We start from the raw sequence: 144,179 nt of genomic DNA, 5'->3' as shown, positions 1-144,179 counted from the left end.
GTAAGAGAAATAGAGAAGTGGGACAGAAAGGAATTTTTTTTTTTAATGACAAGGATCAGTTCTAAATTAATCCCATCAGACTTTCTATTGGTTCTTTTCCAGGAGTACTCAACTCAGGTCAGCCAGGTAGGGGCATCGATGCAGAAACTGTCAGTCAGACAGCCAGTGGCCATCTCCAGATCCTCAATGGGTCAGCTGGCAGAGCCTCATGGGGAGGGCAGTGAGGAATGAGACCTTTGGGATCAAGGAGTTAAATGGATCTTTTTGTGAAGATAGAAGATGAGGCTGAGTACATAAGGGCTTTGCTGAAAAGGAGGGATAACTGTGAGGGTTAACTGCAGTGATTAAACATTCATTTTAGCTCATTACTGTGGACTAGTGACAGTCCCGGTTGCAGCATATAAAGCAGGGGAAGTAGACCAAGTTTGAGCCACAGGAAAACAGGCCTTCTATATGCCAGCACTAAAGGAGCTTCTGTCATCATAATCTGCCTGTGACATGTCAGTGAGGTCACTTCACATGAATAATGCATGATGGCTAAGAGGGAGGAAAACAAGCTTTCACCTCCAGCTGGGGCCTGAAGTTTTGCATTGTATTAAAATACATTATCAGGGGATGGCTGCCTTACCCTTCTATAGTATGGCTGCCACCGTGGCTCTCCTGGTGTCTGCTTTGTCTACCTCCCTGTTTCATTGGCGGACATAGCCCGGATATACCAATCTTATCTTTCCAGGCCATTCATAAGCCATAGCATATGGGGACAGAGTCCTGGACAGAGAGTTGTGTGACTTGAGTGCTAGTTATTATTCTCAGTCCAGCTAATGATGTGACCAGGCAGATCGTTTAACCTCTCTGTGAATGAGTCTGAAGATACCTAATCTTCCAATTCCTTATAGACACATCAAGATTAAATGGGATGTAAATGAGTATGAATGTTCTTTAATAATATATAAATGCTGTCTAAACCTATACTCATGCAGGGTGTGATGGTTATCCTTGATGAGGCCTCTCCATCTGGACTAGGTCTATTTCAGACCCAGAACAAAAGGATCTTCCAAATAGTGAACAGTATCATAGTTAAATGACCTACACACAGAAGCGCAGAAACAGGGCAATTTTGTCAGCTCCTATAAATGATCGCCATAGCAAGCAGCAATGGCTACCTCCTTCCATTGTTTCACAGGCTTCTTCTGGCACCTTATGTGGGCAGCATCAGCGTCTTAAGTTTTAAATCATGACTAAGTAATTGTTACTCTTCTCAGTAAGTACCATATCTCCAGGAATGTGTTCTTAAATTTTTTTAAAGGGGGTAAGCACTTCTGCTTCTGGACATGATGGAGAAACAGGTGCCATCCTCCTACTTCAAGGAGCAAAACAATGGGCAAAATAAATGAAATAGTGGTTTGCTAGACACTGGATGTCAGATAACAAAGGCAGTAATCTCCAAACCCTATGATCACCCTACATTCCTGCCTGGAGAGAGCTTCCAGGTCACATTACAGGGCCCAGTGGACTCTCTGTGTTGAAGAGATATAACTCCCTTGGAGTCCAAGGAGAGTAAGGCAGCTAAAGTTTACAAGACAGTGTACTAGAAAAGAAAGAGCTAGACATAAAGAGAATTCTAGCGACTTCCCCGGTGGTCCAGTGGCTTAGACTCCGCTCCCACCCTGATCAGGGAAGTAGACCCCTATGCCGCCGCTAAGACCCAGTACAGCCAAATAAGTAGCTAAAATAAGTAAAAATTTAAAAAAAGAGAGCTCTAGAGATGGCATAGAGGGTCCTCTTTTAGTATTCAGATGAATTTAGATCAGTACTTGTGTATGAAGAAATTACCTAAGGCTGGGGAAAGGAAACTGCTGAAAGAACTAAAGTTATTACCGCTTGGCAGTCACACCGAGCTAGGAATAGCACCTGTTCCTACTGACTAGGATGGAAAAACCCCAAGATTTATAAGGCACTGGGTAAAGTAAAAATGAGTATTTCAGTGGAGCAGTGGAAATAATTATTTCTAAACTGAACACTGTTCTAACCCCACCTAACAAATCTTAACAGGAAGACCCAAAAGGATCAAATGGTTTTCAGGTAACTTCACCCCAGAGCAAAGCTCAAGACGGTTTATAGACATACAGAAATATCAAGCACCAACAAGGAAAAAAAATCACAATACCTGGCGTCCAATAAAAAATTACCAGCTATACAAAGACATTGGAAAATTCAATTCAAAATGATTAAATCGATCAATCAAAACTGAACCAAAATTGACACAGATATCCATATTAGTAGCAAATAAATTAAAACAATTATGACTGTATTCCATACATTAAAAAACTTACAGACAGAAGATGAAAACATCAAGCTAAATTGAATTTCTAGAGATGAGAACTACCATGTCTGATTAAAAATACACTGGAGGAGATTACTGGCAGATATCCAACTTTTCAGAACAATCTGCTGGTAAGTGTGAAGACACAGCAAAACCAAGTATCCAAAATGAAACACCGTGAGAGAAGAGAATAAAATAAAAAAAGAACAGAGTATCAGTAAGTTATCTTATCATGTCAAGCAGCCCAATATGGACATAATTTGAGTTTCTGAATGAGCAGAGAAAAGGGGACACTGAAAAAACCTTTGAAGAAATAATAGCCAAAAATGTTTCAAATCTGATGAAAGCTGTGAGCCCCCAGGTCTAGGAAGTTCAATGAATCTCAGCCACAATGAATGTGAAGGAAACAAAACCAATGCATATCAGAATCAAATTGCTTAAAATCAATGATATAGAGAGAATCAGAAAGCAGAGCAAGTCACAATATGTACAAAGAGACAAAAATGAGGATGGCAGATTTTTCACCAGAAACTGTGAAAGCAAGAAGATAGGAGAAAAATATCTTTAAAAGTACTAATAGGAAAAAAAAAAGAAAAAAATACAACTTACACCTCTATATCCAGTGAAATACCTTTCAAAAGTTAAGGTAAAATAATGACTTTTTCAGATATACAGAAGCTCAAAGAAATTATCCACACATACTATTACTATAAGTAATATTCAAGAAATTACTTAAAGCAGAAAGAAAGTGATATCAGATGGAAATCTGTATCAATACAAAGGAATGAAAAATGAAGAATCAATACAAAGGAATGGAGGGTAATGTTCTTATATACAAAGTGCTATTACTTGACAGTATATTGTGCCATCTTTAAAGGTGCTACAAACCCTAAATCAATCATTAAAATAACAAAGAGTTATATCTACTGAGCCCCCCAAAATGGTTAAATGAATCATTAAAAATATTCAAGGAATCCACTAGAGGACAAAGAATAGATTGACAATAGAGAATGAATAGCAAGATAGTATATTTACACCTAGTGATACCACATTATCACATGAAATAGAGATGTTTTAAGCACTCCAATTAAAAGACAAATATTGTCTGATTGGGAAATGCAAGACACAAGTATGAACTGCCTATAAGAAATATACTTGATAAAGACACAAATCGGGTTTTATATATAAATGACATAAAAAAAATACCTCGCTGGCAAAAAGCATTTTGCCTATAAGATGATTATCACTAGCTGAGTTTATGCTAAGTTGTTTTATTCTTGTCTGACTCTTTGCAACCCTATGGACTGTAGACCTCCAGGCTCCTCTGTCCATTCAGAAGGAATGGATTCACCAGGCATGAATACTGGATTGGGTTGCCATGTCCTCCTCCAAGGGATCTTCCTGACCCAGGGATTGAACCCACATCTCTTATGTGTCCTGCATTGGCAGGTGGGCTCTTTTCCACTAGCACCACCTATTAATTTCAGACAAAGTAGATTTCAAAGCAAAGATCGTTACCAGGAATATGGAAGATCATTTCATAATGACAATGGGGTCAATTCTTCAAGAAGACATAGAAATCCTAAATTTTGATGTACCTAATAATAGAGCTTCAAATTATGTAAACAAAAACTGATAGAACTGCAAAGATAAACAGACAAATCCATAATTATGGTTGGAGATTTCAATACCCCTCACTCAGTAATTAATAGAGCAAGTTAAATATAAAATCAATGGCACTTAGTCAACTTGAACAATATTATCAATGAACTTAACCTAATTGACATTTATAGAATATTCTACCTAACAACAGCAGAATTTACATTCAAGTGCATATAGAACATCAAGGTGGAACATATTCTGGGCTATAAAATTATTTTCAAAAAATTTAATAGGATTCATGTCATGTGGAAGATATTTAAACTTACCGCAGTGGAATCAAAGTGGAATTCAATAACACAATAATCTCTGGAAAATTCTGACTATTTGGAAATAAAATTATACTCTTCTGAATAACCCATGGGTGAAAGAATAAATGAAAAAGAAATTAGAATTTTGAATGGGATGAAAAATTTTTAAAAAGTTTTAATTTGTAAGATAATGTTAACATAACAACTTTATGCCAGTAAAACTCATGACTTAGATGAAATGGACAAATTGTAAAAAATACAAATTACTAAACTCATATGAGATAAAATTGACCACCCAAGTAGCCATGTATCTAGTTTTAAAAAATTGAATTTGTTCTTATAAAATTTTCCAGATTCAGATGGCTCCACCATGGATTTTGTAGGATATTTGTACAAGAGATAATATCAAGTGTATACAAACTCTTCCAGAAAATTAAAGGAGAGTTAATACTTTCCAAATTTCTATCTGAAGTCAGCATTGTTATTATTTCAAAAATAGACAAGACATTATCCCCCCTCCCCAACAAAGAATACTATGAATCTATATCTTTCATGATCGTAGATGCAAAATTTCTAAGCAAAATGTTAAGCAAATCAAATCTTATAATAGTTTTCGACTTGCAGTTGGTTAACTCTGCCAATGTGGAACCTTCATATACAGAGAACTGACTACAAGGAACTTGAGCATCTCTGGATTTTGGTATCCCTGGGAGTCCTGGAATCAATCCCTTGTGGATACCTAGTGACTATTTTATGTAAAAACAGTAGCGTATCATGACCAGATGGCACTTATACCGGGAATTCAGGGTTGCTTTAGTATTTGAGAATCAATCAATGCAATTTTCCACATCAGCAGATTAAAAAAGAAAAAAACATATGAGCATATCAATGTATGCATAAAAAAACATTTGACAGAATGTGTTTCCCTGATGGCTCAGTTAGTAAAGAATCTGCCTGCAATGCAGGAGACCCGGTTCAATTCCTGGATAAGGAAGATCCCCTGGATAAGGAAATGGCAACCTACTCCAGTATTCTTGCCTGGAGAATCCCATGGACAGAGGAGCCTGGTGGGCTACAGTCCATGGGGTTGCAGAGTCGGACACAACTTAGCAACTAAACCACCACCAGAACATCCATTCCTAACAAACTATAAGCAAATTAGGTATAGAAAAGAACTTACTCAACCTGATAAAGAGCATCTACACAGCTAACATCATTCTAAAGATGAAAGAGTGAATTAATTTCCTCTAAAATGAGAACAAGAATTTCAGAAACAACTTTCCCACCAGAGTAAAGGACAGGGATTCTTTGCATTCATCCCAATATCCCCCACCCTATTTTCCACACCATCTTGGATGTAGTTAATACTTAAGAATGATGTTTGTTTGTTTTTTTCTCTTGTGATGAGAACTTTTACAATCTACTCGGTTAGCAACTTTCAAATATGCCATACAGTATTATGACTGTAGTCACCCTGCTATACATCCCATCCCTAGGACTTACCCATTTTGTAACTGGAAGTTTGTACCTGTTGACTCCATTCACCCATTTTGCCCATCACATCGCCTCCCCTCAGGCAACCACCAGTATGTTCTCTAGCTGGCTGAATTCAGAGTGTTTTTGTTGTTGTTTACATTCCACATAGAAGAGATCATATGGTATTTGTCTTTTTCTGTTTGCACATAGCATAATGTCCTTGAGCTCCATCTATGATGTACAAGAAGCCACAAAAGATCTCTTGGCTTCTTGTTTGTGCTTCCTCCTCTGTTTGTCTTTATGTACTGCCATGTCGCTTGCTAAATTCTTTAGCTTTGTAAGGCTGTATAGGAGGGGATGGGCCTTGAGTTTGGTGGCATATCTACCCTGCTTTCTGTTTACTCTGCCTTTATTCTCCTTCCTCTTGTGGATATCACTGCCTCTGTTGCTCATGCAACCTCTTTGCTCTGCTTTTAAAACCTCAAGTTTTTTCTTTTCTGCCTCTAGGTATCTGGAAGTTCCTTTGGGTTTTTATCCTTTTTTGATCATTTCTCTTTCTCTGTTCACTGAATGTTATGTTTGATTTGTCAGAAGAATCAATTCATTTAATCTGTGTTATCAGGAGGAATAGAGACTGAAATATCCTATCTTATGTAAACCATTGGTCTACAGGGATTCTTTTCCCCCTCACATAAATGAATAAATGTATTAAAGATACCCTGGGTACCTCTGGGGGGCTGTTTAAAATCTTCATTTTACCTTTTTCTTGCTCAGTGTTTCTAATTCATTTAATGTTACCAACTCTTCTACATTTATACTCTGGTCTCATACCAGTGTGCAAAACATAAATTGCCTGTGCTCCATCTGTAACCAAAACTTCTTAATTTCTTTTCCTTCTCTCCAACCCTATTGAAAAATTAAGGTAACAATACTATACAGGCCATTATTTTATATAGGAGTTACTCAGTGGTTGAGATCATCAAGCTCCTCTATCCCAGCTAATGGGATATCCAGTGCCATTTGCCCAAGATGTCAGGTCAATTTAATTCTTTCATTTTGCAAACAACCTTGCCATTTGCACAGGTTGGTGCTGATTCACAGGATATAATAGCCAAGGGGGTGGTTCCTTCCATCTGAATTTTTAAAATGTAAATATGTAAGACTCTGCAAGGCAGCAATAGGTATTAAAAGCTTTCTGAATGTTAGAAGTGCAAAATGTAGAATGGTACCCACATACTCATAATGGCCCTATACACTCATGTTTCAGTAAAGGAAAATGGGAGACTTGAAGTGTTTACTCCCTCTTGAAACAGAAATGGAAAATCTGTGTCTAATGACTTTTCACTCACAGTGCAGTTCAGCTGGAGGGAAAAAAAAAGTCTTATGTAAGAGGATTTTATTGTAAATAAAATGAATCACTGACAAATTTTTAAAAAGGAAGCGGAACAAAAAGATGTTACTAATCAGGAAGACAAAAAAATGGCTGTAAAGGTGACCTAGTTTTATTTAAAACTGCATAAAAGTTATAGAGCATATATACTGTTTTCAGTGCAGACAAAGGGCAAGAAGCATTAATGTACCATTAACCTGGTGGCCTTTTAGGCGTGCAGTTAATGATCTATCATTGTCTGTATCTCCGTGCACTATGAAAATTGAGATAACATCTGGGTTATTCAGGCCCTGAAGCAGTTTATATGAACTCTGCAAAAACCGAGGCAAGAAAGAATAATTTTGACTGGGTTGATATTAATAATTTTCAGTTCTTTATTTCACCGTGTGTGTGTAAACACTCTAACCCAGAGAGCTGAACAAAATACCTTTCTGGAAACACTAGTGGACTTAGAATATGCATTTGTGTATTCTATATGGAAGAGTCATCTGATTTTTGTATTCAAGTGTTACCAAAAATTTCAATCCCAAAGAGGAAAAGTCTAATTTGCTCTCATGTTCTTTATGATGAATAATTAAGGCAATTGATAGAGGTATGCTTTCTCAGATGGTCTTTAGGCTGCTTCCTGAAATGAGAAATTGTTCCAGAAATTTAGTAAACTAGAACATCAAATTGGTTCTGTTCCTAAAACATGGGAAAACCTTGCAGTCCTACCCTGTGCAACAAAGTGTCTTAATGTCTCTGAGTTTAGTTTTTGAATTGACAAGGAAGCCTGGTGTGCTCCTGTCCGTGGGGTCACAATGAGTCGGACATGACTGAGCGACTGAACTAAATGTTGGAATGATGTTACAGGGAATGTGGAGAATTAAATGAGGTAATATGGGAAAAATCCTGGCATGTAGTACTGTTTGGTAGTTGTGACTGCTCTTACATAAACCTAAGGTAGGGCGGAAGAAAGAATGTTGTAATCTTTAGAGACACTATTATATTTGGCTTTAGATACTTTTTATTTTTAAATTTATGATAATTATTATAAAACTGAAAATAATGTTAGTGTTAGTGTCTGCTGTACAGCAAAGTGATTCAGTTGTGTATATATATATTTTTCATTATGTTTTATGATAGGATATTGATATAGTTCCCTGATAGTAGGACCTTGTTGTGGCCCTAAATCCTTTGGTTCCTCTCTGTGTTGAATTGATAAATGGTGATTAGGGTATGTATAGATCAGAGTTTAGGAACAGTGAAGCTTTCTTTTAGGGACTCTGTCACTTACCCTCTCCTCGGGAGCAGAGCAGGCCAGTTGAAAATTCATTGGTTTTCCCTGTCAGGAATGCAGCTAGGTTTCCTGGTCTCTCTAGCCCTTCATTTGTGTTGTATCTAATTTGGTAGAGTGCATTTGCTTTTCAAGTCTGTGTACTTTTCAGTTCTTTCTTATGAAAATGAAGGTTTCTCCCACTTTCTGAAAGTTTGGTTTATGCCACTTCATTTTTATGAAAGACCTGCCTTTGTTTTCTCTAACTGAAAGGAATCTAAAGAGGATTTTTGCTTCTAGGAAAGAAGGTGAAAAGCAAAAATAATGTCCAACATTTGTTTTACAATGAACATGGGTTTGGACTGGGGAGGGGGGCGTGTTATATGCATATTTTTTTCAGTACACACAATCCTCAATTGGTTGAATCTTTGGATGGGGAACAGTAGATACCGGGGGCTGATTTGACTTGAGTGTCTGTGGAGTGTGGTACAGGTTCTGAAATTGCTCCCCTGCCAATACTGAGGAGCTAAACTGAGGAAAAGTTCTTACGCAGTACAGCTCTCTCACATCACTGTATTTTTCTTCTGTTACAGCTCTTATGGCAGCATGCCTTGTGTCTTTATCCCTTGTGTACACGTCTGAATTCTCCACTAGATTGTAAGTTCTTTGGAGGCAATGTTGGTGTTTTGTTTGGTTTCGTGATTTTCAGAGCTTAACACAGTGCCTGACATGCAGTAGACAATATGTTTGAAAGTCTTAAGCATTTTCGTGCCCTTTTAGCCTTCACTTGTAGCATTTTTTTTTTGAATATAGCTAATTGCTATAATTTAGCTGCAAGGATGTTCATAGCTGGGTTGAATATTATGGGAAAAGACTTTAAACAACTTAAATATGTAATAAAATGAAAGTAGTTATACAAATTATGTAAAGTAGTTATGTAAACTATGTAAGATGTATACAATGAAATACATTTGCCGCTATTAAAAACAAAGGTGTAGAACCGCATTTATTAAGATAGATAGATGTTCTCTATAGACTTAAGCGATGATTAATTTCCAATTCCACTTTTATTGTACATCTTTTATACACATCTATATACACATAGATTTATATGATTTATAGATTTATACACATCTATATCTGTGTGTATGTTTATAGGTTTCACAGGTGGCGCTAGAGGTAAAAAAAACCCACCTGCTAATGCAGGAGATCCCTGGTTCAGGCAGATCCCCTGGAGGAAGGCATGGCAACCCACTCCATTATACTTGCCTGGAGAATCCCATGGACAGATGAGCCTGATGGGCTACAGTCCATAGGGTTGCAAAGAGTTGGACATGATTGCAGCGACTTAGCATGCAAGCACATGTATATATACATGTTGAATGACCATAAACCAAAATCTTAATATAGTAGTATTATCAAGATTGCTGGGAGAAATATCAATAACCTCAGATATGCAGATGACACCACCCTTATGGCAGAAAGTGAAGAACTAAAGAGCCTCTTGATGAAAGTGAGAGGAGAGTGAAAAAGTTGGCTTAAAGCTCAACATTCTTACTCCTTGGAAGGAAAGTTATGACCAACCTAGACAGCATATTGAAAAGCAGAGACATTACTTTGTCAACAAAGGTCTGTCTAGTCAAGGCTATGGTTTTTCCAGTAGTCATGTATGGATGTGAGAGTTGGACTATAAAGAAAGCTGAGTGATGAAGAATTGATGCTTTTGAACTGTGGTGTTGGACAAGACTCTTGAGAGTCCCTTGGACTGCAAGGAGATCCAACCAGTCCATCCTAAAGGAGCTCAGTCCTGGGTATTCATTGGAAGGACTGATGTTGAAGCTGAAACTCCAGTACTTTGGCCCCCTGACACGAAGAGCTGACTCATTGAAAAAGACCCTGATGCTGGGAAAGATTGAGGGCAGGAGGAGAAGGGGAAGACAGATGGTTGGATGGCATCACTGACTAAATGGATATGGGTTTGGGTGGACTACAAGAGTTGGTGATGGACAGGGAGGCCTGGTGTGCTGCGGTTCATAGGGTCACAAGGAGTTGGACACAACTGAGCGACTGAACTGAACTGTGAGAGTATTGGTTCCAGGACTTGCTGTGGATAACAAAATCCTTGGATGCTAAAATCCCATAGTTGGCCCTTCGTACCAGTGATTCAGCATCCATAGATTCAACCAACCCTGGATTATGTGTGTATTTATTGCAAAAAATACATGTATAAATGGATCTGCACAGTTCAAATCTGTGTTGTTCAAGGGTCAACCGTACAGTTATTCTTTGGGTATCCACTGGGGATTTGTTCCAGGCTCCTCACCCCCCACCCCACGGATGCTCAAATTCCTGGTGTAAAATGGCATAGTACAGTTGGCCTTTGTACCCATGTACTCTGGAACCCCAGATACTGAGAGCCAACTGTAGTGTTTATTATTGGGTGCTATAGTTGCATATGTTTTACGTTTGCTATTATTGTGCTTATGCTGTGTGTGTAATTTTTCTGAAGTGAATATGCAGTAGTTGTGTTAAATTTGTTTCTAAATGAATACAGGAAGGTAGAAGAAATGCTTGAACAAATGAATAATTGCAAAATACTTACCGTTTTAATAATTTCATGCTGATTCCATCCCTGAGGGGTTAGCCCCAAGTCACTGAAGTGCAAATGAGGATATGAATTTCAAAAAGTGTGATGGAGGTCATCCCATTTTTTTCCACTTTAAAGAGAGTGGACATAGAGATAGGACCCTATTTCTCATTTTGGAGAAATAAAACTTTGCAAGAACATAAGTAAATAGGTGGTGCAAACGTTACTAACCATATTCTTAAGTAATTTTAAAAATGAGTGTTTCTCTGTTATTTGAAAATGCACAGTGATTTTTAAAAAGAAAAATATCCTTGGGTAACCAAATTGTCGCTTTCCTGCAGTAAATGTCTTTTTTTCTTAAGATATGAAAGTCTGGTTTTAATATCAGAATATTTATTTAGAAACAATCAACCTGGAAGTTTGACTCTGGCCTCCTCAAAACATATATACACATCCTTTGTTTGCTGAATGTCTTTGTGAAGATTTGAGGGCTATTGCTAAGCCTGTAATAACAGTGCAAATTTCTTTATTAAAAGATAAAACTGCACTATTTCATTTTCCAAAATACCACAGAATAACAATGTTTTAGCACTTTGGCATCTGCTTTAAAGCAAATCTGCCTTAGTTCTTAAGAAGTGAGAATTTCAAACAAATATAATTGCTACTGCCTGAGGGGAGATGGTTTGTGATAAGGGAGGAAATGGAAGACACCTGTAGTGAGGAGGCTTGGAAGCAGAGAAGACTAAAACAACTGGAATCCTGCTATAATATTTATCTCTTCTATAGAAGCCAGTGTAAGCTAGGTCCATCTGGATTTAGGTACTCGAGTGCTCAGTGGATTTTATTATAAGGTGATTTGCTTATATAGTAGCCCCATAACAGGGACTTTAAGGACAAGTTAATATTTGGAAAAATGCACATTTAGAACACTGTATTCCCTTTCTGCTTCCTTCCATCCTTTCCTTTCTTGATGTCTTTCCATTTTTTATAGGGCTTGATAATGGCATTAGCCTCAGTGGTTGTGTGGCTAACCATCAACTGTTGATAATGCTAAGAACATCAATTTGTAATTCCATATTAAGTAGCCTGCATAATCCAAAGTCTTAGGGAATAGATCTAAAAAAAAAATATTTAGGTTTGAAACTGTCACATAATGATAAGTTTTCTCCTTGCATTATTGAAATTATCATAATAATTATCCTGTCTTACTATTTTTCATGGCACTTACTACCTTCAGTCAGCCTTCCCTTGTGGCTCAGCTGGTAAGGAACCTGCCTGCAATGCAAGAGAACTGGGCTCGATCCCTGGGTTGGGAAGATCCCCTGGAGAAAGGAAAGGCTACCCACTCCAGTATTCTGGCCTGGAGAATTCCATGGACTGTATCGTCCATGTGGAGAAGGCAATGGCACCCCACTCCAGTACTCTTGCCTGGAAAATCCCATGGACAGAGGAGCCTGGTAGGCTGCAGTCCATGGGATCGCGAAGAGTCAGACACGACTGAACGACTTCACTTTCACTTTTCACTCTTATGCATTGGAGAAGGAAATGGCAACCCACTCCAGTGTTCTTGCCTGGAGAATCCCAGGGATGGAGGAGCTTGATGGGCTGCCGTCTATGGGGTCGCACAGAGTCGGACATGGCTGAAGTGACTTAGCAGCAGTAGCAGTATCGTACACGGGATTGCAAAGAGGTGGACACAACTGAGTGAATTTTATTTTCACTTTCACTTGCTACCTCCAGTCAGATGCTGTTAATTTTTTTTAAAATTTGTTATTGTCTTTCTCTTCCCACTGAAATATATACTACATAAACGTGGGGAAATTGTCTTCTCTGTTGAATCACCACTACTCAAAAATTTCCTTGCACATAGTAGGTACACAATAAAATCTGTTGAATTACTTTGATTTTCCATGTTTTCTCTTATGGTTAGTAGTAGGGCTCTACTTATGCATGATTGGACCATTCTTTTAAAGTCTGATCAATATATTACTATGATCACTTTTTTTAAATAATTTTTTAAAATTCAGGCTTAAATTGAAAAAAGTAGGGAAAACTACTAGGCCATTTAGATATGGCCCAAATGAAATCCCTTATGATTATACAGTTGACATGATGAATAGATTCATCACGTAATTCATAATGCATTAGATCTGGTAGAGAGATTGCCTGAATAATTATGGATGAAAGATCATAACATTGTACAGGAGGCTGTGACCAAAGCCATCCCAATGAAAAAGAAATGCAAGAAGGCAAAGTGGTTGTCTGAGGATGCTTTAAAAATAGCTTAGGGAAGAAGAAAAGCCAAGGCAAAGTAAGAAAGGGAACGTATACCCCACTGAATGCAGAGTTGTAGAGAATAGCAATGAGAGACAAGAACGCCTTCTTTAAGTGAACAATGCAAAGCAATAGAGGATAACAATAGAATAGGAAATAGTAGAGATCACTTCAAGAAAATTGGAGATATTAAGGGAATATTTCATTCAAAGCTGAGCACAATAAAGGACATAAATAATAAGGACCTAACAGAAGCAGAAGATATTAAGAAGAGGTGGCAAGAATACACATAAGAACTGTACAAAAAAGGTCTGAATGACCTGGGTAACCTAGAGCCAGACATCCTAGATTGTGAAGTCAAGTGGGCTTTTGGAAGCATTACTAGGTACAAACCTAATGGAGGTGATGGAATTCCAGCTGAACTATTTAAATTCCTAAAAGATGATACTGCACTCAGTAAGTCAGGAAATTTGGAAAACTCAATAGTGGTCACAGAACTGGAAAAGGTCAGTTTTCATTCCAATCCCGAAGAAAGGCAATGCCAAGGAATATTCAAACTACAGTACAATTGCACTCATGATAGCAAGGTAATGCTCAAGAAAGACCAGTCCTGCCCAAGGAGCTAGGAGTAAACATTATGGAACAGTAGATATTTGCACTGGGCCTTGGCTCTAGTACTTTGGCCACCTGATGCAAAGAAATGACCAATTTGAAAATACCCTAATGCTGGGAAAGATTGAAGGTGGGAGGGGAAGGGATTGACAGAGGATGAGTTGGTTGGATGCCATCACTGACTCAATGGACACGAGTGTGAGTGAACCCCGGAAGTTGGTGATAGAGTGGCCTGGCGTGCTGCAGTCCATGAACACACTGAGCGACTGAACTGAACTGAACTTGGGTTCACTAGGCACAATAGGAGTAGAGGGTGTGATGGGAGTGGGACATGATCAAATGCATAGAAGGTAGACTTGCTGAAGTGTAGTGGAATGGATGGCAGATGCAGAAGTTAAAACTTCAGAAGGGCTGAAGCTAGATTGTGAAGGATATAGAATGCTGTGCTAAGGAACTTGTACATGCACGCATGCTAAGTCACTTCAGTAGCTTCTGACTCTTTGTGACGTTATGGATCATAGCCTGCCAGGCTCCTCTGTCTATGGAATTCTCTAGGCAAGAATACTGGAGTAGATTGTCAGCCCTCCTCGAGGGGATCTTTCCTACCCAAGGATTGAACCCTGTCTCATATCTCCTGCGTTGGCAGGCAGGTTCTTTACTACTAGTGCCACCTGGGAAGCCCAGGAAGCTTGTACATTATGACATAAATAATGGGGATATTGAAGATTTTGGTCCCTATTTCTATCTGGTTTTAGTTCTGGGGGTTGACTAGCTGGCGGTCATCCCCAGTTAACTTTGCCCTGGAAAGTGAAATTTATATCCCCCCCCAAAGTACAGAGAAATGTTTAAAAACCAGTTTATTAATTAACAATGATAAATGTTTTTTCCAAAAGAATTGGAGTACATGTTTTCATGTCTAACTTGGGAAATTACAATAGGGGCATTTCAGATTTCAGGGAAGAAGAAATTTTTCTCTACTTTTCTAGGTTCTTCTGGCTGGTCTAAGAATTAAATTGAAATAAAACAGATTAACGGATGAAATTAATTTAAAATAAAATCTGTATATGGGAGAGACCAGGGAAAAGTGAGTAATTCTCCAAAATGACTGAAGTCCTCACCTTAAATACCATCTTCAGGTAAAGACAAAAGAGGATATTGAGGGTGAGGAAAGTCAGTTATGTGGGGGGACAAGAAACCGCACAGTAAATAAGGGTAAGGTTGTTACTGCAGTTTTAAGTAGTTGCCTTCTCAGTTTATAAGAGTTTCTAGAGATTTGGCCTTCCTTCTTGTTTCTTACCACCAGGGAAACATCCCTTAGAAAGGAAATATCCCTTACAAATGTAAATGTTCTTTTAAAAAGGGTAACACTTGATTTTTAGAGTTTTTCCCTTGTCTGCTGTATCTCAGAAAATAGTTAGCTTAAAATAGTTAATTTGCCAGAGACATTGTACCCAAGCAGGACCCCAGGGGGCTTTGTGTGTTCGAATATGGCCACTGCATCCCCCAATATCCTTTATTTTAGCTCCTGTCTGAAATAACCTGGTGGCTCAGAAGATAAAGAATCTTCCTGCAGTAGGGGAAACCTGGGTTCTATCCCTGGGTTTGGAAGATCCCTTGGAGAAGGGAATGGCTACCCACTCTAGTATTTTGGCCTGGAGAATTCCACTGACAGAGGAGCCTGGCAGGCTACAGTCCATGGAGTCACAAAGAATTGGATATGACTGAGCGACTTTCTGGAGAAGGCAATGGCACCCCACTCCAGTAGTCTTGCTGGAAAATCCCATGGACGGAGGAGCCTGGTAGGCTGCAGTCCATGGGATCGCTAAGAGTCGGGCATGACTGAGCGACTTCACTTTCACTTTTCACTTTCATGCATTGAAGAAGGAAATGGCAACCCACTTCAGTGTTCTTGCCTGGAGAATCCCAGGGAAGGCAGAGCCTGGTGGGCTGCTGTCTATGGGGTCACATAGAGTCGGACACAACTGAAGTGACTTAGCAGCAGCAGCAGCAGAGCGACTTTCACACAGCCTGAAATACCTAGATAACAGTATCTGAGGAGTGTTTCTGGAGTTGTTTTACAGATGTTAACATCCCCATCAAATGGAATAAGTTAAGTACTTAATGATCATGAGCACATAGAACCCAGACCTTCTGGTGCCTAAGGAATGATAATATTCATCCCTGTGACACTGCTCTGTTACCTCACCATCAACCAATTGAAGAATTGTGCAAGAAGTGATAATTTACCCTGTGCCCTACCCCTCACTTGACCTTTAAAAATGCTTTCCTGAAACCCATAAGAGAGTTACTGTGTTTTAAGCACTAGTTGCCCTGGACTCCTTGCTTGATGCCTTGCAATAATTCCTGCACTTTATTTCACCACAACCCAGTGTTAGTAGATTTACTTTATTGCCTGTGAGTGAGCAGACCCAAGTTTGGTTCAGTAACAACATATTTTGGGGTGGAAAATTCTGTTCCCCTACAGGCACAAGGTTGCTTAGATGAATGAAAAGGTAAAGGGACTTGTCATTAAGGAGACAAATCTGTAATAACCAAGTGAAGTAAATGCTCTTCTTACAGAGATGTTCCTGGTGCATATGTTAGGGTAAGCACACTGACTGAAGCTGCCCACCCTGGCCCGGCACTATAGTACCCATTTGCATAGGTTGTTTTATGACAGGAGGTCCTAGTAAAGAACATGGAACTAATAAGCCACCACCAACCAGAAGAGTTTGGGAAAGGTCAAAAGGTGACACTGTGTGTCCAACCACCTCCCATAATCCTTCTCACTGGCATCCATCTCAGTTGAGCAATGCGTCTGCCTCCAGGAAGGACTCTGAGTCAGAATGATTGGCCAAAGACAACCTGGAAACTAATCCCATCACCATAAAACCTGAGACTGTGAGCCACGTGGCAGAGCAGTCCTCCTGGTTTCCCCTTACTCAACTGCTCTCCAACGGGGTGCCCCTTCCCAATAAAATCTCTTGCTTTGTCAGCAAAATGGGTCTCCTTGGATAATTCATTTCTATATTAGACAAGAGCCCACTTTCAGCCCTGGAAGTGGTCCCCTTTCCTGGAACACATGCTGCTGCTACTGCTGCTAAGTCACTTCAGTCGTGTCTGATTCTGTGCAACCCCATAGATGGCAGCCCACCAGGCTTCCCTGTCCCTGGGATTCTCCAGGCAAGAACACTGGAGTGGGTTGCCATTTCCTTCTCCAATGCATGAAAGTAAAAAGTGAAAGTGAAGTCACTCAGTCATGTCTGACTCTTAGCGACCCCATGGACTGCAGCCTATCAGGCTCCTCCGTCCATGGATTTTCCAGGCAAGAGTACTGGAGTGGGGTGCCATTGCCTTCTCCGGGAACACATAAACTCAGCCAAACAATTCTAAGGGAGGCTTGAGTTCATTATGGATGGAGTTAAATGGCTTATTTGACCCTCGGTCTCCTAACTCTCCTCCAGTACCTAATTGAACAGTCTATACTCTTTTGCTCTATAATTTAGACACACTTTCTAATATTAGAATGCTCTTACTGCTTTGTTTAGAAAATCCCACTAGGGCTATGAGAGGACCCAGTGTATTCATCCATCAATCATTTTAAGTTATTCTCCTTAAAAATCCAGCAAATATTTTTGAGATTAGTTGTCAGTTGCTTGTGAAGCAACTCCTGCAGCTCAATTCCAGAAAAATAAATGACCCAATCAAAAAATGGGCCAAAGAACTAAATAGACATTTCTCCAAAGAAGACATACAGATGGCTAACAAACACACGAAAAGATGCTCAACATCACTCATTATCAGAGAAATGCAAATCAAAACCACAATGAGGTACCATTTCATGCCAGTCAGAATGGCTGTGATCCAAAAGTCTACAAGCAATAAATGCTGGAGAGGGTGTGGAGAAAAGGGAACCCTCTTACACTGTTGGTGGGAATGCAAACTAGTACAGCCACTATGGAGAACAGTGTGGAGATTCCTTAAGAAACTGGAAATAGAACTGCCATACAACCCAGCAATCTCACTGCTGGGCATACACACTGAGGAAACCAGAATTGAAAGAGACGCGTGTACCCCAATGTTCATCGCAGCACTGTTTATAATAGCCAGGACATGGAAGCAACCTAGATGTCCATCAGCAGATGAATGGATAAGAAAGCTGTGGTACATATACACAATGGAATATTACTCAGCCATTAAAAAGAATACACTTGAATCAGTTCTAATGAGGTGGATGAAACTGGAGCCTATTATACAGAGTGAAGTAAGGCTGAAAAAAAAACACCAATACAGTATACTAACGCATATATATGGGATTTAGAAAGATGGTAATGACAACCCTGTATGTGAGACAGCAAAAGAGACACAGATGTATAGAACAGTCTTTTGGACTCTGTGCGAGAGGGAGAGGGTAGGATGATTTGGGAGAATGGCATGAAACATGTATAATATCATATAAGAAACAAATTGCCAGTCCAGACTCGATGCAGGATACAGGGTGCTCAGGGCTGGTACACTGGGATGACCCAGAGGGATGGGATGGGGAGGGAGGTGGGAGGGGGGTTCAGGATGGGGAACACGTGTACACCCGTGGCAGATGCATGTTGATGTATGGCAAAGCCAATACAATATTGTAAAAAAAAAAAAAAAAGCTTATTTTATTGGAAAAAAATCCAGCAAATAATGAATAATCTACATCATAGGCAAAACATATATCTCAGACTTTGAAGTGTAACAACCAGCATGTATCTATAATGCCATGGAATTTTGTACCTGAAAACTGATATCAGTGTAGTAAACAAACTAATATGACACCAAAAATCAATTCAGTAATTCTACCTGAAGCCAAATCAGAGAATATGTAAGGGCATTGTAAAGTGATAGCTCCAGATTTAATTAACAGGAAGGGAATAGAAAATAAAGGGGGAGAGAGAAGAGAGAAAAATGAGTTGGAGGGAAGAGCAACCATGTTCAGGAAAAGGAGGAACTTTTCAACTTTGTCATAGGACAGATGATACAAGTTAGCTTAAAAATGTCCATTTGAAGCAATAACTATGTAGCTATTACTGATAGATTTCCCCCTATGTCTTCATTCTTACTGCCTCTTTTTGTAAGGACACGCTGAAGTGGAATATCACTGAGCGGAGGAGGCATATTTGTTAAAAGTTGGAGGAGGAACAAGGAGAGAGATACTCTCCATCCTCCCCAGAAAGTGAGATGATGCTTCAGGTCTCTAAGGATTTGAAAGCCACATTTATGTGGTAAGGTTTGAATAGCCTTTTTTTTTGGCTGTGGAAGAAATGCTGTCCTCTTAACCAGATATTTTTCAGCTCATCTGGCATTTATTACGTAGTATGACATTATTTTAAATACCCAGATGAAAAGATGAATGTGGGATCCAATTCACAAAGAACTCTTGGAGGAATGGAAAGACATTATGACCTTTTCCTAGACCATTTTGGTGTTGATTTTCTCTTATTTTAACTCAGCCTCTGGTTATTGAGCTCAATCTGCTCTCAGTAGAATGATTTATTTTGAATTTCATTAACAAAATTGACCAACAATGAAAATCTCCAGTGTTTGGCTTTAGTACGGCAAAGCTGCTGGAAAGAGGGCTTGAGACATGGAGAAACCACATTGGAAAGTTCAGTGTGGGACTATATAAAGCAAACTGTTTATAACTCAAGTCCATGGCTCCCAATGACTGGATCCTCTCACTGTTGTTCTGTACTCTTTCCTAGACAGGCACTTGGTCATTTATTTAGTGAACATTTATTAATAAATGGTGATTATTTATTAGGAAACTGGAGATACAGAAATGAATAATGTGCCACAACATCCCCCAAGGAACTGATAGTGTAAGAGAGGATATAGAGAAGGAAATCAGTAATTACAATGCAGTAACATGAGAGGAACCAGAGCTCAAATTGCCAACATCTGCTGGATCATGGAAAAAGCAAGGGAGTTCCAGAAAAACATCTATTTCTGTTTTATTGACTATGCCAAAGCCTTTGACTGTGTGGATCACAATAAACTGTGGAAAATTCTGAAAGAGATGGGAATACCAGACCACCTGACCTGCCTCTTGAGAAATCTGTATGCAGGTCAGGAAGCAACAGTTAGAACTGGACATGGAACGACACACTGGTTCCAAATAGGAAAAGGGGTACGTCAAGGCTGTATATTGTCACCCTGCTTATTTAACTTCTGTGCAGGGTACATCATGAGAAATGCTGGGCTGGAAGAAGCACAAGCTGGAATCAAGATTGCTGGGAGAAATATCAATAACCTCAGATATGCAGATGACACCACCCTTATGGCAGAAAGTGAAGAGGAACTCAAAAGCCTCTTGATGAAAGTGAAAGTGGAGAGTGAAAAAGTTGGCTGAAAGCTCAACATTCAGAAAACAAAGATCATGGCATCTGGTCCCATCACTTCATGGGAAATAGATGGGGAAACAGTGGAAACAGTGTCAGACTTTATTTTGGGGGGCTGATGGTGACTGCAGCCATGAAATTAAAAGACGCTTACTCCTTGGAAGGAAAGTTATGACCAACCTAGATAGCATATTCAAAAGCTGAGACATTACTTTGTCAACAAAGGTCTGTCTAGTCAAGGCTATGGTTTTTCCAGTGGTCATGTATGGATGTGAGAGTTGGACTGTGAAGAAGGCTGAGCACCAAAGAATTGATGCTTTTGAACTGTGGTGTTGGAGAAGACTCTTGAGAGTCCCTTGGACTGCAAGGAGATCCAACCAGTCTGAAGGAGATCAGCCCTGGGATTTCTTTGGAAGGAATGATACTAAAGCTGAAACTCCAGTACTTTGGCCACCTCTTGCAAAGAGTTGACTCATTGGAAAAGACTCTGATGCTGGGAGGGATTGGGGGCAGGAGGAGAAGGGGACGACAGAGGATGAGATGGCTGGATGGCATCACTGACTCAGTGGATGTGAGTCTGGGTAAACTCCAGGAGTTGGTGATGGACAGGGAAGCCTGGCATGCTGCAATTCATGGGGTCGCAAAGAGTTGGACACGACTGAGCGACTGAACTGAACTGAACTGAACATAAGAGCTTAGATAAGCATACTAAATAGGGTTCTATGGAGATACATGGGAGGTCACTCTTTCCCATTGGAGGCTTAAGGAATAAGATTATGCCTGAGCTTGTAGGAAGGAAAAATCGTTTTCCCTCTACCCTTCTAAGTTTTGGCGGAGAACTACCCTGTAATATATGACAGATTAATGGGAGAAATACCAAGCGCCATCTTAAATACCATATCCTGCTAATGACAAAGATGTTATTTACTGAAGTTAACAGGAAAAGCTTAGCAAAGGAGAGTTTGACCGTTATAATGCAATTTAAGAAGGTGCTTGTGGTGAAGAATCCTGCCTGCCAATGCAGGAGACAAAAGAGACTCATCCCTGGGTTCCATCCATGGGTCAGGAAGATTCCCTGGAGGAGGGCATGGCAATCCACTCCACTTGGCTGTAGAATCCCATGGACAGGGGAGCCTGGTGGGCTACAGTCCATAGAGTTGTTCAGAGCTAGACATGACTGAAGTGACTTAGCATATATGCTCTCCATAGATTAGAATTGCTAGATTTATTCATCCTTTTCCTGCTAAGGAAAGGGAGTTGTTGTTTGGTCACTAAGTCATGTCCTACTTTTTGTGACTCCATGGACAGTAGTCCACCAGACTCTGTCGATGGGATTCTCCAGGCAAGGATACTGGAATGGGTTACCATTTCCTTCTCCAGGGTATCTTCCTGATCCAGGGATTGAACCCATGTCCCTTACATTTCCTACTTGGCAGGGGGATTCTTTACCACTGAGTCACCAGGAAAGCCCTAAGAAGAGGAAGACACCTTGACAAGTGGAGATTTTTCCTTTATAAATATAAATGTCTCTTACAAACTAGCACCTCCTACTAAGTTTTCAGAACTTTTTCTGTCTACTATTTTTTTCTTTTCTTTTTTTTTTTAAATGGAAGTATACTGGATTTACAATATCCTGTTAGTTTCAGGTATACAGCAAATTGCTTCCATTGTGCATATACACATACATATATGTGTGTGTGTATATATATTTTTTTCCACATTCTTTTCCATTATAGGTTATACAAGTTGTTATAGTTCCCTGCACTATACAACTGGTCCTTTTAAATCTGTTCTTATATAGTAATGCCTGCTGTTTCTTACGGAGAAGGCAATGGCACCCCATTCCAGTACTGTTGCCTGGAAAATGCCATGGATGGAGGAGCCTGGAAGGCTGCAGTCCATGGGGTCGCTGAGGGTTGGACATGACTGAGTGATTTCACTTTCACTTTTCACTTTCATGCGTTGGAGAAGGAAATGGCAACCCACTCCAGTGTTCTTGCCTGGAGAATCCCAGGGACGGGGCATCCTGGTGGGCTGCCATCTATGGGGTCGCACAGAGTCGGACACGACTGAAGTGACTCAGCAGCAGCAGCAGCTGTTTCTTAAAACTAGTAATCCTTAAGCCAAAGACGTTTATTTTGCAGAGGTATATTGTATTCCCCTTCAAGATGAATCAGGAAGTTCCAATTGAGCTGGATACTCTAGGTAGAAGAAATTACAGATGTAAAAGCATGGACATATACAGTGACTTGCCAATACATTATATGACTAGAGGGTAGGGGATGTCTTCAGGAGATGGATGGATGGAATTGAAGTCGGAGAGGTTGACAGGGGTTAGTTTTATCATGCAATCTCACATATGCTATTCTTGGGAGTTTGAAATAAAAGTCACAAATCTGTTTTATCTCCAGTAGTGTTTCTTTGTAGGTTTTCAGTAATCTAGGTACCATTTTTGTTTTTGTTTATTTTTTCCATCTAGTTTCCCTGTAGCTGTTGCCTTTTACATAATAGTTACTTATTAAAGCTTCATAAACTTTGAACTCCCTGGCAGGCCAGGTTGACTGAAACCATGGCCCTAAAACAGAGCAAAGATACTATGAGGTTAATGAGTCTGGATTGAAAAATATCCTTTGTGTCATTAGTGCTAGGCCCTGAGAAGTAGGAAATCTGCTATATTGAAGTTTCTCTCTAGAAATAGAATGATGCTAGTGAGAAACTGACCATTTCAGGCTAGGCTTCATGGATAAATGCCCATCCTGGTGAGGCTACTCCAGATCCTGAGTTTGTGTCTTGGTTTTTCAGAATATACAGTCATTGTTAACAATTTCCCCATAGTAATCCAAAATTAGACAACTGTCATTTTTCAGATATGCTTTTTCTTAGTTTATGATAAGAATTATATCCAGCAGTATATCAGGTGTCAATTCTTTGCACAGGGCACACCCTCCTGGTTGGCAAGTTAACTCTAGAGATGAAATGGTATGTCAGAATATGACTTTGTGAATATAGAGTTAGAACAAAGGCATCTGATGTTCTCAGGAGACATTTCCCTCCAGCTATGGTGCTGTGACAGACTGTCCTTCTCCACTACAGAAATAGTCCTCTCCAGAGAACTGGTATTTGTTTTTAGAATCAGAGAACTGATTCTCCTGGACAGAGCACATTGACGTTTTCTCACACTTTGGCTCTCCCTAAATCCATGCAAACACTCTCCCACCCCCGCTGTTATGACATGCTTGTCACAGCTTAGCTTACATTAATCATAGTTTAGTCTGGATGGAAACTGAGATGACATTGGAAACTCATCAGCAGCACATTTGCACACCATCTCTTGGAAAGGAAAGAACTTTTGTAGGTGGCCTGCTGTATCCATTACTTTGTTTCACTTTCAGAAAGTAATTTCTAGTTGCACAGGCGATCTTGGGGAATAGTCTCCAGTTTGAACCTGTTGCATCCCTTATCTCCTGCTGCTGCTGCTAAGTCGCTTCAGTCATGTCCAACTCTGTGTGACCCCATAGACGGAAGCCCACCAGGCTCCCCCATCCCTGGGATTCTCCAGGCGAGAACACTGGAGTGGGTTTCCATTTCCTTCTCCAATGCATGAAAGTGAAAAGTGAAAGTGAAGTCGCTGAGTCTTGTCCGACTCTTACCAACCCCATGGGCTGCAGCCCACCAGGCTCCTCTGTCCATGGGATTTTCCAGGCAAGAGTGCTGGAGTGGGGTGCCACTGCCTTCTCCATATCCTAGTACTAACTTAGTCAATTAAAAGTCATGGATAGTTGGACTTCTCTGGTGGCTCAGTGGTAAAGAATCCACCTGCCCACACTGAAAGCGTGGGTTCAATCCCTGGTCTGGGAAGATTCCCACATGCTGAGGAGCAGTTGAGCCCATGTGCCACAACTACTGAACCTGGGCTCCATAGAGCTCGGGAGCCACAACTACTGAGCACAGGTACCACAACACGAGATGCCACTGCAATGAGAAGCCCATGCATAGCAATTGGAGAGTAACCACAACTTGCTGCTATGAGAAAAAGGACACATGGGCGGCAACAAACACACAGCACAGGCAAAAATAAATAAAATTATTATTTTTAAAGAGTCATGGATGTCAAAGAGAAAACAAAAATGGAGAGTTCTAGTTTAGTAATTTGTGAACATTTTTCAGGCACTAACATTTTTTTGACAAATGGAATTGTACCCAGAATACATATAAAAATATTAAAGCCTGCTTGTGAGGGAACACTGATCTCTTTTCATCATCTGCTCATTGTACAGATGGGGAAACTGATGTTCATAGAGGGGAAGTGATTTTCCCAGGATAACCCAGCTGCTCAGCATTTTGAAGTGATTCTCCTGACTCCTAGTCCATAGATATATTTACTCTATCATGTACTATTCATGAAACATGTAAAAACACAGAGATGGAAAAGGAAACTGATGCCTGTGTTGAATGACTTTTGCAAGTACTCACTGACAATTTTAACTAGAAAAGCCCCATTGAAAACTTTCAAACACTGTTTTGATGGGGGAAAAAATGACCAGTAGGAGGGATCATTTTTGCTGTTGGAAATTTCTACCAGTGTCTCTGTATACCAATACATGTTCCAACTGTTTTTTTATTCAAACAGTCTAGTCTGGTGCCATTTATTGAAACCACATTCATGCTTTAAAAACTGCACATTAAATATTATCAACAGAGGCATAGAATATTTATAGAATATTATCAATGTAAATATAGAATACCTCTGCCAGAAATCTTGGGAAATTTAATGTAGCATGCATGCAAGTATTAGTATAGGGAGTGGTTGTTGGGAGTAATGTCAGGATATTTTTATTGTTGCATGGGAACAGTTTCAGCTGGATGGTTTATGAATACTCTTTCCATATTTGAGAGATTTTATTTTTCTTTAGATATTATAACTTGAGTTGGCCCTGATGTCCAAGTATCACTGACCCTAGAAGATAGGTAGCATGTTCAGAGGAACAATTTGGGGGTTCCCCTTGAGTGCAATGGTTATGTTACCCTGTCTGGCTATTAAAACGGGAGCTGTTAGATGAGTTCTTGGATGTATAGTCTGGGTGAATGAAATGTCTTAGCTCTTGTTTGGGGCTCCATGTCTGCCTTTGGAAAATGAGATGAGGCTAAGATTAATCTCATAGGTCCCTAGCCATTCTGATAATATATAATCTGTCATTCAGAATCTGTGACAAATGTAGCATCTATGCCATGTTACCACATGTGCTCACTTGCTTCTCAGCCCAGGCATGGACTCTTCTCAGGGGCCCTACCCCTCTGATCTGTAATAACAACTACCTGTCTGTTCTCTATTGCATGTGTAGTTTCTGACTATTTAATTATCTAGCAAATTCTCTGTGACTACCTACTGTGGGTCAGGTACTGTCCTACATACACATTGGGGTCACAAAGATAAAAGTCCCCATCCTCAAATGGAAGAGAGAAACAAGCAAACAGGTAGCTGGGCAGGGACAATGCATTGTCATAGGTGTTCATGGAGCACCTGAATATGGGGCTCCTGGGGATAGGGAAGAGTATACAGCCCCATGGGGGTTGAGGAGACATGGTCAGAGTTTTGAGAAGCAATTGAAGACCGAGGTAAACTTGGAAGAGAAAGTCAGTTGAAGTGAAAGAGGTGGAGTACTCTAGGCAGAAAGTATAGCTCGAAGACTTGCTGTAAGACAAATGTGTAGAGGGACCTGTGTTGTTGTTGTTCAGTCACTCAGTTGTGCCCAACTCTTTGCGATCCCATGGACTGCAGCACACCAAGCTATTCTGTCCTTCACTGTTTCCTAGAGGTTGCTCAAACTCATGTCCGTTGAGTCAGTAATGCCATCCAGCCATCGTGTCCTCTGTCGTGCCCTTCTCCTCCTGCCTTCAGTCTTTCCAAGCATAAGGGTCTTTTCCAATCAGTCAGCTTTTTGCATCAGATGCTGAAGTATTGGAGCTTCAGCTTCAGCATCAGTCCTTCTAATGAATGTTCAGTATTGATTTCCTTTAGGATGGACTGGTTGGATCTCCTTGCAGTCCAAGAGACTCTCAAGAGTCCTGTCTAACACCACAGTGCAGAAGCATCAGTTGTTCAATGCTCAGCCTTCTTTAAGGTCCAACTCTCACATCCATACATGACTACTGGAAAAATCATAGTTTTGACTATATGGACTTTTGTCAGCAAACTAATGTCATTCCTTTTTAATACTCTGTCTAGATTTCTCATAGCTTTTCTTCCAAGGAGCAAGCATCTTTTAACTTCATGTCTGCAGTCACCATCTGCAGTCACTGTTTCCATTTTTCTCCATCTATTTGTCATGAAGTGATGGGACCGGGTGCCATAATCTTAGTTTTTTGAATCTTGAGTTTTAAGCTAGCTTTTTCACTTTCCTCTTTCATCTTCGTCAAGAGGCGCTTTAGTTCCTCTTCACTTTTTACCATAAGGGTAGTGTCATCTGCATATCTGAGGTTATTGATATTTCTCCCAGCAGTCCTGATTCCAGCTTGTGCTTTATCCAGCCCAGCATTTCGCATGATGTACTCTGCATATAAATTAAATAAGCAGAGTGACAATATACAACCTTGACATACTCCTTTCCCAATTTTGAACAAGTCCATTGTTCTATGTCTGGTTCTAACAGTTGCTTCTTTATCTACATACAGGCATACAGGTTTCACAGGAGACAGATCAGGTGGTCTGGTATTCCCATCTCTTGAAGAATTTTCCACAATTTGCTGTGATCCACACAGTCAAAAGCTTTAGCATAGTCAATGAAGCAAAAGTAAATGTTTTTCTGGAACTCTCTTGCTTTTTTGATGATCCAGTGGATGTTGGCAATATGATCTCTGGTTCCTCTGCCTTTTCTAAATCTAGCTTGAACATCTGCAAGTTCTCGGTTCACGTACTGTTGAAGCCTGGCTTGGAGAATTTTGAGCATTTACTAGCATGTGAGATGAGTGCAATTGTGCGGTAGTTTGAGCATTCTTTGGCACTGCCTTTTTTGGGACTGGAATGAAAACGGACCTTTTCCAGTCCTGTGGCCACTGCTGAGTTTTCCAAATTTGCTAGCATATTGAATGCAGCACTTTCACAGCATCATCTTTTAGGATTTGAAATAGCTCAACTGGAATTCCTTCTCCTTCACTAGCTTTGTCCCTAGTGATGGTTCCTAAGGCCCACTTTGACTTCACACTCCAAGATGTCTGACTGTAGTTGATTGATCACACTATCATGGTTATCTGGGTCATTAAGATCTTTTTTGAAAAGTTCTTTTGTGTATTCTTGCTACCTCTTCTTGATATCTTCTGCTTCTGTTAGGTTCATGCTGTTTCTTTCCTTTATTGTGCCCATCTTCGCATGAAATGTTCCCTTGGTATCTCTAATTTTCTTGAAGAGATCCCTAGTCTTTCCCATCTATTGTTTTCCTCTATTTCTTTGCATTGGTTACTGAGGAAGTCTTTCTTAACTCTCCTTGCTATTCTTTGGAACTCTGCATTCAGATGGGTATTAAGGAGAAAACTCCTTTGCCTTTCACTTCTTGTCTTTTCTCAGCTATTTGTAAGGCCTCCTTGGACAGCCATTTTGCCTTTTTGCGTTTGTTTTTCTTGGGGATGTTTTTGATCACTGCCTCCTGTACAGTGTCACAAACCTCTGCCCAGAGTACTTCAGGCATTCTGTCCATCAGACCTAATCCCTTGAATCTATTGGTCACTTTCAGTGTATTATCGTAAGGGATTTGATTTAGGTCATACTTTAATGATCTAGTGGTTTTCCCTACTTTTTTCAATTTAAGTCTGATTTTGGCAATAAGGAGTTCATAATCTGAGCCACAGTCAGCTCCCAGTCTTTTTTTTTTTTTTTTTTTTGCCAACTGTATAGATTTCTCTATCTTCAACTGCAAAGAATATAATCAGTCTGATTTTGGTGTTGACAATCTGGTGATGTCCACGTGTACAATCGACTCTTGTGTTGTTGGAAGAGGGTGTTTGCTATGAACGGTGCATTGTCTTGGCGAAACTCTTTGCCCTGCTTCATTTTATACTCCAAGGCCAAATTTGCCTGTTATTCCAGGTATCTCTTGACTTCCTCCTTTTGCATTCCAGTCCCCTATGATGAAAAGGTCATCTTTTTTTGGTGTTAGTTCTAGAAGGTCTTGTAGGTCATCAAAGAACTGTTCAACTTCAGCTTCTTCAGCATTAGTGGTTGGGGCATAGAGTTGAATTACTGTGATAATGAATGCTTTGCCTTGGAAACAGAGATCATTCTCTCATTTTTGAGATTGCACCCAAGTACTGCATTTTGGAATCTTTTGTTAACTATGAGGGCTACTCCATTTCTTCTAAGGATTTCTTGTCCACAGAAGTAGATTTAATGGTCATCTGAATTAAATTCACCTATTCTGGTCCATTTTAGTTCACTGATCTCTAAAATATTGATGTTCAGTCTTGCCATATCCTGTTTGACCACATCAAATATATCTTTACTCATGGACCTAACATTCCAGGTTCCTATGCAATATTGTTCTTTACGGAATGGACTTTACTTTTACCACCAGACACATCCACAACTGGGCATTGTTTCTGCTTTGGCTCAGCCTTTTTATTCCTTCTGGAGCTGTTTCTCTGTTCTTATCCAGTAGCATACTGGGCACCTAATGACCCTGGGAGTTCATCTTTCATTGTCATATCTTTTTGGCTTTTCATACTGTTCACAGATTTCTCAAGGCAAGAATACTGAAGGGTTTTGCCATTCCCTTCTCCAGTGGATCACATTTTGTCAGAACTCTCCACCATGACCCATCCATCTTGGTTGGTCCGACATCAGTTCAGTTCAGTTCAGTTCAGTCGCTCAGTCATGTCTGACTCTTTGTGACCCCATGAACGGCAGCACGCCAGGCCTCCCTGTCCGTCACCAACTCCCAGAGTCCACCGAAACCCATGTCCATCGAGTTGATGATGCCATCCAACCATCTCATCCTCTGTCATCCCCTTCTCCTCCTGGCCTCAATCTTTCCCAGCATCAGGGTCTTTTCCAGTGAGTCAGCTCTTCACATCAGGTGGCCAAAGTATTGGAGTTTCAGCTTCAACATCAGTCCATCCAATGAACACCCAGGACTGATCTCCTTTAGGATGGACTGGTTTAGGATGGTTCAAAAGTTTCATTGAGTCATACCAGTGCACCATCCCCAAGCATCCTGTATCCTGCATCAAACCTGGACTGGCAAGGGGTGATACGGGGAGGGAGGTGGGAGGAGGGGTTCAGGATGGGGAACATGTGTACACCCGTGGCAGATTCATGTTGATGTATGGCAAAACCAATACAATATTGTAAAGTAATTAGCCTCCAATTAAATAAATTAAAAAAAGTTTCATTGAGTTATACAAGATTGTGATCCATGTTATCAGTTCGGTTAGTTTTCTGTCATTGTGATTTTTATTTTGTCTGCCTGCTGATAGATAAGAGGCTTGTGGAAACTGCCTAGTGGTAGGGACTGGCTGTGGGTAAAACTCTGTCTTGCTCAGATGGGCAGGGCCATGCTCAGTTCAATTCAGTCACTCAGTCATTTCTGACTCTTTGCGACCCATGGACTGCAGCATGCCAGGTTTCCCTGTCCATCACCAACTCTCGGAGCTTGCTCAAACTCATGTCCATTGAGTCAGTGATGCCATCCAACCACTGCATCCTCTGTCGTTCCCTTCTCCTCCTGCCTTCAATCTTTCCCAGCATCAGGGTCTTTTCCATTGAGTCAGTTTTTCGCACCAGGTGGCCAAAGTACTGGACTTTCAGCTTCAGCATCAGTCCTTCTACTGAATATTCAGGACTGATTTCCTTTAGGATGAACTGGTTTGATCTCCTTGCAATCCAAGGGACTCTCAAGAGTCCCTGCTCAGTAAATCTTTAATCCGGTTTTCTGCTGATGGGTGAGGCTGTGTTCCCTTCCTGTAGTTTGGCCTCAGGACAATCGGTGGTAGGGGAAATGGCAGTAATGACCTCCTTTAAAAGGACTTATGCCTGCACACTGTGGCTCCCAGGACTGTTGTATTCAGTGTCCCTGACCTGCTTCAGGCCAGTGTCAATACATACCTCTGCTGGAGACTTCCAGACACTCACAAGCATGTCTGGTTCAGTCTCTTGTGGGGTCACTGCTCTTTTCTTCTGGGTCCTGGTGCACATGAGGTTTTGTTGCACCCTCCAAGAGTCTGCTTCCCTGGGGGTTCTCAGTCCTTTTGCCGGATCCCCAGCTTGGGAAATCTGATGTGGGCCCTAAAATTTTTGCAACAGTGGGAGAACTTCTTTGGTTTTAATTGTTCTCCAGTTTGTGGTTTGTCTGCTCGGGGGCTCTATGATGGAGCTAATGGCAACCTCCTCCAAGAGGACTTATGCCATATGCCACGCCTCTCACGTCTGCTGAAGCCAGAGTCCCTGTCCTCATGGCAGGTCACTGCTTACCCGTGCCTCTGTAGGAAACACTCAAAGGCAGGTCTGGCTCAGTGTCTTGTGGGGGTCACTGTTCCTTTCCCTCAGTCCTGGTGCACACAAGGGTTTGTTGCGCTCTCCAAGCCTCTCTGCAGGTCTGAGATTTGATTTTCACCACGATTGCACCCCTCCTATCATCTTGTTGCACTTCTCCTTTGCTCTTGGACATGGGGTATTGTTTTCTGGTGGAATCCAACATTCTCTTTCGATGGTTGTTTAGCAGCTAATTGCGATTTTGGTGTTCTTGCAGGAGAAGATGTGTGCAAGTCCTTCTGTTCCTCCATCTTGATGGGAAGTGAGGGAACTGTAAGTGATTTTTTGAAGTTATCCAGTTTCTGTAAATAGTCAGTAGTTTGGAGTCCCTCTCTCTATGCTTGATATTGGAGTGGTTAAAAAAACAAACAAACAAACACAGAAAGTTTGTAACTCCTGTGGCTTGTGTTACAAAATTTTGTTTGTGAGTCAGCTGTTTGGAATGTGGAATGCATTTTTCCCACAGCAAACAATGGTCTCCATGGTAATTAGGTTCCCAGGTTAGCCTATAAAAGCCTATATAACCCATAATATGAAGGATTGTGCTGTATTAATAATAATATAGATGTTAATGATCATATAAAGCTGTGCTTCTGTGGGAAAAACCATTCCATGTTTCAAATGTGGTTTCCAGGAAAGCTGTCTTTCCCACTGAACTTCAGAAGTGTGTAAAGATAGCTTTGGTTTGTCATCCCTCCAGGTCGTAAACCAGTTGGCCAATGAATTTTTTCAGCTATAGGTTATTACCTGTGTCTCTTAGAAACTGGGAGAAGATATAACAAGAAGATGGATGGAGTTAAGCAGTTCCATAGAAAGCAAAAAGATATGCAGAAAAGAGAGACAAGAATTGACCATTGATGTTGGAGAAGAATGGTCCAGGTCCCTGTCCCTTGTCCTTACTCCCTATGTCCTCCCCTCCTCCCATGGAGGGAAGAAGGAAGCAAAGCTGGGAAACTCTGTTCTTCCCAGCATGGGACTAGGGAAAGAGAGAAGGTATTAGCATTTAGTGAGTTTCATTGTGCCTCAAGCATTTAACACACATCTTCTAAAATCCAAAAAAGAACTGTCTTATTATTTCTGTTTCCTGGGTAGGAAACAGAGAGGCTAATAAAAAACTTATCCAGGGTCACTCAGCTAGTAAGTAGCAGAGCTGAAAATCATTCTCCAATTCTATGAAGTTCCTACAGTGTACATGGGTTATAGATGCTATGCTACATGTAGAATATATGCCAGTTGCGTGTTTTCAAGGAACATCCACTGAGACTACTTTCATTTAAAAAATTTTTAAATTAACTTTTATTAGAGTGTAGTTGCTTTATGATGTTGTATTAGTTTCTACTATACAGCAATACGAGTCAGCTATATGTATACATATGTCCATTCTTTTTTGGATTTCCTTCCCATTTAGGTCACACTAGAGCACTGAGTAGAGTTCTCTGTGCTGTATAGCAGATTGCCAATCGTTGAGATTACTTTAGGCAGTAACAGTGCTTGAGCTCTGTATGTTTATGCGAGTGCTGGATACTGATTGCTAGGTCCTTAGTCTTCTCTTGTTTGTACCAGGAGTCCTTGGCCTTAAAGATCTTCTAATAGTTAGAGAGTCCAAAAAGTCATATTTGAAATATGATAGAAATAGGAAAATTACACATATAAACACAAGTGACGTATCTGAAGCTTAGTAACAGCTCAGGGCCAAATAGCAAAGGCCCCAACTATTTGATTGGAAACAGAATTAGGCCAAGAGACAGGAGAGTGAGCATCCTGAAAACTCACATGGAAGTGTCCCCTTGAGTAAGAGAAGGGACATTTCTTCCTCTGAGCTGGGTGGGTGAGAGATAAGGAGGGGACCTGGAACAGATCAACTGGGGAAGGTGAGTTCTAAGATTGTTTTTTAAGGAAAGAGAAGTGATTCTTTATCATAAATGTGAATAATTTTTCACCTTGTTGACATTTAAAGTTTTGATGAAATTTCTATTTTTTTTCTGGGGAGCAAAGCTGGGTAATAAATATTATGCGGCATGTAGACTATGTGTCAGTGGCATATTTGAGAGATACATCCTCTGAGAGCTTATGGTTCTTGGTGAGTTTATTTTTTTAAATAAAGCATTTATTTGGCTGCACCAGGTCTTAGTTGCAGCACATGAGATCTTTTTTTTTTTTTAGTTTTTGTATGCGAGATCTTTAGTTGCGGTATGTGAAGTTTTACTTAGTCATGGTATGAGGAATCTATTCCCTGACCATGGATCGAACCTGGGCCCCAGCATTGGGAGCATGGAGTCCTAGCCACTGGAACACCGGGGAAGTTCCCTCTTTCTGAGTTTATATGCTTTTACTGAACCTTTCTTGAAGCAAGTATCTTACTTCCTCATTGCTTTATTTTTCTTCAGCACCTGAAGTACCATAGAGGCTTTCTGACTGAACAATTTCCAGCCTCAGACCTTTATTATTATTGAAAGAAAGACTGTTTTTCATGTTCTCCCAAGCATTGATGAGCACAAAATCCTCTGAAACCCACTGGATTTATTCCATAGGAATCACAGGACTGAGATCCAGGCATCTGGAATGTTTTAAGCTTTGCTGTAAGTCTATATGTTGGTGTATTTTTAAATAAAGTTTATGTTTTAGAGCACAAAAGTATTAGAGGTATTCAATAGAAATGAAACAGCAGAAAGCATAGAGTGCCACATAGACCTGTTCATTATATCCATTCATCTATTCATTAATTTATATTATTAATGATTTATTTAATCCAGCTCTGTGCTACATTATTAAAAGCTGCAAGAGGCTGCAAAATAAACACATCTTCCTTATCCAGAAGGAGTTTATAGTTGGAGATATACATGTTACTTAAATAAGACTGTATGTCATAAAGCAGGTATAGTTTGGAGAAGGAGGCATTGTTGTGGCTTGGAGTGGCTGGTAGAAGCTCTGTAGATGAAAAATTTGTGGTGAAACCAAAATGTCCATTGAAAGATGAATGGATAAAAAGATATAGTATATACACAATGGAATATTACTCAGCTATAAAAATAATGAATTAATGCCATTTGCAGCAACATGGATGGACCTGAGATCATTATACTAATTGAAGTAAGCCAGAGAAAGAAAATATATGATATCATTTATATGTGTTATCTAAAAACATAATACAGATGAACTTATTTACAAAATAGAAATGGCCTCACAGATATAGCAAATAAACTTAAGTTTACCAAAGGGGAAGGGGGTGGTGGTGGTGGGAGGATTAAATTAGGAGTTTGGGATTATCAGATACACACTATTGTATAAAAAATAGATATGCAACAAGGACCTACTGTATAGCACTGGGAACTGTATTCAATATCTTATAATAACCTGTAATGGAAAAGAATATGAATATATATATATATATATACACACACACACACACACATACATGCAACATTGTAAAAATTCTAATTCAATAACAAAGTTTTAAATTAAACATTTAAAGGAAATTTTGTGCTGAGAGTTGAGGAATGGGTAGAAGTTGGAAAATATGAGAATTAAAATAATGAACCCAGTATAAGTAAATATGCACAGGAAGACTTCAGGGGCCAGTGAAGAGACTGCATTGGCTCTAACAGAAGATTTGTGTAAAGGGGTGCATTCGTGCTAAGTCGCTTCAGTCCGACTGACTCTATGCTACCCTATGGACTGCGGTCTACCAGGCTCCTCTCTCCATGACATTCTCCAGGGAAGAATATGGGAGGGGGTTGCCATGCCCTCTTCCAGGGGATCTTCCCAACCCAGGGATCAAACCCATGTCTCCTGTGGCTGCTGCATTGCAGGTGGATTCTTTAGTGCTGAGCCACTAGGGAAGCCCATTTAAAGGGGTGTGTGCTACATGCTAAGTTGCTTCAGTCATTTCTGACTCTTTGCGACCCCATGGACTATAGCCTACTAGGCTCCTTTGTCTTTGGGGATTCTCCAGGCAAGAGTACTAGAGTGGGTTGCCCTTTCCTCCTCGAGGGGAACTTCCTGACCCACGGATCGAACCTTTGTCTCTTAAATCCCCTGCATTGGCAAGCAGGTTCTTCACAACTAGCATCAGCATGCTAAGTTGCTCAGTCGTGTCGACTCTTGGTCACCCTATGGACTGTAGCCCACAGGCTCCTCTGTCCTTGGGGATTCTCTAGACAAGAATACTAGAGTGGTTTCCTTGCCCTCCTCTAGGGGATCTTCCCAACCTAGGGATTGAACGTGCATCTCCTGTGGCTTCTGCAGTGCAGGCTGATTCTTTACCATTGAGCCACCAGGGAAGCCCTAAAGGGGTAGTTAGATACAATTTTGTAAAGGGGTAAAGGGATAGTGAGAGACAATTTTGAAAAAGCTGATCGGGCCAGCCTATGGAGGGCCTTATGTGTCAGACTGAGATCAGACTTTATCCCTTAGGCAGTGGGGAGTCATAATATCATGGTTTTACCACCTTATCTGTCAGACAGGTACTAGACTACAGATTAATTGTATCTCTATGTATATATCATATCACAGAGCAGCAAGCGCTGGTATTCAGCTCTGCAGTATAAGTAAAATCTTGAAACAAAAGGCAGAGAGGATGGTACAATATGAGAAAAGGAATGAGGAAAAAATCGTCATTAATATTCATACCCTGTCACAGTCACAGTTGCACTTCATTTCTTTGTTCTATTCTTAATCCACTTTAAATATTTTTAGCCTTAACTACACTATGTAAAGGAGTCTAATGGAAAGTTAGGACCATTGTGCACTTGCTATCCAATTTCCAGACAAGATATGAATCCTCTTTAAATGGATCGGTTAAGAGGGAATGGTGCCTTTAAATTGTCGTAGCAGGATGACTAGTACCAAATTGAGGGCAAATTAGGTGAATCGCTATCATAAAAATCCAATCTCTTAGTACTGTAGCACTTATTTCCTCTTCAAGATCAGTGAGGCATCAGCGACTGGAGCCAAAGTGCCTGGTGTTTTGATGGGGAGCCTGCTCAGTGATTTGGTTTCCCAGTAAGTAGAGTGAGGCTGTGCCTACACAATGCTGATTTCTGTTTTATGCTGGCAAAACAGAATTTTGTCCCAATATCCAGGTATCTCTGGATTGTTCTGCAAGTTAAATACCACATAGGCAGCATTCTTGCTGAAAGGTTTTGTTTGTTTTAGATGCTTGGCATCCTGTAGACAAAATTCTGTTCACAATGAGAAAACTTTCTATGGATAGGTTTCTCTTGGAATTTTCTTTCTTTCTGTTTTTTTTGGTGAACTTTGAATCTTGGTAGAAATATATCATTGTTAAGGAACTGCTGAAAATTCACTTTTGCTCCCTCTCATTGCATCCCATTCTCTTTAAAATGCAGCTGTCTATTAAATAGACAATGACATGTTATTCAAAAGGAAAGGCTCATGTGGATCCAAGAACAACCCAACTTGTATTTGGCTCACTAGATTTATACCACCCTAGAAGGGAACCTACTTCCTCTCTGTCTGACTTGGAAAGCATAGCATTTGGTGTGGTAATCCAGAAGGTGACAGACTGTCCATGTGATATTCACAAGACGTTTTTTCCTCTTTAGAAAACATATATGATGAAGCCCTAGATGGGATTGTTAGAAATTCTGAATTTTGTGACTGTTATCACCTTGTGTCTTCTACTTGGAATGTCAAAGTTCTTCTTTTCCTATGCAAATCCCACACGTCATATAAGGTCCAGCTTGGATGTCCCCTTCTTTGGGAAGCTTTTGGTGACTAAACCAAAGGGAAGAGATGTGCCATCTTCCTCTGAATGGGTACCTTTTAACAAACACTCCTCTGGCACTTATCACACACAACCTGTACCAGGCTAATTTGGTTCTGCTTTATCTGTCTTACAGGATAAATTCCCAAATGACAGAGAGACTGTGTCTCATTTATCTTTATATTTCCTCAGAACAGACACAATGCCAAGCACATAACAGCCATCCAGAAAATATTAATACAGTCAATTCATGCATGATATGAATTTAACTGTTTTATGCATTATTTAGTTATATGTATTTTTAACTTTTAAGGAGAGAAATGACATTGTTAGGGTGTTTGGCAAGGTGGTTTTTGGAAAGATAATCTTATAATCTGCTAAGGACTTCTGTACTGAGTTCTACCATGAATAAGTTTGAGGATATATAACTGAATTAAAGGGACAATCTTGCTTTGGAAGAGCAAGGGAAACCTAAACCTGCCTCTGAGATTGAAAAATTTGATGTAGTTCAGTAAATATAGAGTCCAACTTTCATGTCAGCTACTATGTTAGTATTGGGAACAGAGAGATCAATACGACAATTTCAGTCTTTTATTGAAATATAGTTGACCTACAATATTATGTTAGTTTAGGTATACTGCACAATGATTTGACATTTCCGTACATTATGAAATGATTAGCATGATAAGTCTAGTAACCATCCTCTCCATGCAAAATTATTACAATATTATTGACCATATTCCTTATGCTATACAATATATACCCATGGTTTATTTATCTTATAACTGGAGGTTTATTTCTCTTTATCCCTTTCAGCTGTTGACCCCCCAACTGCCCCTCAAATTCCTGTCTTTAAGATCCTCTCAGTTTACTAATGTGCAATTAGGGGGGAAATATTAAGTAAGAAATGGAAGGGAAAGTCATTCTAAGTTACAGATGCCAGTTAGTCTTTGAGGGACAGCTAACATAGAAGGAGGTTCTGGAAGGCCCATTTTCCTACCTTCTTGTTGCAGGTTCTTGGCTGCTTGGCCATTATCTGTCATAAGAACACCTTCTCTACTTTTTGAGTGTTTTTAGTTGCATTCTTGACATTATACTGTATGTAGGGAGAGGTTACCAAAGCATAGCAGGTGAAAAAAATGTGGCTTTTCTGACAAAAAAGTCAATCTGTATCACCTTATGATAGCTGCTTGACATTTCCTGTTCTGCTTTAGTGTGCCTTTTGGTATCTCTCCCTATACAAGGTGTAATGTCAAGAATGCGGCTAATACACAAAAAATAGAGAAGATGTTCTTATGACAGAAAAAGGCCAAAGAGAATGATATATAGAATATATTTCTATTCTTGGCTTTGAAAACTCCCCTTGACCTACACATCCACACAGCCTGGGCCACAGGGCTTCACAAGCACAAACACATACACACCTCACATTAATGTATACTCTCTCTCTCACACACATACACATGCATGCATAGGCATACACACTGAGTAGCATTTATGTTTGCAGGCTGGAAAGTCTTGAATCCAGCCACTGGCTCCTGCTGCTTTCTGTCTTTTATGGAGTTGGGTGATAAGGTTATTGTATCAGGTGAAGTTCAGTGGCTCACCTCCTATCACCCCCACACCAGGGATACCTTTGCTTCAAGAATTAGAAGTATCAGTTCTCCCTAGGAATTTTACTTCCTGGAGTCTCAACACCCATCCCAAGGAGGGCCAGACACAACAACTTATTCCCTTCACCTCTTTAATATTGAGTGAGTTCTCTTTCATGGAGAGTGGTTTTTGTTTTTGTGTTTTTTAATCATGGGGAAATGTTCAAAAGGAACACAGGACAAATAGATGCTGTGACATTGGCTTGTGAACATGCAGATCTCTGTTCTGTTCTTTATATGCTGCAAAGGGGCCTCAGGTCTCAGATTGGTTCAGATTTTGAGTTTTTGCTTTCTAGTTTTTGTTAAATGGCAATGACTGTGTATCAAACTCATTGATAGCCTCATATCCCTTTCTATAGGGAGCATTCAGCCTGACTCTCAGGAGAGAATTCACCTAGGAGCAATTCTCTGGTTTGGATATTTTTAACTAAGGATGAGAGTCACAAAACCCCTTTTACAGGCCCAGAATTTAATGCATGTGCAACTGGGGAACTGGAAGTGTTTTAAAAAAATCAATAACACGATTTAGATGCTTGCTGTATTTCAAATTAAATGGAACAGTGTTAATTCAAACCATAAACAGCTCTAAAGAAACTCAAATGTCAAAAATTTGAAAGGAGATATGAATTGAACAGATTTCCCCCTCCTCCCATACCAATTAGCATTTTAGCTATTTTTAATTAGAGCTAGCTAAATATAGCTCTTATCTTTATAGAGGAGGGATGTGTTTGACATTTTGCTAAACCTTTTTTAAAAATACAAGGCTTATTAATAGGTGATGTTAATTGTTGGAAAAGAAGAAATTGGTCAGATTTGAGCTGACCTAGTTTTGAGGTCTAAGTCAAAGTGAAAGTTAATGGAAAGCCACCAAAATTGGAAAAACACGGGGTTTGTTGCTATCTTGGTAATAGCCTGAGATGAGAATGAGAGAACTGGAGGCGTCACCATGACAGGAGATTTTGAGAAGTAATTACAGAACAAAAATAGCAATAAAGAATCTCAGTAAAGAAAATCAATCAGAATTATTTGGAGATCACCAACAAGGATGAGATGGCTGGATGGCATCACTGACTTGATGGACATGAGTTTGAGTGAACTTTGGGAGTTGGTGATGGACAGGGAGGCCTGGTGTGCTGTGATTCATGGGGTTGAAAAGAGTTGGACACAACTGAGTGACTGAACTGAACTGAACAATGTTATGTTGGAAACACTGAGGTTTAGTTTGCAACACCCACAACTGGCAGCTCTCCTTACTTGAGGGGTCAGGCCAGAAATAGGTTGTGTTACCACATCTCTGATAGGTCTGTCTGCCTGGCCTCTGTGTTTCCCTGCTGTGAATCCAAATACTGGCCATGAACTCTCAGCTTGGCCTGATCATGGAGGAGTTGACAATCATAGTTGACCTGAGGATCAAATCACAGGCTGTTTACAGCTTTGACAGTGAGTGGATTCCAAAGACTACATTGGGAGTGTCATTGGGGGTGGCAGGCAGGTTTCATGGGGATGGAGTGGTGGCAGGCAGGAGGTGTCATTGGGGGTGGCAGGCAGGTTTCATGGAGAGAAAGAGTGATGATTTTCTGAATCAATCTCAACATTGTATGAAATACTGATCTCCAAGCAAATTGTAAGCCATGCCTTAAGATAAGCCTATGTTATCTTGACTTGTTTGCTTTCCAAAAGGATAATGCTTTTGGATGAAATTTAATTTTTCAGATTCTCTAAAGGCTAGAGAACGTGCATAGAGTGTAAAACCTCTCCACGTGATTGGGTATTTTAAAATGTATTATTAGAGCATGTATTATAACCCTCATCCCTCTTTCTTCCTTTCATTCATCAGCCACCTGCTAGAGATTAATGAAACGTTATAAGAAGTTCATTTAGTTTATAATCTTTTTTATCCCATAAGTGATACTTGTGTGTTGTAGAAAAATTAGATGATGTAAATATGCAAAACAAGAGAAAAATAATGCTCACCCTTAATGGGTACCCAGAGGTAACCATTGCATTACACTCTGATTTTCATGCATATACATATGTATATATGAAAATATAGATGATCATGAAGAATTTATATTAATATATAATGTATTAGATGTATAAAACAAAGACTAGACTATAATTCAATACACACAATATAATGTGTGTGTATATATACATATTATGTCTTACTACATGCTTTTACTGAACATGCTATTTTATGATCTATTTTGGGCTTTTCTCTTGGCTATAGATTCTGCTTCCAGCCAGATGTTCAGCAGGTGTGCCCCAGTACAGGTGTATAGATGTTTATAACTGGGGTCTGTTGTGTTCTTTGAGGGTGGTGTGCATTCTTACTGCATAGTGCCCATGCCATGTTGTTGTTGTTCAGTTGCTAAGTTGTGTCTGACTCTTTTTGACCTCATGAACTGCAACACGCCAGACTTCGCTGTCCTTCACTGTCTCCCGGACTTTGCTCAGACTCATGTCCATTGAGTTAATGATGCCATCCAACCATCTCATCCTCTGTTGTCCCCTTCTTCTCCTGCCCTCAATCTTTCCCAGCATCAGGGTCTTTTCAAATGAGTCAGCTCTTCGCATCAGGTGGCCAAAGTGTTGGAGTTGCAGCTTCAGCATCAGTCCTTCCAATGAATATTCAGGGTTGAGTTCCTTTAGGATGGACTGGTTTGATCTCCTTGCTGTCCAAGGGACTCTAAAGAGTCTTCTCCATTACTACAATTTGAAAGTATCAATTCTTCAGTGCTCAACCTCCTTTATAGTCCAACTCACACATTTGTACATGACTCCTGGAAAACCCATAATTTTGATTACCCGAACGTTTGTCAGCAAAGTGATGTCTACGCTAATACTGGTTGCTAAATATTTGACTATTATCCCTGAAAGTCACAGGCAATCTCAAACTTCTAAGGATTACCATTCTGCTGTTCAAATTAGGCTTTGGGCAGCCTATCAAAAACCTGCCATGTGCTGGATGTCCATGGGAGATGTGGATGTTTAGATATCCTGCCCCACAAAGAGCTTACAGAGAGCTTAGTAGTCATGCAGTACTCATAAGCTAGGATGGCTAACAATGCCACTTCTCAATATGGGTTAGGTTCATTACCAAATGAGTAGCGTGTTCTGCAGAGATATTAGAGTTCAGAAGTCTGTGAGAGTTAAATAAGGCTTCACAGAGGAGATAATATTTGAGATAAGAGAAGGGGGAGGCAATTCAAATGAGTGGAATAAGAAAAACATATGATAGTACATCTGGGAAACAATAAGAAGCCATGTTTTGCTTTTAGAGTCATCCTTTGTCCTTGCTCTGTGACGATTTTGACCAGGACAAATTAGATTTCCTGTGTCTCCTCATCAAATGGCTTCTCGTTGCATTAGACCCTAGTCAGAGATTGACATGCAGGAGAATGGGAGAAGCCATGGTATCTACTCTTTTCCTCTGCTTTTATTTGGGTTTCTTTCTGTTGGCAGTGCCTTCGCTATGGCTCCAGGTCTTATTTGGAAGCTCCAGTGTCCTAACTTCTGTTGAGTGGCTCTTCCTCCAAGGTTCCAGCAACTCCCTGGTGTTCCTGGCTCGTGGTTCCCAGGCCTAGTAATATTACATCCTGCCTTTGTTGGTAAGCCCTAAGGGTGGGAGCAGCTTCTTGCAGTTTCTAAGCTGTAGGTTGCTTCTTCTTTCCCCCATTGCTGTCTCTGCTCTTCTCAGACAGTTGTCTCTTGTTTTCTGTATTAAATTCTCTCCATGGAGCTGGCTGGTGTGGGTTCTCTTTCCCTGCCTGATCCTGATTGAAGCAGTCTGGAATAGGAAGTGAAAAGATGAGGCTGGAAATATGATTTGGGTCAGGTTGGTGACTGTTTCTTGACTAGGTAGGCAAGCTGCCTACACCACAGAACCTCCAAAAAGGCAGGGAAAAATATATTCAGTTGCTGAAAGGTCAGTGTTGGTCTCCCATAGATTGCAGGTTATTTCCCAGAGGTCATTTGTAGCAGAAGTGTGGAAATGACCTGAACTTCTCTTCTTCACTTCATGCAGTAATAGACACCTACAATAGAGGAGAGGATGAAAATGGACTGGAATTCAGTTTCTTTGTGATGTCATGGAAATAGAGACATACTCTAGGCAATGGAAACACTGATCCCTACATCTGCCTTGGGAGATAGAGAAGCCTATTAGGAGGAGGTGATAGGTGAACTAAGCCCTAAAAGTTAGCATGTTAGCTTCCTATTGCTGTTGTAACAAATGCACAATATTGTGCAATCATAGTGCCTCAAAATAACACAAATTTATTATCCTACACTTATGAAGGTCAGAAGGCCGATATATGTCTCACTGGTCTAAAATCACCATGTTGACTTGACTGCAGTCCTTTTGGAACCTCTAGGAGATGATCATTCCCTTGCTTTTCCCAGCTTCTAGAACTACTTGTATTCTTAGGCCCATGGTCCTCTTCCATCTATTCTTTTTTTTAGTATTTATTTGGCTGCAGCAGGTCGTAGTTGCAGCATGTGGGATATTTAATCTTCATTGTAGCACATGGAATCTTTAGTTATGGCATGCAAACTCTTAGTTGCATCACATGGGATCTAGTTCCCTGACCTGGGATCAAACCTGGGCCCTCCTGCATTGGGAGCACAGAGCCACTTGACAGCCATGGAAGTCCCCTCTTCCTCCATCTTAGAAATCAGCAGCTGCAGAGCATCTTCAAATCTCTCAGTCTGGTTCTAACTATTTTGTCTTCCTTATAATGACCCATATGGTTCCACTGGACTGTATTGGAAAATCCTGGAGAATTGTCTCATCTCAAGAGGGGACTCACATCTGAACAGTGTTATGTAAGGTGGCATTCATAGATTCTGGGGGTTAGGATATCTTTGTCGAGGAGGCATTATATTGCCTGCCACTTTAGGGTAGAAGTTCATTAGATAAAGGAAGAAGGGAAAGTACTAATATATTTTCCTAAGAAGGAGTAGTATTTGCTTGATAGAGGCAAAGGGTGATGAAGTGCATTCTATCCTATCACAGATAAGTATTATCACTGTCATTTCTCCAGCAAAAAAGTGTTTTCACTATGACCTCAGGTGCATGCACTATGCCTCACATCCATACAAGCAGAAATTAATTGTTTAAGCCAATATACAGGCTATCCTAAAAGCTATCACCTTTTATCAAAGTGATAAAAAGGACTTTAGATAAGACTTGGATCGTGGAGTCTGATGGTTTCCACAAGATTTCAGCTTTGCCATCTGTCTTAGTCCTTTAGGGCTGTTCTAAGAAAAATGCCAAAAAATTGATGCCTTCAAATTATGGTGCTGGAGAAAACTCATGAAAGTCCCTTGGATAGCAAGGAGATCAAACCAATCTTTTTTTAAAAAATTAATTAATTTATTTTAATTGCAGGCTAATTATTTTACAGTATTGTGGTGGTTTTTTGCCATACATTGACATAAATCAGCCATAGGTGTATGTGTGTCCTCCCCCTTCCCAAACCACCCCCCCACCTCCCTCCCCATCCCATCCCTCTGGGTCATCCCAGTGCACCAGCTTTGAGTGCCCTGTTTCATGCATCAAACTTGGACTATCTGTTTCACATATGGTAATATATATATGTTTCAATGCTATTTTCTCAAATCATCCCATCCTCACCTTCTCCCACGGAGTCCAAAAGTCTGTTCTTTATTTCTATGTCTCTTTTGCTGTCTTGCACATGGGGTCATCGTTATCATCTTTCTAAATTAAATTACATATATTTATATATGTTAATATACTGTATTGGTGTTTTTCTTTCTGGCTTACTTCACTCTGTATAATAAGCTCCAGTTTCATCCACCTCATTAGAACTGCCTCAAATGCATTCTTTTTTATAGCTGAGTAATATTCCATTGTGTATATGTACCACAGCTTTCTTATCCATTCATCAGCCAATGGACATCTAGCTTGCTTCCATGTCCTAGCTATTGTAAACAGTGCTGCAATGAACTCTGGGGTACATGTGTCTCTTTCAATTCTGGTTTCCTCAGTGTGTATGCCCAGCAGTGGGATTGCTGGGTCATATGGCAGTTCTATTTCCAGTTTTTTAAGGAATCTCCACACTGTTCTCCATAGTGGCTGTACTAGTTTGCATTCCCACCAACAGTGTAAGAGGGTTCCCTTTTCTCCACACCCTCTCCAGCATTTATTGTTTGTAGACTTTTTGATGGCAGCCATTCTGACCAGCGTGAGATGGTACCTCACTGTAAAACCAGTCAATCTTAAGGGAGATGAACCCTGAGTATTCACTGGAAGGACTGATGCTGAAGCTGAAGCTCCAGTATTTTGGTCATGTGATGCTCACAGACGACTCATTGGGAAAGTCCCTGATATTGGGAAAGATCAGGGGCAGAAGCAGAAGGGGACAGCAGAGGATGAGATGGTTGGATGGCATGAACTTGTGCAAACTTTGGGAGATGGTGAAGGACAGGGAGGCCTGGCATGCTGCAGTCCATGGGGTCACAGAGTTGGACACGACTGGGCAACTAAACAACAACAACAAAAATGCCATAGACTGGATAGCTTATAAACAAGAGAAATTCATTTTTCACAGTTCTAGAGATTGGGGAATCAAGATCAAGGGGCTGGCTAGTTTACTGTCTGGTTATTGCCTGAGTCAGTAGACTCCTGTCTTCTCATCTTGTCCTCACATGGATAAATGGGCATGTGAGCTCGCTTATAAGAACACTAATCCTATTCATGAGGGCTCCACCCTCAGGACCTAATCACCTCCCAAATGTCCCACCTCCAAAGACCATCACAGTGGGTGTTAGGTGTTAAAATATGAAGTTGGGGGAAGACAAATATTCAGACCATAGCAACCATTAAATGGTTATGTAGTTTTGAGAGAGTTACTTTACCCTCTTTTAGCCTTAGTTTTCTTCTCTAAAATGGGGATTGAGAATCCCATCTTGTGGGAAAGGGAGATAATTCAAGACACTTCCTAGCATACAGCTTTCACTTCTTCAAGAAGCTAAGGACAAATTCACCATTTTTAGAGGCTAGAAAGCCTGTGGTCTAGTAATCTGTGGACAGATGCACCAAGGGTGGGACAGAAATAAGATTGGAAACACAGAACTGGCAAATGATACTGGAAAATTGCCTAGAAAAGACAAAGTAAATAGGAGACTAATTTATGGGTATTTTGGAAAAGAACAGATATGGTTCATGGGTCAACTGGGCCTAGTGGGAAGCTGTCTTTTAGGGAGCCTTTATTCAGAGTAGAAAAGGGCCAGTGTGAATCCCACAGATGCTGGGGCCTGAATGCTGGTTGTTATTTGCAACCTTAGGCCATCTTACACATGCCCAATAAATTTATAGACAAGCTTGAAAGGGTCAGCCCTTACTCAAAAACATGTTAGATAATGATATGATAATCCAGTCACTACTTAAATTCACAATGTTCCAGATTTCAGCAGTTAGGAATAAAGGATTCTTAAGAATTATGTTTCTGATCTCTGGTGCGAATACTACGTGAAAAGCAGACATCAGGCCAGAAGTGAGTAGTGAGTGAATGTAATGGAACTAAGCATTTGTCTGTCCACTGGTTTTCCACTGCCGATAGTCCCTGGCATTTAATGAGCACATATTGCATATCAGGTGATCTCCCCCAATGACCTTCTGAGGAAGGTGGTATTAGAATACCCATTTTATAGGTTGGGAAACTGAGGCTTGGAGAACTGAAGTGACTTCAAAAGTTGGTAGGAGACCCAGTTAGAAACTGATTTTGACTAATACCTCAAAATCCTTCTCTATAATTGTGGAAATAAATCTTGGTCTTTTCTTGTTTTTTTTTTTTTTTTTTTTTTTTTTTTCTCGGTCTGATTCCTGTAGTCTGCTCTTCTCAGGTTAGACTTTCCCTAAGCTGGTTACTCTGTTTCTCTACACACTTCTATCCTGTTTCTCTCCCTAAGCCAACCTATCCACCAGGCAGTGTAGGACTAGGGGAAATGGGATAGAATTGTAAATGAGCTGTGTGACCATGGGGTAGAAAATTCTCTAAGCCCTTGTCTCATCCATAAACTGAAGATAATACTGGGTTGGGCAGAAAGTTCATTTGGGTTTTTCCGTAACATTTAATGGAAAAACCCAAATGAACTTTTTGGCCAACCATGGAACATAGTCTCTTTCTTGGAGGATTATGTAAAATATGTTTCAGTCTCTAATATTTTAAAAATCAATGGAAAAATCCCTAGCATTTTATAAAATATTATTTCCTTTCTTCTTTCTGTCTACCCCACTGTAGTCTCTCGACTCATAGCCATCTTCAAAGGATTTGTCTCAGGAACCAGACTAACCAAGTTTGAATTTAAGCTCTGTCACTTGCTTACTGTGAGACCTAGGGAAGTTGCTATGTCTCGGTTTCCTAATCTACAAAATTGGAATTATAACAGCACCAACCACATAGGGTTGTTGTGAGATTTAAAGAGATGTAAAGTATAATATGATTTGGCCCATAGAAAATTTTCCGTAAATGTTAGATCTTAGTCTCCATAGGCACCCAGGACTTGTTAAATTCTTAAATACACCTTACTCCTTTACTGTTCCTTATGGAATACTGATATAGTAATAATAATCACATGTCTTAAGAAAACCTGGAATGTCAGGTCCATGAATCAAGGCAAATTGGAAGTGGTCAAACAAGAGATGGCAAGAGTGAATGTCGACATTCTAGGAATCAGCAAACTGAAATGGACTGGAATGGGTGAATTTAACTCAGATGACCATTATATCTACTACTGCAGGCAGGAATCCCTCAGAAGAAATGGAGTGGCCATCATGGTCAACAAAAGAGTCTGAAATGCAGTACTTGGATGCAATCTCAAAAACGACAGAATGATCTCAGTTTGTTTCCAAGGCAAACCATTCAATATCACAGTAACCCAAGTCTGTGCCCCAACCAGTAATGCTGAAGAAACTGAAATTGAATGGTTCTATGAAGATCTACAAGACCTTTTAGAACTAACACCCAAAAAAGATGTCCTTTTCATTATAGGGGACTGGAATGTAAAAGTAGGAAGTCAAGAAACACCTGGAGTAACAGCAAATTTGGCTTTGGAATAGGGAATGAAGCAGGGCAAAGACTGATAGAGTTATGCCAAGAAAATGCACTGGTCATAACAAACACCCTCTTCCAACAACACAAGAGAAGACTCTACACATGGACATCACCAGATGGTCAACACCAAAATCAGATTGATTATATTCTTTGCAGCCAAAGATGGAGAAGCTCTATATAGTCAGCAAAAACAAGACCAGGAGCTGACTGTGGCTCAGATCATGAACTCCTTATTGCCAAATTCAGACTTAAATTGAAGAAAGTAGGGAAAACCACTAGACCATTCAGGTATGACCTAAATCAAATCCCTTATGATTATAGAGTGGAAGTGAGAAATAGATTTAAGGGCCTAGATCTGATAGATAGAGTGCCTGATGAACTGTGGATGGAGGTTCGTGACATTGTACAAGAGACAGGGATCAAGATCATTCCCATAGAAAAGAAATGCATAGAAGCAAAATGGCTGTCTGGGGAGGCCTTACAAATAGCTGTGAAAAGAAGAGAAGTGAAAAGCAAAGGAGAAAAGGAAAGATATAAACGTCTGAATGCAGAGTCCCAAAGAATAGCAAGAAGAGATAAGGAAGCCTTCTTCAGCGATCAATGCAAAGAAATAGAGGAAAATAACAGAACGGGAAAGACTAGGGATCTCTTCAAGAAAATCAGAGATACCAAAGGAACATTTCATGCAAAGATGAGCTCGATAAAGGACAGAAATGGTATGGACCTAACAGAAGCAGAAGATATTAAGAAGAGATGGCAAGAACACACAGAAGAACTGTACAAAAAAGATCTTCATGACCCAGATAATCACAATGGTGTGATCACTGAGCTAGAGCCAGACATCCTGGAATGTGAAGTCAAGTGGGCCTTAGAAAGCATCACTATGAACAAAGCTAGTGGAGGTGATGGAATTCCAGTTGAGCTATTTCAAATCCTGAAAGATGATGTTGTGAAAGTGCTGCACTCAATATGCCAGCAAATTTGGAAAACTCAGCAGTGGCCACAGGACTGGAAAAGGTCAGTTTTCATTCCAATCCCAAAGAAAGGCAATGCCAAAGAATGCTCAAACTACCACACAATTGCACTCATCTCACACACTAGTAAAGTAATGCTCAAAATTCTCCAAGCCAGGCTTCAGCAATACATGAACCGTGAACTTCCTGATGTTCAAGCTGGTTTTAGAAAAGGCAGAGGAACCAGAGATCAAATTGCCAACATCCGCTGGATCATGGAAAAAGCAAGAGAGTTCCAGAAAAACATCTATTTCTGCTTTATTGACTATGCCAAAGCCTTTGACTGTGTGGATCACAATAAACTGTGGAAAATTCTGAAAGAGATGGGAATACCAGACCACCTGATCTGCCTCTTGAGAAATGTGCATGCAGGTCAGGAAGCAACAGGTAGAACTGCATATGGAACGACACACTGGTTCCAAATAGGAAAAGGAGTACGTCAAGGCTGTATATTGTCACCCTGCTTATTTAACTTATATGCAGAGTACATCATGAGAAAGGCTGGACTGGAAGAAACACAAGCTGGGATCAAGATTGCTGGGAGAAATATCAATAACCTCAGATATACAGATGATACCACCCTTATGGCAGAAAGTGAAGAGGAACTAAAAAGCCTCTTGATGAAAGTGAAAGAGGAGAGTGAACAAGTTGGCTTGAAGCTCAACATTCAGAAAATGAAGATCATGGCATCTGGTCCCATCACTTCATGGGAAATAGATGGGGAAACAGTGGAAACAGTGTCAGACTTTATTTTTCTGGGCTCCAAAATCACTACAGATGGTGACTGCAGCCATGAAATTAAAAGATGTTTACTCCTTGGAAGGAAAGTTATGACCAACCTAGATAGCATGTTCAAAAGCAGAGACATTACTTTGCCAACAAAGGTTCGTCTAGTCAAGGCTATGGTTTTTCCTGCGGTCATGTATGGATGTGAGAGTTGGACTGTGAAGAAGGCTGAGCGCCGAAGAATTGATGCTTTTAAACTGTGGTGTTGGAGAAGACTCTTGAGAGTCCCTTGGACTGCAAGGAGATCCAACCAGTCCATTCTGAAGGAGATCAGCCCTGGGATTTCTTTGGAAGGAATGATTCTAAAGCTGAAACTCCAGTACTTTGGCCACCTCATGCAAAGAGTTGACTCATTGGAAAAGACTCTGATGCTGGGAGGGATTGGGGGCAGGAGGAGAAGGGGACGACAGAGGATGAGATGGATGGATGGCATCACTGACTCGATGGACATGAGTCTCAGTGAACTCCGGGTGTTTGTGATGGACAGGGAGGCCTGGCATGCTGTGATTCATGGGGTCACAAAGAGTCGGATACGACTGAGTAACTGATCTGATCTGATCTGATCTGTAGAAAAATTCAGTCTTCTGATCCTAAGTTTCTTCATCTATAAACAGGAATAACTGTAGCACCTCCTTCATAATAATATTTATGAAGATTAATTAGCTGTAAAATATTGAAAGTGCTTAGCAGTGCATGGCAAGGTAAATTTCCATAATTATGGGCTACTATGATGATTCATTTGGTCAACAAATATTTATTGAACACTATATACCTGGTATTGTTGCAGTAACTGGGACTATAGAGTGGTGAACTCTGTTGCCATAGAGATTACATTCTAATGGGAAATAGAGATGTAGTGACAATTGCTATGAAGAAAATTGGAGAGAGGTAGCATGGTAAGTACTCTTTGAGGACCTTAAATGAATATGATATTGGGGTATGTTAATAAAGAGTCAAAGAAAGGACTGGTTTGGCAGATCACAGCATCAACTATTTGTGTTGGGTGCTGCATTTGAAGCTGAGAATGGCAGATAATCAAAAAGGCTGGAAGGGGCTGACTACAACTTTGGCAGCAAGCCCCATTGACAATTAACGAAAGTCAGCAGTGAGGCAAATAGAATGTACTTTCTCTGTGTAAGTCTGAGGCTGTATTAGACTCTTTTAAGTTTTTTTTTTTTTTTTGCCTATTCTGGACAAACTGGTCCAAATATTCTTGTTTTTTAAACTTTATAAAACTGCTTATTACCTTTTATTAGCCTCTGGTATGAGTCCTAGATTGCTTCCTAGAGATTTCAGGAGATGTGTGGATCTTTATGGCATCTCATTTATTCACTGCATGAAACATGCTGATGGTGCTTGCAAAAATGTTAGCAATATCCTGATGCTGTAACGCAGGCTGGTGAATGGTAGATGTGAAGATAACTGGTCCTTAAGTCTAGCAATATTTCTGTATTCAACCCTACCAAGGCAGCCTTATTATTAAATGTATTCTGCTTTGGATTTATGTGGAGGTGCTGCCTTCTGCCTTCTATTTGAGGGGCTAAATACTTGCAGACTTTTCCATCATGTGAAAGAGATGTCGACAGGACCAGAAATAGTAAGACACTCAAAATTTAAACTTGACTTCCATTTGATAGCCTCTTTGGGATTTTGCAGGAGGAAAGTGCTGACAATTAGGGGAGAGTGACAATGAGAATAAATGAATCCCTGTATCACATTCAATAGAAACAACTCAATTGGATAAGTCTTTCACACTAAGCTTAACTACCATTCAGATAATGGACTTTGAGGGCTAAGGTGTCACTAAAATGCCATTCAACCTATCGTATCTCAGGTATTTAAAAATTCCCACAGCAAATCTCAGCATTTTGATAGAACCAGAAAGAATACTGACATTGAGTTTGACATTTTAGAAAATTAAGTTACTGGGCTGCATTGACAGATGAACAGAGCAGAGTGATAACATTCCACTGGGAGGCGATGTTCAGACAAACTTACAGGCTGCTGGGGAATGAAATCTTATCTTTTTAGATAACCAGGCCTTGGTTATTAGAAGGCATTAAGGAGTAGGCTCCCAATCTCAGGAGAGGACCCAGAAATAATTCAATTTCTAGTCACAGGTATGCCATATTTACTGAATGCCTGTACTGTGCCAGACACTGGACGGGACACTTGGGAAATAACTAGCCTTGTTCTGTAGAATCTCTCCCGCCAGAGAAAGAGACAGATAAGCAATGTAGTACATTATGTCCAATGATAAAAGAGCAGGGCACTGTCAGGACACACAACAAGGAGCTAAAGCAAAACTAGGCGGGAAATGATTAGCTAATACCTGACAATCAAGAATTTTGTGAAGGAAAGGATAGGATCCAAAAGCCTGAAAGACTTAGGCTTAATATCTAATGGGTTCCATGGTTCAAGTAGAACAAAGTGGAATAAGATGGGTAGAAGTTCAGCCATTCTGGGCTAGTGGTCACCTATATCTGTACTCAAAGGTTTTGCTGTACCCAGGTGTTATGCCAACCATTTCTCTTTCTGTGAATGATCAAACCATTGTTTGCTTTATACTGAAAATTTCTTTGATGAATTTCCTGCCCATGTTTTTAATGAAAATTAAATCAATCTCTTTCTCTTCAGATATGTATATTTTCTCCCTCTTCTTTATGTAATTTTGATAATTGAAGAAATTGGAGATATTGTTCTTTATCGTTTGAATTTACCTGTGTGTGTGTGTGTGTGTGTGTGTGTGTGCGCGCGTGCATGCGCACTTTCTTGGAGCTTATTCCTCTAATCCTTATAGTTCTGAAAACTGGAATTTAGAACTAAACCTTATTGGACTGAGGGCAAAGATTTTCCATCAGATTGTTTCATTGATGAGGTTGTGTGTTGCAGATTGTATCACACTGAAAATTGTATAATGTGTGGTTGACTCTGTATTAGTGAAAGGATCCCTGGGTTAATGGGATGCCTGGGTTAATAGGATGACTGCCAGCTTGCTCTGGTGAAAAGTTAACCTTTACCCCCTTTTAATCTAGGAGTAATCCATGTGGGTGATCGTTTGAAACTATGTAGATTTGGAGTTACCCATCAACCTATCTATCACCTAATAGTTTTCATTTTCCTTCAGGGTCCTTGCCCAAATCAATTACTTCAATGGGGGTTTCATTGCTGTCTATCTTTATGTATTTTGAATGGAGGTAGTAGTTTTGCTGAAATCTTTGCTTGGTTCAGAGGCTTATAAACTTGCTGTGTCAGATTATACATGCATTATACATATATAGTTTTTCCATTTAAGCAGCCAACCACATCTCCTTTCATTGCTGTTGATTACACTAAATTCAGGGGCCATGGGTAAAGGTACAGACATTAAGAGATTTTAAATAAGGTGTGAGTTAATTCTTTGGGAATATAGTTTTCAATAAGAAGTATTGTTGGAATGGGGGTAGGAGCAGAAAGTCAAAAGTCAGGAGTTGCCAGTGATGGAGGGTTATTGAGATCAGGAAAGTGGCAAGAGAAATGTCATTGAAATTTACATCACAATTAGACTGGAGTGAGATTTCATGCTGAGTCTGAGAGTGTGGCTAGACCATGGGTCACAAACTCAAGTGCCTACAGAAACTGAGGGAGTAAAGCAAGCTGGTTGTGGGGAACCCAAAGACATGGGGAGGCCTGTGAAACAATAGAAGTCCTGTGTCCTGTCTAAAGAGGGCTTCTACTATTTAGCAACAGCTAATTGTTGTAATGTGGAAAAGGGATCTAGTGTTGCCAGATCTTTTGATATTGCAAGAGGAGCAGAAAGTCTGAATCATAAAGAGAAACCTAAAAATATAAAAACAGGAACAACCAATTTGAAAAGTAAATAATAATATGTTCAGTGTAACAAATCTGTTCCTAGGCCTTATTTGGCTTATGGCCATCATTTTGCAAAATTTGGTCTGAAAAGCCTTAAATTTGTGTTTACTGTGTAAGTAGGTTGAAGGTATAGAGAAGGGATCTGGAGCCCAGGATGTTTACCAGTCAACCCTGATCCTGATTTGGTTCTTTCATATTTGTTTCTACAGCCTGTTTCCTAATTTGAGTCTTCTGAATGTTTGTACCTTTGTCTTTTTTTCCCCCACAGCTTCTTCCATGTCACCCTTCAAATACTAGGTCCTTGAAAAGGGGATGATGATGATGAGGAAGATGAGGTCTTTTTTCTATCTAGTCAAAAATCAATGTAAGTCATTCCATGTTGTTCTCATCATAGATAGGCAAGAATGATGAATTTTCTGCATAGCCTAAACTGCTGCAGCATTAATCTGTGAAGTGATTTTACCATTTAATGTTATTTTCAACAAAGCCTTCATAAAATTCATGGCTGCAGCTGTTCTGCATTATTATGTTCTCTTTTGCAAATTTTCTTAACTAAAAGCCATTTCTCATTTTTACATTGTAATTTTTGAGAAAGTAATGAATGATTAAGGTAATCAGGAATACATGAAGTTGGGGGAAAGACACATACATATATATTTTTAGTCATATTTGAAGAGTAGTCCTTAAATGATAATGCACTAACTCATTCACAACATCAGGGAAATTTATATTGTATGCCTGGTCTGGCTCCATTTTCTGGAAAAATAAGTTCTTAAATATGTCACATCTATCACCTGGCTTCCAAAGTCACAAATCTAAACTAGAAATGGGAATTTTTCATGTTCCATTTTCTCCCACACATTCTCTGATCTCTCTTTCTCTCTCTCTCTAACCAAATACCAATTTAAAGACAGAAGGGCATAAAAGGGTAGTCTAAATGTAGGTACTAAAAGAAAATTACATATTTTACAACTTTGGCTAGGAATGACTCTGTTTAAGTGAGTAGCTCATTAACCCAAAGTACTGAATTTTTAATGGTGGCACTTTGGCAGAAAGATTTTTTATTAATAATTCCAATTACTAAATGTCTTCTATGTGCCCAGCATTGTAATAACTGGTTTTAGTACCAAGTGTCAGATTATTGTCTCAAACTTTTACTATACCCTGCAAGGAAAATAGTATTAGCTTCAGTTACAGATGAGGAAACCAAGGCCCACAGAGCCTTGGACTTGTCATTGGACTTGTATTGTCCAATGACAAGTATATATAATAGATACTGGAGCTAGGAGTAGTACCTGGGTCTGCTGTAAAGCTTATATTCTTGCCTTATACCATATTGCCTCCCACTATTGTAAAATAACAGTCCTAAAAAGATAGGGAACTTATATCCATGTTTCATATTTATATAGTCCTTAACCTCCAATCAAAATAGATATGAGTTTTGCCTTGGGAATGGCATGATATATAACCAGGATGCCTTTAGATCCCAGTAGTTTGAAAAAGAAAAAGCAAAACCCTTGCTTTTCATTGACTTTGGTTGGTTGACCAGATGGTTCTCTGTTGTTTTCATGGGAGAGGGGATTGAAGGGTAGAAGAATTTAACCAAGGTCCTGGCTCATTAGAGGGATCTGGTTCCCCTCGACTCATAGGTACATGTGTAAGAACTTTGCTTCGATACCACCACAGTTTCAGTCCCCTTCTCTGGGATTTCTTTTATTTTGGGGCACTGCTAAAGATGTGGTCCGGGAGTTGGTGATGGACAGGGAGGCCTTGCGTGCTGCAATTCATGGGGTCGCAAAGAGTCGGACACAACTGAGTGACTGAACTGAACTGAACTGAACTGAAAGATGTGGTCCACGTTTGTAGTCAGCTGGCCAGACAAACATCACACTTGGTAGTCACTGGGTGAGGTGTTGTTGGTTGTGGAAAGCAAGGTTTTAAGAGATACTAAAGAGAATGTCTGCTAGCTTACCCTTGCGTATGGTTATCATGTGTTTGCTAAGGTTAAGTCTGGACAGAATGTTCCCATGAACATCCTGCTGCTGCTAAGTCACTTCAGTCGTGTCCGACTCTGTGTGACCCCATAGACGGCAGCCCACCAGGCTCCCCCGTCCCTGGGATTCTCCAGGCAAGAACACTGGAGTGGGTTGCCATTTCCTTCTCCAATGCATGAAAGTGAAAAGTGAAAGTGAAGTCGCTCAGTCGTGTCCGACCCTCAGCGACCCCATGACAACAGAAAAATGCTCGTCACAGTAGCCCTTTGCAATGCAATCCTCATTTCTTTTTTGTCTCCTGAGATCCTTTCTTCTCCCTCTTGCCCCACTACATTGACCTTTAACTCACCAATACCTAGCCCTTCCTCCCCTGCTTTGGGGATTTTCTTTTAGTTCTTAGAGGTTGTCCACATTTCTAAAAATCCTGATGTTTCTTTGCAAACTCCTGTTTATATCTGGAGTTTTTTCTCTTTTATAAGGTCTCTAGAGACCAAACTAGATTGTATTTCTACTTTCTGTCACCTATGAAGCAATGGCTCCAGAATTGACTTTCTATCTGAAGCATGTGGGATGATCTAGTGGTTCTGAATGACTAGAAGAAAGGAAATAAAGCTAACACCCTATGATTATTGCTTGACTATCATGTGAGAGGCTACAAAGGCCTATCTTTCCTTGATTACTTGGACCTACTGCCTATGGTACATTCAGTTCTGAAATGCCCTCTCCAGACTGTTGGTGGGAAAGCAAAATTTTGTAATTGCTATGGAAAACAGTATATAAATTCCTCAAAAGATTAAAACTACTATGTGACCAACATTGAAATGAGGATTGCTAAGAGATGTTAACATATCCATGTTCATTGCAACATTATTCACAATTCCCACACGGCAGAAACAACCTAAGTATCCACTGGATGAATGGATAAAGAAAAAAGGGTGTATACACACAATGGAATATTATTTAGCCTTAAAACAGAAGGAGATTCTGTAATATGCAACAACATGAATGAATCTGGAGGACATTATGGTGGTCAAAGAAGGACAAATACTGCATTATTTGACTTATGTGAGGTATATAGTAGTTGAACTGGGAAACTGAGAGTAGAATGGTGGTTGCCAAGGATTAGGGGAGGGGAAAACAGAGAGTTGCCATTGAACAGGTATAAGATTTCAGTTAAGCAAGATGAATAAGGTCTAGAGATCTCCTGTACAAATATTGTGCCCTATAGTTAACAGTACTGTATTGTACACATAACAATTTAAGAGGGTAAATCTCATTTTAAGAGTTCTTACAACCATAAGATAAAAATAAAAATATTAGCATTATGCTGAATAATAGATGTCAGGCACAGAAAACAGCATACTATACAGTTTCATTTATATGAAGTTCTAAAATAAGAAAAACTAATCTGTGGTGATAACAGATCAATGGTTGTCTTTTGGGGGAGAAGCAATTGGGATGGAGCATCATGGAACTTTCGAGGATGATGGCAATATTCTACATTTTGATAGATGTGTTAGTTATACCATTTTATGCATTTATCAAAGATGATTGAACTTTAAGATTAATACATTTGACCAAGTGTAAATTATATCCCAATAAAATATTAAAAACAATCACTTAGAGAACAACACTTATAGCTCTGTGTGAATTAATTTAATCATAGAAATCACCTAAAAAGGGTAAAATAACTTTTTACCCCCAGAAAAATCTCCTTTATAAAAGCCCTGACAGATGACTTTTAGAGTCATCTTGAACTTTGTGTTTCAGGAGTTTGGGAATTCATTACCATAAGGTGTATATATACTATAAAGTTAAGTAACTCTCATATTTTTAATTTAATTTTAAATACTTATAAGTCAAATAAAATATTAACTAACATTCACTGAGTGTTTGCTAAGGTTAATGGCATAGATGAGTTTTGTTTATTTTTGTATCTTTTATAAAGTAAGCAATAATATTGGAATGTAAAAATTAAAACAGTCTTTTAGAAAACTCTAAAGAATCTACCAAAAGTACTAGAACTAATAATGGAGTTTAGTGACATCACAGACTTTAAGCTCAATACACAAAAATTAATTGTACAAAACAGACAAAGCTCATTCATGCTGTTGGAAGAATAACTGATACTTTCCAAAATATATTACCTTTTCTTTTCTTTTTTTTTATTTTGGTCTTATTGCCTTCCTAGGCCATGAGATACAATGTTGAACTGAAGTATAAGGATAGACAGCCTTATATTCTGACCTTGGGGGAAAGCATTCAATCTTTCAATATTAAGTGTGATGTTAGCTGTAGGTTTTGTGTAGATGTTCTTTTAATGAGAATTTTCATCATGAATGGGTGTTGAATTTCTGCATCTATTAACATGATCATGTGGTTTTTCTTCTTTAGTTTGTTCATATAGTGATTTTTATTGATCCATTTACAAACATTGAACTAGCCTTTCAATCTTGAGATAAGACTCACTTAGTCATGATATGTTATCCTTTTTATATATTGATGGATTCGATTTTCTGATATTTTATTAAAGACTCTTCTGTGTTTATAATGGGTATTGGTAAATAGATTACCTTTTTGTAATATTTAATCTAATTCTGATACAAGGATAATATGGTTCTCATAGAATGGGTTGGAAGGTGTTCCTTCTTCTATACTCTGGAAGTATTTGTATAAGGTTGGTATTATTTGTTTTTTAAATATTTCATAGATCCTACTAGACAAGTGGTTGGGACTTGAAGTTTACGTGGAGGTTTTCAATTATGAATTGAATTTCTTTAGTAGTTATGAAGTTATTCAGATTTTCTATTTATTTTTGTGTCACTTTTCATAATTGGTATCATTCATGGAATTTGTCCATTTCATTTGATTGAATTTATTGACATAAAATTATCATTAATGTTGAGAAACTACTCTGCTAATATATCTAAGATGTTACTAATACTCTCTTTTCTTCATATGGTATAATCATTTTCGTGTTCTTGATTCATTTAAAGTTTGTGTTTAAGCTTTGCTAGCATGAGTCGACAGACTATTCCTTTTTCTATATCAAGTTTAGTACTGTTACCAAGGTGTGGGCTTCTTGGGTCTCTATTGAATCCTCCTGGTGCTCAAAGAGGTCTCTACAATTTAGCTCAGAGCTCAGCAAACTATAACCTGTGGGTCAAGTCCAGCTTATGGACTGTTTTTGAATAGTTTGGGAGCTAAGACTTATATTTAAATTTGCCAAGGCATAGTTAAAAAAAAAACACAAAAGATTATGTTACAGACATCATATATGACCCACAAAGCCTAAAATATTTACCATCTGGCTCTTTAATGAAAGTGTTGACTGACCCCTGCTAGCTGATGAGAGCTAGAATGTTTTCTAATCATGTGTGAGCTTGGAATTGTTCAGCTTACATCTCCCTCTGGTTGATTTTTTTCCCTGGCCTCACAGAGTGTCACCCTATGTATAAACAAATTCTTGGCCAGCTAAAGACATCATGGGACCTATATACATGTTTCTTGAACCCACCTTATTTTTCCTTCTCAAAGATTCAAATCTGTACTGTTTATTGTCCCATGTATGAAAATAGGTGTTTCACATTTTTTGTCCAGTTTTCTGGAGTTTTTAGCAGCAGGAGGACCAGTCCTCTGTCATAAGCAGAAGTATATAATAAATAAAACTTTGATATATTTTATGCATAAAAAATATAAACAATAAAGTTTTGATATATTTTATCATTTATTTCTCTATATTTGAAGTGAAAGAGAAGCTCTTCAGTTTGGATTGGTTTCTAAAATCGCTGCATAATTTCTAATTCTGGAAGATTTGTGTTTTTTTTTTTTTATTGAAACAACAAAAATTTCTTGAGAATTGTCATATGCCAGTTAGTCTGTTGTATTATTTAATTTTCATAGCAAAACTTTTGAGGTTGAGAGAAGTCATGTTTTCCAAAGACTCACGGATTTTACATAGCAGAACTGGTATGTGAATCTAGGCTTGACTCCCAAGCCCTCAGTTCTTATCTATTTATTTTTTTTCCTAATTGAAGGCAATGGAACCCCACTCCAGTACTCTTGCCTGGAAAATCCCATGGACGGAAGAGCCTGGTAAGGTGCAGTCCATGGGGTCGCTAAGAGTCAGACACGGCTGAGCAACTTCCCTTTCACTTTTCACTTTCATGTATTAGAGAAGGAAATGGCAACCCACTCCAGTGCTCTTGCCTGGAGAATTGCAGGGATGGGGGAGCCTGGTGGGCTGCCATCTATGGGGTCGCACAGAGTCAGACACGACTGAAGCGACTTAGTAGTAGTTGTAGTATAGCTGATTTATAATGTTGTGTTAGTTTTAGATTTACAGTAATATAGTTACATACATATATTATTATATATTCTTTTTCAGATTATTTTCCCTTGTTGGTTATTGCAAAATATTGATTATAGTTCCCTGTGCTATACAAGAGGTCCTTGTTGGATATCTATTTTATATAAGGTAGTGTGCATCTGCTAATCCCAACCTCTTAATTAATCCCTCCCTTCCCTTTCCTCTCTGATATATTATGTTTATTTTCTATGTCTGTGGGATATTTTTGTTTTGTGAAGAAGTTATTTTGTATCTTTTATTTTTAGATTCCACATATAAGTGGTATCACTTATAAGTGTATTTCTCTGGCTTATTTCACAGTATGATAATCTCTAGGTCCATCCATGTTCATGATGTGTTATTATTTCATTCTTTTTATTACTGAGTAGTTTTTTAATCCATTTCTCTATTAATGGACATTTAGGTTGCCTCCATTTCTTGGCTGTTGCAAATAGTGCTGCTATGAGCATTAGGGTGCATATATCTTTTCAAATTATGGTTTTATCTGCATATATGCCCAGGAGTGGCATTGCTGGGTTATATGGCAGCTCTATTTTTAGATTTTTAGGGAACCTCCATACTGTTCTCCATAGTACCAATGTACGAATATACATTCCTATCAACAGTGTAAGAGGGTTCTCTTTTCTCCACACCTTCTCTGACATTTATTATTTCTAGACATTTTGCTGATGGCCATTCTACACAAGTGAGGTAATAACCTCATTTTAGTTTTGATTTGCATGTCTCTATTTATTTGCTATGTTGAACATTTTTTTTCATGTCATCCATTTCTTCAGTTCAGTCACTCAGTCGTGTCTGACTCTTTGTGACCCCATGGACTGTAGCACGCCAGGCTTCCCTGTCCATCACCAACTCTCAGAGCCTGCTCAAACTCATGTCCATCAGGTTGGTGATACCATCTGACCATGTCATCCTTAGTTGTCCCCTTCTGCTCCTGTCTTCAAATTTTCCCAGCATCAGGATCTTTCAAATGAGTCAGTACTTTGCATCAGGTGTCCAAAAATTGGAGCTTCAACTTCAATATCAGTCCTTCCAATGAATATTCAGGACTAATTTCCTTTAGGATGGACTGATTAGATCTCCTTTCAGTCCAAGGAACTCTCAAGAGTCTTTTCCAACACCACAGTTCAAAAGCATCAATTCTTCAGCGCTCAGTTTTCTTTATAGTCCAACTCGCACATCCATCCATGACTACTGGAAAAACCATAGCTTTGACTATACGGACTTTTGTTGGCAATGTAATGTCTCTGCTTTTTAATATGCTGTCTACGTTACTTTTTAATATGCTGTCTAGGAGCAAGCATCTTTTAATTTCATGGCTGCAGTCACCATCTGCAGTGATTTTGGAGCCCAAGAAAATAAACTCTGTCACTGTTTCCATTGTTTCCCCATTTATTTGCCATGAAGTGATGTGACAGGATGCCAAGATCTTAGTTTTTTGAATGTTGACTTTTAAGCCAGCTTTTTCACTTTCCTCTTTCACTTTCATCAAGAGGCTCTTCAGTTCCTCTTCGCTTTCTTCCATAAGGGTGGTGTTATCTGCATATCTGAGGTTATTGATATTTCTCCCGGTAATCTTGATTTTAGCTTGTGCTTCATCCAGCCTGGCATTTCGCATGATGTACTCTGCATAAGTTAAATAAGCAGGGTGGCAATATACAGCCTTGACATACTTCTTTCCCAATTTGGAGCCAGTCTGTTGTTCCATGTCCTGTTCTAACTGTTGCTTCTTGACCTGCATACAGATTTCTCAGGCGGCAGGTCAGGTGGTCTGGTATTCCCATCTCTTCAAGAATTTTCCACAGTTTGTTGTGACCCACGTAGTCAAAGGCTTTGGTGTAGTCAATAAAGCAGACACAGATGTTTTTCTGGAACTCTCTTGTTTTTTTGATGATCCAATGGATGTTGACAATTTGATCTCTGGTTCTTCTACCTTTTCTAAATCCAGCTTGACCATCTGGAATTTCTTGGTTCACATACTCTTGAAACCTCACTTGGAGAATTGTGAGCATTACTTTGTTAGCGTGTGAGATGAGTGCAGTTGTGCAGTAGTTTGAGCATTCTTTGGCATTGCCTTTCTTTGGGATTGGAATGAAAACTGACCTTTACCAGTCCTGTGGCCACTGCTGAGTTTTCCACATTTGCTGGCATATTGAGTGCAGCACTTTCACAGCAGCATCTTTTAGGATTTGAAATAGCTCAACTGGAATTCCATCACCTCCACTAGCTTTGTTCTTAGTTATGCTTCCTAAGGCCCACCTGACTTCACATTCCAGTATGTCTGGCTCTAGGTGAGTGATCACACCATCATGGTTATCTAGGTCATGAAAATCTTTTTTGTACAGTTCTTCTGTGCATTCTTACCACCTCTTTTTATTCTCTTCTGCTTCTAAGTCCATACCGTTTCTGTCCTTTATTGTGCCCGTCTTTGCTGAAATGTTCACTTGGTATCTCTAATTTTCTTGAAGAGATCTCTAGTCTTTCCCATTCTATTGTTTTCCTCTATTTCTTTCATTGATCACTGAGGAAGAGTTTTTTATCTCTCCTTGCTATTTTTTTGGAACTCTGCATTCAAATGGGTATAACTTTCCTTTTCTCCATTGCCTTTTGCTTGTCTTCTTTTCATCGCTATTTGTAAGGCCTCCTCAGACAACCATTTTGCCTTTTTGCATTTCTTTTTCTTGGGGATGGTCTTGATCACTGCCTCCTGTGCAATGTCATGAACCTTGGTCATTGTTCTTCAGGCACTCTCTTTGTCATATCTAATTCCTTGAATCTATTTGTCACTTCCACTTTTCGATTATAAGGGATTTGATTTAGGTCATACCTGAATGGTCTAGTGGTTTTCCCTGCTTTCTTTAACTCTGAATTTTGTAATAAGGAGTTCATGATCTGGGTCCCAGTCAGCTCCCGGTCTTGTTTTTGCTGAATGCATAGAGCTTCTCCATCTTTGACTGCAAGAAGATTATCAGTTGGATTTCTGTATGGACCATCTGGTGATGTCCATATGTAGGGTTGTCTCATGTTGTTGGAAGAGGGTGTTTCCAATCAACTGCTTTCATTGCAAAACTGTTGTGCCAGGAGGAAAATATAACATGCAGAAAAGATAGTAAAGCAGGTGAATGCCACCCCCCTATGGTACCTGTATCCTCATTTTATTACAAATTTGCCTTTCTAATGAATATGGCTATGGTTTCTTTTCAGCTTTTATTCTAAAAGAGAATAAATATTGTTATAGAAAAATCAGATTCTGCAAGCACATAATTTTCTTGGGGCCCATCAACCTTCAGTACCCTATAATTCTCCCAGTTTTTATTGGCCACTAACATATTATTTTGGGGGGCTCCAAAATCACTGCAGATGGTGACTACAGCCATGAAATAAAAAGACACTTACTCCTTGGAAGAAAAGTTATGATCAAACTAGACAGCATATTAAAAAGCAGAGACATTACTTTGCCAACAAAGTTCCGTTTAGTGAAGGTTATGGTTTTTCCAGTAGTCATGTATGGATGTGAGAATTAAACTGTGAAGAAAGCTGAGCACTGAAGAATTGATGCTTTTGAACTGTGGTGTTGGATAATAGTCTTGAGAGTCCCTTGGACTGTAAGGAGATCCAACTAGTCCATTCTGAAGGAGATCAGTCCTGAATGTTCATTGAAAGAAATTATGCTAAAGCTGAAACTCTGGTACTTTGGCCACCTCATGCAAAGAGTTGACTCATTGGAAAAGACTCTGATGCTGGGAGGGATTGGGGGCAGGAGGAGAAGGGGACGACAGAGGATGAGATGGCTGGATGGCATCACTGACTCGATGGACGTGAGTCTCAGTGAACTCCGGAAGTTGGTGATGGACAGGGAGGCCTGGCATGCTGCAGTCCATGGGGTTGCAAAGAGTTGGACACAACTGAGCGACTGAACTGAACTGAACATATTATTCAAAACTCCGATACTTTGTCCACCTGATGCGAAGAGCTGACTCATTGGAAAAGACCCTGATGCTGAGAAAGATTGAAGGCAGGGGGAGAAGGGGACGATAGAGGATGAGATGGTTGGATGGACATGAGTTTGAGTAAGCTCTGGGAGTTAGTGATGGACAGGGGAGCCTGGCGTGCTACAGTCCATGTGGTTGCAAAGAGTCGGACACAACTGAGCAAATGAACTGACTGACTGCACATGTTATCTCAGCAGACCAAGGATGAGAATTATCATTCCTCTTTAGCATTATAAGTGTGCATTGGCTTAGGCACTTAGCCTTCTTTGGGGCCAGTGAGTTTTTATGAAACAAACAGCCATCAATCTTTAGTTTTTAGTATGCAGCAGACAGTGCTCAAAAAGCTCTCTTTCATTTCTAGGATATTGATTCAAGTATTTTATGAACACAACTTTTCCTATATGTAGGCAGCATCATTTTCAGATTCCTTTTGGGAAATGGAAGGGCATCACTAAAATGTATACTTGCTTAGGTCCTGAAATTCTCACTTTCATCATCTCTTTGGTTTATGAATATCAACTCTGATAAAATGAAACCTGGTCACATTAACTATTCAGCATATGAAAGTTTATCATATTAACTAAGATGATATAGGAAGTGAGTAGAGGGTCAAGGTTAGGTTTATTGAGGGTCAAGTTTTATGGTTTATTGGGAGATAGCTATGGTGGGGATATCCTGGCCACAGCATGTGGGTACAGGAATTGGATGATTCTCTGTTGATGGTAGACTTAGAAGTTGCTTGGTTCATTCTCAGTGAAAGACGATATATGATAGTGTTTTAGAGGTGAGCTTTGGAATCAAGCAGACCTGATTTGAATTCTAGCATTTCCACTTGCTAGGTGCAGCTGCTATGAGCTTTGGCAGCACTTACATGCCATCTTAATATTTCTGTAAAATTCCAGGGTATTTAATATTTAACCCAAACTATTTCTGATTGTCCAGACTATGGAAAAATAGTTTTACTAAATCAATGAAGAGTGGAAATTAGGAATCAATGGCTTGGGGTATAGACTGGGTTGTAAAGGGACACACATTCTAAATCAATAAATACATGGTGGGAACACGCTATGTTTAAACTGTTTGTGGGTACCCACTGAATTTAGTGAAAGTACGCTGTGGAAGGACCTTTTGTATTTGCAGATCCTTGGATCAGAAATTAGATTATGATCAGGGCAAGGAGCAGGGCAAAACTACTGAGTGGCAGGCTTTGATGGAATCCAGTCATTCTAATCAGGGACTGAGGTAAATGAGGCTCTTCCTTTTTACGCTGGCCTAGATGGTCTTCACCAGCTCAGATGCAGAAGCAGATCTTATTGTGAAATATCAGGGTCTACATCCTTGTCTTCCTATAGCTTCCTCCCATATTATCACCTATGGGCAGTGCCTCATCCTCTGGCGGACTTTTGGATGTTTTTTCTGTGGTTCAGATTGGAATTCTTGCAAGTTCATTTCTTACTCTGGTCTTAACAAATTTATACCTTTGGGTGCAGCAGGGAAGAACAACAATTATTGGATTACACTTTTGTTCTTTGTTACACATCAAATGAATAAGCTGTGTTTTTTTTTTCTTTAATTAATTATCATTTGACTGAAGTCTTACAGAGAACATTAATGAATAAAACTGGTATTTTTCATTGTAAGAATATCAGAATATCCCATTCTTTTCTGTATTTCCAGGGACTAAACTCAGTTGCTGTGATTTAAGGAAATGAAAGTATAAATAAAATGATAAATAATACTATATTAGTTTCCTATTGCTGCTGTAACAAACTGCCACATGCTGATTAGCTTAAGACAATGCAAATTTATTATTTTACATTTGTAGAAGAGCCATGTGTAGGAGAGCCATGTGTCTCACTGGGCTAAAATCAAAGTGTAGGTAGGGCTGCTTTCCTACTGGTGGAGTAGGGGAGAATTTATGCCTTGCTTTTTCCAGCTTCTAGAGGCTTCCAGCATTCCTTGGCTCATAGCACTTTTCTAGCAATCATATCACAGACCTCTGCTGTGGTCACACCCCTTTCTCTGACTCTCTCACAGGTAGTCCTGTGCTGACCTTGGACTCACTCTGAAAATTCAGGATAATCTCCCCATCTCCAGATCCTTAAATTAATCACATCTTCCATGTCCCTTTTGCTGTATCAGGTAACACACACAAGGTCTAGTTATTTGGACATGGATCTCTTGGGAATGGTCGTTGTTCTGCTACCACAAAGAAACTTAGTAATTGTTTTTTTTTCCTGTTACCACAGGCACACTCTGATTAGTTTTTTTATCAAGCAGTTATTTGAAAACTGAACTCTATATTGCTATTTTACTTTCATTGTGAATTCAGAAATCTATATCTATATCTATCTTAACTAATACAATTATGTAAAGTTTAAAAATAAAATAAAATTAAAAAAAATTAAGCAAACACACACACACACACACACACACACACACACACACACACACAAAATAAAGCCATGGTAGAAAGAACCGTTAGGAATTCTCATATTTCCTCCATAAACATCTTTCCCTTATCCCTGCAATGCATGTGCATTTGAATGTTTCCATTTAAATCCTACACAGGCCATTGGTCAAACAAATAGCCTTTTATCCTCCTTGATCTTTTACCCTCCTTTCAAAAAGCACATTCGCGTTACAATCTATCACCCAGTGATAGATTATCCCATTGAAACTTGTGATGCTAGACTTTTGGGTATTTGGAGGAACTCTGTGTAATATGGTGCTAGACTTTTGGGTATTTGGAGGAACTCTGTGTAATATGGGGCTTCCTAGGTAGGAGGTGGGAGAAGGCAATGGCACCCCACTCCAGTACTGTTGCCTGGAAAATCCCATGGATGGAGGAGCCTGGTAGGCTGCAGTACATCAGGTCGCTAAGAGTCAGACACAACTGAGCAACTTCACTTTCACTTTCCACTTTCATGCATTGGAGAAGGAAATGGCAACCCACTCCAGTGTTCTTGCCTGGAGAATTCCATGGATGGAGAAGCCTGGTGGGCTGCAGTCCATGGGGTCGCACAGAGTCGGACACAACTGAAGCGATTTAGCAGCAGGTAGGAGGTGGTGGTTTAGTCACTAAGTCGTGTCTGACTCTTGCGATCCCATGGACAGAGGAGCCTGTCAGGCTACAGTCCATGGGATTCTCCAGGCAAGAATACTGGAGTGGGTTGCCATTTCCTTCTTCCGGGGATCTTCCCAACCCAGGAATTGAACCTGGGTCTCCTGCATTGTAGGCAGATTCTTTACCAACTGAGCTACAAGGGAAGTCCTTGGAGTTCAATCCCTGGGTCAGGGAGATCCCATGGAGGAGGAAATGTCACCTCCCTCTAGTATTATTTCCTGGAAAATTCAATCGGCAGAGGAACCTGGCGGGCTAGGGTCCATGGGGTGGCAAGGAGTCTGACATGACTGAGCAGTGTATATTAGGATACTTTTAATGACATGGTAAGTAGACATTCATGTGTCCAAGACAGTAAAGATGTTATTTTCTCATCAAATATATTTGACCAGCTACTAATTACTATTAATGAATCCAATTGAAGAAATGATTGCCAGAAAGGTTTATTGGAGAAGAAAACATTTCAAAAATCGCCTTAATTAATAAGGGAGTGTGCAGTGCCATTAGGCCAATGCTTCTGCACCGAAGGGGTCTAGAATATGCCCTGGTGGAAAAAGCATCATTTTGAGCTGAAGACATTTGAGAATCAGCAGCTGCAGGAGGAGGCTTTTTCTAGACTCCCTTTATCTTCCTGAAAGCTAAGCCTCCACAAAGAATTCAGTTGTCAGAAATCACCCTCCCTGTGAGTTGCACCACCAAAATCATTGACTCCTAGTCACTAAAGAGCAGTCAACACACATCAGCACCTGGATAAGGAATCACCTGAACAGACATCATTGTAAAACTATCATATTCCCATCTATTCTCCTAAGGGTCCATTTATTTTTCCTGAAAGTCTTTTGTTTTCCCAGAAGTTCTCCCTATCTCCCCTTCCTCATACCCCTTTACATATGTTATATCTGACCCCATTTTTACTGCCTGTTGAGTCACATTTCTTTGGGAGTTTAACAAGCATACATCAGTAATTAAATCTTTTTATCTGCTTACTAATCTATCATTTGTGAGTTTCATTCACAGCCCTCCCCATTACTGAACACCAAAAAAAAACCAGGATGAGGGTTCTCTCCCTGACAGTGCTTATACCTATCCATGCCAACAGACACAGTTTTCAGAGTGATATGAGTCATTTGATTCAAATCACTTTTTCAGTGTAATATAAGGAGAAATAAGAACCTGAGTATTTTATTTTGACTCTTTAAGAGTGAACACAAGAGAATATACTCATTTTACTTTCATTATTAAGGGTCTGTGGCCAGATGCTCTTTGTTGGAAGGTATAGTCACTTTGTGGCTTCTGTGATGTCTCAGCAGGTAAAGACTCCACCTGCAATGTAAGAAACACAGGTTCAATCGCTAGGTTGGGAAGATTCCATGGAGGAGGGCATGGGAACCTACTCTAGTATTCTTGCCTGGGAAATCCCATGGACTGAGGAGCCTGGTGGGCTGCAGTCCATTCAGTCACAAAGAGTCAGACTTGACTGAGCGGCTAAGCACATATGTTAGTGTGGTTTGAGGCTTGATACAACTCTTTGGTCTACAACCTGAGCTCTGTGTGTCCCTAAGTTTATATCTGCCAGAAATTATACATAATCTAGTTAGATAATCATCATCCAATTTGGGTTTTCCCTAGTGGGCAGAGTTTCAAATAAGCCACAAGTGTTTGGCCTTCCCTGTGTCCAAGCCATATATGGTTGCCTGTGACCTTAGAACCAGTTACTAATTGGAACCAACTGTGCATGCAAGCTAAGTCGCTTAGTTGTGTCCAACTCTGAACCACCAGAGAAGCCCAATTGTCATGCTAGACAGGGCCTATGAGTGCTCGGGAGCAAAACTTACCACCCCAAAATATCTTCTCGGTATTTGGATTATTTTGAGCTGGAAACAATCAAGGCCCAAAAGACTCAGGATGAACCTTTGACCTTACCCCAAACTGCCTAAAAGAATGCAGATGGAGGACCTGTTCCACGAAAAGGCATGACCATTGATAACTATAGTATGAACTAGGTGCCATGGAGAGGGAGGAGCCTGGCAAATTTAGTGTGTTCAAATTCCTCTCTGTGTCCCATTGTCTCTGCCTGGCCCGTCAAACATTTGTTTAGGAAACATTTGCTTTTCCATCTCCATGTCAGTCGTTTTCCTCACCTTTCAAGTCCAAAACTCCAACCTTTAACATCTTCTTTGGTCTTTAGCCAGAAATGGTTTAGCCATTTTGGGGAGTTTCTCATTTCTCCTGGGTCTCTCCCAAGTAAGTATACATGTTGTTAAACTTTTTGTGATTTTCTCCTGTTATTATGTCTCATGCCAATTTAATTCTTAGACTGACAAGAAGCACTTAGAAGGGTAGAAGAAAATGTTTTCCTTCCCAACATGAGCCATGGCAACTGTATGCCAAAAGAACTCTCTCAGTCTACTGTACTCAAGAGTTGGGGCTATATTTCTGGCAAGGAATTTAAGCTTCACGAACTGCTTTTTGTTATACTGAGTATCCTCAAAATGAGTTGGGGCTGATTCAGTTAGTAGTCATTAAAAACTTACAATGGCACCATGCTAGGCCCTTGGTTATGATGTTCTCATGGACTCTAGTCTATACTCATCTAATCTGTTTATTCACAGATTATTAAATGCCAGGTGAAAATTAGATATTCTGATACTTACCAGCTTTGTGATCTTTGACAAATCAATTTTCTTTTCTGAGCTTTAATCCTTCATTGCTTCAATTTGGCCCCCAGGTGTGAAAGGGCTTATGAATTGCAAAATAACATTCAAATGTATGCTGTTAATAATCTCCTGGATTCTTTTAACTATTAACACCGTGTGTAAAGGATACAAAGGTGTTGACCATGTTGTAGCTTATAAGGTATATTTGATCTTACTTGTGATTGACTGTAATAAATTTCATTTTATGTTTGCCAGTTTGTTTCCTCACCATAGAGGAAATGTACACAATTGTGCCTGTACATAAAAGTGAAAAGATAAGGTTATGTGAAAATCATCAACATGAATAGTCTTCAAGTATTTTTAGGGACATTGTTTGAAATTCTTTGTGAATAATACCTTTAAATACTGGATGATGTCTGAGTGATTAAAAAACACAGTGAAAACTGAGGGGAAAGGAAGAAAAAAGTATTATAGAAGAACAGTCTTATATACTCTATGGTTCAGGGCTGCTGAAGAAAGAATTTAAAGGCAAGTCTTAGTAGTATGGAGCCCTAGAGAAGAAGGGAAAAGCTCAGAGGGTTAAGAGAACACTATTCTCTTCAAGTCCTTTATGCTCAAGGTAACTTAGAAAGATTTAAAATAGGTAATTAATACCTGTCCTGCTTTAACTTCTTTTAAGAACAACGTAGGAGTCTAAATAAATAAATGTAAAATTAATGCCTGTACTCAAAATAGTAGCTGAGAAAAAAAAATGGTATCATGGGACCATAAAGTTTGAAAAGGGCTTGAGACAGCCTGTAGGTGGGAAAAAGATAAGCCAACATTTTAAGAACTAGGAGTTGCATTAGGTTAGTCATAAGTACTGTACTTGAGTGTTCCTTTGCTTCCCAGCTTTTGCTTTGCTGTAGATATTTTGCAATAAGTTAAAGTCAGTTCAGTGGTATATGTGAATTAAGATGGCCATGCTTTTTTATAAAGATCTGGGGCAGATTTTTACCTGTGTATCTCTTCTTGTCTCCAATCCCTATGTCCCCAATAACTTTAACTTTCTCTGGGTCACTGCAGAAAGGCTTTACACTGTAGCAGATTTCTAAGGTCTTGTAAGATTCAGGACCACCCTAAAATTTACCCTTCTATTCCACTATTATTTGATTGGCCATAAACTTCATTCAGTTTTCCCATTTCAGCATATGGAAAAATCCGAATGAACTTATTAGCCAACCCAATATTTTAATTTTTAAATCATCCTAATTATTTCCCTAATATATTTCCTTAGGATGAATTATTAACTGTTGAGAAGGTTTGAATTGATTATGGTTTCATCATTGGAGACTTCCTTTTATACTAATGGAGGTGAGAGCATGAGCTGGAAAAAGCATGTGTATCTTAGCCCTAATAAGTTTCATTTTGAGAATTAGAACATTTTCAATGTAATATGGCAGGCTTAAGATTCGTAGTGAAAGGATGGTGTCACCATAATGACATCCTTTTTCTTTTAGGCCTTTAGGAATAGATGACTAGACTATTGAGCCAGCCTGTCCCCTGGGTGCATTAATGCATTTAGGCCACAGGGTCGATTAGTAAATTGTGACTGTGATGCACTTACTCACCTCCCAGGGCCTAAAGAGTTACTGCACCTCAGAAAGCCCCTGAGAGTAATTTATATACTGAAAGGATTTGACTGAATAAGTACAGTCTGATGTGTTTTAATGGGCTTTGATGGGCGTCAAAGACCAACTTTTAGAGCAGCATTTGTTCTTTGTAGAGGTGGGATTGAGGGCTCTGCAATTTAAAATTTCCATCTCTTCTTTTGAAAAAGAATGAAAATTGTGTTCCTTTGACCTTTTCAAGGAGTAATTTGTTTTGCAGGCTAATGCTATTTCCCTCTGTTAGATGGCTCCATAACAATGGAGGAAGAGGCAGAATGGGCAATCAGTCAAGATACAAAGTGTTGAAAATGGCAAATGTTCAGACTGAGTAAATCAGGAGACACTGCTTATGCTAAAATCTGCTAAATGGAATTTTATAAACACACAGTATTGCCCTAGTTATACTGTAATCCTATTATACCACTCTTCTCCGTAGAGGCAACGCTAATAGAAGGTAGGCTCGGTGGTTTGCCTATGTTTTACATTAGAAAATATCTTTTAGACCTATCTGTACTAGAATTTCATCCTGGGTTTATTCACTCAATAGCCTCAGAAGCATCATGTATTTCTAAAAGTGATATTTTACCCTTCATTAAACCTTGTATTCCAAGAAAAAGTGTCTTTGTGACATTTAACAACGGAGATCTTATAATGGTATTTAAAGTCTAGAGACAGACAGGCTTCACAATGAAATAATATGAGTTCCTTGTATAATGAGTAAATTTAAATCAGCGCTCAGGAAGGGAAGTGTGTTGAGCAAAAAAATTTCAGGATGCACACAAAGGCTGCAGTATCTCCATCACTAAATTAATATAAGGACTAAAATGTTAGTCTCATGAAAGTTAATTCATTCTCCCCAGAGCAGTGTTTCTCAAAGGCAGGTCTATGGACCACCTTCATCACCATCACCTTGGCTGCTTATTTCAAATGTAAATTCTTAAACCCTACCTCAGGCTTACTGTGAATCAGACTTTCTGAGATTCTAAGTAGGAACCTTTGTTTTTAATTACCTCTTTGATTCTGTTACATTCCTAAAGGCCAGCAGGATATGTTGATAGGAAACCTAGTCAAAGGTTTGACGCACAACTGCCATGGAAACACATTCATTCATGAATAGTAAGCTTGTGAAGGGCTTCAGAGATTCCACTAGTGCAGGAGATGCAAGAGACTTGGGTTCCCACCCTGGGTCAAAAGATTTCCTAGAGAAGGGAATGGCAACCCACTCCAGTATTCTTGCCTGGAAAATTCCATGGGCAGAGGAGCCTGGTGGACTATAGTCCATGGGGTCGCAAAGAGTCGGACGTGACTGAGTGATTGAACACACACACAGACAAGCTTGTGAAACCAATATTCAGCATTTAAACTGGACGTTTGATTGGTCAGAACAAGGAATGCCAACCATACACACAGCAACCACATTTAGGAAAAGACTTAACCTTTAGGATACTGGGAGAAAAATGAGATTAAAATGAATGGTCACTGGTCAGTTGTATATGCACAGTAAGCATGAGAGGAGGGGAATGGTGGAGAGGATAAAGTGAAGGTTACAACAGTCACAGAGTTTTCATAGTCAGGGACAGAAGAACCTGTCTGAGCATGTAGATTTGGGATTTGGATTATTAAGAATGAGGTTGATAGTAGTAAGGATGAGGGAAGCTATAGGCAGAGAGACAGCATTGCAGGAAGGGTACCCCTTCCACGGCCCGAAATGGGCTCTTGTCTAACACTTGGAAATGAATTGTCTGAGGAGACACATGTGCTGACAAAGCAAGAGATTTTATTGGGAAAAGGCACCTGGGCGGAGAGCAGTAGGGTAAGGGAACCCAGGAGAACTGCTCTGTCACATGGCTGGCAGTCTCGGGTTTTATGGTGATGGGATTAGTTTCTGGGTTGTCTTTAGCCAATCATTCTGACTCAGAGTCCTTCCTGGTGGTGCACGCCTTGTTCAGCCAAGATGGATGCCAGAGAGAAGGATTCTGGGAGGTGGTCGGACAGGTGGTGTCTCCTTTTGACCTTTCCCAAACTCTTCTGGTTGGTGGAGGCTTATTAGTTCCCTGTTCCTTACCAGGACCTCCTGTGGTAAAACTGTTAGGGGAAGCACTGAAACTGCCCACCCTGGCCAGGCACCACAGTCACCAGTTGCATGAGTCGTTTTACAACAGGAGGTCCTGGTACGGAACAGGGAACTAATAAGGCTCTCCACCCGGGTGCCTTTTTCCAATAAAATCTCTTGCTTTGTCAGCACATGTGTCTCCTTGGACAATTCCTTTCCAAATGTTATACAAGAGCCCAGTTTCGGGCCCTGGAAGGGGTCCCCTTTCCTACAACAGAATAACTCATGCAAATGCTTACTATGGTACCTGGCCAGGGTGGGTGGTTTCAATCAGTGTGCTTCCCCTAACAACTCCCCCTGAGAGACATCGTACTCAAGATACTTCTTGGGAATTGGGGCAGAGGTCTCTTTCTTCTGTAACTTCTTCCTGCTGTGCATCAGTGTAGGCCTGCATAGCAGAGCAGAAGTCTCTCTCTACCTGATTTAAGTCAAGGTATTTTTTTGCCTGAAACCAGCATTTACCCTTGTAATAACAGCAATTTAGTTTGAAACTGTTGGCTCCTCTCAGAGATGAAATAGACAGGGGCCAAACAAGAGACCTAATAGGATAGTCATCATCGGTCCCCAGAAACAGGAGGCAATATTTGGGGTGAGGGCTGCAGGGTTTGTGAGGTTTTTTTTTTTTTTTGATTGGTTGGTGGTGAAGCAACAGAGCTGTGCTCCAGGAATCTTGTGTTTAGTCTGAAGTTACCATCCTCCACCTGGGTGGGGGCTCCAGTTCTGTAGAACTCAAAGACATTGTTATGCATATTTTTTTGAGTAGGAACCAGGACCCTGTCTTAAGGCTGTACCACCATTTGATTGTTTCTCCTCTGTTTCTATATCCCCTCCCTTCCCTGATTAGCAATTGTTTGAACCCACCCTTTGGAACTCAGGGAAGGTCAAGAGGCTGAATGAAGCCTATATCCTACAGATAAGAAATGGAGAACACATAACAGATCTGTACTCCAGAGCCCCACAGAGTCCTGCTCAGTTTTAATTTAGGGAACAGGGCAACTATGACTGTGATAATTTCCTGTCAAAATGGGGCATAGGACTGCCTCAGCTTGGAGAACAGACACTGAATTGGAAGTATTCCTGAGTTCCAAGTCCTAGATCTGAGCCTTGTATGATTAAAATTTCAATCCCTTGGTCTTCTTGGACTTTCCTGGCGGCTCAGACGGTAAAGCGTCTGCCTACAATGTGGGAGATCTGGGTTCAATCCCTGGGTTGGGAAGATCTCCTGGAGAAGGAAATGGCAACCCACTCCAGTATTCTTGCCTGGAAAATCCCATGGACGGAGGAGCCTGGTAAGCTACAGTCAGTCCGTGGGGTCGCAAAGAATCAGACACGACTGAGCAACTTCACTTTCACTTGGTCTGGCATTTTGTTGTAACAGACCCAATTAGAAGTAGCTGGAGGAGGGATAACTGGAATTTTAATAGACAAAATAAATCTCTCTTTTTTTTTTTAGAATAGGCCTGAAACCCAGTCTGGATCTGGCACTTCAGGGAGACTTGTAGCCAGGTAGCCAGTTGCCTAGTTTTATAAAAAGTAAGGTTATAGTTATTAGCTTCCAGCAGACATTGTTTTGAGAATGATGGCATCTAAACCTGACATGACTCAGAAAAGTCAAGTGTTTAGCAATACAACGTCTAATCTGAAATTACACCCATAGTATCACCAGTTATTTCCCAGGATGTCTGAACCATAGCTACTTTATTTTGACTTTTAATTGTAAAATTTTCCTCAATAGCCAAAGCAGATGTCACCATTAATGATGTCAGTGTTTCTCTAGGTATGAGAAGATGCAAGAATTGAAACTCATAAAATCTTCTCCGGAAAAGATCTAACTATCTGAAGGCCTGTTCTCTCAGTTTTCCCCAGAGCACAGAGTGCCTCATTCCTGATTTTCACTGTGAACTCCTTTCTGGGGCATTGAAAGTCAGCAGTTGCAGTGGCCATGATTTAATCTTTGTAGATGTAGATGAAAAGTGCCAGTCTTCAGTTGGCAGAGCCCCTTTTTGCTCATAAACTTGACCATGCTTTTGAGGGGGGCATTTCATGACCATTTTATCCCATGGTGTTGAGAATGTCCATTCTCAGGTTTGGCAAAGATTTTGTTGACAGGTCACTCAATGTGCTGTTACTGGACTAGGCCATAAAATAGTATCCAAAATTCTCTGGACCACCTGTCTTACTAGCCTCTTGGTCCAGGAAAATATTCCCTCTTGTTGCTTCTTCCCATATCTAGAGTTACACTGTTTCCATCATTGATCTCATATAGAACTATATATTATTCTATTAGAGGCCTCAGACACACATTTGGCAGTGTAAGAAACAGCAGTTTTGTAAAACAGGTGAAATACAAATAACATAGCCAGCAGTATTAGTAAAGTCACAAGTAAGACTTAAGAGCTTCCATTAGATGTAGCCCAGTGTATCTCAAGTCATCTGACTTAGTCTACTCTGTAGAATCTTTATCTTCCAGGGAAATTATATATTGGCACCACCATCTATAAGGCACATAGCCCAGTTTTCTAGTGTTACTAGACTGATTATCCTTCAGTTCAGTTCAGTTCAGTCGTGTCCGACTCTTTGCAGCCCCATGAATTGCAGCACGCCAGGCCTCCCTGTCCATCACTAACTCCCGGAGTTCACCCAAACTCATGTCCATCAAGTCGGTGATGCCATCCAGCCATCTCATCCTCTGCTGTCCCCTTCTCCTCCTGCCCCCAATCCCTCCCAGCATCAGAGTCTTTTCCAATGAGTCAACTCTTCGCATGAGGTGGCCAACGTATTGGAGTTTCAGCTTTAGCATCAGTCCTTCCAAAGAACACCCAGGACTGATCTCCTTTAGGATGGACTGGTTGGATCTCCTTGCAGTCCAAGGGACTCTCAAGAGTCTTCTCCAGCACCACAGTTCAAAAGCATCAATTCTTTGGCACTCAGCTTTCTTCACAGTCCAACTTTCACATCCATACATGACCACTGGAAAAACCATAGCCTTGACTAGACGGACCTTTGTTGGCAAAGTAATGTCTCTGCTTTTCAATGTGCTATCTAGGTTGGTGATAACTTTCCTTCCAAGGAGTAAGCGTCTTTTAATTTCATGGCTGCAGTCACCATCAGCCCCCCAAAATAAAGTCTGACACTGTTTCCACTTTTTCCCCATCTATTTGCCATGAAGTGATGGGACCAGATACCATGATCTTAGTTTTCTGAATGTTGGGCTTTAAGCCAACTTTTTAACTCTCCTCTTTCACTTTCATCAAGAGGCTTTTTAGTTCCTCTTCACTTTCTGCCATAAGGGTGGTGTCATCTGCATATCTGAGGTGATTGATATTTCTCCCGGCAATCTTGATTCCAGCTTGTGCGTCTTCCAGCCCAGCGTTTCTCATGATGTACTCTGCATATAAGTTAAATAAGCAGGGTGACAATATCCTTAGTATGATTTAATTGTTTCCAACACAGAGGACACTTTAAACCTAAATTACCGTAGCCTGGTGTTATATATATAAATCCATCCCATAATTGTGGGAGATTTTTTCCTCCTTTGTTGAAACTTTTCTTGTTGCTCTGATTGAGCTTGAGTAATAGAAAAAAGCTCAAACTTATGGCCAGAGTAAGAGCAGGCATTATTAATAGACCTGGTGAGGGGATTCCATCTAATGATATCACAGTGACCTGAATATGACTAATTTTTTTTTAAAGTAAATTTTCTCAGGGCCAACCAATTACAGTGTTGTAGTAGAGAAATTTACCAAGGTAACCCAGAACTAGACACAGGTAATTAGCCACAAGCCCAACAATTGGATTGATTTCTAAAACTAGCATAGGATCAGGCCTATGATAGAAAAGCATTTGATTTATATGCAAAGGTCTAAGAAGTCAAGAAAACATTATAAATGATCATATGAATCAGGTCCAGCATCTTGATCAACTATCTACCTCTGATGTTGTCGTCTTCTCATCCTGGTATAGTGTAGTTTCTCCTGATAAAAAAGTCCTTCCAGCCAGGTTGGAGACAGTCCCTTAAATTATGTCTTTTTCCAGTCCTGGTTGCAGGTCATGAGGCATCTGATCTTTATCCAAAGATAGATTACTGAGATAAGCTTCAGAAACAAACTTAGGATGTTTAAGAATTCAATTAAATTTTACATTAATATCACATAACGGCAAAAAACTATCCAAGAAATGAGTCTTACTACCTCCATTGGTAGACCTCCATTAACAAACTGGGACTTAACATTTTTTGAAACATCTTTTTCTCCCTAAAATTACCCTCATTTTTATCAAATATAACCAAATTAAGGCTAGCTTGTTTGCAAAATAGGTCTGTTCTCACTAATTTTAGTCTAGTGATTTATATAACCATAATTGATCATAGACTTTTTATTTTGCTGAAACATTTATAGAATCTCAGACTGAACTTTTAAAATAAAACAGGGCTGGGAAACTCACACCAAAGGCTTATCACAGATTTTGCCTAACAAATCTAGGTGAATTCTTCCCTTTTTAAGGTCTCAAAAATTCCTTGAGATTTTTGTACCTGTTAGTGAGATAACCTTCTTAGCTCATTTGATAAACTTACTGGAAACCTAAGAGTTTCAATTTTCTGGGGGAGTCTGATAGAAAGTATAATTGTTTTGTTTATAACATATAATTTTACCAAATTATTTTCTTTTTTTTTTAATTTTATTTTATTTTTAAACTTTACATAACTGTATTAGTTTTGCCAAATATCAAAATGAATCCGCCACAGGTATACATGTGTTCCCCATCCTGAACCCTCCTCCCTCCTCCCTCCCCATTCCATCCCTCTGGGTCGTCCCAGTGCACCAGCCCCAAGCATCCAGTATCGTGCTTTGAACCTGGACTGGCAACTCATTTCATACATGATATTTTACATGTTTCAATTGAGAGGAAGGTTTTCCCTACTCCCGGAAAACACAAAATTCAAACCTGTAATTTTTCAGATAGAAACCATAAAAGTTATAAGCATATTTGCTGGTTCATTCAGTCCTTTGTTAACTTTTGTGAGGTCATCAGGTTTTTCATTAGAATACCAGGACATATCAAAATGTTAAAAACTCCATATAATTTCTAGGATATCTGTATTAGTAATTTTATCATACATTATAACATGAGTGGATTTATTACTCATTTGATAATCCTTTTCATGTAATTTAACCAACCAAGTAAACACAGTTTAACATCTCTCTTTGGGATGTTTCAGGGGCCTTCTGAAGCACCCCAAAGTTAGCTAGAGGTCAAAGGAACTTCAAAAGAATTCGATTTAAGAAGTTTTATCTAAAAGATCAATTAAAAGCATTTAGAACATTTGGTCAGATTTAGTCAATGTTGATGGGTGTATCATTTACCTTGTTGATATGTCACAATGGGCATAAATACCAAGGCTCAAGGTCTAGTGAAAGTCAGCTCCGCCATCTTGGACCTAGTTGGCTCTAACTACTTTTCTTATGGCTGTGTCATTCCTAACAAAATCCATTTATCTAACTAATTGTAATCCAATTTTAGAAAATGCTGATTATGCATAACTCTTTTTAGTCTTTTTTTATACTTTTTTTTTTTTACTGAAAACACACTTCCTACTTTTCTTTAACAACCAAGAACTAACTTTTATATTAGCATTTTATAGATAGGTGAGTATAAATACCCGTGATAATTTCTAAAACCCTTGCTTTCTTACAACATTTTAGGATGGCACCAAACATTATTCATTTATAGTCCCAAATCTCTTTAGTTTGTCTGTAAAAGGAAATTAGTGTTTAGTAGTAAATGTTTCAAAATCTTATTTTATTTGGAAATGATCTAACTATTCAATAGACTTCCAACACTTAGCAGACTTAGCACAACCCTTAGAAATTCAAGTTATGCCAATCTGGAGAGACTATTTTAGACAGATATTTCTAAAGAATAATTAATAGAGCTTATGTAAAAGCTCATATCTCATTTACAGTTTTTTAGAAGTTTCTTCACTCGAGGTAATTTTCTTGTTGACAAACTTGTAACAGATATAATATTTAACTTATATTAAACCTAGGTACAATGAAAATATTCTACTTAATGTTAATTACTCTAAGACATGTCTATATTAGATAGGTCAACAAACATTAATATCAAGTATTTAATACTGAATATTTTCCAGTTGTTTAATTTAGAATTATTTGTTTAGTAAGTGCTTACCTTTCTTTAAGCCAATTAAATAGAGCTCATTTACAAATTAACCTCAAAAATATTACCCAGAGACAAAGATATACCAAGACATATTTAGACAGACACAGTGCAAGATCTAGCTTCATTTTCTAAGTTTAGTCATGAATTAGATATTACAATATAAAATTTACTAATTTATTAAAAAACAGTTGAAATAAATAAAATTTTTAAAGGCTTTCCCCCCGTTTCCCTCAGTCTCAGGAGTTAGAGATGGTCTAGATAAGTGTTCCTGAGAGCCCTGGTCTGAAGGCACAGGGAAAGAAAATCAAGTTCTAACAAAATGGCGGCAGGTCTAAACCAAAATGTGGCCAGACAAAGCAAAATGGCCATCAAAAATCACAACACAGAACACAGAGTTAAAACACACACATATAAACCTGGCAGTCCTCATCAGACACTCCCTTAAATACAAGAATACAATCTCTCAGAAAACCTCCTATAGAGACACAGAACTGCAGATCTAAGTACTAACAGAGTAAAGGAAAATATCTCAGGTCTTCAAAGATTTCAAAGGGAGGAAAGGAAGTCAGGTTGAAAGAAGAAGGGGGAGGAGGCGGGAGAGGGAGGCAAAAGGGGTGGCCTTACAGATGTCTCCTGCTACCTGCAGATACCCAGGTGTTATGGGACTTGACCCTGGGCCTCCAGAGAAGAGAGGACTGGAACTCGGCCCTACCAGAAATCAGACCAGACCAGAATTAGAATTCAAGTTCTCTGCCAAGAGGAGGTGATCAGTCTCCAATCCTCAGCTCAGGCTGAGGCCCTTTGACCAGATTCCTGCATCCAGGACAGGGGACTAGAAAAATAGGGAAGGATAGGAATGGTTAAGGAGAGGAAAGAGAGAGGTAAGGGCAGAGAGGTCAATAAAGTCTCTTGTTCTTTACCTGTTGGGGCACTCTGGCCAGTTGTCCACATCAGAAGGAGACCAGGGACAAAAGGGTCCCAGTTATGGCCACTGGGTCTGGTCCATTGGCAGGCAAGCTGGCCCCTGAGTACCCCAAGTGGTCAGGATGTCAGTCTCAGCAAAGAAGAGCCCCACCAGAGTCACCATTTGTTGCAGGAAGGGGGACCCATTCCAGGGCCCAAAACTGGGCTCTTGCCTAACAGTTGGAAATGAATTGTCTGAGGAGACACATGTCCTGACAGAGCAAGAGATTTTATTGGGAAAGGGCACCCAGGTGGAGAGCAGTAGGGTAAGGGAACCCAGGAGAACTGCTCTGTCACATGGCTTGCAGTCTCGGGTTTTATGGTGATGGGATTAGTTTCCGGGTTGTCCTTAGCTAATCATTCTGACAGAGTCCTTCCTGGTAGTGCACACCTTGATCAGCCAAGATGGATGCCAGAGAGAAGGATTCTAGGAGGTGTTCAGACAGGTGGTGTCTCCTTTTGATCTTTCCCGAACTCTTCTGGTTGGTGGAGCCTTATTAGTTCCCTGTTCCTTACCAGGACCTCCTGTTGTAAAAGAACTCATGCAAATGGTTACTATGGTGCCTGGCCAGGGTGGGCAGTTTCAATCAGTGTGCTTCCCCTAACAAAAGCAGTGTGGTATATGAGAGGGGTGGGGGTCGTGTGTACAACTAGTACATAGGTTGCATCAAAGTCCCTTTAAACTCCAAAACGTATGAACATTCACCATATTTGTGTTTCTCAAAAAAGTAGTCCCCATAATCCGTGCATGATAATTACCTGTAGATCTGTCAGAATGAAGGTTTCAATTCAATTTAAACCCAGCAGGCCAATTCAATCAGATTGTCGGAGGTTGGGAGTCCTGGAATCTGCATTTTGGGGATATTCAGGTGATCCTAGTGGACATGAAAGCTTAGACCTGAAGTTAAGAGAACAATCACAATGTTAGTACTCCCGTATGATAACAACATTTACTTTGGGCATTGTATGAATTTTTAATGGCTCCTATGACCAATCACCACAAATGTATGGCTTAAAGTAACACAAAATTATGTGTTTTATGTATTTTTTATATACATTGATTATCTTATACTTCCATAGGTCAGAATTCTGACACAGGTTTCACTGTATATAAATCAAGGTATATACAGGGTTGTATTCACTTTTGGAGGCTCTAGGGGAGAATCTATTTCCTTGCTTTTTTTCCAGCTTCTAGAGGCCACCCACTTTCCTTGGCTCATGTCTTCCTTTAAAGCCATCAACACTTGGCTGAGTTATCATGCTGCCTTCTCTTTGGTCCTCTTTCTTAGTCATCTCCCTCTGATTGCATCTGCCTCTTCCTTCCACCTATAAGGACCTTTATGGTTACATTGGGCCCACCAGGATGATAATATTTTTTAAAGTCAGCTGATTAATAGACTTCATTTTATCTACAAACCAAATCCCCCCTTTTGCCATGTAAAATAACATTCACAGATTCTAGGGATTAGGAAATGGACATCTTGGGGACTGCATTATTTTGCTTACCACTGGTAAAGCTAACTTATTCCTCCATTCAATAGGCACCTATTGAGCACCTAATGTTTGCTTATCACTGTGCCAAATACTGGGGACAGAAAGTCAATAAGGGAGTCTTTGCCAATAATAAATTTGTAATCTAGTGAGGAAGAGAGACATGACATTAGTTATGGTGCAGTAAGTAGTGTGATGGAGGCATACAAAAAGGCACAATGGGAGGCCCCCAAAGGGGAAATATTGTTCTTAGGGAAGTTGAAGGGTTCACATTGACTATTAGCTTTTGAACTGGATTTTTGAAGATGATAAGAATTTCAGGATGTGAATAAGAAAGGCAGAGCATCACAATGAGAGACAACTTGCACAAAGTCCTACAGTTATGACAGATTGTGGCCTAAGGTTAACCAGTAGTTGGGAGTGGTTAAAACTTAGCTAGGGCAATGATGAAGTACATGGTGGCAGAAGATGGGTCTGGTGAGGCAGGCAGGGACCAGATCATAGAGGAACTTTTCATGTGTTAGAGTTTGGACTGGATTCTGCATGCAGTGGGAAACCACTGAAGGTTTTAAATAGGGGGATAGCATGATGAATCTATGATGCTGGTTGGAGAATGAATGGGAGTGAAGGGAAGCAAGACTGAAGATAGATCAGTGAGAAAGGTAACAGTAATTGAGGGATGGCAGAGTCTAAACAAGAGTGTGACAGTGACAATGAACAGCCAGGAATGGACCTGAGGGACAGAGAGGAAGAAGAACTAACAATGTTTTGACTGACTCAAGAAACTGGCATGGGTGGAGGGGAAGGATTGAAGGAGATGATGGTGAAAAAAGAAAAAAAAAAAGAATATGAGCTTTCTAGATAGAAAACAGAGTAGCTTGTATCCAGAAAATGGAATAAAATGTGGAAACAGGAATTAAAGATAGAAACAATCTCCAGGTGGAAAATGGAATAAAAGATCAGATAATATTAAGATCTAAGTAGATATTTGATCTGGAGAATGAAGAGCAGTGAGAAAAACAGACTTTGCAACAGTTATCTCTCTGTTACATTTGTGACTCTGTTGTAGGAAAGGGAACCCCTTCCAGGGCCCAAAACTGGGCTCTTGTCTAACACTTGAAAATGAATTGTCCAAGGAGACACATGTGCTGACAAAGCAAGAGATTTTATTGGGAAAGGGAGCCCGGACAGAGAACAGGAGGGTAAGGGAACCCAGGAGAACTTCTCTGCCACATGGCTGGCAGTCTCTAGTTTTATGGTGATGGGATTAGTTTCCGGGTTGTCTTTAGCCAATCATTCTGACTCAGAGTCCTTCCTGGTGGTGCACACCTAGTTCAGCCAAATGGATGTCAGAGAGAAGGATTCTGGGAGGTGGTCGGACATGTGGTGTCTCCTTCTGACCTTTCCTGAACTCTTCTGGTTGGTGGAGGCTTATTAGTTCCTTAACGGGACTTCCTGTCATAAAATAACTTATGCAAATAATTACTATGGTTCCTGGCCAGGGTGGAAGGTTTCAATCAGTGTGCTTCCCCTAAAAACTCTGTCATGTAGCAGCTAGATGGTCTTGGGTGAATTATTTCACTTTTCCTTTCTTTTTTTATACTTCATTGAAATCTAGTTGATTTGTTTGTGTGTGAGTGCTCAGTCACTTCAGTCATGTCCAACTCTTTGTGACTCCATGGACTATAGCCTGCCAGGTTCCTCTGTCTGTGGGATTTTTCCAGGAAGAATACTGGAGTGGGTTACAATGTGTTAATTTCTGCTGTACAGCAAACTGATTCAGTTATACATACATACATTCATATATTCTTTTTCATATTATTTTCCATTATGGTTTGTCACAAGATAGCAAAATTCCTGTGCTATACAGTAGGAACTTGTTGTTGATCTATCCTGTGTTAACCTTACACTCCCAAATCTTCCCTCCTCCCAATCCCTACCCCACCCTTGGTAACCACAAGTCTGCTCTCTATGTCTGTTAGTCTGTTTCTGTTTTGTAGGTAAATTCATTTGTCCAATTATTTCACTTCTTTAAGCCTGTTTCCCCATATGAAAAATGAGGACATAGTATGTATTCAAAAGGCTGTGAGAATTAAGTAAGGGAACATATATAAAGCACCACTAAGTAGTGACTAAAATATAGTAGGGGTCTAAAAATTGGCGCTTTCCTTGATAACACTGGAAAAGGAAAAGGAATAGGACTCCAGTCCATTGGAGGGAGATTAGGGAAACCTCGAGAGACTTTGGTTCCAACAACATTATAAGATTGGGACTCAGGTGCAGAGAACAAAGCAGAGTCCATGGAGCAAGTAAAAGGAAAAAGTAAAAATAATCAGGGAGCAAGTAACAGGCAGAAATCTAGTTAATAGAACTGAGATAAAAGGTGATGGCTGATGGGTTATATAAATGTTATATAAATCATACTTCAATAAAACTGGTAAATACATAAAAATAGAACATTATGGGTGAATATAAAGCCAGGATGGTTTGATGTACAATAAAAGTTGGTCTGATATACCTTAATGTTTTCCTTCCTAAGGTAAAGACCCTTCCTAACAATTAGACATGGGCTCTGTGTGTGGGTGAGGAGGGGAAATAATGACTCCAGTTGTGAAAGGCAGGAGCCAGCAGAGATCTTGTATAGATGACATCTATGGTCTCATTAAATTTCATAATTCTGTGAATCAGGTTCAGTTGAAACATGTGCATTGTGAAACAACTGGAGAGAAAAAACCTGTGCTGATTCTGGCTTAGTTCAAGAGTGACAGGATGAGAATTGGAAGGGGTGTTTGCTGTTTTTTTCTTGATGGTTACAACTCAATTTGAGAATGAATGGAAGCATTAGAAACTCTCCTCCCAACAAAACACACCAAGACACATGTACATGGTTTATATATAATTTGAGAAGGTTCAAAGATCCCCTGAAAATATCTGGGGCAGGGTATTACTCACAGTTCTTTCCATCCCCCATTGATTCTCTACCACTTTTTTCCTTTAAAAAATATGTTCTATATTCTAGGCATAATCCAAACATTTTATCTGATTTAACTTAGTTAATCCTTTTGGCAATCTTAGGAGGTCGTGTGATAGGCTCTTGATGGCTCCCAAGATATGTCCCCATCCTAACCCTTGGAACCTGTGAATGTTACCTTCTATGGTAAAGTTTTATTGCAGATGTAATTAAAGCTCTCGACAGGAGGAGAGTACTCTGGATTATCCAGTTAGCTCTAAATGCTGTCACAACTGTCCTTATAAAAGAAAGGCATAGAGAGATTATACACACACACACACAGAGGGCCACGTGGGGGTAGGGCAGAAATTAGAGTGATGTGGCCACAAACCACCAACTCCTGCAGCCACCAGAGCTGGAGAGGCAAGGAAGCATTCTCTTCCAGAGTCCTTGAAGGGAGTGGGACCCTGCTTAAATCTTGATTTCAGTCTTCTGGTTTCCAGAATACATTTTTATTTTCTGAAGTCACCCAGTTTGCTAAGCCACTCTTAGATTGCTAATCTTTGCTAATGATGTGAGACAATAAATGCCTTGTGTTTTAAGTTGGCCAATTTGGGAATATTTGTTACACAGCAATGGATAATTAACACAGTCAGACTGTTGTTGTTCAATCACTCAGTCACGTCCGACTCTTTGCAACCTCATGGACTGCAGCTTGCCAGGTTTCCCTGCCCTTCACCATCTCCTGGAATTTTCTCAAACTTATGTCCATCAATTCGGTGATGCCATCCAACCATCTCATCCTCTGTCATCCCTTTCTCCTCCCACCTTCAATCTTTCCCAGCTTCAGGGTCTTTTCCAATGAGTCAGCTCTTCGCATTAGGTGGCCAAAGTATTAGAGCTTCATTTTCAGCATCAGTCCTTCCAATAAATATTCAGGACTGATATCCTTTAGGATGGACTGGTTGGATCTCCTTGCAGCCCAAGGGACTCTCAAGAGTCTTCTCCAACACCACAGTTCAAAAGCATCAATTCTTCTGCACTCAGCTTTCTTTATAGTCCAACTCGTACATCCATACATGACTACTTGGAAAAACCATAGTTTTGACTAGACAGACCTTTGTTGGCAAAGTAGCGTCTCTGCTTTTGAATATGCTATCTAGCTTGGTCATAGCTTTTCTTCCAAAGTGCAAGCATCTTTTAATTTCATGGCTGCAGTCAGCATCTGCAGTGATTTTGGAGCCCAAAAAATAAAGTCTGACACTGTTTCAGTTGTTTCCTCATCTATTTGCCATGAAGTGGTGGGACCAGATGCCATGATCTTAGTCTTTGAATGTTGAGTTTTAAGCCAGCTTTTTCACTCTCCTCTTTCACCTTCATTTAGAGGTTCGTTAGTTCCTCTTTGCCTTGTAGGGCCACCCAAGAAGATGGGTCATGGTGGGGAATTCTAACAAAACATGGTCCACTGGAGAAAGGAATGGCAAACCACTTCCATATTCTTGCCTTGAAAACCCCATTATCAGTATGAAATACAGTGAGATAAATTGATGAAAGTGAAAGAGGAGAGTGAAAAAGTTGGCTTAAAGCTCAACATTCAGAAAATGAAGATCATGGCATCTGGTCCCATCACTTCATGGGAAATAGAGGGGGAAACAGTGTTAGACTTTATTTATTGGGGCTCCAAAATCACCACAGATGGTGACTGCAGCCATGAAATTAAAAGATGTTTACTCTTTGGAAGGAAAGTTATGACCAACCTAGGTAGCATATTCAAAAGCAGAGACGTTACTTTGCCAACAAAGGTCCGTCTAGTCAAGGCTATGGTTTTTCTGGTGGTCATGTATGGATGTGAAAGTTGGACTGTGAAGAAAGCCGAGTGCAGAAGAATTGATGCTTTTGAACTGTGGTGTTGGAGAAGACTCTTGAGAGTCCCTTGGACTGCAAGGAGATCCAACCAGTCCATCCTAAAGATCAGTCCTGGGTGTTCATTGGAAGGACTGATGCTGAAGCTGAAACTCCAATACTTTGGCCACCACATGCAAAGAGTTGACTCATTGGAAAAGACCCTGAAGCTGGGAGAGATTGGGCAGGAGGAGAAGGGGATGACAGAGGATGGAAGGGCTGGATGGCATCACCGACTTGATGGACATGAGTTTGGGTAAACTCCGGGAGTTGGTGATGGACAGGGAGGCCTGCCGTGCTGCGATTCATGGGGTCGCAAAGAGTCTGACACGACTGAGTAACTGAACTGAACTGAACTGAAGACTGGTGAAAACTTGTACCTGCCATGTCAGTGTTCTTCTTGACCTTGGAACTTCCCTCACCCTAGCTTATGTTTTTAGTTCACTTAGTGTTTAAAACTTAAATAACCGGATGAATGCATCCAAAGTTTTACAACCTACGAGAAATTCAGTTCTCACCTAGTGCCTCCTACCCACAGTCTAAAAGAGCTGAGATTTAGTAGGGCATATTGAGAAAGCTGAGCAAATTTTAACCCCACCCTTCTTGCTATGGGAGGACACCATCCTTGACCAGAAGAAGCGGTAAATAGATATTCTCACGCTCTCTGCAGGCTTAGAAGGAAGTAGCTAACAACAGCAATATCCATGCCCTTTTCAGAGCACACATCTTTAATATAAAACACTTCGTGCCTGTGGGCATGCTCAGTCACTTCAGTCATGTCCAACTGTTTGCGACCCTAGGTACTGTAGCCTGCCAGGCTCCTGTCTCCATGGGATTCTCCCAGCAAGAATACTGAAGTGAGTTGTCATGCCTTCCTTCAGGGCATCTCCCGACCCGGGGGTCAAACCCATATCTCTTCTGTCTTCTGCATTGGCAGGCAGGTTCTTTACCACCAGTGCCATGTGGGAAGTCCATAAAACACTTAGGGGTTGCCATCGCATGAAATAGTGGGTGGTATAGTAGAAAAAGTCAAGAGACGTGGTTTGTAATCCCAGATTGAACCACACCATGTGTATGACTTTTGGCTTCTATGCATAGTGACAACCTGGAGCTTTCCATAAGGCTAGACTGTTTCATTATTTCTCATAACCAGCTGGGTTGCTATGGAAGCTTCTATGTTACCTCTGCAACATAAATATTTGCCAAAATACACGATCCTCATCCAACATTTGCTCTCATCCTGGAGAGACTGCTTGCAGCTGAGCAATACTAGGCATCCCAGGATGAATGCTGTAATGTTGAGGTAATTGCAGTATTGGTAGTGCTAAAGGCATGCCAGAAGCTGACTTGGGGGGAGGGTTCCCCCTCCATTTCCCTGAATGCGCCTCTTGGCACTCTGTCCATCTTGGAGAATGAAGACTGGCAAATTGCCTGCCTGTTTTTATTCTGTTTATTCTGCAAATGCCAAGAGGGCTATGAGGAAGATAAAACTGAAAATGAGATCTGAAAATAATAGGTCCTTGAATTGAGAGATGGAAACTCTGAAGCTGTGTTTATTCAAGGCATCTGTCTTCCTGCTTCTTTGTCCACATCTTGGGTAAAGAGTTTCTCCTAAATTCCAGCAACCTGGTGGAAAGTTTGGGATGGATGGCTCACGTCTAGGGCCCTAGGCTACAACAGCCCTTTGGAGGAAACAGAAGGCTGTGAGCTTGACGGTTCTGTGTGCCAGGCTGTTTCTTAGTAGAGTTAGTACTTTACTCTGACAGCTCCCAGCACCCACCGTTGATTAATTGCTTGATATGATTCAGCTTGATATGATTAATGATCAGTGTTTTAGACTTTGGATTTGGTTAATAGCATTGTGAAGCCATTTGACACTTGGAATAAAAGGTAGACTTAGGTAACATTACATATATTTGGTTTGTGTTTAGCTTCATTTTGTGTGGTGCTTTCTAGGTTCATTTGACACTTCTGTACATGTTAGAATTCAGATGGATTTCTGCCTAGTTACTCATTGCTAATGTATGTGCAAAAAAAAGTTCCAATTCCAAAGAATCTAGTTATTTTCTTCTGTCCATCTCTTTCATAATAGTAATACTAAATAAGTCCTCAGTAGCAAATATTTTTTGGCAGTCACTGTACAGTGTATAACATCTACCATCCCATTCAACTGCCAAAATAACACTCTCAGGGGATTATTATCACTCATTCAATTTTATAAATATGGATATTTAGCAAAATCAGCTTTTTTGGACAAGTAAGTTGCACAACTGGGTTTCTATTCCAGATCTAATTTCAGTGTGCATATTATTAATGATGACTTTGTACTACCTCCCATTATATTATATTGCATGTAGTTTCAGAAATCACAAGAGTATGGCTTTCAAACTTTAGAGAGTTAGGTTTAGCAACTTACATAAGTGTGGAAAAAGCAGAATTATGGTAATATCTACAGAAAATCAGAGAGGTAACTAAATGGCAGAATGACAAATACTAGAGGCAAAGACTCCTGGCCAGAAAGTGTTCCACATAAGTAACCAGCCACAAATAGGTCCACCAATGCCACAGTGGCCTCTAGCTCCGTAGCATACATATCGAACCAAATCATTTAGAAATCATCTCCAAAAATTGAACACCTCAGTATAAAATTATACAAAAGTAGAAATACAAATTTTAAATGACAATACAAAATCAGCTTCAATTGTAATTAGATAAATGCAATGTAAACAATTTTTTATACCTTCTTAAACTCTTTGAGATTCATGGTGATGGAAAAATTGATAGTGTTGGAGAGATTTTAAAGGAAATGGGTATTCTAGTCCACTGCTGAGAGCAACATAAATTGGTAATACATTTTTAGGAGGAAATTTGTGAAACTCAACCTCAGTTGAAAAATGGCTAGCCCTTCATTCAGCAATTCTACTTCTAGAAATTTATTAGGAAAACAGGCAGATATCTATGTATAAGGATGCTCATTTCACTGTTGTTCATATTTAGCAAACTTGAAAACCAATTTAAATAATTCTAATAAATAAATTTTATATGACTGTATTCACTTATATGAAAAGAGATTCAGGTTATAGAACTTTATGTATAGTAAACATTTCATCTTTACCTATCTGTCTGCTGCTGCTAAGTTGCTTCAATCATGTCAGACTCTGTGCGACCCCAGAGATGGCAGCCCACCAGGCTCTCCCGTCCCTGGGATTCTCCAGGCAAGAACACTGGAGTGGGTTGCCATTTCCTTCTCCAATGCATGAAAGTGAAAAGTGAAAGTGAAGTCGCTCAGTCCTGTCCGACTCTTCAGGACCCCATGGACTGCAGCCTACCAGGCTCCTCTGTCCATGGGATTTGCCAGGCAAGAGTACTGGAGTGGGTTGCCATTGCCTCCTCCATACCTATCTGTCTAGGAGGATATAATTATAAAATGTCAGCTAATTATAACTGGACAATGGATATTCTTTTTCTATGTGTGTACGGTTTTTTTTTCTTTTTCCCCCCTCAATGTTTTACAGTACATAGCATCACATTTATGATCTGAAACATGTAAAACTTTTTAAAATTGAAGTAAAGCTGATTTACAGTATTGTGTAAATTTTTGTTGAACAGCACAGTAATTCAGTTTATACACACACACACACACACACACACACACAAACACATTCTTTTTTATATTCTTTTCCATTGTGGTTTATTACAGGATATTGAATATCCTGTAATTGAAATCCTGTGATTTATTACAGGATATTTCTGTGCTATACAGTAAGACCTTGTTGTTTATCCATTCTATATATAATAGTTTGCATCTGCTAACTCCAAACTCCTACTCCTTCCCTACCTTTTGGCAACCACAGATCTGTTCTTTGTGAGTCTGTTCTCTGTTTCGTAAATAAGTTCATTTGTGTCATCATTTAGATTCCACGTATAAGTGATATCATATAGCATTTGCCTTTCTCTTTCTGACTTTACATAGTATGATCATATCTAGGTCCATCCATATTGCTGAAAAAGGCATTGTTTTATCCTTTTTAATGGCTCTGTAATATCCCATTGCATGTATATACCCCATCTTTATCCATTTATTTGTCGATGCACTTTTTCATTGCTTCCGTGTCTTGGCTATTGTTGACAGTATGCTCTGAACATAGAGGCGCATGTATCTTTTTGAATTAGAGTTTCCTCTGGATATATGGCCAGGTGTGGGATTTCTGGTTCTAAATAGGAAAAGGAGTACATCAAGGCTGTATGTCGCTGTGCTTTTTAACTTATATGCAGAGTACGTCATGAGAAATGCTGGGCTGGATGAATCACATGCTGGAATCAAGATTGCCGGGAGAAACATCAATAACCTCAGATATGTAGATGACACAACCCTTATGGCAGCAAGTGAAGAAGAACTAAAGAGCCTCTTGATGAAAGTGAAAGAGGAGAGTGAAAAAGTTGGCTTAAAGTTCAACATTCAGAAAAAGAAGATCATGGCATCTGGTCCCATCACTTCATGGCAAATAGATGGAGAAACAGTGGAAACAGTGTCAGACTTTATTTTATTGGGCTCCAAAATCACTGTAGATGGTGAGTGCAGCCATGAAATACAAAGACGCATGCTTCTTGGAAGAAAAGCTATGGCCAACCTAGACAGCATATTAAAAAGCAGAGATATAACTTTGCTAACAAAGGTCTATCTAGTCAAGGCTATGATTTTTCCAGTGGTCATGTATGGATGTGAGAGCTGGACTATAAAGAAAGCTGAGCACCAAAGAATTGATGTTTTTGAACTGTAGTGTTGGAGAAGACTCTTGAGTGTCCCTTGGACTGCAAGGAGATCCAACCAGTCCATCCTAAAGGAAATCAGTCCTGAATATTCATTGGAATGATTGATGTTGAAGCTGAAACTCCAATACTTTGGCCACCTGATGCAAAGAGCTAACTCATTGGAACAGACCCTGATGCTGGGAAAGATTGAAGGCAGGAAGAGAAGGGGACAACAGAGGATGAGATGGTTGGATGGCATCACTGACTCGATGGACATGGGTTTGAGTAAACTCTGGGAGTTGGTGATGGACAGGGACTCCTGGTGTGCTGCAGTCCATGGGGTTGCAAAGGGTTGGACACGACTGTGTGAGAGAACTGAACTGAACTGAACTGGACTGTGGGATTTCTGGATCATATACCAATTCTACTTTTGTAAGTAACCTCCATACTGTTTTCCATAGTGGCTGCAACAGCTTACATTTACACCAACAGAAAAAGAGGGTTCCCTTTTCTGCATACCCTCTCCAGCATTTGTTATTGGTATACTTTTTAATGATGGCCATTCTGACCCATGTGAGGTGATACATCATTGTAATTTGATTGGCAGTTGTCTAATAATTAGCAATATTAAACATATTTTCATATGCCTGTTGGCCATTTTTATGTCTTCTTTGGAGAAATATCTATTTAGGTCTTATACTGATTTTTTGATTGGGTTGCTTGTTCTTTTGTTTTTGAGTTGTATGATCTGTTTGTATATTTTGGAAATTAATCCCTTGTTGGTCACATCATTTACAAATATTTTCTTCTAGGCTGTAGATTGTCTTTTCATTTTGTTTATGGTTTCCTTTGCTGTGCAGAAGCTTGTACATTTGATTAGGTCCCATTTGAAACATGTTAAACATGTTAAACTTTTTTCCACTTACAAACTAAATGTTACAGCTGGCAAGTGACAGGGTGGGTCCCATCTTCCCGCCAATGTTGGTATCACAGTAGGTTATTCACATAAGAGGAAACATTACTGAAAATTTGCAGCTTATTGCAAGAAAAACTGGAGAAGTAGCAAAGAAAACAGTGTTGACAGTATGTGGAGAGTTAGGCAGATTGGTGGTCAGTACCTGGGCAGTCATGGAAGATTTGAAATGATTAGAATATGGGGCAAGACTATTCCTTTTGTGGTGCCAATTTTCTTATATTTTAGTAATATATATTTCCCACTGATATCCTGAGCAGATTTAATGACGGAGGCCTTTTAGACAGATAGGGAAGAGTTAGGAAGAAGTCAGATTTGTGTCACAGAAGGATACTCTGATATGATGTGACTCTTTGCAGGTTGTTTTTTATACCACAGTTGTCATTGGCTGCCTTTTTTATTTATTCGGTCTCACCTTGTCTTAGTTGCAGCAATGGGATCTCTTTAGTTGAGGCATGTGGGATCTAGTTCTCTGACCAGGGATTGAACCTGGGCCCCTGCATTGGGAGAGTGAAGGCCTACCCACCTGACCACCAGGGAAGTCCTTGGCTGTCTTTAAAAAAAAAAAAAAAAAGCTTCCTTGGGATGTAATTTACATACCAGACTTCATCCGTTTTAAATATAAAATTCAATGATTTTTTGTAGTAAATTTAGAGTTCTATCACCACTCTCATAAATAGTTCCCCCCAAAGAAACTCCATTAGCGACAATCCTCATTTTCCCATTCTCAGGTGTAGGCAATTACTAATCTATTTTTTTGTATCTCTTTGAACTTGCCCAGTCTGGATATTTCATATAAATGGAATCATATAGTATGAGGTCTTTTGTTATTGGCTTCTCTCACTTTCTTATTATAAGGTTTTCAAGGTTCATTCATGTTGTAGCATGTCATTGATTATCATCATAGCACTGAAAGAGAATAGCATAAATGATTAATGAGAAGCTTTTTCTCTGCTCAAAAGGAAAAACTAAGAGGACTGTTGCAGAATGAACACTAAAGACAGGATTTAGGGCAAGTGAAAAACAAAGGGTAATAATAAATCAAAAGACACTACTTGTGAAATGAAAACTGATAAACTCATTGAAGAGAAAAAAATTAAATATCTTTAAGTGGCTACAGGAATTAAAAGTATCAGGATAAAACTATAATGTGTTGTTCTATATAATAAATAACAGTTTAAAATTAATGCAGAATTTCAGAAGAGATACCCTATCTGCTCAAGACAAGATAATAGAACAAAGTGATACCTTAGCTCTTCATATTTGGAGATGTCTTTTTTAATTAGTTGGATTATGGACTTGGGGTGGCAATAGAAGAACTGCTATATCTCCAGAAAGTTTCATTAGGTCCTATTAGAGGAAAGCAGATAAGAGGAAAGATCTAGCATCATGATTTAGGAGATAGAAATTCTCTGTGGTTGAGGGATGGACAAAATGGATGAAGATGGTCAAAAGGCACAAACTTCCAGTTATAAACTAATTAAGTCCTGGGGATGTGATGCACAGATGATTACTATAGTAAGGATTGTTGTAGTTCAGTCGCTCAGTCATGTCTGACTCTCTGCAATCCTATGGACTGCAGCTCACCAAGCTTACCTGTCCTTTACCATTTCCTGGAGTTTGCTCAAACTCATGTCCATTGAATCAGTGATGCCATCCAACCATCTCGTCCTCTGTCATCCCCTTCTCCTCCTGCCTTCAATCTTTCCCAGCATCAGGGTCTTTTCCAATGAGTCTGCTCTTCACATCAGGCAGTCAAAGTGTTGGAGTTTCAGCTTCAGCATCAGTCCTTCTGATGAATATTCAGGACTGATTTCCTTTAGGATTGACTGGCTTGATCTCATTGCTGTCCAAGGGACTCTCTGAAGTCTTCTCCAGCACCACAGTTTGAAAACATCCATTCTTTGGTGCTCAGCCTTCTTTAAGGTCTAACTCTCACATCCATATATGACTACTTGCAAGACCATAGCTTTGACTAGATGTACCTTTGTCTACAAAGTGATGTCTCTGCTTTTTAATACACTGTTTAGATTTGTCATAGCTTTTCTTCCAAGGAGCAATCATCTTTTAATTTCATGGCTGCAGTCACCATCTGCAGTGATTTTGGAACCCAAGAAAATTAAGTCTGTCACTATTTCCACTTTTCCCCCATGTTTTTGCCATGAAGTTATGGGATCAGCTGTCACGATCTTAGTTTTTTGAATGTTGGGTTTTAAGCTAGCTTTTGCACTCTCCTCTTTTACCTTCATCAAGAGGCTCTTAGTTAAGAGACACTGTAAGAGATACTTAGTTCACTGTATTGTATACTTGAAAGTTACTAAGAGACTAGATCTTAACTGTGCTCATAAAAATTTTCCCATTTGCAGCAATATGGATCAACTTGGAGGGCATTATGCTAACTGAAATAATTCAGAAAAAGAAAATACTGCATGATATCACTTATATTGGGGATTTAAGTAAAACAACAAACTAGTGAATATAACAAAAAGGAAACACTGACAAATACAGAGAACAAACTAGTGTTTAGTAGTGGGGAGAGGAGAGAAGGGAGAAGCAACATAGCAGTGGAAGTGTACAAGTTACAAGGTATTTGGGAAAAAAAATAAGCTACAACGATATATTGTACAACACGAGGAGTAGAGCCAATATTTTATAATAACTATAAATGGAATATATATTTTAAAAGTTGTGATTCACTGTGTTGTACAACTAACATATAATATTGTATAGCAACTAAACTTCAATTTTAAATAAATGTTCTTGTAACAAGAAAACAAAAATTATAACTATTGTAGACATCTAAGCACACACAGTATCCAGTAAATTTGGGCTTCCCTGTTGGCTCAGATGGTAAAGAATCTGTTTGCAATGCGGGAGACCTTGGTTTCATCCCTGGGTTGGGAAGATCCCCTGGAGGAGAGCATGACAACCCACTCTGGTGTACTTGCCTGGAGAATCCCCATGGACAGAGGAGCCTGGCTGGCTATAGTCCCTGGGGTCACAAAGAGACAGACAGGACTGAGTGCCTAAGCACACACGGTAGTGATGGATATTAACTTGTCTTAGTGTGGTGGTCATTTTGCAATATATACAAATATGGATTCATTATGTGGTACATCTGACACTAATGTATATCAATAAAGTTTATAATATGTAATAGTATATAATATATAGCATATAGTATACAATCTCTATCAACATTCCCAAACTTTTTGGCACCAGGGACTGGTTTTCTGGGAGACCATTTTTCCACGGTGTGTGGGGGGTGATTTTGGTTTCACCTGCCCCTCACCTTGTGTATGGCCCAGTTCCTAACAGGCCACAGATCACTACCGGTCAGTGACCTGGGGGTTGGGGACCCCTGATCAATCTATCTATCTATATGAAAATTTGAGTGTTGAGCTAATAAGAAATGAATCATAAATGTCTGTGGAAATGTTATTGCTTTATTTGGTGGTGGGAAAGGATGATAAATATGTATAATATGTAAATAATTTTGCTAATTAAAAACCTACAAGGTCCAAACAAGATAATGACTGGAAAAGCAGTCTGAAAAATAGAAAATGCTATGCAAATGTAGTTGCTGTTCTCATTAAGTTTTGTGCTTTAGACTCTAGATTACTCTCTTTGCATCAAGCTATTCAAGGATACTGCTTTATTGTCTTCCTTGGCCAAAACCCCGTTTTGTGGCTTTTGGATTTTGAATTTGGTCATTGTCTTCTTGGTTCTGATATATTCTTTATTGCTGATTTTAGTTGCTTATGCTACTTGTCTCAGCCTTGCCTGCTCTCTTAGTTCTTCTCTATATGTGGTAATCCCAGTATTGATTCCATAGGCTCTAATTTTCACTTAGTCTGAAGGTTTGTGGCATGTCATGCGGTGAGGAAAATGCAGTGGGTTGTGTCCATCATGCCATTTCCTGCTCTGTCTACCTAACTCTTGCCTTCCTTTCTCTGTTTCTTGTCTTTGTGATGGCATCATTATCTCACTGAATCAGGCTTACAAACATGTGAAGTCTTCTGTTCTTCACTTACAATATTTCTACAGCACCTACTCTGTAGAAAGATCAGCTGTGCTCATGAAGGAGCCCATAGTCACATGTAGAATAAGAATGTCTACATAACTAATATCAATACAAAGGTGATACATGCTATGATGAAGTTGCATGAAAAGGACAAATTTAATTGACACTGAAAATGAGAAAAGGTTTCACAGAGACAAGGATATCTGAATTACATATTTTCTCTTGTCTTTCAGTTCAGTTCAGTTCAGTCACTCAGTCGTGTCCCACTCTTTGTGACCCCATGAACTGCAGCATGTCAGGCCTCCCTGTACATCACCATCTCCCGAAGTTTACCCAAACTCATGTCCATCGAGTTGGTGATGCCATCCAGCCATCTCATCGTCTGTCATCCCCTTCTCCTTCTGCTTCCAATCCCTCCCAGCATCAGTGTCTTTTCCAATGAGTCAACTATTCGCATGAGGTGGCCAAAGTATTGGAGTTTCAGCTTCAGCATCAGTCCTTCCAATGAACACCCAGGACTGGTTGGATCTCCTTGCAGTCCAAGGGACTCTCAAGAGTCTTCTCCAACACCACAGTTCAAAAGCGTCAATTCTTCGGTGCTCAGCTTTCTTCACAGTCCAACTCTCACATCCATACATGACCACTGGAAAAACCATAGCCTTGACTAGACGGACCTTTGTTGGCAAAGTAATGTCTCTGCTTTTTAATATGCTGTCTAGGTTGGTATAACTTTCCTTCCAAGGAGTGAGCATCTTTTAATTTCATGGCTGCAGTCACTATCTGCAGTGATTTTGGAGCCCCCAAAAATAATGTCTAACACTGTTTCCACTGTTTCCCCATCTATTTGCCATGAAGTGATGGGACCAGATGCTATGATCTTCATTTTCTGAATGTTGAGCCTTAAGCCAACTGTTTCATTTTCCTCTTTTACTTTCATTAAGAGGCTTTTTAGTTCCTCTTCACTTTCTGCCATATGGGTGGTGTCATCTGCATAGGGGACTGGAATGCAAAAGGAGGAAGTCAAGAAACACCTGTAGTAACAGGCAAATTTGGCCTTGGAGTGCAGAATGAAGCAAGGCAACGGCTAATAGAGTTTTGCCAAGAGAACGCACTGGTCATAGCAAACACCTTCTTCCAACAACACAAGAGAAGACTCTCTTGTCTTTAAAGGTGTAAATTTCATACAGTGAGAGTCACCTATTTTTGTGTACAATTCAGTCACCTCATAACCCCTCCTTTTTCGTTTGTAATCAGACCTTGCCCCTATCTCCAGACCCTGACAACCACTAATCTGTTAGGTGTTTATAGTTTTGCCATTTCTATATTGTCATAAAAAATGAGTCATACTCTACATAAAAAGAGTCAGTGTAAAAATCCTTTATACTGTAACACATTTGAGATTCATCCATGCTGCTGAGTGTATCAGTAGTTCATTCCTTTTTTATTTCCAACCAATATTCTGTTTTAGGAATACATCACAGTTTGTATCTCCATCTACCAGTTTGGGCTGTTTCCACTTCATAGTATATCACTTTTGCATAAATATGATTTTTAATTTTAGTTTGGTAATTGTATGGTTGTATTGTCTGGTACGTTTATGTTTAAGTTCATAAGAAACTGCGAAACCGTTTTCCAAAGTGGCTCTACGTACCATCACGATATGAATATTCTGGTTGTTTTACATTCCTGCTGGTACTTGGTAATATCAGGTCAGTTTTAAAATATAGCATTCTACATACTGTGTACTGATATCTAAATGTGGCTTTAATTTGTACTTTCCATGCTTAAATATGAACTCTTTCCATGTCTTGATTTGCCATCTGTATATGTTGGGTGAATTTTCTATTTAAATATTTTGCTCATTATTAATTGAGTTGCCTTATTGCCACCAGGACTTCCCTGGTGGCTCAGAGGTTAAAGTGTCTGCCTGGAATGCATGATACCCAGGTTTGATCCCTGGGTCACGAAGATCCCTTGGAGAAGGAAATGGCAACCCACTCCAGTACTTTTGCTTGGAGAATCCTATGGAGGGAGGAGCCTGGTGGGCTACAGTCCATGGGGTTGCAAAGAGTTGGACACGACTGAGCGACTTCACTTTCACTTCACTTTCATTGCCAAATTCAGACTTAAATTGAAGAAAGTAGGGAAAACCACTAGACCATTCAGGTATGACCTAAATCAAATCCCTTACAATTATACAGTGGAAGTGACAAATAAATTCAAGGGATTAGTTCTGATAGAGTGCCTGAAGAACTATGGATGGAGGTTCATGACATTGCATAGGAGGCAGTGATCAAGGCCATCCCTAGAACAAAGAAATGTAAAAAAAGGCAAAATGGTTGTCTAAGGAGGCATGCAAAAAGAAGAGAAGCGAAGGCAAAGGAGAAAAAGAAAGATATATCCATTTGAATGCAGAGTTCCAAAAAATAGCAAGGAGAGCTAAGAAAGCCTTCCTCAGTGATCAATGCAAAGAAATAGAGGAAAACAATAGAATGGGAATGACTAGAGCTCTCTTCAAGAAAATTAGAGATACCAAGGGAACATTTCATGCAAATATGGGCACAATAAAGGACAGAAATGGTATGGAGCTAACAGAAGCAGAAGATATTATTAAGAAGAGGTGGCAAAAATACTCAGAAGAACTAAAAAAAAAGAGATCTGCATGACCCAGATAACCATGATGGTGTGATCACTCACCTAGAGCCAGGCATCCTGGAATGTGAAGTCAAGTGGGCCTTAGGAAGCAAAATGCTCTGAAAGTGCTACACTCAATATGCCAGGAAATTTGGAAAACTCAGCAGTGGCCACAGGATGGGAAAAGGTCAGTTTTCATTCTGATCCCAAAGAAAGGCAATGCCAAAGAATATTCAAACTACCGCACAATTGCACTCATGTCACATGCTAGCAAAGTAATGTTCAAAATTCTCCAAGCCACGCTTCAACAGTAAATGAACTGAGAACTTCCAGATGTTCAAGCTGAATTTATAAAGGCAGAGGGACCAGAGATCAAATTGCCAACATCCATTGGATCATAGAAAAAGCAAGAGAATTCCAGAAAAACATCTACTTCTGCTTTATTGAGTATGCCAAAGCCTTTGACTGTGTGGATCACATTATTTAGATCTTCTTTGACATTTTTCAATAATATTTTTCAGGATGTTTTTTGTTCCACCTATAGATCTTGCACATATCAGGATATTGTATGTTTTTTATTGCTACCATATATGGTACATTTTATTTCAACTTCCAATTGTACATTGTTAATATATAGAAATACAATTTATTTTTGCACATTAACTTTATATCCTGAGATCGTCCTAAACTCACTAGTTCTATCAGCTTTTTCATAGTTTCCTTGAGGTTTTCTATGTAGAGAATCATGTCATATACAGATACAGAGAGTTTTGTTTCCTTTTCAATCTGTGGGGCATTTAATTCTTTTTCTTGGTTTTTATAGTGACTATTACCTCCAGAACAATGTTGAATAGGAGTGGTGAGAATAAATATTCTTGCCTTTTCCCCTATCTTCAGGGGAAGGCATTCAGTCTCATATCCTTAAATATGAAAGCTGTAAATCTGTAGTTTCCTCAGGTTGAGGACGTTCCATTATAACCCTAATTTGCTGAAAGTTTTTATTAGGAATGGGTATTGGGCTTTGCCAAATGCTTTACTGCATTTTTTGAGATTTAATGTGTGTATGAATCACCTAGGTATCTCATTAAGTTAGAGATTCTGATTCAGTTAGTCTGGAAGGACCTGAGATTTTGCATTTATTTGTTTATTTTTTGGCCGTGATACATGGCTTGTGGGATTTTAGTTCCCCAACCAGGGATTGAACCTGGGCCCTCGACAGTGAAAGCACGGGATCCTAACCACTGGACCTCTATGGGAATTCCTGATTCTGCATTTCTAGTAAACTCTGAGATGATGTTGATGTTGTTTGACACAGACCACGTTTTGAACAGCATAGACATAGGGTATCTCTATGGTATGAGGGGGGTGACACTACTGAAAGGTGCTGAGAAAGTAGGAGCTGCAAAGAGAAATTTATTAAACAAATTATGTCCTGGAGGCCAGTGAAGAAGAGTATCAGGAATGAGGGGGTCACCGAAAGTTTTAACTTTTTTGTTTTTATTTTATTTATTTTTATATATACATTTAATAAAAGTTTTAAAAGCTTTAGCAGTAGAGTTGTCAAACATGAAATTAGTGTTGGTTTTGTGGCAGAAGTTGTTCTATTTATGTTTCTTGCACATATCTACTATTTGAAGTATCATATCATATTATAAAACTACCTCCCTCATTATCCAAGTCTGTTTGGTTCCCAAGTTTGGATTGTGGCAGTTTAGATAAGAAAGAACATCATGTGATCTGAATATACTTGGTTCCTGACTGTTGAGTCATGAGTAGTAAGTGTCAGATGAGAGAATATCTATCTTAACTCAAAAAATGTGTCCTAAAATGTTTGGTTTCTATGTTTATGTAACAAGAGTTCAAATACCGGTATTTGTTTCTATCTTTTTCCCCCTACTAGCTGCATACTTCTTGAGAGTTAGGATTAAGTATTTGTCTTCTTGTTCTAAGCCTCTAGAATTATCACTTGGTACATGGTTCAGTTCAGTCACTCAGTTGTGTCTGACTCTTTACGACCCCAGGGACTGCAGCATGCCAGGCCTCCCTGTCCATCACCAACTCGCAGAATTTGCTCGTTTATGTCCATCGAGTTGGTGATGCCATCCAACCATCTCATCCTCTGTCATCCATTTCTCCTCCTGTCTTCAGTCTTTCCCAGCATCAGGGTCTTTTCAAATGAGTCAGCCCTTCCCATTAGGTGGCCAGAGTATTGGAGCTTCAACTTCAGCATCGGTCATTCCAATGATTATTCAGGACTGATTTCCTTTTGGATGGACTGGTTTGATATCTTTGCAGTCCAAGGGATCTCAAGTCTTCTCCAACACCACAGCTCAAAAAAATCAATTCTTTGGTGCTCAGCTTTCTTTATGGTCCAACTCTCACATCCATACATGACTAGAGGAAAATCCATAGCTTTGACTAGATGGATCTTTGTCAGCAAAGTAACGTCTGTGCTTTTTAATATGCTGTCTAGGCTTGTCATAGCATTTCTTCCAAAAAGGAAGAGTCTTTTAATTTCATGGCTGCAGTCACCATCTTCAGTGATTATGGAGCCCAAGAAAATAAAGTCTGGTACATGGTAGATGCTCATTAAATGTAGTTTTAATTATTGAAATTAGCTGAAGGGAGGAAGACAAATTATAGAGTACTTTCTCAAGGGTTTAGTAGCAGGGGGATGGAGAATGATAATCTGATAGGTGAGGAGGATTCAAGGTTGAATGAAGTTGTTTTGTTCTGTTTTTATTATTATTAATATTTTTAAGCCATAAAGATCTGTGGTTAATTGTAGGCAGACAAGAAAGACCCAATAATTAGGAAGTGATTAAAGTTACAAGAGAGAAAAAGAATAATTAATAGAGCATGTCTCTCTATGTAAAGAACAAACATATAAATACCAAGGGGGAAAGAGGGGGTGGGTTGAATTAGGAGATTGACATATAAACACTACTGTATATAAAATAGATAACTAATGAGAACTGACTGTATAGCTCAGGAACTCAGTGTTCTGTGGGGACAGAAATGGGAAGGATATCTAAAAAAGACGGGATATGTGTATACATATAACTGATTCACTTTGCTGTACAGCAGAAAATAACACAACATTGTAAAGCAACTATACTCCAATAAGATTTTTTAAAAATAGCAGATAAAGAACACAAGTACTTGGCTGAATTGTAAAGGGAGGGGCATGACCATACTTTTCAATCATGTAGAATCTTCCTTTATCACAAAATCATTCAGACATAGCTGTCACTATAACAAACCCTAATCCAGGACCTCATTGCTTTTTACCTAAGTAATTTATAATTCATCTTCTCTATGATCTCATTCATGTAAACTCTTCTTTGCAAGAGGCTGGTGGAACTCTCTTTAAAAATCCTCTTCCAAAATCCTTTCTGGAAACAATCTTCATACTGGAGAAACCATAAGGTGCCCATACTTTCTGATTTCAGCCCAATATCTCAACCCCTTGAGATGGATAAGGATGTTAGGTTTCTACTGTTTTCTTCAGCCCTAGATTTCTCTCTAGGTTCCATTATCAAAGGCTATCATGTGACTTTTGATTTTTGTTGCTATTTTGGCATTGGGCACAGTGAAATTTGTTCCTGTAACTGAAAGTAAATGATCATAATACCTTCCATTTTCTAATCAGAGACAAGGATTTCTGCCAAAGAGACATTCTCAAAAAATAAAAAAAAAAATAAAAAACCCCCAAAAACCTGTTTATTTCAACTGAATGGCATCAAATGTGTAGCTCTTTATGCATGTGTGTGTGTTTTATGTCATAGAAATAATTTCTATTAATATTTGATACGGGGTTATTCTCATGTGTGGGCTAATTGATAGCTTACAGGGTACTTGTGTTTTCCAGTCTGTTGTTTTTGCTCTGAGCAAAAATTTACTCAGCTGATGAGAATATTTTGACAACTCTGCCTGTGTGTCCAGAAACTGCAATTTGGTGTGAATTTTCTGGCTCCAATGACCCAATTTTAAGATGTAAAATAGGGTACTCCAAATTTATATGGAAATAATATAGCTAGCCTGGCTCCCCACAAATAGTGACAGACATTAAGACCATGTACAGCTCCTAATATATAAAAGCACAGGATGGAAACATCATGATTATTGTCTCCCAATCTCATTTGGAAATATTATAAATGTTGCTTACTGAAATCAACTTGTAAATAAAATTACAAAGAATTATGGTTTCTAGCTTGAGAAAACAGTTCAATTTATTTCTTAGGAATATCTCAGTCAACATTTATGTTTGATTTGTACCTTTAAAAATACTGATACTTTCTCAAAGTTCTTCATTTCTTGATGGCCTCACATATACATATGCCCAAATAATTAATTTTCAAGAAACTGTTGTTTTTCTTTTGTGTTCAGTAGTTCAATAACTGCCTTTATGGAAATTCAGTGTGATTCCTATCTCCTCATTCATTTCTCGGCTATTTAACTTTTAAGATTCTGGTCACGTGAAGGAATCCACACTAAGTTTTATGGATGGCCAAAGGCAACCAGTGATTCTCTGTATGTGTGTGTACATATATATATATATGTGTGTACAGACACACATATAAATTAACTGACTTATGATTAGCATAGGTATTTTGTGAACTTTAATATTTTAAAACCTGAAACTCAACCAACATAAGTACTGAGCTATCAGTAGTTATTAAAGATGCCTTTACCATAGGAGCAGTAAAACATTATTCCACACTAGCTGACAGGGAGAGCAAGGCAATCTGCATTCCCTGCAAGTGTAGTGTTTTAGCAGCTTTCTCCTGCTAAAAATGCTGCTAGGTTGAGCCTAGCTTGACAGGATTGATTATATTGACCATTTTATGGGTCGATTGCCAAGAGATTGAATAGTTGATTTGATTTGGTCTTCCTAATGGCCAAAAGAGCCAGATGGCTTGATTGGAATGGTGTCTGAAACAACAAATTCAACTATGAAAACAGTTGAATCAATGGTGATATGTGAACACCATCCAACATTTCAAAGAGATTGCTAATGTAGAAACTTCAAAGCCTGATTTTCAGATTCAACTGGGGCCCTTATTATTGATGGCTAGCTCAGAACTGGTATTGCAGTGGACAACTTTAATGAAGGGGGGGTTCAAGTTTTCCATAATGCAAATCAACATTCTAAAGGGTAGGATATTTAAGCAGCCAGAAAGAAAAACAAGAAATTGCTAGTGCTATTGAAAACCCTTGAAAGCAAGCCAAGTTAAAATGATGATGGATCATGATATGAGAGTCTATAATAAATTCTAGCACAAACATCATGACTCATAAGCTTGTCACACAAGAGCAATTTTAAAAAGTAATCCTTGCAAATTGATAGCTATGTTCCCTGTTCCCTTATATCTGGAAGTAAGATATCTCTCCTTGCTATTCTTTGGAGTACTTGCTATGCAAGCACTAGGAAACTGTATGATACTGAATTAACGTTGTGTGCTAGTTGCTCCATCATTTCTGACTCTTTTCGGTCTCATGGACTGTAGTCCACCAGGCTCCTCTGTCCATGGAATTCTCCAGGCAAGGATAAGGAAGTGGGTTGCCATTTTCTTCTCCAGGGGATCTTCCTGACCCAGGGATTGAACCACGGTCTCCTGCATTGCAGGCAGATGCTGGCTGGGCTACTAGGGAAGCCCCCAAATTAACAGTAAGACTTTTGAAAAAAGGCAGTATTGTGAAGGAAAGATTTGTATACATCCATTATGACTTAACTGTCAAGCCTTAAGTATATTAAGTATAGATTCAAGGGATTAGATCTGATAGAGTGCCTGAAGAACTATGGACGGAGGTTCCTGACATTGTACAGGAGGCAGTAATCATGACCATCCCCAAGAAAAAGAAATGCAAAAAGGCAAAATGGTTGTCTGAGGAGGCCTTACAAATAGCTATGAAAATAAGAGAAACAAAAGGCAAAGGAGAAAAGGAAAGATGAAGTGAAGTGAAGTGAAGTGAAGTCACTCAGTCGTGTCCAACTCTTTGCGACCCTGTAGACTGTAGCCCGCCAGGCTTCTCTGTCCATTAGATTCTCCAGGCAAGAATACTGGAGTGAGTTGCCATTTCCTTCTCCAGGGGAGCTTCCCAACCCAGGGATCAAACCGGGGTCTCCTGCATTGCAGGCAGACGCTTTATCCTCTGAGCCACCAAAGATAAAGGAAAGATATACCCATCTGAATGCAGAGTTCCAAAGAATAGCAAGGAGAGATAAGAAAGCCTTTCTCAGTAATCAGTGCAAAGAAATAGAGGAAAACAACAGAATGGGAAAGACTAGAGATCTCTTCAAGAAAACTAGAGATACCAAGGGAACATTTCATGCAAAGATGAGCTCGATAAAGGACAGAAATGGTATGGACCTAACAGAAGCAGATGATATTAAGAAGAGGTGGCAAAAATACACAGAGACTATACAAAACAGATCTTCACGACCCAGATAACCACGATGGTGTGATTACTCATCTAGAGCCAGACTTCCTGGAATGCAAAGTCAAGTGGACATTAGGAAGCATCACTTTGAACAAAGTTAGTGGAGGTCATGGAATTCCACTTGAGCTATTTCAAGTCCTAAAAGATGATGCTGTGAAAGTGCTGCACTCAATATGCCAGCAAATTTGGAAAACTCAGCAGCGGCCATAGGACTGAAAAATGTCAGTTTTTATTCTGATCCCAAAGAAAGGCAATGCCAAAGAATGCTCAAACTACTGCACAATTCCACTCATCTCACACACTAGCAAAGTAATGCTCAAAATTCTCCAAGCCAGGCTTCAACAGTACATGAACAGAGAACTTCCAGATGTTCAACCTGGATTTAGAAAAGGCGGAGGAGCCAGAGATCAAATTGCCAACATCTGTTGGATCATCGAAAAGGCAAGAGAGTTCCAGAAAAACATCTACTTCTGCTTTTTTGATTATGCCAAAGCCTTTGATTGTGTGGATTACAACAAACTGTGGAAAATTCTTGAAGAGATGGGAATACCAGACCACCTGACCTGCCTCTTGAGAAATCTGTATGCAGGTCAAGAAACAACAGTTAGAATTGGACATGGAACAACAGACTGGTTCTAAATCGGGAAAGGTGCATGTCAACGCTATATACTGTCACCCTGCTTATTTAACTTACATGCAGAGTACATCATGAGATGTATGATGAATACATATGAGATGCATGAAGCACAAGCTGGCATCAAAATTGCCGGAAGAATCATCAGTAACCTCAGATATGGGGCTTCCCAGGTGGTGCTAGGGGCAAAGACACCACCTGCCAATGCAGGAGACACAGAAGATGCAGGTTCGATCCCTGGGCCAGGAAGATCCCCTGTAGAAGTGCCTGACAACCCACTCCAGTATTCTTGCCTGGAGAATCCCACGGATAGAGGAACCTGGCAGGCTACAGTCCATAGGATCACAAAGAGTTGGACATGACTGAAGTGACTTAGCAGGTACCACAAGTGAAAAATACAAAATCAGTTCTCAGAGATAAAATGAAGCAGAAGTATTCCTTCTGAGGGTTCTAGGACAGAAGTCCTCTGGAAGCTGGTGCCTTTTACAGTTCCCAGAGGCTACTACCTTCCTTGCCTCATGGCTCCTTCCTCCATTTTCAAAGCTAGCAATGTAGCCTCTTCTCTCCTCTCTGCCATCCCTTGTGACCCTTGTGATTATTTTGGAGCCAACTGTATTCCAGGACAGTCTCCCCATGACAACATTCTAAAATTAATCACATCTGCAAACTCCCTGTTACCAGGTAAAGCAACCCCTACACAGGTTCCAGGAATTATTTTGTAGACATCTTCCTGTGTGTGTGGTAGGGAGGGGTGTGAGAGAGGCATCATTTAGTTTACCACAGGAGAAAAAAGTAAATAAAAAATCCAGTCACAAAGCTTTTGTAGCCACCTAAAGGCAATGGCACCCCACTCCAGTACTCTTGCCTGGAAAATCCCATGGACGGAGGGGCCTGGTAGGCTCTAGTCCACGGGGTCGCTAAGAGTCAGGCACGGCTGAGCGACTTCACTTTCACTTTTCACTTTCATGCATTGGAGAAGGAAATGGCAACCCACTCCAGTGTTCTTGCCTGGAGAATCCTAGGGACAGAGGAGCCTAGTGGGCTGCTGTCTATGGGGTCGCACAGAGTCAGACACGACTGAAGCGACTTAGTAGCAGTAGCAGCAGCAGCAGCAGCAAGCAGCAGATAAGGGGCTTCCCAGGTGGCACTAATGGGCAAGAACCCACCTGCCAAAATGCAGGAGACATAGGAGACATAGGTTGGATCCCTGGGTCGGGAAGATTCCCTGGAGAAGGAAATGACAACCCACTCCATTGTTCTTGCCTGGATGCCTGGCGGGCTACAGTCCATGGGGTCACAAAGGATGGGACACGATGTTGTGACTGAACACACGTGCAACCAAGCAGGATATGATGGTAACTCAGATCACATGGCAGTGGAAATGCAGAGAAGCATTGAGACTGGAGAATTGAATATTGAGACTGGAATATTGAGACTACAACATTTTTGGCACCAGGGCTGATTTCGTGGAAGACAATTTTTCAACCAACCAGGATTTGGGTGGGGGGTTGGTTTGGGGGTGATTCAAGCACGTTATATTTATTGTGCACTTTATGTCTATTATTATTACATTAGCTGCACTGCATATCATCAGGTATTAGATCCTGATGGTTGGGGACCCCTAGTTTAGGACACGAAGTCAACAGGCTTTGCCAGTGAGTTGGATAGGATAGGGGACTGAGAGGGATGAGGTCCGCTCTAGCTCAGTTTATATCTACATTGCCTCCTGGTTATTCTGAATGTCATCTTTATATCATAGACCAGGCAATTATTAATAAAACTTATGTTTTTAGAATGCTCCTGTGTATTTCTAAAAGAAACCATCTTTGCATTTGAAAAGAAGCTCTATTTCTGTGTTTACTTTGGCATAGGTAGGAATTTTATTTTTAACTTTTTGGAAGAGTTGTGTAAAACAGTTTTCTCGGATTTTGAAACCTTATGAATAAATCATTTGAAATGGCCTCCTAAATTTGCTATTTATCCCATTAAGTTTGAAAATGAAAAAGAAGTTCAAGTATTGGAAAATAAAGTCAACTAGCAAATGAAAATTCTTTGAATGTTTGACATGCATCAAGAACAGGTGACAGTTGAAATACTAAAAAGAAAGAGAATTTTCCAGAGCTGACATCCAAAACTTTCACTTGTTTTGTATGGCATTACAAGAAGGGACACTGGATTCTAGTTGGAGGTCTTCAGAAATGTCCAATGGAGAAGATCAGCAAAGATAAACCTGTTGAGAAGTTCCTTGACTGATTCCCATAGCCAGGAACTCCAGGGAATATTAAGGGGTAAGGAGAGGGAAAACATATAATAACATATGGGCATTCCTGGGTGAGACAATCAGCACATTACAGGTGCACCTGAAAGCAAATTCCACATATGTAAATAATAACTATTTTATGATGTTTGACTTATCTCTAAGAACACATCCCCAAATCTCATTCAATGAAAAATCCCTTTAGGAAAAAAACAAAATGATCAGCTTAAATGATGACTCTGCCCAGCAAACAGAGGAAAAGTTGTTTCAGAAGTTGATGAATTGTTGATTCATTTCTTCTTTGCAAGTTTCCAGCTGAATATGGAATGAAACATATCCAGTGCATCACACACTTTCCTTTTTCAATTATTTCTAGCACATGCTATTGTTTAATAGTCTTGTATTGTTTAATATGGTCTTCTATGGCAAGATGTAATTGTTCTGAAATGTCATTAGATGTCTTTTATGATTAACTGTAGTTTGTCCTAAATGTAAATTTACCTAAAGGTAAATTAATGCTATGTTTGTTTTAGTGACAGAGAACTAAAGTGTCATATAAGTCCACATAGGTAAGTTTACCTGTATTAATCAAACAAACTAGGGCAGTGGTCCTCAACCTTTTTGATACCAGGGTCTGATTTCATGGAAGACAATCTTTCCACAGACAGAAATTGGGGGGGCATTTGGAGTTTAAATTCAAGATGATTTAAGCACATAACATTTATTGAGCACTTTATTACTATTATTATATCAACTCCACCTGAGATCATAAGGCATTAGATCTATAAACAAGTAATCTAGTATTTAGCCTTTTATGTCTTGATTTGGGGGAGGGGAGCATTTTGGTCTGTAATGAAAGCTTTAGTAATTTATTGGTTCAGGTACATTTGTATAGCTCCTTCAGATGCCCACTTGATACAGAAACCTACTACTTAGAAGATTGCCTTTTTAAGCCTACTCAGTGCTTGAAATTTAGGCCACCTAAAGGTGAGGAAGTTCACCCATATACACCATTTCAGGTTTAGGTAAGGACTTAGGAGGGAAGCAGGAAGAATGAATGAATGAGACCTCACCTGTTATTAATATAACAGTGTTTCCACCTTCAAAAATGGGGGGCTGTATTAGATTCCTAGAATGGCTTCCAGTTCCTGTGAAAGATAGCTGGGGGAAAAGTATCTCACTCTCTCTTCCTCAGGACCTCCCACTCTGACACTGTTCCCTAGTGCATCCCCAAAGAATGGAAACGTTTTCTAGCTGATCATAAAACCATACAACTATAGGCAAATGTATCACAATATATCTGAAACAGCATGCCAACTCTTGATTATTTATTATATCATGAGCTTATGAGTGAGTGGGCCATGTTTATCTTCCCTCATAAGGGTGAGGACAAGTGGGCAGTGTCTTCCCACTAGGAGCTGACATAGCTGACTCCACATGAAGTGTGGTGGATGACATCCCAAGGTCAAAGAAAAGCCATGTGATATGGTGGAAGGAGCATGGGTTTTGGCAGCCTATAGATATGGCTTTGATTCCTACTTTGACCATTTTCTATCAGTGTGATCTTATGTAAGTTGAATTCTATTAGGTTTACTTTCCTCCTATGGTAAATAGGAATAATAATTCTATTTCCTATCAGGGTAGGTGTTTAGCAGTCATCCTTATTATGCTAAAACTATTTGTCACTGTAGGAAAGTCAAAACTTCTCAGAAAGGGGGAGAGGGTTGCCTACACATTTTCCTTCATTCTTTGTGTTGTGGTACTAAGAATCATCTTACACACTACTGTTGTCAACAATTTCTTGACTAATTCTTGACCTTCTGATATATGCCCCTTTGTGGTTCAGACAACAATGTAATAAAATCCCCCTCTCCATGGTTTGCCCACACAGTAAAGTGAAAGACACAATTAAGCACATGAACATTGTACTGTGGGATAAATAGTATCTGTGATAGTTTCATGTGTCAGCTCAATGCACTAAGGGATGGGCAGTGTGGATGTTTCTAGAAGAAATTAGCATTTGAAACAGTAGACCAAGTAAAGAGATCCACCCTCACTAATGTGAATGGGCATTATCCAATCTGTCGAGAACCCAAATAGAACAAAAAGGCAACTGGAGAGTGAATTCCCACTGTTTTTGAGCTAAGACTTCCATATTTCCTGCCTTCAGATATCGGAGCTTCTGGTTCTCAGACTCTTTGGACTCAGACTGAATTATACTGCCAGCTTTCCTTTGCTTGCAGATGGCAGATTGTGGGACTTCTTGCCCTCCACAACCATGTGAGCCAATTCCTATAATAAATATCCTCTTATATATATCAATATAGATCTACCCATCTGTCTATCTGTTCTGTTTCTCTGGAGAACCCTAATACAATTTCTGAATTAATATTAGCAATAATATTTACAATAAAGGTAGCTAACAGCTATGAGCTTTTACTGTGTTCTGGGCTTTATGCTCAGTACTTGACCTGCATAATCACTTAATCATCACAACAGTCTGATGAGACGGTTAACTATTATTATTCTCTTGTTTAGTCAAACACATTAAGTCTCAGGTTAAATAGCTTGCCAAAAGCCATGTAACTAGTAAATGCAGGAACGGAGATTTGAGTCCAAATCTGTTTGACTCTATAGCCTGAGCTTTACCACTAAGCTATTTTAAATGATCCCCAGTTGCGGTGACACTCAAATGAAACTGTAATTGTGGTAATGCTTTAAAGACCTTGAAGAACTATCAAAATGGAAGGGCTTATTATTACCTAAATGATTAACTGAGCCTAGCACTGTTTATCCAGATGCTTGGCAGCATGTAGACAAAGCTTAAGGCTGTAATGGACCTTTTCCAAGTTGCAAAAGCTGAAATGTAATATGAGCTAATTGGTGACATGTCTTGATTTTCAAAGCATTAGGCAAAGCTCGTTAAGTGCAGCTTCCTAGTGGCATACTTATCTCTTTTAAGTTAACTGCACCTGTTTTACAATTTAGAGTGATTGCATAACTTCAGAACATTGGTGATTGTTCTCCAGCATTCAATTTTTTTTAGCAAACATTTACTGAGCACCCTTACTCCATGCTATGAGTGTTTATGGAGCATCTCCTGTGCTCAGAGTATTGTCTCTACAGGGCTTTGTGACTTATATTTGGAAACAGTATTTTGATAAGCCCAGAGCAGAAAGACTGAGATAAAAGCTGTTTTGTCCAGTGCACATAGTTATTTACCTGGAGTTCAGAGGTTGTGTTGCTCTTTTTCAGTCACTAGTTGTTTTTCAGTTGCTAAGTGGGGTCTGACTATTTGCAACCCCATAGATGACAGCACACTAGGCTCCTCTGTCCTCCACTACCTCCCTGAATTTGCTCAGATTTGTGTCCATTGAGTTGGTGATGCTATGTAACCATCTCATCCTCTGCCACCCTCTTTTCCTTTGGCTTTCCATCTTTCGCAGCTTCAGGGTCTTTTCCAATGAGTCAGCTCTTAGCATCAGGTGGTCAAAGTATGGAGGCTTCAGTGTCAGTCCTTCCAATGAATATTCAGGGTTGATTTCCTTTAAGATTGACTGGTTGGATCCCTTTGTGGTCCAAGGGGCTCTCAAGAGTCTTCTCTGGGTTTAGGGTAGTGGTTTTCATATTATACATAGCAAAATCACTCAAGGTGCTTGCCTGGGTTTTACTACTAAGATTCTGATTTAGTTGCTTTAGGATGGCAGTTTTTAACAGGTGATTCTCATTGTCCAGCTAGGCTTGTTTAGTCACTGGTCCATAGCATCTTTTTCCACTGAAGTATCCAGCTAATGAAGGAATGCAATACAAAAGGAAAACTGCCAGAAATTTGGCTTTAGTCCAACTTACTTGCTTCCTTTTCTCATTCCTCTCTATTCTTTTGGTCACCTCTATCCCTTTTAATTGTCTAAGTTTGGGTTTATAAGAAAAATATTCACACTTATTTAGATAATCAAATAGTCAGAACCTCACTTGTTTATGAGATTGGGCTGACAATACAAATGAGTGAAGCAAGCCAGATGGAGACTGTGGTGAACTGGAAATTATAGACCCCATCTCACGTGAGGGTGGTGGAGGGAGCAACAGCTAAGACTATAATCCAGCCAGGTGTTCTAAGAGTTCTCCAAGTGTCATCCTTGCTCTAGGACCATTAGAAAACTTGTTAGAAATGCAAAATTTCAAACCCTGCTTCCTGATCCACTGAGTGAATCTGGTACTGGAACAGGTTGTGGGACAACAGTCTGTGGTCTTAGGGGATTCTGATGCAATATAACATTGTCAAACCACTGCCTATAGTACTGAAAGCCCAGTGTGACCACATTTGATTTTTCATGAAAAGCCAGGAATATTGCTTTCTTTTATTGAGCATTTTTAAATTGTGCTGTGCATGTTCATGGAATAGCTCCTGTGCTCAAATTATTCTGAACATCTCTCCTTGGCTTTCAAAGATTGACAACGAATTCAATTTTTCCTTTGTTGTTGTTTTTTTTAAATACACCCCTTTTTTTTTTTTTTTTTTAAACAAACATATCCTTGGGCTAACCTTCAATTGTCTCTATTCTACAAGGGTTAAATAGCTTTGAAATATGCTTCATATCTTTGTGACATTCCCCAACCCATGCTTAAGTATCCTGAGTAACCAATTAAACCATGACATTTGGAATACTGGAATAGGTAATTTAGTTATGAAAACCTCAGCCTAGTTATGCTGTGAATTTCCTGGATTAAAAAAGAAACAGAAACTAGGAAAAGATTGTGGATTAAATCAGAGTCACAAGTTAGAATCCCTTCACTTTCAAACCAAATTTCTAGAGAGGGTCCATCCCTGGTTATTAATAATAAATTATATAAATCTGAAGTCCTCTTGACTTATTTCAACCTATTCCTCTTATCTGGAGAGTAGGGAAGGCATATAATGCCTGCTGCTACATCGCTTCAATTGTGTCCGACTCTGTGTGACCCCATAGACAGCAGCCCACCAGGCTCCCCCAGCCCTGGGATTCTCCAGGCAAGAACACTGGAGTGGGTTGCCATTTCCTTCTCCAATGCATGAAAGTGAAAAGTGAAAGTGAAGTCGCTCAGTTGTGTCCGACTCTTAGCGACCCCATGAACTGCAGCCTACCAGGCTCCTCCATCCATGGGATTTTCCAGGCAAGAGTACCGGAGTGGGGTGCCATTGCCTTCTCCAATATAATGCCTAGACTGTGATATTTACAATTCTAGGCCAAGTACAGTCATGACTTTTGCACTCTTTTAAATTGTTATTGAAGAATAGTTGATTTACAATGTTGTGTTCATTTCCAGCATACAGCAAAGTGAATCATTTATACATATATCCACTCTTTTTCTTTAATTCTTTTCTAATATAGGTCATTGCAGAATATTGAGTTGAGTTCCCTGTGCTATACAATAGGTTCTTATTAGTTATCTATTTTATATATAATAGTGTGTGTGTGTCAATCCCAATTTAACCCGACATTTACCCCCCGGGTTGGAGAAGGCAATGGCACCCCACTCCAGTACTCTTGCCTGGAAAATCCCATGGACAGAGGAGCCTGGTAGGCTACAGTCCATGGGGTCACAAAGAGTTGGACACGACTGAGCAACTTCAGTTTCACTTTCACTTTCACTTTAACCCTGGGTAACCGTAAGTTTGTTTTCTACATCCGTGATTCTACTTCTGTTTTGTAAGCAAGTTCATTTGACCCCTTCTTTAGATTGTGCATATAAGCAACATTTTTCTTTCTGTATCTGACTTATTTCACTCAGTATGACAATCTCTATTTGAATCCATTTTGTGGCAAATGACATTATTTTATTTTTTCTGTAGCTGAGTAATATTCTGTTATATCTATATCTATATCTATCTATATATATATATACACACACACATACCATACCTTCAGTATCCATTCATCTGTTGATCAACATTTAGGTTGCTTCCATGTCCTGTCTCTTGTAAATAGTCCTGCAGTGAACATTGGGGTACATGTGTCTTTTCACTCTTTCCTCATTTGAAGAATTTTGTGTGTGTGTGAGAGAGAGAATTGATTTACTTACAGTGTGCTCATCAAATGGTGATTTTTGAAAGCTATTGTACTATTGTATAGCACAGGAACACTGGAGTTTAAAATATATCATAGGATGACCAATCATCCTAGTTTTCCCAGGATCGAGGAGGATCATGAAAAGGGGAACTTCCAGTTACAAAACCAGGACAAGGTGGTCATCCTAGTGTTTAATGCTAATGTTTCCCTTACATCACTTTACTTCGGATGTAGAAAAGAATAAAGGTGGAAGTTGGTAGAAAAGTTGCATTGTATTGTTAAAAGCAATTTCATAACTTGCTGAAATCAAAAGGCAAGCATTGTAGGAAGGCAAATTTTAGCCAGAAATAAGAAAAGACTTTCAAATGGAGGTGCCACTCTGAAGTGCCTAATATGAGATATAATGTCCTGGAAGTTAGGTAGGCTCCAACAGAGTGCGGACCCTAGAGAGAGTTTAAAATATGGTCAAGTGTGGAGACAGAGGACAAGCTTTTGAGGCATGTTATCTGAAGTGCACATGGAGGTCAGTGAATTGAAAGCTAATCCTGTCAGGATAATCAAGAACAGAACAGGAAGCAGAATACGAGGTGATTCAGAGCAAGTAGTCTGGCACAGATACAGCTAAGCAACAAGAGGCTGCTTGCAGCCTATTTTTGTGTAATGGTAGGTGGTTTTATGGTGTAAGGATAGACCTTATGAATTAAAGGCACAGAGCAGTAAGAAACTTGAACGTCTGCAGTGGATGAAAGGTTGGATTAAATGACCTCATATTCCCATTCAATTTTGATAATCTTTGAAAATTCAGATTCTGCTATAAAAGATACTTAACATGCTTATATTATTAATCTTTGACTCTATCTCTTTGAAACTTGGGATAATAAATCAAACTTCATAAGATGAATGTGAGGATTAAAGAAAATATATCGTGTAGCACAATGCCTGGCACATCATAATTGCTCAGTAAACAGGAAGTTATTATGAAAATTCTTAAAATACATTTTCTTAAATCTGGTCTTTCTTGATAGAAAATTTTCTCTTTTTCTTTGGTAATTTACAAATTGTGAAGCTAATTTTTTAAACTGGTGAATGTCTCATAGTAAACATATTTCCAAATCATTGAGGCTTGATGCAAATTTTTCAGTGTTTTTTAACATGACTAATACAATAACTTTTTCTTATACATAATTTAAGTTTTCAGCTAATAACGTTTGCATTGCATTTCTAGTTGCTTTGCATGACATTCTTCATTATACTCAGGTTAGAACAAATCTCTTTAAGTCATTTGGGATATAATACTAAATCATGTTAATGAAATAAACCTCGCTCATTGAACTTAAATAAGATGCTGTGCTGCTGTGCTATGCTTAGTCATTCAGTCATGTCTGACTGTTCGCAACCCCATGCACTGTAGCCTGACAGTCTCCTCTGTCTGTGGGGATTCTCTAGGCAAGAATACTGGAGTGGGTTGCCATGCCCTCCTCCAAGGAATCTTCCCAACCCAGGGATTGAACCGAGGTCTCCTGCATTGCAGGCGGATTCTTTACCATCTGAGCCACCAGGGAAGCCCAAAATAAGATGTTATACAATCATAAATCATGACATATGACCACCCTGCTGCTGCTGCTGCTAAGTCGCTTCAGTCGTGTCTGACTCTGTGCGACCCCGTAGACGGCAGCCAACTAGGCTCCCCAGTCCCTGGGATTCTCCAGGCAGGAATAGTGGAGTGGGTTGTCATTTCCTTCTCCAATGCATGGAAGTGAAAAGTAAAAGTGGAGTCGCTCAGTCGTGCCCGACTCTTAGCGACCCCATGGACTGGAGCCTACCAGGCTCCTCTGTCCATGGGATTTTCCAGGCAAGAGTACTGGAGTGGGGTGCCATTGCCTTCTCCAATGACCAACCTAGGTTTTATCATTTATAATATAGTAACTCTGATTTAGAATTCATTTTACTAAGGCTGTATATTGTCACCCTGCTTATTTAACTTATATGTGGAGTACATCATGAGAAATGTTGGGCTGGATGAAACACAGGCTGGAATCAAGATTGTTGGGAGAAATATCAATAACCTCAGATATGTAGATGACACCACCCTTATGGCAGAAAGTAAAGAACTAAATAGCCTCTTGATGAAAGTAAAAGAGAGTGGAAAAGTTGGCTTAAAGGTCAACATTCAGAAAACTAAGATCATGGCATCTGGTCCCATTACTTCATGGCAAATCGATGGGGAAACAGTGGAAACAGTAGCTGACTTTATTTTGGGGGTCTCCAAAATCACTGCAGACGGTGATTGCAGACATGAAATTAAAAGGCACTTACCCCTTGGAAGGAAAGTTATGACCAACCTAGACAGCATATTAAAAAGCAGAGACATTACTTTGTCAACAAAGGTTTGTCTAGTCAAGGCTATGGTTTCTCCAGTAGTCATGTATGGATGTGAGAGTTGGACTGTAAAGAAAGCGGAGCACAGAAGAACACGTGTATGCCCTTGGTGGATTCATGTTGATGTATGGCAAGACCAATACAATATTATAAAGTAATTAGCCTCCAATTAAAATAAATAAATTTAAATTAAAAAAAATTGATGTTTTTGAACTGTGGTGTTGGAGAATATTCTTGAGGGTCTCTTGGATTACAAGGAGATCCAGCCAGTCCACCCTAAAGGAGATCAGTCCTGGATGTTCACTGGAAGGACTGATGTTGAAGCTGAAACTCCAATACTTTGGTCACCTGATGCTAACAGCTGACTCATTTGAAAGATTGAGGGCAGGAGGAGAAGGGGACGACAGAGGATGAGATGGTTGGATGGCATCACCGACTCAATGGACATGAGTTTGAGTATACTCCCAGAGTTGGTGATGGACAGGGAGGCCTTGCGTGCTGTGGTTAATGGGGTCGCAAAGAGTCAGACACAACTAAGCAACTGAACTGAACTGAGTATTTCATTGAGAAGTAGCACATAATGGAAGGCCATGGAATAGAATAACTATTAAATGCATGGGTTTTTCTAGTCAGATTGGAATCTTGGTTCAGTATTGTGGAATCCTTGGGCAAGTCATGTATTTTGACTTATCCTCAGTTTTCTCACCTCTACAATAGGAAAAATGATGTTTACATCAGAGTCTTCTCAGTGAGGCTTAAATGAAATGGGTCATACAAACATGTAGCACAGGAAGTTGCTCAATGTGAATTCTTTGTAGCACCACTGCTACTATAAAACAATCTTTTAAAATCCTCATTTTAATGAAAGATATCAGATGTATTCTTTCTGTTTGAATCTGAATTCAGAACATTCAACTGTCCAATGAGAATGGGCACTGGCCCTAACAATCTGTTAATACCTTACCAGTATGTACCAGTTGACTACCAACCTACCTTTGATGTAGAGCTGAAGGGGTGGCAAGATTTCATGGGGATCTGAAAGCTCAAAGTCTGCAGTATGATCAGGCCAAAGAAGATCTGAGTATGGATAGGGCCACAAAGATAAGTCTAATGTCTATTGTGGTGTAGTGAAAGTGAAAGTTGCTCGGTCGTGTCTGATTCTTTGCAACCCCATGGACTATACAGTCCATGGAATTCTCCAGGCCAGAATACTGGAGTGGGTAGTCTTTCCCTTCTCCAAGGGATCTTCCCAACCCAGGGATCAAACCTAGGTCTCCTGCATTGCAGGCGGATTCTTTACCAGCTGAGCCATAAGGGAAGCCAAAGAATGCTGGAGTGGGTAGCCTATCCCTTCTCCAGCGGATCTTCCCAACCCAGGAATTGAACCAGGGTCTCCTGCATTGCAGGCAGACTCTTTACCAACTGAGCTATGTATGAGGGAAGATCATCATGGTGTATTATTTTTACTAAAATCCTGGCAGGTGGTATGGGTTTATGATCCAGTTTTCCATCTACTAAAGTCTGGTGCTGGGTATAATCTTTGGTATGGCATGATTATATTGCTTAGTGGGAAACTAGTATGAAGACAGCTCAGCTGAGGCAGTAAATTGGCTCAAGACTGATGTGAAATGTGTGTCTGTGGGGATTTCCTGGTGGTTCAGTGGTAAAAAATCTGCCTGCTAATGCAGGAGACTTGGGTTTGATCCTTGGGTCTGGAAGATCTCCTGGAGGAGGAAATGCCAACCCACTCCAGTATACTTGCTTGGAGAATCCCATGGACAGAAGATCCTGGCAGGCTACAGTCCATGGTGTTGCAAAGAGTTGGACAGGACTGAAGCGACTGAGCATGCACATATGTATGTCTCTATCCCACCAAATGGAGAAGGCAATGGCACCCCACTCCAGTACTCTTGCCTGGAAAATCCCATGGACAGAGGAGCCTGGTAGGCTGCAGTCCATGGGGTCGCTAAGAGTCGGATATGACTGTGCGACTTCATTTTTACTTTTCACTTTCATGCATTGGAGAAGGAAATGGCAACCCACTCCAGTGTTCTTGTCTGGAGAATCCCAGGGACAGGGGAGCCTGGTGGGCTGCCTTCTATGGGGTTGCACAGAGTCAGACATGACTGAAGTGACTTAGCAGGAGCAGCAGCATCCCACCAAAGCATCAACTCAATTTCACTTCCAAAACATTGTGGGAATGACCTATATGTGCAGCTTCATTTATGTATAATGATGTCCAAGCCTGGTTTGACACCCCAGTGGTAATTCCAGATATTTCAGGATGTTGGCCAGATTCTCTGCCACAAATTAATGTTAAATATAAAAATATCTGTAACACATAGCATATTTGATAGGGAAGGGAAAATGCTAGAATCAGACAATCAAAGTGAAAGTGAAAGTGAAGTTGTTCAGTCGTGTTGCTCTTTGCGACCCCATGGGCTGTAGCCTACCATGCTCCTCCATCCATGGGATTTTCCAGGCAAGAGTACTGGGGTGGGTTGCCTTTTCATTCTCCAGAGGATCTTCCCAACCCAGGGATCGAATTCCCGGTCTTCGTCTGCATTGTAGGCAGACGCTTTACCATCTGAGCCACCAGGGAAATCCTAGACAATCAAAGGTAAATTTATATATTTAAGAGGGTATTATAGCTCCAAAAAGAATTAGCAATCACCAGCAAGGTCTTTGGTAGTAGAAGAATAAGAGTTAATTTGAGTCTGGCAAAGGCATAATACAAATTCAATAAAGGACACCAGTCTCTGTTTTAGTAATGCCAAATATTGAAAGGGATATAAAAAATATAAAGGTATTTCTTTAGATATATTAAAATAACTCCGTATTAGCCAGATGATTTTGTATCAATGTTAGGCATTCAAATCCTTCAAAGCTACTAATGTCCTTAGCAGGTCAATATTGTGTCCTGTAGAACACAGGAAAAGAGTTTGTGTTTTATTCCTAGTATGATTTAAACTTCTGGATAGTTTCGAGTCAAAGAGTGTTACAGGATCGAATTTATATGTTGAAAAGATGATTTAAGATGTTTAATGGATAATTGATTTTAGAAGTACAAAAGAGGAATCACCCTTGATGAGAGATTTGAAATGACGGGGCCTAGGAGTAGAGTGACATTTGTAGAGGGGGTGAGAAAAAGTAAGATTTTAGTATTTATTTTGAAGATGAAGCTGTTAAGATTTCCAGGTATGTTCTATGTAGGTTGTGGGGTGGTGGAAAGAGCAAAATCAAGGATGACTTCTAAATGTGTTTAAGCATTAAACATGATGATGCTCTTTCCTCATTTGAGGAAGATGTGAGGCACAGTGGGTTTCTTCTACTCTCACACCCAACCGCCAAACCTGTGTTAATCCTATCATCAATTTTCTGTATTTCTTCTCCTTGGATGGTAACACTATTGTAGAATCATTTCTCTCTGCTGATCGGATTCACCACTGTAGATTCATCTTCTTTCAAATCTTTTGTTGTTGTTTGTTTTTGTCACAATGCTGACATGCTGATCCTAGTTCCGGGACCAGGGATCAAACCTGCACCCCCTGCAGTGGAAGACTGGAGTCCTAAGCGCCAGGAAATTCTCTCATCTTCTTTTAATTTATCTGAGTTCTCACTGTTACGCAGCAATATTGCATGTGACATATTCCAAACTCTTCCACTCTTCTCAAGCCACCCTCCTCCCTTTGTTCCTCCTATTCTGGGCAACTATCTGTATGCAGTTGTTGACTGAAAAAAATATGCACAACAAAACATGTCCGAACTGTAGATTAAGTCTTAATCAGGCCAAAATGAGGACAATAGCCTAGGAGACAAGCATCTCAGATAGCTCAGAGAAACTGCTCCAGAGAGGCAGCGGGGAAGATCAGTATTGTATATGATTTTAGTGATGGAGGGTACGTGCAGTCAAGCACAGGTTTTGGTAGAGGCTTGCTGCTAGTGTTGAGGAGCAGATGTCACCACTAATGACTTTAGTGTTTTTCTAGATATGAGGAGATGCAAGGATTGGGCTCATAAACTCTTTTCCTGAAAATAGTTTACTCTGTCAAGGCCTGTTCTGCCAGGTTTTCCCAGAGCACAGAGTGCCTCATTTCTGATCTCTACCTCAACTCCTTTCAGGATGTGATGAAGGTCATTGGCCACAGAGGCGTATGACTTAATCCTGTAGGTGTAGATGGCAAGTGCCAGTTTACAGTTGCAGTTGGCACAGTCATCCCTCGGAATCTGCAGGGTATCCATTCTAGGGGCTGACATGGAGACCAAAATCTGTTGCCTATTCCCATAGTCAGCCCGTGTATCTGTGGCTGTGGAAGCCTCAGATATTGAGGACTGACTGTATTTTACTTTCTAGAGCATTTTAAAGTCATTTGATAGAAGTTTTGTCACATTTTTAGCACTTCTGACTCCTTCCTGTCCTTAAGGAGAGTTTCCCTATTCTTTTTCAATGTTGATATTCCACTTATGCTGTTGATTAATGGAAGAGAGGATGGGAAATTGAATTTTTTCCTCTCTTCCTGGTATATTCAGAGAGCTCATTTTCCTTTGAGATTGCTAATTATAATGAGTGTGTTAGCCTAGATCTGTCAGGGGTCACCAAGTGAAGAAGGACCTCCTGGAACAGAAATGAGCACAAAGGAATGAAGAGGGGAGAAAGGGACAGAGAGACAGATACCATTTAAGTCCCTTTGGATCTTGTCCTGCTTAAAGCTACATATAGCCGTAGACTTTGTTATATAAGCTTGTATGTTTCAGTTTTAGATTTTGCTTAAGCTAGGTTGAGCAGAATTTCTGTCACTAGGCTAGACAGTAAATATTTAGGTTTTGCGGTGAGTCCTTTTATGGTGACCCCTGAAACCCCTCTGTGACTGTAGGAACCAAATTGAAAATACTTTTTCTGGAGCATAGTCCTTAAAACTTACTTTTAGAAAATGGAGACAGCTTGAACATGTGTTTTATTTATTTACTGGGGAGGGGGGAATCATGCTGTACAATTTTTTTTTTAACTTTTTTGTATTGGAGTATAGCTGATTGGGTTTCCCTGGTGGCTCAGATGGTAAAGCGTCTGCCTGAAACACGTGAGACCCGGGTTCTCTCCCTGGGTCAGGAATATCCCCTGGAAAAGGCAATGGCACCCCACTCCAGTACTCTTGCCTGGAAAATCCCCTGGACAGAGGAGCCTGGTAGGCTACAGTCCATGGGGTCACAAAGAGTAGGACACGATTGAGCTTTCACTTTCACTTTCATAGCTGATTAACAATGTTGCAGTAGTTTCAAGTGCAAGGGACTCAGCCATACATATACTTGTATCCATTCTCCCCCCAACCTCTCCCATCCAGGCTGCCACATAACATTGAGCAGAGTTATCTGGGCTATACAGTAGGTCCTTATTGGTTATCCATTTTAAATAATAGCAGTGTGTATATGTCCATCCCAAACTTCCTGACTATCCCTTCCCCGTGGCAACTGTACGTTCATTGAACATGTTATTTTTAAAAGGAGAAAGACACATTGGGAGAAAGTTGATTAATGGAAAAAGTAAGAGGAAGAAATGCTTAAAAGCATAGGTAAGCAAGGAAAATCTTTGTCAGTGAGGAAGATGACGACTTTCTCTGGATCTACTCAATCTTATTGAGCCAATTTTGTTTACATGCCTGTCCTAGAACCAACCACTGTGGCTAGAGACATGAAATATTCTGGCTGACCAAGCCAAGGTCATGAAACAGGGTTGAGGATGAATGACTGAAACCACCTTAAATGGGGTAGCAATGGCTTCCCATAGAGGAAAAAAGTGAGACAAGAAAGGTTTGTGCCAGTGCCCTAGAGCAAAAGTCAGCAGACTTTTTCTGTAAAAGGCTAGACAGTAAATATTTTAGGTTTTGTGGACCATTTGGTTTCTGGTGCCACTACCCAACTCTACCTTTGTAGTATGAAAACAGCCATAGACAACATTTAATTGAGTGGGGCTAGCTGTGTTCAAATAAAACTTTATTTACAAAAAATGCAGTGGAATGTGTTTGGTCCAGTGGATTGTAGTTTGCTGACACCTATCTAGAAGTTTGACAGTGTCCTTCTGTTTGAAAATCCCAAAGAAATTTTCTTAGTGCTCCTAATTCCTTGAGTAGGAACTTGAAGACAATCTAGAGTCACAGAAGAAAGGTATGGTTGTTAAAGCAGAACTTCTTAAGCTTATTTTTTAGATGCACAATGATTTCTTATTCTAATAGTTATACTAGTACTCAAAATCCATGTTTTAATAGATTTTGTTGCTTATTGTGGTACTGAGTTAGACAAAGTAGAGTGCTGTAAGTAAAATAACATGAATGATTAAAATTGAAGAAACTGTTAATGAGCATTATTCACAGTTGTTTGTACTATGAAACCTATAGGTCTTTTGGATATGATTTTAAAAGTATACCTGTTCTTGTATTCCTTCCTCCATGCCTCATACCCTCCCCAACCAAGAGTTTGCAATACACCTTTCTAGGAGGTAGGCTTCCCCATTCTCTCCACTTGGGGACTTTTTTATTTTTAATGGTTTAAATGCAATTGACTGGCTCTTGGCCTGAAAATCTTTAAGATACCATGTAGTACTTGAGATCACCAATATCTAATCTTCACATGGCCAAGTCAAAGCCAATAGTTTTTGGTTTACCACATAAGACGACTTTTCTGTCTGTGTTCTGTTTCTGCTAATAGCAGTACTATCCAGTTAGTTACTCAGACTGAGAACTTGGTTCACATCTTTAACTCTTGTTCTTTCTGGACCATTCTGACTAATTATTTTAGGCATTTGTATCATCCAATGACTCTTCATTCTATTCTCTGTGATAGAACCTTTATTCTATAACTTTTGTGGCGATGTCAGGAAGGAGTGCCTCTTACTGCTCTCCCATCCTCTGGTCTTTTGCTCTAAACAATCCTATACACCACTTCTAGATTAATCTTCCTAAAGCATGAATCTGACATATCATGCTCATGCTCAAGAGTAGTCAACAGTTCTGCATTATCTACTAAATAATGGCTAAATTGATTAATATAGCATTCAAGATCCTTGAGAGTCTGTTCCCACCCAATTATTGGTCCTTACATTCTGTTAGTTCCCTCTATATTCCTTGCACTCCAGCATACCCAAGTACCCCCACAATCCCATTATACTGTTCCCCTCTGTGCTTTTTCACACTCTCTTCTCCTGTCAAGAAGCCACTTCACTTTTTCTTGTTGGGATCCCATCAGTTTTGAATTATTAAGTAAAATGATGCTGTATTCATATCATGGAATATTTTGTAGATAATTAATATTGATAGTTTACAAGGGTCTTTAACATTTATTCACTTACATGAAAATATCATGGAGCATCTCCTATATGCCAGACACTCTGCTAGATGCCAAGGATACAGATGTTCAAAGGAGAGACACAGCTGATGTCATCATGAAGCTTAAGTTAGAATGAGGCATTTAGACATTGAGGAAATCAATGGAGGTGTGCTAAGTGCTTGAACGATAACTGTGGGGTGATATGGACATTTAACCTAGCCTGAAGTAAAGGGCAGCTTTTTGAAGACAGTCATGTTTTAGGCATACCTGAAACATGGAAAGATAGTGGTTCTTAAACTTTTTGGCCTTAAGACCCCTTTACATTCTTAAAAACAATTGAGCTTTTGTTTATATGGATTATACATACATACTATAATACTTACTATTAGAAATTTAAAATAATTGACAATTGAAAATGTGTATGTTAAGAGGTTTATTATTTTAATAATTATTAGCTGTATTTTGGGTTTCCCTTGTGGCTCAGCTGGTAAAGAATCCACCTGCAATGCAGGAGACCTGGGTTCAATCCCTGGGTTGGGAAGATCCCCTGGAGAAGGAAAGGCTACCCACTCCAGTATTCTGGCCTGGAGAATTCCATGGACTGTATAGTATATGGGGTCACAAAGAGTCGGACACGACTGAGCAACTTCACTTTCACTTTCAGCTGTATTTTACAAACCACGAACTGTTTCTCACACCACAAACTGTGAGAAAATTTGGATCATCTTATAGATCTACTAATCTCTTTAATATATGGCTTAATAGAAGACAGCTAGATTTTTCACATCTGATTCTGAGTTCAGACTTTCTTGATTTGTTGTTTTGGTTGAAGACTATGAAGCGAATCCAACCTCATACAGATATGCAGTTCAAAAATGGTGGAATATTTTAATAGTCTTGTTAGATAGTTGCAGATATTCTTCTTAGACACTACACCAAAACTCAACAAGTGGCAGTTTCTCAAAGGTCAGTTGCAATATGGAATCTGAAACTCTATCAATGAACTTTCCATACTCTTACATTAAAATCGCTTGGTCTACTTTATACTTTTAATGGATCCTTTCACTCTGAATGATTTTGACCTTGTGGATCCCCTCAAGGGGGCTCTTGAATTCACAGGGACCCTCTGATCACATGTTGACAGCTACTAGAGTAAGAGTTACTTTGATATTTGGTCTAGGGCAAAGATAAATATTCCAGTGGTCAGATAAGCATTCATAGGTTATGATGTTATTGGGTATACATTATAAAATATATACAGTAGGATAGCAGCTCATTAAAGGAAAATGATTGATAAATAATTAAGTCTTTAAGGATATACTCCAATATGTTAACAGTCGTTCTTTACATGTCATTTGCTGCACTTTTAAAATTTCTCTAAACTTTTGTATTTTCAACAATGCGGTGGTTACTACTTTGAATATTAATGAAAAATGAATCTTAAATATATTTTAAAGTTCTGTTTATAGGCTATGTCCTTTATGAAGCCTTTTCTTATTCCTTCCGCAATCCAGAAGTAACCTCTCCTTGTTCAGTGCTTTCCTGACACCTAGTTTGCTCTTTTCCTCTTGGGACATCAATCATTTCATAGTGTTTGGTAGGGCTGTTCATACAGCTTGTATCAGTTCTATTTCCTGGAGGATAGGAACTGAAATTTGTTTCCCCAGCATCATATATATTTCTTTATATTGTAAAAAAAGGGTCAGCAAATTTTTTGGAAGTAAATTGAAATCCTAAGTGTTTCACAGTTTTAATGATATTTAAATGTTATTACTAAATAACATAAAACTACTCTAGAAAATTTGGGAAGATAGAGAAAAGTATAGTAAGCACAGCATCATGGCTATAGGCAAAGGCTTTACAATTCTGACATAGCTTCAAACCCTAGATCTGCCGTGTGCTTCTTACTATCTCCACATGGCCATGGACATGTCTCCTAATCATTGTGATTCCTAGTTTCTCCATCTATGACATGGAGATTATAATCATACCTTCCAGCACTGTTGTGAGGATCTGATGAAATAATGTAAATAAAAGTCCTGGGATATAATGATTCCTGATGAATGGTATGTGCTTACTATCATCTATAATCACTCATCCATAAATTCACAAATTCATTTTAATGAATGCATTCTCTCTAGTAGATTCAGAGTCACTGGGTGAATAATATTTCTGTTACTGCCAGTCATCTTTGAAAGTATACACTTATGATCGAATCAGTTTGAGGTGATCTGGCCATTTCCAAATAAAAATGTGCCTATAAAAAGTTCAGGGCTTTCCTAGTGGCTCAGTGGTAAAGAACCTCCCTGCCAACGCAGGAGACGTGGGTTTGGTCCCTGGGCCTAGAAGATTCCCTGGAGAAGGTAATGGCAACCCACTCCAGTATTCTTGCCTGGAAAATCCAATGGATAGAGGAGCCTGGTGGGCCACAGTCCATGGGGTTGCAAGAGTCAGACTCACATTAGTGACTAAACAACACACAACAACAAGTTCTAACTAAACCTATGGGCTACGATATTAGTAACAATCTGGAGTGGTGCTAAGAGATTCAGATGAGCAAATGAAGAGTTGAATTACCAGCAATGTTTTTTATTAGAAGGCTATAGTTCATATTGTGATTTTTATTATATTTGTTAATAACACTATACTTTAGGCTAGGAAGCATGTCCTGGGGCTACTACAGCAGCTGTGCCATTCACCTGAATGAATATCTGGCGAACTAACAGCCAAATCAACACATTTGTTCCCTGCCTCTTGTCATGCTAAAATAAAAGAAAATATGCTCAACATATGAAAATGATACCATTGACTCCTTTCAAGTACCTGGCAATTTCCCAGTGGTGATTGTGAGTTGTGATGAAGCATACCATCTCCTTAGAATGCACTGGCAGTAAGTGGAAAGTTCTCATTGAAGAATCAGATCACTCACTGTCATCAATGCCCTTGCTGTCCTTTTTTGGAAGTTCACACCGGCATTGACACTTCCAGACCTAGGCTAGTAATTCTATTAATATAGTAAGAAGAGAACGGATTAGACTTTTTTCATTGTCCCATCTTATGGGGAACTAGGTCTGCTTCTGTGCTACAGACTGCTTGCCTGGCTCTGATACCATGGATCTGTGTGCTGCCTAAGACAAAAGTGGTCCTTGGATATGTTGTTTAGTCACTAAGTCATGTTGGATTCTTTGCAACCCCGTAGACTATAGCCTGCCAGGCTCCTGTGTCTATGTGATTTCCCAGACAAGAATACTGGAGTGGGTTGCCATTTCCCTCTCTGGGGATCTTTCTGACCCAGGGATTGAACCTACATCTCTTGATTGCAAGAAGATTCATTACCACCGAGCCACCTGGGAAGCCCATATCCAGAGTTATCAGCCCTTTATTGTTCCACTTAGTTCTAATTGGTACCTTCCACTGTAGCATTTTGCCTAGATTTTCTCTCCAATACCAAATTCCTCATGTCCTCAAATTACCTACTTATGAATCCATGTCCCAATCAAAATGGTCATTTCTTTAGTATAGATTATTTTAATTGTGAATCAAGAGAAAGTCATATTTTTTAATTAAAAAATTTATGCAATTTTAATGGTTACTTTACATTCACAGTTATTATATAATATTGGCTCTGTTCCCTGTGTTGTACAATATACATCCTTGAACCCATCTTACACCCAATAGTTTGTACCTCTCCATGCCTCTCCTCCATACCCCTCCTCACTGGCAACCACTAGTTTGTTCTTTGTATCTGTGAGACTTTTTCCTTTTTGTTATATTTACTAGTTTGTTGTACTTTTTAGATTCCACATGAGTGATATCATACAGTATTTGTCTTTTATTTCACTTAGCATAATGCCCTGTAAGTCCATCCATGTTGCTGTAAAGGGCAAAATACCATTCTTTTTTATGGCTGAGTAATATTCCTGTGTGTGTGTGTGTGTGTGTGTGTTTACCACATCTTTTATCCATTTATCCATTGATGGACACTTAAGCTCCTTCCATAGGGAAAGGCATAATTTTGCATTCACCCGCATACGTCAGTGACTGAGTTTCTTATTCTCCCACAAAGTTTTGCTGGCTTTATGTAACTTCATCCACCTAGTTAAAGTGTTTGGTATGTGTCACACCTTATTATGGGTCTGGTAAGTCCCAGTTCTTAAGCTTACCCAAGGTCTTGAGAGTGAGGTAGACATATAAACAAGAAATTATTGACACAATGTGGTACTTGCAATGCTAGAGATATAATATGTTACAGAGGAAGGACCTAATTTGATCTTGAGGTGCTGAGGAAAGTAACTTGGGAGACAAGATATGAACTGCATCTGAGAAGTAGGATTTAGCCAAGTGGAGTGAAAGTGAAGGTCATATGAAGCAGAATAGATAGCTAGCATGAAGAAAAGGAGCTGAGAAACAACATTGTGTGTGATAAAACCTACAAGCAATTCTGAGGTAAAGAAAGTGGCAAAGGAATCACAATCACAAGACAGGGAGACAGAAGCCAGTTCACTGAAAACTTTTTTGTGATTAAAAAAAAAATGAGCTTTGTTTGGAGGCGGTCAGGAGGAGTGAAGCAAAAGAAAAAAAAATTGATCAGAGAGGGAGATAGCAAAGATGTGGGAGAATGCAGTGAATGATAGAATGTGGTGATGAAGGTGGAGAGGTAGGAGAATCCAGAGCACAGATGGAAGGGTTGTCTTTGTAGGAAATACTCCTTCTTCTGGACTTTGTGCTTCTGAAAACTCTATGTAAAATCTAACTTCTATGTTAGATTGTACTGTCTTGTACTCCATGGATACAAGACATATTCTCCTCCTCCTCTTGTTTCCTGCCTTTGTCTTAGTTCCTCCATTGCAGTCCCCAAATTGCACCATTGAACAAGGCTTAGAAAGTTTGTCCAGTGTCAAGTCACTGAAAATGAGTGTCAGAGCTTCACCTGGAAGCCAAGTTTTGGAATTCTAGGTTGCATACCCTTTTTGCTTAACTCAGATGATCATTCAAAGCTTTGTGTGTGAATAAATGGGTTGTGTGGGTGAATAAGGAATAAAGCCCATGATCTCAACTTTTTGTGTACAGTTCTATAGTGAGCTCATCTAATCTGCTAGTTCAGCATCTAGTCATCATAAATAAATGAACCCAGCATGTTCTGTGTGAAATGGGAAACAGAACTCCATTTCATCTCTGGGCTTCGTTGTGAACAATGTATATGCAAACTAACTTTTTATTAGTCATTTATTCTTTATTTTATATTGAGGTATACTTGATTCATTACACAATACTGCTAGTTTTAGGTGTACAGTACAGTGATAAGTATTTTTTACAAATTATAGTCCATTAAGATATTGAGTATAGTTTCCTGTGCTCTACAGTAGGACCCTGTTGCTTATCTATTTTATGTATCTGCTAATCCCATACTCCTAGTTGTTCCTTCCCTCTTCCCTTTCCATAAGTTTCCCTTAGCCATAAGTTTGTTATGTCTGTGAGTCTATTTCTGTTTTGTTTTTGTTTACTTTAAATTAATTTTCAGTTTATATTGGAGTATAGTTGATTTACAATGTTGTATTAGTTTCAGGTGTACCCCAAAGTGATTCAGTGATAAATATACATATATCCATTCTATTTCAGATTCTTTTCCCATCTAAGTTATTACAGAATATTGAGTTCTCTGTGCTATACAGTAGGTCCTTGTTGAATGTCTATTTTATATATAGTAGTGTGTATATGTTAATCCCAAACTCCTAATTTATCCTTCCCTTAATCATATATCTTTGATTGATTTTGTAGATCACCCAGATGATCTGATTCTTCTCTCTTCCCTTCTCCTTACTTACCTTTGTTCTGTTTCCCTCTTCTTAAGTACCATTGAGCCATCTCAGAGAGAGCCAAAGTGGAGAGATCTATTGTTAAGCAAGTGACACTGTATACCAAAATTTGGGGAAAGTCTTAGCATTTGAAAGAGCTGCAGTTAAAAAAAAAAACCTCACATCCACTTTTGGTTTATTGAATTTCTCTAGCTTATACTTTTCCTCATTAGGATAATTTAGACATTCCCACATGTATTAGGCCTCTGGCTCTAATAAAATGAATAAAGTACATAAATAGGAGCAGAATATGCTGTTTGATTAAAAGGTCTTGCATTTGGGTTATGTACTACAAACGTTCTATCATTTATTTAGCTGCCTGCCCCTGGAAATACCTCAAATGAGATGGCATTGAAGACAAAATTAGGATCATTAAATTATTCATACTCCTCAATATATCATGCCCTCTTATTCTTCCTTTCATTCTTGTGCTTATGTAGTCCACAAATTTAATCTATTTGCGTGCCTGCTGACTGTCAGACTTCTGGGCATGCAGATACGGCATTGAATGTTAACTTTCAGTCACTTCCACTGACTTGAGTAGGATAGCGTGTATCTTGTCTACCTACATTTGACACTGCTTGTCTTTGTGTCTCAGTTGTCCCCTTCTCCTCACGCCTTCAACCTTTCCAAGCATCAGGGTATTTTCTAATGACTCAGTTCTTTGCATGAGGTGACCAAAGTATTGGAGTTTCAGCTTCAACATCAGTCCTTCCAATGAATATTCAGGACTGATTTCCTTTAGGATGGACTGGTTTGATCTCCTTGTAGTCCAAGGGATTCTCGAGCTTCTTCTAGAACACCACAGTTCAAAGGTATCAATTTTTCAGCGCTCAGCTTAAGTACAACTCTCACGTCCATACATGACTACTGGTAAAATATAGCTTTGACTAGATGGACCTTTGTTGGCAAAGTAATGTCTTTGATTTTTAATATGCTGTCTAGGTATATAGATTTCTTCCAAGGAGCAAGCAAAAGTCTTTTAATTTCATGGCTGCAGTCACCATCTGCAGTGATTTTGGAGCCCAAGAAAATAAAGTCTGTCACTGTTTCCATTGTTTCCCCATCTCTTTGCCATGAAGTGATGGACTGGATGCCATGATCTTAGCTTTTGAATGTTGAGTTGTAAGCCAGCTTTTTCACTCTGCTCTTTCACCTTCACCAAGAGGCTCTTTAGTTCCTCTTCACTTTCTGCCATAAGGGTGGTATCATCTGCATATCTGAGGTTATTGATATTTCTCCCAGCAATCTTGATTCCAGCTTGTGCTTCATCCAGCCTGGCATTTCACATGATATACTCTGCATATAATATAAATAAGCAGGGTGACAATATACAGCCTTGACATACTCCTTTCCTGATTTGGAACCAGTCTGTTGTTCCATGTCTGGTTCTAACTGTTGCTCTTGACCTGCATACAGATTTCTCAAGAGGCAGGTCAGGTGGTCTGGTATTCCCATCTCCTGGAGAATTTTCCATAGTTTGTTGTGATCTACACAGTCAAAGGCTTTGGCATACTCAATAGAGCAGAAGTAGATGTTTTTCTGGAACTCTCTTGCTTTTTTGATGATCCAACGGATGTTGGCAACTTGATCTCTGGTTCCTCTGCCTTTTCTAAATCCAACTTGAACATCTGTAAGTTCTCGGTTCACATACTGTTGAAGCCTGGCTTGGAGAATTTTGAACATTACTTTGTTAGCGTGTGAGATGCAACTGTGTGGTAGTTTGAGCATTTTTGGCATTGCCTTTCTTTGGGATTAGAATGAAAACTGACCTTTTTCAGTCCTGTGGCCACTGCTGAGTTTTCCAAATTTGCTGGCATATTGAGTGCAGCACTTTCACAGCATCATCTTTTAGGATTTGAAATCGCTCAACTGGAATTCCATCACCTCTACTAACTTTGTTCTTAGTGATGCTTCCTAAGGCCCACTTGACTTCACATTCTAGGATGTCTGGCTCTAGGTGAGTGATCACACCATTGTGGTTATCTTGGTCAGGAAGATCTTTTTTGTTCAGTTCTTCTGTGTATTCTTGCCACCTCTTCTCAATATCTTCTGCTTCTTTTAGGTCCATACCATTTCTGTCCTTTATTGAGCCCATCTTTGCATGAAATGTTCCCTTGGTATCTCTAATTTTCTTGAAGAGATCTCTAGTCTTTCCTATTCTATTGTTTTCCTCTATTTTTTTTTTTGCATCAATCACTGAGTTATACAGTTTTTATTCTTTAATTTTTAATGTGGTTTTTTGCACTGATTGATTTGTGTCTACTGAAAAATCCTTGCATCTCTGGGATAAATCCCATAGTATATGATCATTTTAATGTATTGTTGAATTTGGCTTGTTAGTATTTTGTTAAGGACTTTTGCATCTATGTTTGTTAGTGATATTGGCCTGCAATTTTCTGTTGTTTTTTTTTTTTTGTGATATATTTGTCTTTCTTTGGCATCAGGTGATACTGGCTTCATAGAATGTGTTGGGTAGTGTTCCTTCTTCTGCAATTCTTTGGAATAATTTGAGAGGAATAGGTGTTAACTTTTTCCTAAATTTTTGCTATAAAATACCTTTGAAGCCATTTGACCCTGGAGTTTTATTGGTTGGGAGTTTAATTTTTTTCCTGGTTCAGTCTTGGGAGATTGTATATTTCTAGAAATCTGTCCATTTCTTCTAGGTTGTCCATTTTTATTGGTATGTAGTTGTTTGTAGTAGGCTCTTATGATCCTTTGTATTTCTGTGGTGTTAGTTGTAACTTCTTTTTTATTTCTGATTGCAAAGATTTGGGGCTTCTCTCTTTTTCTTGGTCCAGTCTAGCTAGAAGTTTAGCAATTTTATCTTTTCAAAGAACCAGCTTTTAGTTTCATTGATCTTTTCTAGTCTCTATTTTATTTATTCTCTCATCTTTATGATTTCTTTTCATCTTTTAACTTTGAGTTTTGTTTTTTGTTCCTTTAGGTGTAAGGTTAGGTTATTTGTGATTTTTCTTGTTTCCTGGGGCAATCTTGTATCACTATAAACTTCTGTCTTAAAATTGCTTTTGCTGTGTCCCAACGATTTTGGATTGTTGTGTTTTCTTTTTTGTTTTGTTGTTGTAAACATTTTTTTGATCCATTCAGCAACTCTGTCTTTGGATTACAGAATTCAACCCATTTCAAGTCACTGAAATAGATGTGTTATCATTGGGATTTTGTTAATTTTTTTCTGGCTGCTTTGTGGTTCTTCTGTTCCTTTCTTCTGTACTTGCTCTCTTCTATTGTGATATAATGGTTTTATGTATTCGTATGTTTAGATTCCTTTATCTTTTGTGTATCTAGGTTTTTGTTTTGTGGTTAGTATTTGGCTTACATATAATTGCTTATATTTATAACTGTATTTTAAGTTGATAAAAACTTAAGTTTGAATGTATTCTAACATTTTATATTTTACTCTCCCTTATACTCTATCCCATTTTGTTTTTGATATTGTATTTTATATCTTTTTATCTTGTATATCCCTTTAACTATCATAGTTATACAAATTTTTACTTCTTTTAATATTCATACCAGCTTTATAAGTGATTAATCCATTACTGCTACTATGTATATTTGCCTTTACCAGTGAGATGTATACTTTTGTATGTTTTCTTGTTCTTAGGTAGGGCTCTTTCTTTTCAGCTTAAAGAAGTCCCTTTAACACTGTTTGTAAGGTTGGTTTCTTGGTGATGAAATCCTTTAAGCTTTTGTTTATCTAGAAAACTCTTTTCTCTGAATGATCACTTTGCCATGTAGCATATTCTTGATTGGAAGTTTTTTTTTTTTTTCTTTCAGTAGTTTGACTATATCATGCCATTCCCTTCTGGCCTGAAAAGTTTTTGTTGAAAAATACGCTTATAATTTTATGTGGACTACCTTGTATATAACATGCTGTATTTCTCTTGTGCTTTTAAGACTCTTTTAACATTTTAGGTATAATGTACCTTGGTGTGAATCTGGTTAGGATCACTGATTGGTTGCTTCTGCACTGGGCCCTGAGGTGTTGAGTCTAAGCACAGGAGTCTTTCAAGAGCTGTTTCTCAGTTCACTATAGCCTTGTGGGTCTTATGAACACAAACCCTGTTGGTTTTCAAAGCTAAATATTTTGGGGGCTCATCTTCCAGGTGAAGGTCTCAAGCAATGGAGTGCCTGATGTGGGGTTCAAAGCATTCACTCTTTAGGGAGGAGATCTGGGTTTTGAGATCCTTCCCAATTGTGGGAGGGGTTAATGACAAGCTTCTGGCTCTGCATCTCTTACCCACTTTTATATGGCATTTTTTCCTGTTTGTCCACTGTTTAGGAGTCATTCAGTTAGTTTAAGGCTCTTTTCAGAGGAAATTTTTCCATATGTAACTATACTTTTGGTGTATAGTGGGAGGTGATTTCAGGATCTTCCTGTGTCACTCTCTTAAACTAGAATCCTGTCTTCTTGATGATATATCACTTTACACCCGTTAGAACTGGTATCTCACTGTGGTTTTAATTTGCACTTTCCTGATAAGTGATGTTGAGCATCTTTTCATGTACCCGTTAGACATTTTTCCAAAGAAGACATCCAAATGGCCATTTAGGTCTTCTGCCCAATTTTTAATTGGGTTGCAAGTTTGGTGTTTGTTTTTTTATATTGAGCTATATGAGCTGGTTATATATTTTGGGTATTAACCACTTTTTTGGATATATGGTTTGAAAAAATTCCCCCATTCTTTATGATACCTTTTCATTCTGTTGTTTCTTTTGCTTTGTGGAAGCTTTTAAGCATGATGTAGTTCCATTTGTTGATTTTTGCTTTTGCTATTTGTTCTTTTGGTATTGTATCCAAAAAATCACTGCCAAAACAAATGGCAAGGAACTTCTTCAAGGAGTTTTGTTATCACTGACTCTTAGATTTGAGTCTTTGATCCATTTTGAGCTAATTATTGTGATTGATGCAAGATAGGGGTCCAATTTCATTGTTTTGCCTATATTTATCTAGTTGTAAGAGTTTTATAGGACATTCACCTTGATTTTGTATGTATATAGCCACCACATTGGTTTGGTTTAATAAGTATTCTTATTTGAGGGTAACAGTATATAAGAGGGACCAGTGGAATTTATGGAAGAGCTAATCCTTTTCCTTGACACTGCCACTACTTAGCTTTCTCATGTCTAACAAAGGAAGAGAATCCTAAGTCTGGTTTAATTTTCCTTATTTCCTTTATTTTACTTAAACTTTCAGTACAAAATTCCTCTATGCTTATTCTTTCATTTGTCCATTTCCATGTGTAGCCCATAGCTCCCCCTCCTATAATTATCCTCATCAGGTATGATTTGAAATTCAGATAAATACTTGAAACAAACTCCTTATGGCTGAGGAAGCGGTTAGCAGAAATTCATATGCACTAGAATTTCACACATGGTAAGCTGATTCTGTAGAGATTGTTAGATTCTCACAGTTGCCATTTTTTTTTCCATTTGTAAAGTAAGTATCAGAAAAAGTTTAAGCAACTTGCCTAGGATCACACAGTGGTGGAACTCAAATTTGTTTCTAAACTCCACATTTTTTTTTTTTTTTTGGCTACATAATGTGAACACCACACAGTAGGCACATTGTGGGAAAAACGAGGCCTGATTTGACACAGTTCTTTGAGACAAAAAGACCAGTCAGAAGAAAAAAAAAAGTGATTGGAATCATGGGTTATTTTTCATTGTCTTTTTATAATGTCTTTTTTGTGTGCCTTGTATGAAGGGGAAGGCCAAGAAAGCCCTTTTGTCTGTTCATTAACTTATTAGCATCAATAGAAAGCTTTTTAACCATGACTGGCCAGTCTGTCTCCTACTTCTCTATTTGTTGTGTTAAAAGCAGCATGATACTGGAAGAAGGGAAAAAAGGAGATGCTGAATAAGAGACATTTTCTTATAGAAGTGATAGTGTTTAGTTTTTTTATAGTGATAATAATATAAATTCCTCCATCATCCTACAACAGGGACACATTTACAGACACATTCATAGAGGCCCCACTGTGCCTTATATCATATAATGCCCTTTCCCAAACCAGAGTACTTCAGTAAATGGTTATTGGTTAGACTGACTGAGACAAGGTTGTGATCAAGCACATATTTTGAATTACATGGATTCTTCAGACCCTGTCTCACATTACTAGCTTGTCATTTTTATATAGATTAACATATCATCAAATATGTCTCAAAATCATGCTCAAGGATCTGATTAACTAAAGATAGGTTATCTGCAATTTTATTCTCCAAAAAAGATTTTCAAAATACACCACTAATTTGAATCATTGAACAATGTAACTCTGAAAATTTAATCAGCAGCTCTCCCAAATCACTATTTTGTTGGATCACCATGTTTAGGAATATATATTTAGCATTTCTGTAGGTGTGGGAAATACATATTTGTCAAAGCTACTATATAAAAATGATTATATACAATGCCAAATTTTGTCTGATCACCATGTTTAGAAATATATATTTAGCGTTTTTATAGGAGTGGGACATACCTGTTTGTCAAAGCCACTATATAAAAATGGTTATATACAATGCTGAATTTTCTCAGTGACCTCTAATATTTCTAGTTATCTTTGGGCTAATATATAAAAAATTTACAAAAAGAAATCTAACATTTTATCTAAAGTCTAATTTCATTAAATTTTGAGATTTATATACAGTGTGATTCCCTAAAGTGTTTGAACAAGTTATATACTCACTCCAACTAAATATGAGATAACATGGCAGCAGCTTTCAAAAAAGAATTATAAGTGATAGATTTATAAATGGTAAAAAATTACATATTTGACTTAAAAATAGGTGACAGGAGAAGATAGCTTCCTACTCCCAAGTTAATATGCAACCTTACAATTGAAATAAAATAATGTTTTGCCCTACAGATATGCCTACTTTGTTCTATAAATAGGCAGTCATGGTACAGCAGTCTGTTCAGGCAAAACAAACACTGCCCTAGCCAGAAACACAGTCCATATTAACATACCTGTCCCAGAGCTTCGAATCAGATCAGTGATTTTAAAGCCAAATAAAGGCCTTAGTTACATATCTCAAGGTAGATTCAATCCTGGATATTTTTAGAACTATTTTTCATCAGAATGAGAATGAGCAGTCTTTTTTTATTTGCTGTGTTATTTGCTGAATTTAATTATATATTAAAATATACAGTACTCTCTCCTATTATGAGTAATCAGGTCATGCAAATGTGCAGGTTTCATCATTACATTTAAATATGTTTCATTGGAGACAAACAGTGATTTTTTTTCCCACATATATCTGCCTGGAGGAAAACATTTGATCTTTGACAATTAAGAGCCTCAGGATTTAGTTGTTATATCATTAGGTAAGAATACTTTTTACTAACTTATCCCAAGTATAAAGGAAAACTTGAGATCACTTTGACTTATATAATAACCTAGAACTTTTATACTGCATCCACTTAATTAGCTAGTCTCTTGCCCCGCCACACACACAGAGTTAATCTCTAAATAGAGATTGCCTCAGAAAAGAACTCTAAAACCTAAATAGACCTCTCCTCACTCCAAGTTTGATCAGATGCTCTTTTGTTTCTACATCTTTCTGTAACATCCAAGGCAATATATAATAAGTAATTCTTGTTAAGCATTTATATATGTGCCAGGCTTTTATACTCATTATCTTATTTAATGTAAACATTGCCAAGAGTTTAAATAATAGGCATTGCAAACTGTACCCATAATTCTCCCTTGTGAGCACCACATAAATAGATCAGGCTGTTTGTTCCTAAATTAATTCAGCTTGTGTTTTTTTTTCAGTTATAGTTTGAGATACTGAAACTAGACAAGGAGGTCCACCTGACGGATGTGAAAAATGTGTTGCATCAGTTGTTTTATGTCATTGTGCAAATGGAATAATGTCTGGAAGGGAAAAAATACAGTAAGCCTCTATCACTTCTACATAATGTAAAAATATTATTTGCCTCCCAAAGAAATACTGAAGTTAATTAGTCAGTCAGGAGTTTAAATGGAGAAAAAGTATGAGAAAAGGAATGTAATGTGAAATAAGATAAATGTGAAATAAGCATGAGAAAAGATATTTTGAATATTGTCTGAGGAAACCAGATCCAAAAAAGAATGCTAAGAACAGCCTGAGTAGAGGTGGATATCTAACAATGGACATGATCACTGAGATGTGGAAGAAGAACATGGGAAGAGAGTAGAATTTAAGATGAATTTCTCAATGTCATGTCCAATTAGTGCTGCTTACTCATGTAGTTGGGCTCTGAAGAATTTTCAATATGATAATGGGACTTTTCCTAGAGAGTGTACCATGTAGTAGAAAGATGGGCTTTTGTGTCAGATAGATTGAAGTATGAACCTTCACTCAACTACTTCTAGTAGTGTGACTTACAGTAAGTCACTTAAGTTTTCTTATCCTATTACCTCGTCTGTTGAATAGCTGTTAATATCTCCTCAGGATTGTGTGACTTGCATGCATGCTCAGGTGCTATGTCCTATCCAACTCTTTGCAACCCGATGAACTGTAACCTACCAGGCTTCTCTATCAATGGGATTTCCCAGGGAAGAATACTGGAGTGGGTTGCCATTTCCTTCTCCAGAAGATCTTCCCAACCCAAGAATCCAACCCAAGTCTCCTGCATTACAGGTGGATTCTTTACCACTAAGTCACCAGGGAAGTCCAGGATTGTGTGAGGACTATATGAAATAGCATATGTCCAACCTTTAGCCTTAAACCTGGCACACAGTGCATACCCACAAATAAATACCAGCTGTTCCAAGAATACACGGAAGAACCATACAATAAAGATCTTCATGACCCAGAAAACCATGACGGTGTGATCAGTCACCTAGAGGCAGACATACTGGAATGTGAGGTCAAGTGGGCCTTAGGAAGCATCACTAAGAACAAAGCTAGTGGAGGTGATGGAATTCCAATTGAGCTATTTGAAATCCTAAAAGGTGATGCTGTGAAAGTGCTGCACTCAATATGCCAGCAAATTTGGAAAACTCAGCAGTGGCCACAGGACTGGAAAAGGTCAGCTTTCATTCCAATCCCAAAGAAAGGCAATGCCAAAGAATGCTCAAACTACCACACAGTTGCACTCATCTCACACGCTAGCAAAGTAATACTCAAAATTCTCCAAGTCAGGCTTCAACAGTATGTGAACCGAGAACTTACAGATATTCAAGTTGGATTTAGAAAAGGCAGAGGAACCAGAGATCAAGTTGCCAACATCCGTTGGATCATTGAAAAAGCAAGAGAGTTCCAGAAAAACATCTACTTCTGCTCTATTGAGTATGCCAAAGCCTTTGACTGTGTGGGTCACAACAAATTGTGGAAAATTCTTCAAGAGATAGGAATACCAGACCACCTGACCTGCCTCCTGAGAAATCTGTATGCAGGTCAAGAGCAACAGTTAGAACCAGACATGGAACAACAGACTGGTTCCAAATCAGGAAATTTAGAACCAGACATGGAACAACAGACTGGTTTCAAATCGGGAAAGGAGTATGTCAAGGCTGTATATTGTCACCCTGCTTATTTAAATTATATGCAGAGTACATCATGCGAAATGCCAGGCTGGATGAAGCACAAGGTGGAATCAAGATTTCCGGGGGAAATATCAATAATCTCAGATATGCAGAGGACACAATCCTTGTGGCAGAAAGCAAAGAAGAACTAAAGAGCCTCTTGGTGAAAGTGAAAGAGGAGAGTCAAAAAGTTGGCTTAAAACTCAACATTCAGGAAACTAAGATCATTGTATCTGATCCCATCACTTCATGGAAAATAGATGGGGAAACAGTGGAAACAGTGACAGACTTTTTTTTCTTGGGCTCCAAAATCACTGCAGATGGTAAGTGCAGCCGTGAAATAAAAAGACACTTGCTCCTTGCAAGAAAAGCTATGAACAACCTAGACAGTATATTAAAAAGTAGAGACATTACTTTGCCAACAAAGTCCCATCTAGTCAAAGCTATGGTTTTTCCAGTTAGTCATATATGGATATGACAGTTGGACCATAAAGAAAGCTGAGCACTGAAGAATTGATGCTTTTGAACTATGGTGTTGGAGAAGACTCTTGAGAATCTCTTGGACTACCAGGAGATCCAACCAGTCCATCCTAAAGGAAATCAGTCCTGAATACTCATTGGAAGGACTGATGCTGAAGCTGAAACTCCAATACTTTGGCTACCTGATGCGAAAAACTGACTCACTAGAAAAGACTCTGATGCTGGGAATGATTGAAGGCTAGAGAAGAAGGGGATGACAGAGGATGAGATGGTTGGATTGCATCACCAACTTGATGCACATGAGTTTGAGTAAGCTCCGGGAGTTGGTGATGGACAAGGAAGCCCGGCTTTGCTGCAGTCCATAGGCTCGCAAAGTGTCGGAGACGACTGAGTGACTGAACTGAACAGAACGGTTCCTTCTGAGTTTATAAAGTGGTTGTCCATTGTGGCACACTATTTCTAGAAATGAAAGATTATGAGACAGGAATACTTAGCAAAAGTACTGAAATAAAGAGCTAGGAAACCTGGATTCTAATACTGGCTTTCCTATTAGCTTATTGTTCAACTTTGGGCAAGTAGTTCACTCTCAAAGTTTTCTTATGTTGTCATATAAACAGTAGGATCACTTCATTTCTAATAGGCTTTCCGAATCCACATTCTGTGATTCCTGAAAAAAAAAAGGTGGGGGCGGAATTCTAAGAGATGAACTATTGATTAGGCATTTCATTTGTAACAGCAAAATATGAGCTCTAACTGAACCATGTAACAAAATACTTTAACTGAATTATAAGAGTAATTTTTAAGAGGTAAAAACTGTTGCAACCCATAAATACTCAAAATTAAGACTGTACTTCATACAAATAGTTAATTTTCTTCCAAAGTATAGACCTCTTAGCCTAGTTAGAAATAAACATTCATTATTGTGACTGTTCTTATATAAATTCATTTTGGGTTCACTTTTCATTGCAGGATCTCTGCACAATTTTTAAATATCATGAAGGCATAAACATGATTACAGCTTTCTCATTTTACAGGTGAATAAACTATGATGCAGAAAAGTTAAATAAATTACCCAGTGCCCACCCGTGAGGGACAAAGCTGGAATAGAGCCTAGTTATTCTGATGCCAAAAATACCATTTTCCCCACTGCATCCCCCACCATCATTACTCACTTCCATATTCCCAGAGGACTCATTTGCTTTTGATAAGCTCAGACATGTCATTTTCTCTCTCAAGTGCCGCTTCAATCTTTGAAAGGGAGAGGATATCTCTAGTTGCAATTTGGCCCAAATAAGACCATCTCAAGTGAGAAGATCACTTACACCCACCTAACATGAGCACTACTTTCCTTTCTAGTCCATGGCACTTTGTGAAGAAAATTGATCTTTTACAACCACTTAGTAGCATCTCTCCAAGTCCTACAGCAGTATTCTGCCAAATGGCATCCAGCTCATCTGGATGTGTTGAGTTTCCAGATCATAAACTCCTAAAGGGCAGAGTCTGTGATTATTTGGCTAACTTTATATCGCTTGCAACTGTGGATGCTTAATAAATACTATTTCACAGTAATGATGATGATGACAAGTTAATGCTCCTCAAAGAGTCAACCAACCAGTCAATTCAGTGAAAGTCAAACTGGTCATTTGACATCATTAAAAAAGAAAAATCCTGTTACTTGATTGAATTCTTCAAATTATAGCCAGTTGCTTCTAGGCTTGTAGAGACATAATGTTAAAGTTTCTTCAATATTGAGAAGAATGGTATGGCATGTTCATTAGTAGTAGTCACTTTTATCTCATCAAATTAATAAACTATCATATAGTGGCCTGGAATTTCAGGAATTTACTATAGGCCTTCCAAGCCATTAATTTGTTAGAATATTCTTGGCAGATAAATGCCCTGGCTAAACTTGATTAATATTGACTTAGTACAATTAAAATTGAGTACCCCAAGAAGGAGGCTTCCATGTAGCATTTTTTGATTTAAATAAAGTGGAAAAATAAAACCATTAACGCCAATGAGCAATGGATAGTGCCAGCAATGAAATACTGAGGATCATCAGAATTATCTTGATAATTGCTGTAGTGTACTCCTTTACTCACATATTAATATATACACAATTTGGGAAAAAAAAAAGCTAAAAGACTTACCACCTCACTTCATGACTTATTCTAGATCTTATATGTTTTCACTACAGAAAAGAAATGGTAATTACGTGATATGATAGAGGTATTAGCTAATGCTACAATAATGATTTTATGATATAACTGTATCAAATCAATACATTGTATACCTTAAACTTATACAGTGTTATCTATCAAATTGTATGTCAATAAAGCTGAAAATGTAAAGATACAATAGTTAGGGAAGACATGTAGTGTTTATGGGTGTATAGACACATTGTCAGTGGAAAAAAAGATTCTATATAGAGACTCACTCATATATAGCAGGAGTCCCCAGCTTCCAGAATCTAATGCCTGATGATCTGAGGTGGAGCTGATGCAATAATGGGGACTGCTGATAGTCAATTGATTTTTGACAAATTTTCCAAGGTAATTTCTTGTGAAAACATGATGTTTTGAGAAAATGGTGCTAGAAATATTAGATAGACAATGCAAAAAGAAAAAGAAAAAATGAACTTCAATCTCAACCACACCACATATAAAAATGAACAGAAATGTATCACAAACCAAATAGAGAAATGAACATTATACAGCATTTAGAAGAAAAGAGATCTTGTTAACAACCTTGGATTTAACTAAGATAATGTTACAGGGGACAAAAAAGTAATAAAAAATACACTGCCTTCTTAAGATATACTTTTGGTGAAACATAATTTACTATCTTAACAAGGCAGTGATACAAATATGAAAACAGCTTAGACTTGGAGAAAATATTTATAAAGCAAATATCTAACCAAAAACTCTTATCTAAAATATCTAAAAAAACTTTTGCAACTTAATTGTTAGAATAGAAACCACTGAATTAAAAATGGGCAAAATATTTGAAAATGTAACAAAAGAAACTCAGCATTTAAACACATTAAATTAGGCTCATGATCAATAGCCGTGAGATGTTTATTAAAACCGTAATAAGATACTGCTACATACCCACTAGAAATGCTAAAATTAAAAACACTGAAAACACCAAGCACTGGTAAGGAGGTAGAAATCATATATACTCCTGGTGATAATGCAAAATTACAGAATGACTTTGAAAACAGTTAGCAGTTTATTATAATGTTAAAACTAAACCTGCCATACAAATCAGCCTTTGCATTTGTAGGTATTTACCCAACAAACAGAAATCGAAGCATATGTCCATACAAAGACTTGTACATAAATGTTCATAGCAGCTCTATTTGTAATCTCAAACTGGAAACAAACCAAATGTCGTATTGATATAAGTGAATGAATGAACAAATTTTAGTGTATCCATATAAGAGAATGCTATTCAGCAATAAAAATAAATTATTAATACAGGCAACAACATAGATGAATCTTAAAATAATTACACTAATGAAAAAAGGCCAGAAAATAGAGTATATACTGTAGAATCCAATGTACATATATAAAAACCATGATAAAATGCAAATTAATCTACAGCAGCAAGAAGCAGATTAGTAGTTGCTTGGGAAACAGTGGTTGGGTTGGCTAGGAAAAAGATTATAAATGGACACCAGGAACTTTTAGGGGTAAAGGATACCTTCACTATTTTGTGGTGGTAATATACATATAGAAAACAAATTTTATACTTTATTTTGGGGATGTTTGTGTGTGTGTGTGTGTGTTTGTGTGTGTGTGTACACTCATCTGACTGTATGTGGTAACTAAAATCACGGGAAGGATTATATATTTAGAAGCCAGTTGGGTTTAGGAACAATCTTGATTACAATATATAACAATTGGTTAGAGAAAGATGTATAAAGATGTATTTGCAAAGTAGAAGAGAAGGAATGGGCAGAGAAGCAGAAAAGTAAAATGAGTATTATAGAACCTAAGGGGAAAGACTATTTCAGGAAGGATTGAGTTGCTTGTCAGTAGTAGACATTGCTCCTAAGAGGTCAAATAAAATGAGAATAGTAAAGTTTATTTAAATTAGAGACACTAGTAACCTCAGCCAGATCTATTTTTATAGAGGAATGGGGCAGAAAGCTAAATTATCACAGTGGGTTGGTTGCAGATAAAGAAATGGGGACAGTGGATAATAGTCACTTTTAAAGATTTCTGGCTGGTAAAAATACAAAACAGAGATATAGGTGGAAGTAGCCCAAGGGAGAAGAGGAGTTATGGAAGGCTTTTAAAAAAAATCATGGGCACAGGAATTCCCTGGCAGTTCAGTAGTTAGGTCTCTGTTGTTTCGCTGTTGGATTCAATACCTGGTCAGGGAACTAAGATCCTGCAAGCTGCACAGGGTGGCCAAAACCAAAAAAAAAAAGGAGGGCAAATGGCTTCCCAGGTGGCGCTAGTGGTAAAGAACCAGCCTGCCAATGCAGGAGACATAGGAGACCCAGGTTTGATCCCTGGGTCAGGAAGATCCCCTGGAGGAGGGCATGGCAACCCACTCCAGTATTCTTGCCTGGAGAATCCCAGGGACACAGGAGCCTGGCGGGCTACAGTCCATAGGGTCGCAAAG

This window comes from Bubalus kerabau, chromosome X, assembly GCF_029407905.1.
Source record: "Bubalus kerabau isolate K-KA32 ecotype Philippines breed swamp buffalo chromosome X, PCC_UOA_SB_1v2, whole genome shotgun sequence".
In the NCBI taxonomy this organism is placed as follows: Eukaryota; Metazoa; Chordata; class Mammalia; order Artiodactyla; family Bovidae; genus Bubalus; species Bubalus kerabau.
The sequence above is the reverse complement of the archived record's forward strand: the minus strand, read 5'-3'. Positions refer to the sequence as shown.